This window comes from Bos javanicus, chromosome 7 (genome assembly GCF_032452875.1).
Source record: "Bos javanicus breed banteng chromosome 7, ARS-OSU_banteng_1.0, whole genome shotgun sequence".
Taxonomy (NCBI): domain Eukaryota; kingdom Metazoa; phylum Chordata; class Mammalia; order Artiodactyla; family Bovidae; genus Bos; species Bos javanicus.
Window position 1 is genome coordinate 52,556,855 of NC_083874.1, and position 128,051 is coordinate 52,684,905.

The following is a 128,051-nucleotide window of genomic DNA, read 5'->3' on the forward strand; positions in this document are numbered from 1 at the left end:
GAATTCAATGGGGGTATTCCCTGGCTCTGGAGACAGACAGAGCACTCACTAGCTTCGAGACAGAACACAAGTCACATAACCTATTTGGGCCCCAGTTTCCTTCTCTAGTAAAGCATGGCTATCCTGCATCTCCTGAGTTTCTGGTAAGGATTCAATGAGCTAATACAAGTGAAGGCTCAGTGCAGTGCCTGGTACAGAGAAAGCACTCATTGCAAGGGTCTAGTTTACCTGGTATTATTTGCCAGGCTTTATACCCTGAGTGCAAATGGTAAAGATGGTCTCGCATTTGTCCCTTCACTTTTTTCTCTGTCTTCTCCGCCAGGAAGTCTCACTTCCCAGGGTGTCCTCAGCTTGAGCGCAGGCCAGGGCTACCTGTCCTGCAAAGAGAGCCAGTGTGGGCCCCAGGTCCTCTGGTGGTAGCCTGTACAGTGGCTCTACTGCCTGACCCTCACTCATCCTGCTGTGTGCAAGGCAGTGAGCAGGACACAGTGTCCCCTAAGGGACTCGTAGTTTCAGGTCAGGGTGGGAAAATGAAAGAAGTGGGTCCAGTGGAGTGGCTCTGGAATCAGGTCCTCCCGGAAGCCCCTTAGATGCACCCGGAAGGATGTGGAGGAGTGAGACAAAGGAGGTGGGGGGGCAGCAGGGAGGCAAGGCAGGGGGAGGGAGCAGGATGGAAGAAGCCTGAGGTGGGTGAGCTGGCTCCTTATGGTCCTACAGGAGGGTCTGTGGACAGAGGAAGAGGAAGTTGGGCTGGGGATATCAGCGGGGGCCTCCGGATGGTGGCGGGCCTGGGGCCCTATGCTAAGGACTTGGACCTTGTCCTGTAGGCCCTGGAGAGCTTTGGAAGGGCTCTGAGCTGCATGATGAAAACAGGAGCTACCTGCCAAGCCTTGTGCTGAGTGCTTTACATACATTATCCCATGCCACCCTCACAACAGGCCATGGGTGAAGAAGCTAAGCATTGAGGTTGGGTAACTTGCCCAGGGAAATTTGTATGCAGGTCAGGAAGCAACAGTTAGAACTGGACATGGAACAACAGACTGGTTCCAAATAGGAAAAGGAGTTCATCAAGGCTGTATATTGTCACCCTGATTATTTAACTTATATGCAGAGTACATCATGAGAAACGCTGGACTGGAAGAAGCACAAACTGGAATCAAGATTGCCGGGAGAAATATCAATAACCTCAGATATGCAGATGACATCACCCTTATGGCAGAAAGTGAAGAGGAACTCAAAAGCCTCTTGATGAAAGTGAAAGTGGAGAGTGAAAAAGTTGGCTTAAAGCTCAACATTCAGAAAACGAAGATCATGACATCCGGTCCCACCACTTCATGGGAAATAGATGGGGAAACAGTGGAAACAGTGTCAGACTTTATTTTTTGGGGCTCCAAAATCACTACAGATGGTGACTGCAGCCATGAAATTAAAAGACGCTTACTTCTTGGAAGAAAAGTTATGACCAACCTGGATAGCATATTGAAAAGCAGAGACATTACTTTGCCAACAAAGGTCCATCTAGTCAAGGCTGTGGTTTTTCCTGTGGTCATGTAGGGATGTGAGAGTTGGACTGTGAAGAAGGCTGAGCGCCGAAGAGCTGATGTTTTTGAACTGTAGTGTTGGAGAAGACTCTTGTCCCTTGGACTGCAAGGAGATCCAACCAGTCCATTCTGAAGGAGATCAGCCCTGGGATTTCTTTGGAAGGAATGATGCTAAAGCTGAAACTCCAGTACTTTGGCCACCTCATGGGAAGAGTTGACTCATTGGAAAAGACCCTGATGCTGGGAGGGATTGTGGGCAGGAGGAGAAGGGGACGACAGAGGATGAGATGGCTGGATGGCATCACTGACTCGATGGACATGAGTCTGGGTGAACTTCGGGAGTTGGTGATGAACAGGGAGGCCTGGTGTGCTGCGATTCATGGGGTCGCAAAGAGTCGGACACGACTGAGCAACTGATCTGATCTGATCTGAACTTGCCCAGGATCATGTACATTTGCCTTCCAGAAAGCCCCACAGGCTGCACTCTGGGAAATGGATCAAAGGAACAGAGAAGAGGGAGGAAAGAGCTAGGAGTAATGCAGGGGAGCGTTGGTGCAGGAAGCTCTGGTGCGGAGAACGTTTCCAGACCGCCATCTGGTGGCCAAAGGCAGAGAGGCAGGGAGGTGGGTGGCTGGAGTTCACAAATGTCCACAGCTCCAGGGAGAAGGCAATGGCACCCCACTCCAGGACTCTTGCCTGGAAAATCCCACGGATGCAGGAGCCTGGTAGGCTGCAGTCCATGGGGTCACTAAGAGTTGGACACGACTGAGCGACTTCACTTTCACTTTTTCACTTTCATGCATTGGAGAAGGAAATGGCAACCCACTCCAGTATTCCTCCCTGGAGAATCCCGGGGACAGAGGAGCCTGGTGGGCTGCTGTCTATGGGGTCGCACAGAGGCGGACACGACTGAAGCGACGCAGCAGCAGCAGCAGCACAGCTCCAGACCCCTGTTACTGTGCTGTGTGCAGCACAGTGGAAGGACCTATACCCAGGTGATAATCATTTCTCCTAGTGAGAAGCCAACTGTGGCTGAACACCCACAGAGCGGGGTGATAGAATTCAAGATTTTACCTGAGGTTTTTTTTGGCGGGGGAATGCTGCTTAGTTCCTCAACCAGGGAGCGAACCTGTGCCCTCTGCATTGAAAGTAGAGTCTTAACCACTGAACCACCAGGGAAGTCCCTTATTTGAGTATTCTTCAAAGGGCATGTTTATGTGTGTGTGTGTGGCCTTGACTAGGACCCATGGATGCAAAAAATGGACTCAGGTCATGAAAACCTTTGGATTTCGTAGGTGGTTTATTATTGTTCTCTGTTTGTTTTACTCATGTTGGGGGCAGGAAGCTAAGACAACACTTTAAGAATCCAAAGGCAGCAAAGGAAGCACCAGACCTTTTTAAAGGCTATTGTCTCTAGGAATGAGGTCCCTGTTTAGTAATATTTCCTCCTCTTTTTTGGCTGCAGGGTCAGTTGATCTTTAGCAGCCACATGTCAAGGGGTAAAACTGGAATTTGTTTGGAAAGCCTACATCATCCTGAATCTTAAAAATAGATTCAAAGAAGCAGAAGTTGTTTCAAATAGTTGTTTCAAATCCCTAAGTCTGAAATATTTTTAAAAAGAGGTCAGGCTTGGGCTTGGTGCTTGGAGGCCTTGTTCACCACCACCCTTTGGGTTGCTCACACTTGGGTCCATCTCTATAGGGAGAGGTTGGAGACTGAAGTGGGAAGGGTCAGGGATCAGAGGATCTCTTTAAATACCTGATGTCCTGAAGAATCTTGAGGGCTCAGACCAGCAGGGTGAGACTCTGACATTTAAGGGACTTGCAGACCAGTTGGATGAAGGCTAAGATCATTTCCCCACATTAGGAAGGTCCTGCTGGGCTGGCTGCCCACCCCCAGGGCTCCCTGTGAATCTGCCTAGCCACTGCTGTAACCACCACCAAATCAATGCACCACCAAAGCAACATTGATGAAGCTGGGAGGCTTCATTCTCAAAACCTTTCTGGTTGGGGAGGTGACTGGACCACCTAAGAGTTGCCTCGTTTTTTTTTTTTTCCAGCAAAATCTTATTGAAGTTGGAGGCATTCTAGCCTGGGCCATTGACTGGGAGACTCAAGGACTTGTTCTGGCTCACCTGTTCCTGCCCCACAGTTTGTGGTCTCTGTTGGGGGCAGATCACAGATGTCCAATCCCACCCATCTGGGTGGATTTCTGGGCCCACTGTCGAGAGAATAATACTTGGCAGGGAGAAATTTGCCAAGAGAGGACTTTTCAGGAAGTGGAAAGGTTTTGTGTCTTGATCAAGAGTGGTATCTCTCAAAAGGGTCCACGTATCATAGTCACTTGAAAAGCTTTTCAAAATACCAGGAACAGGGCAACTCATACTTTTCTTTTTTCTGGACTGCCAAAGAGAATTTTATAATTGCCAGCTCTATTTCTCTCTCTTTGAAAATGCTTCATCTTTCAGATCATTTGGGACCAAGTTGGGTAAGTCGATTAGACCTTTTTGCTGGGAAGAGAGGCCTAATTGATCTGTGTAGTAAAAGGGAAAATAGATGAGGGGGAGGGAAATTGGTGAAGGTTGAGGATATTGTGGAGGGGGTACTTTAGAGAACAGCCGAGGCTGTGAAGAAAGTAGGTTGATGATAAGGACTTTCTGATGGATAGTTGTAAACTGTGACTCTCCTTCATGGCTTTCAAGAAAAGTGCAAGAAAGGATTTATAATTTATTTTGTGCTTTAGTTACCACAACACAGCCCCAAAACTAGACCACATAAATTCTGAGTTAATAAGGGTTACACTTATGTCTCTCTCCCTAATCTTCAGAAGAGAAGAGGGCTACCTCTAGCATGTAGGCTTCAATTCTGATATACTATAGGTCATCCTGGAATGTGAAGTCAAGTGGGCCTTAGAAAGCATCACTACGAACAAAGTTAGTGGAAGTGATGGAATTCCAGTTGAGCTCTTTCAAATCCTGAAAGATGATGCTGTGAAAGTGCTGCACTCAATATGCCAGCAAATTTGGAAAACTCAGCAGTGGCCACAGGACTGGAAAAGGTCAGTTTTCATTCCAATCCAAAGAAAGGCAATGCCAAAGAATGCTCAAACTACCACACAATTGCACTCATCTCACACGCTAGTAAAGTAATGCTCAAAATTCTCCAAGCCAGGCTTCAGCAATACGTGAACTGTGAACTTCCTGATGTTCAAGCTGGTTTTAGAAAAGGCAGAGGAACCAGAGATCAAATTGACAACATGTGCTGGATCATGGAAAAAGCAAGACAGTTCCAGAAAAACATCTATTTCTGCTGTATTGACTATGCCAAAGCCTTTGACTGTGTGCATCACAATAAACTGTGGAAAATTCTGAAAGAGATGGGAATACCAGACCACCTGACCTTCCTCTTGAGAAATCTGTATGCAGGTCAGGAAGCAACAGTCAGAACTGGACATGGAACAACAGACTGGTTCCAAAAAGGAAAAGGAGTACATCAAGGCTGTATATTATCACCCTGCTTATCTAACTTATATGCAGAGTACATCATGAGAAACGCTGGACTGGAAGAAGCACAAGCTGGAATCAAGATTGCCGGGAGAAATATCAATAACCTCAGATATGCAGATGACACCACCCTTATGGCAGAAAGTGAAGAGGAACTCAAAAGCCTCTTGATGAAAGTGAAAGTGGAGAGTGAAAAAGTTAGCTTAAAGCTCAACATTCAGAAAACTATGATCATGGCATCCGGTCCCACCACTTCATGGGAAATAGATGGAGGAAACAGTGGAAACAGTGTCAGACTTTATTTTTGGGGGCTCCAAAATCACTGCAGATGGTGACTGCAGCCATGAAATTAAAAGACGCTTACTCCTTGGAAGAAAAGTTATACCAACCTAGATAGCATATCCAAAAGCAGAGACATTACTTTGCCAACAAAGGTTCCTCTAGTCAAGGCTATGGTTTTTCCTGTGGTCATGTATGGGTGTGAGAGTTGGACTGTGAAGAAGGCTGAGCGCCGAAGAACTGATGCTTTTGAACTGTAGTGTTGGAGAAGACTCTTGTCCCTTGGACTGCAAGGAGATCCAACCAGTCCATTCTGAAGGAGATCAGCCCTGGGATTTCTTTGGAAGGAATGATGCTGAAGCTGAAACTCCAGTACTTTGGCCACCTCATGCGAAGAGTTGACTCACTGGAAAAGACTCTGATGCTGGGAGGGATTGTGGGCAGGAGGAGAAGGGGACAACAGAGGATGAGATGGCTGGATGGCATCACTGACTCGATGGATGTGAATCTGAGTGAACTCTGGGAGTTGGTGATGGACAGGGATGCCTGGTGTGCTGCGATTCATGGGGTCGTAAAGAGTCGGACATGACTGAGCGACTGAACTGAACTGATAGGTCATTCTTCCACACACCCCTTCTCCAGCCCAACCTCATTGAGAACCACTGACATAGAGTGTCTTAAACTTTTTATTTATTTTTTTAAATTTTTGGCTGTGTTGGGTCTCTGTTGCTATGTGCAGGCTACTCATAATGGTGGCTTCTCTTGCTGCGGAGCACAGGCTCTCAGATGTGCAACTACAACTTCAGTAGTTGTAGCTCACGGGCTCACAGAGCTTCTTAGAAGCACTAACAGCCTAGTAAGGGCGAACTCTATAGCCATCAGGCCTTTCTCACCAAGCATCCTCCTGGTCCCCACCTCTCTCCTATGTCTGTATCAGTGCTCAGCAGAAGCTCTGTGCACACTGGTTCTTCCATATTTCTGCAGGCTCTTCTGCCTGCTTCTTAGATTCTCCCTTTGGTTTGCCTTCCTTCTGACTCCCAGGTGTGGGCATGTCCACCAAATATTCTCTTCAGCCCTCTCTTCTAATTAGGGTTCTTAGCCCAGAAGTAGGTTGCCAGGTTTAACAAATAAAAGTATAGGGTGGGGGCGTCCCTGGGGGTTCAGTGGTAAAGAATCTGCCTGCCAATGCAGGAGACATGGGTTCGATCCCTGATCTGGGACGATTCCACATGCCGTGGAGCAACTAAGTCCCTGTGCCACAACTACTGAGCCTGTGCTTTAGAGCCTGGGAGCCACAGCTACTGAAGCCCGAGCACCCTAGAGGCCGTGCTCAGCAACAAGGTGGCCACCGCAATGAGAATCCCAAGCATCGCAACGAGAGAGTAGCCCCCACTTGACGCAACTGGAGAAAAGCCCGTGCAGCAACGTGGACCCAGAACAACCAATAAATAAATTAAAAAAAAATATAGAGTGACTGTTAAATTTGAATTTCAGATAGTGAAAAAACTTTAAGTATTTTTATCTGGCAATCCTATCCAGACGTTAAGTATGACCTCACCACAAGTTCTTCTCTGTTTTCCTTTTTCCTCTTCTTTTTATTTTTAGAATTTTGGTTTACACAATGAATTTGAAAATCTATCAGTAAACACAAAAATCAAACATACTGACTGGGAGCATCATCTGTGCATGAATATTCAGCGGCTGACTCTGTTGATTGGCCTTGTTATGTATTCAGCATTTCTGGGTGATTGTAGGATGTAACTGTTCTCACACTAAAAGAACCACCCCTTTGGAGGCCTGGATCACATTCATTAATTAATTTGGTCATCTGGTCACTCATTTATTGGGTGGAATTCAGCATGTTCTTCTCCATTTACAAGGTCAGGCTTTTTTGGCAAGGGAAGTAGCTAAATAGCTAAAGTTGACCCATATTTTCCTTTCCTCTAAACCACTGGTTTGGTTTTCTTTCTTCACATAGAATCCAATCAGCTTAATTCTCACCTTGCTTCAGAAAGATTCTTGCAGGAAGGAAAATGAGTCTTCCCATCGTTACATAAATTCTCATGGGGCTCCCCTTTATAAGTTTGTGACAGCCAAGAGTTGAGCCCGGAGCTCCGAGAGAAACAGCCATAGGCTGATTTATGATGGCAGCTGCTGCTAAATCTCACCCCTCTTTCCTTCTTACAGTGCCATGTTACCTTGGGGTTACAAAACTCTTTTCACTGTTATTCAGGGGAATAATAATAAAGTGCCAGGTTGCAAGTATAAACATGATCATTCTGTGCCTATTATTGTAAATCAAATTTTGCCTTGGATCAGAAGCACAGAAAACATTTTTATACTGTCAGCCACCGCAAGCCTTTTTAGGAGTCTGTTTTTATATAACCCTGGGATGACCTGAGGTATTGTTTGAGCTGTACTGACCAGGGAAGCTGGCCACATTGGTTAGTCTGGCTATTTTTCCTTACAGATCTGAGCACTTTCCTTGGGCAAAGTGTTAACCTGATTTAAGCATAGCATTAGGGTTAATAACATGGCTCAGGACTCCAACTGCCTGGGTTCAAAGCCTGGCTTTGTAATTTCCTATCTGTGTGACCATGGCAAGCCACTTAACTTGTCTGTGATCAGTCTCCCTGGCTTTAAAACAGGGATGATGATGGTAATATGTTATAGGGTTACTGTCACGTTTAGCTTACTCCATGCAGAACATTTAGAATAGCGCATGGGACATGAATAGTGCTCTACTTGTTAATTATTTATAATTATGCTTTTAGCTCTCAATTTTTATTTTTGAGTATGAAGCCCCTGTTTTAAAGAAACACCAATTTTTCAGATTTCCAGGTGATAGTAGTAAATTTTTTGAGATCCACAGAGTGAGGAAGTATATAACGACAGGAGATCAGCTGTGAAACTTCTGTACTGGGATGAGGCCTGCCACTATCCAGTCCTGTCCCAGAGTTGGGGCAAGACTTTCCCTTCCACACCACTGCCCCTCTATATGTCAAGGCTTGTTTCAGGAATGCTTGAGAGGGATGGCCGTTGAAAAGGAGTCTGGCCCCCCCGGGCAGGTGGGGTGAGCTCAGCAAAGGTTGTGGACACCATTGGATGCCAGTGATGGATGAACCAGTGCAGGTCCTGATGGAAGGCCTGCAGGTCCCTGCAAGACCAGACATATTTTGTGACTCACTTTTGCTTCTCTACCCAATGGCAGGTTTTTGACCTCTGGTCTAGGTCACACAACCCATTCTCTCCTAGCCCTGGACTCCATCATCATCTAGTGTTCATGAGGACAGGGTATGGAGTTAAATCTCTTTCTCTCTCTTTGTGTTTTCATTCTACCTATCATGACATCATAAACTGTAATCCTGACTTCCCTGGGGCCTTCTCTTTTAATTCTTAAAGCCAGAACGGCTTTATTCTGTCTGTATTTCTGTTTCAACAAACCCTAATTCTTTTACAAGCTATATGAGAGGGTCAGACTGATGAGGAACTGGTCCTAATACTATAGGTCACCACTGAATAACACTGGTAAAATCATTTCACCCCTTAGCACTTCAATTTCCTCATTTGTAAAATGGGGAGATACAATTACTTTGGTCATGGGGTCCTGGGTGTTAAAATGAAACAATGCATGTAAAATGCTTAGCACAGCAGAGGATTAGGCATGTAGGGAAAGCTCAATTTAAACTAAATGATGCAAAACCAGGCACATTAAAACCAAAGCTACAAAAATCTTACAGAGTCTAGAAAGAAAATTAAGTAAAAAACTCTCTTTATCCAAACCTGACCTCCAAAGTGGACTCTGCTTAGTTCACTTTAAACTTTCATCCAAACTTTTAACACTGCTTTGAAATTCTTCTATTCCCTCTGTCCTGTGACCTCTGACATGAAGCCATGACATGATGTCACAATCACCTTTTACTTTGACTTTGTGAGAATTTCCTGACCTGGTTCTTTGTCTCCCTCCTTTTTAGCAGCTGGGAGATCTCCGCCTGCATTCATGGGCTCATCTCCAAGCACTCTGCAGTGGGGTTTCACTCTTGGTTTTATTTCTTTTGGCTGAATATGAACAATATTAGTGGATGACTTCAGAGATTCTTCTTCCTTCCTTTGTCTTTTTAAGGAGTACATTTCTGGTTTTGATGTCCATTACAGGGATAGTTAGGTTTGTGCTCTGTAACAGTCAAGATTTATAGTACAGAGGATTAGGACTGATTATTTGCATTTCAAAAATTTCCCTTCTGTGGCAGTCAGGAAGCCCCTCCAGTACCCAATTTTTTCCCACCTGACTTTTCCTTTCTCCTGCATTCAGGACCAGCAATGTAATTTGTGAAGCTCAGTGCAAAATGAAAATGCAGACCTCTTTTTTCCAGAGTGGCTACTCCATTTTACATCCTCAGAATCAATATATGAGGATTCCAATTTCTTTGCCACTTCACCAACACTTGTTATAATCTGTCTTCTTTTTAAAAATTCTTTATTGAGATGTAATTGGCATACAACATTATATTAGTTTCAGGTGTATAACATAATAATCCAATATATGTATGTATTGAGAAATGATTTCTACAGTGAGTGTAGTACATACATACAGATTTTTTTCTTGTAATGAAAACATTTAAGATTTATTCTCAGCAACTTTCATATATAGAATATTATGTACTATATTCACCATGGTTTCCATAACATCCCAATGAACTATTTATTTTATAATTAGAAGTTTGTGTCTTCACCCACTTGCCACCTCTTGCCTCTGACAACCATCAAACAGTTCTCTGTATCATGAGATTAAAAAAATTTTTTTTCTTTTTATTACAGTGGTTCTAGTAAGTGTGACTAGGGTTGCACAGAGTCGGACACGACTGAAGTGACTTAGCAGCAGCAGCAGTGAGTGTGAAGTGGCTTCTAATTGTGGTTTTGATTTGTATTTCCCTGATGACTAGGCAATGCCAAAGAATGCTCAAACTACCACACAATTGCACTCATCTCACACGCTAGTAAAGTAATGCTCAAAATTCTCCAAGCCAGGCTTCAGCAATATGTGAACTGTGAACTTCCTGATGTTCAAGCTGGTTTTAGAAAAGGCAGAGGAACCAGAGATCAAATTGACAACATCCGCTGGATCATGGAAAAAGCAAGAGAGTTCCAGAAAAGCATCTATTTCTGCTTTATTAACTATGCCAAAGCCTTTGACTGTGTGCATCACAATAAACTGTGGAAAATTCTGAAAGAGATGGGAATACCAGACCACCCGACCTGCCTCTTGAGAAATCTGTATGCAGGTCAGGAAGCAACAGTCAGAACTGGACATGGAACAACAGACTGGTTCCAAAAAGGAAAAGGAGTACATCAAGGCTGTATATTATCACCCTGCTTATCTAACTTATATGCAGAGTACATCATGAGAAACGCTGGACTGGAAGAAGCACAAGCTGGAATCAAGATTGCCGGGAGAAATATCAATAACCTCAGATATGCAGATGACACCACCCTTATGGCAGAAAGTGAAGAGGAACTCAAAAGCCTCTTGATGAAAGTGAAAGTGGAGAGTGAAAAAGTTGGCTTAAAGCTCAACATTCAGAAAACTATGATCATGGCATCTGGTCCCACCAGTTCATGGGAAATAGATGGAGGAAACAGTGGAAACAGTGTCAGACTTTATTTTTGGGGGCTCCAAAATCACTGCAGATGGTGACTGCAGCCATGAAATTAAAAGACGCTTACTCCTTGGAAGGAAAGTTATGACCAACCTAGATAGCATATTGAAAAGCAGAGACATTACTTTGCCAACAAAGGTCCGTCTAGTCAAGGCTATGGTTTTTCCAGTGGTCATGTATGGATGTGAGAGTTGGACTGTGAAGAAGGCTGAACGCCGAAGAATTGATGCTTTTGAACTGTGGTGTTGGAGAAGACTCTTGAGAGTCCCTTGGACTGCAAGGAGATCCAACCAGTCCATTCTGAAGGAGATCAGCCCTGGGATTTCTTTGGAAGGAATGATGCTGAAGCTGAAACTCCAGTACTTTGGCCACCTCATGCAAAGAGTTGACTCACTGGAAAAGACTCTGATGCTGGGAGGGATTGTGGGCAGGAGGAGAAGGGGACAACAGAGGATGAGATGGCTGGATGGCATCACTGACTCGATGGACGTGAGTCTGAGTGAACTCTGGGAATTTGTGATGGACAGGGAGGCCTGGCGTGCTGCAATTCATGGGGCCCCAAAGAGTTGGACATGACTCAGCAACTGAACTGAACTGATGACTAATTTAGACGAGCCTTTTTTTCACATGCTTACTAAACATTTGTATATCTTCTTTGGAGAAATGTCTATTCAAATCCTTTGCCCATTTTTAAATTGAGTTATTTGTCTTTCTGTTGTTGAGTTGTAGGAGTTCTTTATATATTCTGGCTTTTAAACCTTTATCAGACATATGATTTTCAAATTTGTTCCCCTATTCTGTGGGTTGTCTTTTCTTGATAATGTCCTTTGAAGTACAGAAGTTTTTAATTTTGATGAATCTATTTTTCTTTTATTTCTTGTGCTTTTGTTCCTAAGAACCTATTGCATAATCCAAGTTCATGATTTACTCCAACATTTTCTTCTAAGAGATTTTTTAGTTTTACTGCTTATATTTAGGTCTTTGATACATTTTGAGTTAATTTTTGCATATGGCATGAGGTAGGGGACATGTAATTTTAATTCCCACTCAGCCTATACGCTTTGGTAAATTCTTGAACCTTTCTCAATTTCTTCACTTTTAAAGCAGGAATAACAAATAGTATCTAAATTTTAAGGTTATAATGAAGTGAAAATTTACATAAAACCATGAGTACAGAACTTGAAGCATCCCTACGCTTAATAAACACTTAATAAACAGTAGTTATTACTGTTACAATATGACCAATGAGCGAATGCCTTCATAGTGGAGGTGCCAGAAAGATAGGTAGCATTTCTGAGACCGGAGTCCCGGGAGGAAGAGGCTTGCCTTCTCTACTTGGGGGAGCAGGTGTACCCCAGGTAGTTTTCTGCCTCGTGATTTACCTCTAATGATTGGTAGAAATTCTAATTCCGAGGCACATTCCCAGCAGGGGCCCCAGAATCTGCATTTGTGTCATCGTCTCCACAGGCATACTTAAGTGTGGTGGGCAGCGGTACGGTGACGGTGGTCGCGGCTGCAGCGCCGGTTTGACCTGCGGGGGGCGGCCGAGAGGCCGCGGCGGTCACGGCGTCTGCGCAGAGCCCTTCTTTCGCCGAGGCCTCCCAGCCAGATCCGCCCGGCTCAGCTGACAGCTCCGAAGACGGAAGAGGCGGTCCGCCGGTTGAGCCGGGCGTCTCCAGGCGGGGCCAGCGAGTGGAGGTGAGGGGACCCGGAGCTAGGTTGGAGGGCGGAACTTTCGAGCCCGGCGCGGTGGGGCAACCGGAAGGTACGGTGGGAACTGCGCTCCAGGCGCGCGAGGCAGAGAAGGGCGGCCGGGCCGGGACTGCTTGCTTAGCAGGCTTTAACTCCCCGGACCCGGGACCCGGCCCGGTAAGGTCCGCGGGGTGCCCAGAGGAGAAAGGCCCTGCCCCTTCGGGACCCCTGGGCGGGCTCACACGCGCGCAGCGTCCTTCGTTTCCAAGCGCTGGGGCAGGTAGCAGGGCTCGGGCCTGCCACCCAGCTGTAGGTGAGTCGCACAAACGACGACTCCATACGCCGCGCAGTGAGCCGTGGAGACACGGCAGCGGCGTGCTGACCCCCTGCCTCCCGGCCATGGGTGAAACCTTCATGGTGTGGCCTGGGAGAATGAGTAGGATTTTCCCAGGCCCGAGGGAAACCCGGCGGAGGAGGGGCTTCCCTCACTTTTGTAGCGGTTTCCGGTTTGCATAAAAGTCATATTAAACTTGAATCCTCTCTTTTCCTGACACCGGGGTTTATTCTTGTTCCTGTGTTAACAGCTGAAGAAACAAGGTGATCTGAACCCCGTTTTATTTTTATATTAGCTCTGTGACCTTGAGCCAGCGTGGACTTAAAATGTCCTTTTTCTGTGTATAGTGGAAATAGGAGTAGGACTTTCTTCATGGGGTTGTGGGAATCTAACGGGTTAGTGCATTTAAAGGGCTTACAACAATGCCTGACACATGGTAAGAGTTCACTCTTTTTGCTGTTATTGTGACGACCAACCCAACGTGCTCCTGGTGGGATGTGGCAGTGCAGTCCCTGAACCTTGATTCTAGTCCGCCATTGCAGCAACCACATCTCACCCCAGTTCAGTTCTCACTTTTTCCAGTGTCTAACCTAAAGCACTGCTAGATTCTGAGAGCAATATAGAGAGAGGCAAAACACTTGATCGTCGCCCTTAAGGAACTAATGTAGTCTTGTAGGAGAGGAAGCGCAAGTTCAGAGGAAAAACTGTAATGCAAGGTGGGGTGTGACAATGTCATAGGAAAGTTACAATAAAAAAATGGTTTTCTGAATTTTTAAAGAAAGACATGCTAATTGGAAGTTTTACATGGAATGGGGGTTTTGGAGATGGGTCTTGAAGACTGAATAGAAAAAGAAATTCATGTCAGCAATTTTAATTAAGGGACTGGGACCTATGGCAGCTTCAGAAGCTGGGGTCTGGTGAGTTGGGTCATGAGGAGCTGCCAATGGGAAACAGCTTGGAGTAGAGTTTCTTAATCTTGGCTGCACATTAGAATAACATGGTGAACTTGGATGACCCATGTCTGAATTGCTCTGGGGTGCAGCCTGGGTATAAATTGATTTCACCTCATTTATAATGTTTGAACAGGAAGAAACAAAAAGCTTAATTACATTATCACCGTGTATTACAGCATTTACAGTTCTGTAAGGTGATGTGAAAAGACTTAATATGTAGTCCATAGTAGTCCTACTCGATACATGTAAATTGATCTAAATTTCATTGTTAGCTTATTTGGGAGTCACACATCTGAAAACATGGCTTTAAAATTACTGTTTTATATTTTTTGCATATTTTAAGGTATTCATAGCATTCTCCAGAACCCATCTATGGACCAATCTCCCTTTCTCCTTTATTCCCTGTTGAAGAAGCCTGGTAAAGCATTTAGAATAGGACTTAAATGTTTGTGTGTGAGCACTTTTATTATTTTGTTTTTAAATACCCTGCTACCTTCCTTAAATTAACCTAATGTTGAATGTCCCTGGCAGGATTAATTCGTTAGTGGACAAAAGGACCAACTGGAGGGGTAGGAAATGAAGGAATAGAAGAAGTGGAAGAGGAAAGGAAAAACAAAAACAAGAAAACCGCAGGAAGCGGTTTGTTATGGGGGCATGTTGTGCTGTCATCTCATATGACCTTGGTGTTCTTAGCTCCTCCCAGGGCTGAAGGCGGTCAGATAAGAAGGGCACTCTGATTATTGGGAACATGCAAATATCCTTTGAACCACATGGCTCAGTTAGACTCACCTAGGTGATTAGTATGCAGCTGTAGACTAGGATTGACTGTGTGTTAGGATGTGCTTGATTTTAAGTGATTGTTACGGAAATTCAGAATTTAAATTTGGAGAGGGTGCTAACACCATCTTTTGTATTTTTTTTCTGCAGATGGCAGGGTTTCTCTAGTATATCTAGTATGTGTTCTACATCTTGGCCTTTTATCCACCTTCAGCAGTCTCATCTCCATCATCTTAAGAATAAATGAGATTTGCATGAGTTCCAAACTTGGGGCTGAAATACAAACTCCAGTGCTGATATCCTTTTCTTCTAGTTGTTATTAACAGGTACTAACTGACCTTAAATAGAATATATCACTGTGTCTTAGGTAGGGACACAGCTTAAGCAGAACCATTATCATCTGCTAGAAAATGTACTTTTTGAAAATGGAATTATTTTAAATGAATTTGAGTTTTGCAGTGTCACTTTTTAATAACATGAAAAACCATGTCCTAACTTTTCTTTGTGCATTCCAATTTAGAAAATATTTCAGCCAAGAGGGAGCATATTTGCACAGTTATAGTCTAGTATTTTAATCAATAGAATGGTAATTTTTGGTGGTGGTTTTACTAATTTTCACAGATTCTCACTACATATTTTTTGCATGTTTGAATTATCTGACAGTGTGGTGTATCTTTCAGTTGCTGTAATTAAAAAGCATTTGTACAGTTTAATTATAGCATATTTTCACTGTTGGTGTTACCTAGAATAATGATAAATCTTAAAATTGATTTGGTATTATTTCAAAATTTTAATGTTATTTTGCTGCTTCCTCAGTTATCTGTCTTACATGTTATCATCCTTGTAACAGTCTCTAGAGTAGGGTGTTCTCAAGTAGGAGCAATTTTCTTCCCCCTCCCCAGTGGCAGGGGTGTGGTGGATATTTGGTTATGTCTGGAGATGTTTGTGATTGTCACAACTCTTGAGGAAAAGGGATGCTGCTGGCATCTAGTAAGTTGAAGCCAGACATGCAGATTCATGTCCTCTAATGCACAGGACATCCTCCCACGACAGTTGTCTGTTCCAAAATGTCAGTAGCACTGAGGCTGAGAAAACCTGCCATAGAGATTCCTGTGGATTTAAAAAATTCATTTATTTTTAAGAAGTATATCAAATATACTTTGACTGCTTTTGTGAGCAAGGCACTTTTCTAAGTTTAGAGAGCAAGTCAAAGTAGTTTGTGAATTGTCCTTGAAAAAATTTTTATTGTGCTTTCTTTTCTCAGTTCAGTTCAGTTCAGTTGCTCATTTGTGTCCGACTCTTTGTGACCCCATGAATCGCAGCACACCAGGCCTCCCTGTCCATCACCAACTCCCGGAGTTCACTCAAACTCATGTCCATCGAGTTGGTGATGCCATCCAGCCATCTCATCCTCTGTCGTCACCTTCTCCTCCTGCCCCCAATCCCTCCCAGCATCAGGGTCTTTTCCAATGAGTCAGCTCTTTGCATGAGGTGGCCAAAGTATTGGAGTTTCAGCTTTAGCAGCAGTCCTTCCAATGAACACCGAGGACTAATCTCCTTTAGAATGGACTGATTGGATCTCCTCGCAGTCCAAGGGACTCTCAAGAGTCTTCTCCAGCACCACAGTTCAAAAGCATCAATTCTTCAGCGCTCAGCTTTCTTCACAGTCCAACTCTCACATCCATACATGACCACTGGAAAAACCATAGCCTTGACTAGACGGACCTTTGTTGGCAAAGTCTCTGCTTTTTAATATGCTGTCTAACTTTCCTTCCAAGGAGTAAGCGTCTTAATTTCGTGGCTGCAGTCACCATCTGCAGTGATTTTGGAGCCCCAAAAATAAAGTCTGACACTGTTTCCACCGTTTCCCCATCTGTTTGCCATGAAGTGATGGGACCGGATGCCATGATCTTCGTTTTCTGAATGTTGAGCTTTAAGCCAACTTTTTCACTCTCCACTTTCACTTTCATCAAGAGGCCTTTTAGTTCTTCTTTACTTTCTGCCATAAGGGTGGTGTCATCTGCATATCTGAGGTTATTGATATTTCTCCTGGCAATCTTGATTCCAGCTTGTGCTTCTTCCAGCCCAGCGTTTCTCATGATGTACTCTGCATATAAGTTAAATAAGCAGGGTGACAATATACAGCCTTGACAATATACAGCCTTTTCCTATTTGGAACCAGTCTGTTGTTCCATGTGCAGTTCTAACTGTTGCTTCCTGACCTGCATATAGGTTTCTCAAGAGTCAGGTCAGGTGATCTGGTACTCCCATCCCTTTCAGAATTTTCCACAGTTTATTGTGATCCACACATATCATACCTAACTGAAAAAGTCAGCAATTATAAGAACCACAGCTGTCCTTTTTGAAAAAGGCTGTTACTGTGTTGATCTACTGGAATATTAGATATGCCTGTCACTTTTAGTTAGATAGAAAAGTGAGAATATTGATTAATTCTTTGCAGGTGTTTTTGAGGAACTTTCTTCTGGGGGGAATGGGGTTGTTGCGGGGAGGGCCATTAGACTTTTCAAGACTCTGTGCCTTTTCTGTTCTTAACTGACTTGAATGATTATCTTCAGCTCCTCAGAAAATTAAATGTCGTCAGAAGACCGAGAAGCTCAGGAGGATGAATTGCTGGCCCTGGCAAGTATTTATGATGGAGATGAATTTAGAAAAGCAGAGTCTGTCCAAGGTGGAGAAACCAGGATCCATTTGGACTTACCACAAAATTTCAAGATATTTGTGAGCGGTTAGTTAATATTCTCTTAAACAGATTTTTTCTCGATAAAGGTTCTTCTCAATTTCTTAGTGTACCCTAAGTTATTTATCATCTTGTGTTTATAGGCATTAGTGATACATGGTAGTATTACAGATTTAATGCCTGTTTCTGTTTTAATTGAAAATAAAGGGTGAACAATTTTCAATTTAATTCTGCCTTTTTGATCACAAATATTATCCTGCATATTTCATGCTTCCTAATCATCTAACTAGCAGTTCATCAGCCATGAGTCATTGGCTGTTAAATAGGGGTAATAAAATAGAAAATGAAATAATAAATGTGAAAACACTTGGAAAGGTTTGGTTGTTGTTAATACTATTTGGTTTCTAGAATCTTTTCAACCACCATAAACACATGACACTACTACTCTGTGATCTTTTGCTTCAGAAAAAACTTAAAAACTAGTACTTTTGATACTGTATTCACAGAAGACATTATGAATACTTTCTCAATATGTTTCTAGTGTAACAGCTTTAAGTAAAGAAAGTAAGTGTGATAACTGAAAATGAAACTTTGATTGTGAGGGTGTATGTGTTGTAGCTTGCCCTCAGCCTGAGATCATTGCATTGGCATAAATTCTCCCAACTCTGATTCATTGGAGTTGGCACATGCTTATCTAAGTAGGTCATGGCTTTTTGATAGAAATAATGTCTTTTTCTCTAGATTGTGTCTTTAATTATCTACTGTAAAAAACAACAAAAGAAAACATTGTGTATTACTTGCTCACTAGTGTTAGGAATTATACTCAGAAGTGTAGCAAGAATAAGTTGTGTATCTTCATTTTAAATTTCATGATGCTTAGTAGATTTTTTTAAGGGCTTTTAAGATTTTTTTAAGGTGGTGGCTCCAAAGTAAAATTAAGAACAGAAAGTGCTTTGGGGGAGGGTTTTTATCCCCTCAACCAAAGCATTATGTTTTTCTTGAGCACTGCTCAGCAGTAATGGACACTCAAGTGTTGACCAGCTGATCCTTTCTAATCTTTGTTTTTGGTTCAGGCAATTCAAATGAGTGTCTCCAGAATAGTGGCTTTGAATACACCATTTGCTTTCTGCCTCCACTTGTGCTGAACTTTGAACTGCCACCAGATTATCCATCCTCCTCCCCACCTTCATTCACACTTAGTGGCAAATGGCTGTCACCAACTCAGGTTAGACCCGAAACTTAATTTCTATCCATTTTTAGAAACTTAAAAAATCATCTTTAATTGAAGACTACCTTGATGATCTTGAATTCAGTGCATGAAGAACAAATGGGTTTGATGTTGTAATTTTTTCCCCTTCATGAATTGTAATGCTAATAAGTTGAAAATGTTTGGTGTTTTAGAAAGGAATGGCAATAATTAGAATGATTAATCATTTTGAATTGCAGTAGGAGTAATTTTTAATCAAGTATATTGTTTGTCTCCTTTTCTTGCTATTTTCCCATTGAATCTGTATTATAATGGAGACTATAGGTCCTCCTCATTTTCCTCAGATGTTGGTATTGCTTTTTATTACTTTTATACATTCCTTAAATGAAAGATTTAATTGTAATTAGGACTAAAATTGAGCTAATGTAGTTATAATAAACATTCCTTAAGAACACATAAGAGCGCCTTTGTAAAAGTCTGTGTATTAGCAACAGTTGTTGACTGAGCTCACATAATGTGAATGCACACAAATAGAAATGCATATGATTCCTGTAGATATCTCATTAAGGCTTGAGATCTTATATTACGAGCTTTCATTTCCTCTGGGTCGTATATCCTTTTCTAGTAACAATGTCAGCTCTTGATTGAGACATAAATATGGCTTGAAGCTAAGATAATGTATTCTGGAATAGATAATGGATCAATAGCAGTTACTTTTCTAGAAGTCATGATGAAGATTGATAGGCTGATGTATTAAGACAAAAGCTGTCAGAGTTACTTGACCTCAAGGAACAGCTTGTCAGTTTTTCTTTTTTGGCTATGTAATTCTCATTCCCACCACTGTTCATTCATCACCAGGCTGATCCTTGGATGAGAGTGCATTTGTAAAATTGAACTTAGAGTTTAAAGACAAAGTTAAAATTTTAAAAAAAGAATAATACATGTAGAATAAAAAGGAGATTCACCTTGCATTTAATATCTTTGTCAGAGGTAACACATGCAAGACAGTGGATTATTTACATTTAGATCACTGAGAGTTGATTAAATTATCTAGACATTTATAGTCCATTTCTCCACAGAGCTCTTGATACTTTATGTTCATGCATGTGTACACATGTACAGTTGCAGATTCCAACCAAATAGCATCTACTTAATGCTGGCTTTTAGGGTATAGAGAGAAGAGAGTTGCTCATTATTTTATGTTACATAGCTAAAATTACAGTAGGACTCTCTGTCAAGTAAATTTTTGTCCATATAATTGGCATTTTAATCTGTCTCTTAGGCTCCTTCTTCCTTCAATTCTTATTTGTTACTGGGCCCTGATTCCTTGGCTTTATGAATTGCTCCTGTTGATAATGAAGTTGACTCATGGACCTGTTCCTCACTGAATTTGATTGATAGATAGAAGTGGGTTTAGTTTTCTAGTATTTTCCCTATTTCTCTTCCAATATATACATACACACAGTGTCTTTCATGCTCTTCTCTTTCTGCTTCCCTCGTTCCTCACATGTATGTACATCTCAGATACCTCTTTAGAGAAGGGACGAGAAGAAAAGAGGATGGAGGAGGATGACTTCTTCCTTGGATTTGGTGACTCAAACATTCAGAGCTTCCCTTTTAGTATTTATTACATTTTAAAGATTTCATCCGGTTTCTTATTGATCATGAAAGCACATTTATGCAAATGTGTAAAAGCATTTGTTGTCCAGTCTTGAACAGTCAGTGTTTAATTTTGTGCCCATATAGAGTTTAGTGAATAGCACTATGCAGTGTAAGGAGGAAAATATGGTTCTTTTTTACTTCAAATGTCAAATTTACAAAATTTATTTGTACCTGGAAGGCTTATTCTTTGATGTTTACCTAAAAAGAAAAGCTGCTTATGAACCTGAGCTCTACTTAAAAATCTTCTTATATTTGCCTTTCAAATTGAACAGACCAGTTTTAAGGAGGAAAAGTCAAAATAGTTTAAATTTTGGTTGCCTAACTTAGGAAATGTGAGCTTTGCCTATGGCAGTCAAATCATGTTAAGGGCTTGTAATCATGTCCAGGTTCAATATCAGTCTGCTTTCCTCTATTAACCTGGATCTGGTGTAAGCTCAGATTGCCTAGTTAAAATCAGCTTATAAATTGGAATAACAAGGACTCTGAGATTAGATTCTGTTAGTGATTTTTTTCACATAAGTTGGCTTCTTGATACAGTTGAAAGAATTAATTTTAAAGCTTGGATGGTATTTTTAAATTGTTTTTTGCTAATCTTTATTGTAGGGTACCAACAGGGCTAGTACTCCAAAGGAATAGAAATAGTTCATTTTAAAACTAGATCTCTTCTCCTACGTGAGATAGATAGCAGTACTAAAGTAAAGAAAAATAAAGAACAGAAAAGGCCCTCCATTTCAGTAGCCCATGTGTAAACCTTGTTCTCTGTCTGGTAGACTCTTAATTGTCTCTCTGGTTTTATGGGACTTCTTTTAGCTTCTGACCTTGTGTCTGTGGCTCGTGTTGCTGAATAGTTTAAGAAGTACTTTGATAAGAACGCTGATGCTGTTGTGCAGCACAGTTTATCACAGAAGTGAAAAGAATACTTTCTGCTTCCTAACAGGAAGTATAAAGGTCTAAATTAAAAAGATTTCAAGGGAAATTAGGAGTTGACAGCATCATCTTTCCAAACTCACCAGCATCCTCATGTGTTTTTCCCCTAGCTATCTGCTCTCTGCAAGCACTTAGACAACCTGTGGGAAGAACACCGTGGCAGCGTGGTCCTCTTTGCCTGGATGCAGTTTCTTAAGGAAGAGACCTTAGCATACCTGAATATTGTCTCTCCTTTTGAACTCACGATGGGTTCTCAGAAAAAGGTTCAGAGAAGGATGGCTCAAGCTTCTTCCAACACAGAGCTAGATTTTGGAGGAGCCACTGGATCTGACATAGACCAAGAGGAAGTTGTGGACGAGAGAGCCGTGCAGGATGTGGAATCATTGTCGAGTCTGATCCAGGAAATCTTGGACTTTGATCAAGCTCAGCAGATAAAATGCTTTAATAGTAAATTGTTCCTGTGCAATATCTGTTTCTGTGAGAAACTGGGTAGTGAGTGCATGTACTTCTTGGAGTGCAGGCATGTGTACTGCAAAGCCTGTCTCAAGGACTACTTTGAAATCCAGATCAGAGATGGCCAAGTTCAATGCCTCAACTGCCCAGAACCCAAGTGCCCTTCAGTGGCCACTCCTGGTCAGGTAACTCTTCACTCCTCCGACAGCTGCTCCCTAATTCTCTCACAATTCTCCAAAGGGAGGCATTCTCTCAGGAACTTCTTGATAGGGCTCGTTAGGACAGTCTGAGACCTTGGAGCCAGCCCACCAGTTTTATTGTGTCCATGATCTTTATTTAAACAAATGTAAATGCTCCCTTTGCTGGCTTTGGAATGGGTGGTCCTTGGCAAGGATGAGCATTAAAAAAATAATTCTGGTGATTTACTCTGTATTATCTGCTAGGAGGGGGAACTACTACCCAGTCTGTGTGAGGTTGGGATCTGGAGGGCTTATCCCTTGCGATGATTAACCAAATGTTTACAGACTTTAAAGATAGCCTGCTTGGTTGTTTCTTCTTCTTCTTCTTCTTTTTTTTTTTTAAATCAGCTCCTTTGAGGCATAAATGTACTCATTTAAAGTGTACATTTTGCTTAGTTTTGACAAATGGGTAGACCCAGGTAACCACCATCTCAGTCAAGATATAAACTTCCCATACTAGCTTAGTTGGTAAAGAATCTGCCTGCAAAGCAGGGAGACCCTGGTTTGATTCCTGGGTCATGAAGATCTTCTGGAAAAGGGATAGGCTACCCACTCCAGTATTCTTGGGCTTCCCTTGTGGCTCACCTGGTAAAGAATTCACCTGCAATGCGAGAGACCTGGGTTTGATCCCTGGGTTGGGAAGATTCCCTGGAGGAGGGAAAGGCTGCCCACTCCAGTGTTCTGGCCTGGAGAATTCCATGGATTGTACAGTCCTTGGGGTCGCAAAGAGTCAGACATGACTGAGCCACTTTCACTCATTCACTCACTCATACTTGGTTTGATTTTGAAGTGAGATAGAGGGTTTTATTTATTTATTTTTTTTATATATAACTTTATTTTAATTGGAGGCTAGTTACTTTACAATATTGTATTGGTTTTGCCACACATGACATGAATCCACCACAAGTGTACATGTGTTCCCCATCCTGAACCCCCCACCCACTTCCCTCCCCATCCCATCACTCTGGGTCATCCCAGTGCACCAGCCCTGAGCACTCTGTATCATGCATTGAACCTGGACTGGCTATTTGTTTCACATATGATAATATACATGTTTCAGTGCCATTCTCCCAAATCACCCCACCCTCACCCTCTTCCACAGAGTCCAAAAGACTGTTCTATACATCTGTGTCTCTTTTGCTGTCTTGCATACAGGGTTATCATTATTTTCTATTCATCTGGTTTTTATGCTTGCTTCCTAAAGATCTCCTTTAGGATCAGAACTGGTTGGGAAATCATCAAACTTAACGATGTTTTATATTTCCCTCCAGGTCAAAGAGCTAGTGGAAGCAGAGTTGTTTGCCCGTTATGACCGCCTTCTCCTCCAGTCCACCTTGGACCTGATGGCCGATGTGGTATACTGCCCCCGCCCATCCTGCCAGCTTCCTGTGATGCAGGAGCCTGGCTGTACCATGGGCATCTGCTCCAGCTGCAATTTCGCCTTCTGTACCCTGTGCAGACTGACCTACCACGGGGTCTCTCCATGTAAGGTGACAGCAGGTAGGTTGTAACCGTGTGATCTCAGTCTCCCAGCCCTCCCCCACCCCCTAGAAAAGAGACTTATCACTTCAATTCTTAATTTGGAAGAATTGTATTCTTCTTTGTTGGTTCAACAGATATTTTTATGTCAGTTACTACCTACATTCTGGGAATATAGCAGTGACCAAATGCCCTCATGGAACTTACATTCTAATGGGAGAGATAGGCAAACCAAATAAATAAGAATATTAGATAGTGGTAAATGCTGAAGAGGAAAAAAAAAAAAGGTACAGCAGAGACAAGCTATAAAGTGTTCTGAAGGGGAAGACGTTTGGGACTTTATTTAGAAAAACCCAGTGGAGGCAAAGTGGTTTGAGTAGACTTGAAGGAAGTAAGGAAACAAACCATGCAGATATGGAGGGGGAGCATTCCATGGAAGGAATGACACGGTAATTTCTATCTATGAATGTGGAATAATGTAGATCCTGGCAAATGCAGAGCATCTGAGCTATCACTGTTGTTTCCATGGTGCACACGTTTGATCAAGTGCTTTCTCAGTGAGCCCAGGAGGTCTCAGAATCTTCCTCAACACAGTACTTTAGAAAGCCACCCTCTATTGAGGTAGGCTCAGGAAGTGAAACCTGTTAGCCATTTCTGATTTAGATAAGGATTGAGAAATCAGGCCCTTAACATCAATTTTACTAGGCTTTGGTGACTTAGTGTTTCTCAAATTAACAGGGCTGATGATAATAGCTACTTCATAAGGTTGTCGGAAGTTTGAAATGACCTATTGTAGTGCTGCTGAGAGTTGTTATAGTTGTTATACTGGTCAGTGACAGGGTAAATACAGAAATTGGGAGTCAAGGTTTAAAACTTTTACAGCAATTTCATTATTGCTGGCCACTGACTAAATTTTATGTCAGTCAAATACAATAAAAATTTAGGATTATTTTTTGTCTTTCTATGCATTTTTATAATAATTCATTTGATTATATTTTGCAAAAGTATTGGTCCTTGACAGAGTGGGAGGAAAAATGTGGTTCTCCACTGAAGTTTGAGAATGGGCATTTTGCATGTGAAATGCAAAATGGTAACTTTTTAAAAAATTTGTATATTATTTATTATTAAAGTATAATTGATGTATAATTTGTGCTAATTTTTTCTGTACAGCAGTGTGATTCAGTTATACATATATGTACATTCTTTTTTATATTTATATTTTTTCCATTATGATTTATCACAGGATGTTGAACATAGTTCCCTGTGCTATACAGTAGGACCCCATTCATATATAACAGTTTGTGTAACCTCAACCTCCCCAATCCATTCCACTCCTGGTTTCCTTGGCAACTACCAGTCTGTTCTTATTTTGTAGATAGGTTCCTTTGTGTCATATTTTGGATTCCACATATAAGTGGTATCATATGGTATTTGTCTTTTTCTTTATGACTTTACTAGTAGGATAATCTCTAGCTGCATCGATGTTACTGCAGATGGCTTTATTGCATTGAACATCTTTTCTGTACCTGTTGGGCCATCTGTTTGTCTTCTTTGGAGAAATGTCTATTTATTAATAGTTATTTTTCCATTTTTCCATTGAGTTGTTTGTTTTTGTTGTTGAACTGTTTTGTTGTATGAACTGTTGATATATTTTGGAAATTAAGCCCATGTCAGTTACATCATTTGCAAATACTTTCTCCCAAACCATCTCTTTTTAGTGATGGTTTCCTCTGCTGAACAAAAGCTTATAAGTTTGATTAGGTCCCATTTGTGTATTTTTGTTTATTTCTATTACCTTGGTCAGAAAATGTTTTGCCTCTGTTCTCTTCTGAAAGTTTTATGGTGTTATGCATTAGATTTAAGTCTTCAAACCACAAAATGTTAACTATTAATGCCAATATTGCTATAGTTACTGATTGTTAGCAGAGTGTCATCTCCAAGAAAGGACCCTGACAGGAGAATGAGTAAATGGAGTATTTCCAGTCACCTATTGCAGAGTCTTGTAGAGGTTATGGGCAGATGTGATGGAGAACTCACCAGAGTATAATATAAGCCTTTACTTGAGACTTTGGTATCCTTATCATTGAGAGGCTGAAATACCTTCCAGGTATTTCACAATGTTTGGGGAGTAAATCAAAGATAGACTTGGGGATTTCAGCAAAATTGGGAATCTCTTTCTTAGTCTCTATATGTTAAATATTACCATACAAAATATATAATACACTAATAATTTTATTATTTTGAGAACATTAGAGCAGGAACCTCTGTCCTTAAGATGTCTCGGAATATAAAAATGCTTTGAACTAGTAGAGGAAATTCAAATGACAGGATTTAAAAATACATGTCTGCTGCATCTCAGTAGAAGTGTTAAAGTCATGGGAATGAACAACACAGGGAAAGAATTCATAGGTGAAGGAAAAGTCCAGTTATAATTCTGCTCCAGAATTGTCTACTTCTAAATAATATGAGGAAGGTAAAATAATAAAAGAGCCAGAACATTGTTGAGAGAGGTCTTTAATTAATTGTGTTGAAAAGTTAAGGTAATAGAATTGTGAGCAAAAGCCTTTGTTGACAAATAAAGCCTTTGGAAATAGCTGCCCATTCCATTTGAGTTAAGTGATAAAGCAGTAGAAACCAGATTGATGAGTATTAAGCAGAAAAGTTGGTAGAAAGGACTTTTCCTTTATCTGTTGGTGGTAAATTTTATTCACTGGCTTTTTTCTTATATATGCAGAATTGAACCATTGGTCTTTGCCCTTAAATCAAAGGTGCTTTTGTTTAGTTTGGCAGGTCTTGTTATTAAATGGTGAATGATGCTGACTTAGTAGAAAATCAGTGTCTGTTTCAACCTCTGTGTCATTTGATAAGTCAGCCTTTAAACTGTACTACTAGTTGTACTAGTTGCACAAAAATATCAACATGAATAAGTTAAAATCAAAGGAAAAAGGTAAGCTATTATTCTGTCACATTTAGGAAGTCCAGCTTTTCTACTTGGAGAATTCCTGTCTGCTCTTCGTCTTTCATGCATGTGTAATTTTTACCTAGTTACAACCTAAATATATTTTTTGCTGGCTTCTGTAATGAGTATTTTAATTGAGTTGTAGCCATCCTAATTATAAGTTTTAATAACTAAATATGTCATTAAGTGGTTCCACACATAATTATTCCCTTGGACATTTAATTTGTTTGCCATTGTTATATGCGTCTCTTTGCATATAATTTTACTTTGGATTAATTCCTTATGATAAAATCCAAGGAATAACATTATTGAATGGTCAAAGGTTACGATCATTTTTAATGGTTTTTAATGAGCTTAACAAGTTGTATAAAAGTTAATTTTCCATTTCACCTTCTAGAGAAATTAATGGACTTACGAAATGAGTACCTGCAAGCAGATGAGGCCAATAAAAGATTTTTGGAACAGAGGTATGGTAAGAGGGTAATTCAGAAGGCACTGGAAGAGATGGAAAGTAAGGAGTGGCTAGAAAAGAACTCAAAGAGCTGCCCATGTTGTGGAACTCCCATTGAGGTAAAAGTTTGGGGACAGACTTGGAGGTCTCCCTACTTGCAAGCATGTTATGATTTCCTCAAGAAGCCTTTTAATTTTGAACTAATTAAGAAAACATATATTGGTATTTATTAAACCTTCTTGGAAGATTCAAATTTACTACTAATTATTGTTATTGGTATTAAATATATGTAGATGTCCCTTTTCATACAGTGCTTCCATACAGTGATGGTTTTTCTCAGCTTGTATCTACCTCAAAATTGAATGAGTTATGAGGAGGCCATGTTAGAACTATAGTCAACTCAACTCATCTATATTATTTTTTTTTTTAAAAAAGGCTGACTTCTCAAAACTATTTATCCTGGAATTTAACACATCTTTTTAACAAGTTCCTGCTTATGAAATACAGATATAAGTCAAAATAGATAAATCTATTGCTTCTTGACAAAACCTTAATATGTTTTAAAATCAAAATACATGTCTTTGCATTTGATTGTTGTTCCAATCCATTATATCTGAGCTAACCTGGATGATGATGCCCCAATTACTCCATTAAGGAAACTGGCCTTCTATTTAACCACTTTGACATGCCTCAGCTCTGATAAAATGGGAGACTTGGGTACCAAATGTTTACTAAGATTTATGTAAAAAGTTTAAATCCCACATATTAAAGCCAAACATCTTCATAATCAATCTAACTACATAATTCACATATACATGTTTGGTTTGTATTTACTGTTTATCAGAAGAGATTTTGCTTAGTATCTAAGTATTTCCTGTATTTCACTTGTAATGCCAAAGAGTTTAGGCATTAATATTTATCAGTGTGTGTTAACCTGTGTTTCTCAACCCTGCATCAGAAAAGGGAGACGATAAGGAGAGGGTTGCACCAAATCATTTTGTCAAGTGCATTTCTCTTTTGCTTTTACAGCCTTGATATTTTTCTCTCTTTCCCACCAGAAATTAGATGGATGTAACAAGATGACATGTACTGGCTGTATGCAATATTTCTGCTGGATTTGCATGGGTTCTCTTTCCAGAGCAAACCCTTATAAACATTTCACTGATCCTGCTTCCCCATGTTTTAACCGGTACGTATGCACAGAACTCCTACTCTCAGCAGTTTTTTGGTACTTGATTTGCAGACCACAAGCCCAGTAAATTTTAGCTCTGTTTATTTAGAAAACTTTTTATATTTTCTTTCATATATTTTTCATATTTTTCTTTCATATATTTTTTCATATATGTTCCTCATATATGCATTTTCTTGAAAATGAGTTTTATGATGAAAATATACTATCTGAAGATTTTCTTTAATTTATTATCATCCTCAACTTTTTTAGTGAAAAATTTCAAACGTACAGAAGAGTTGAAAGGATAGGACTATAATATCTTTCACCAAAATGAAAAATTGATAATATTTACCATATTTGTTTTATAAATTTATTGCTTAACTACTTGACCATAAGTTGGAGACATGATGAGTCATCTCTATATACTTCCACACATCTTTCCTAAGATAAGAAAAGTTTTGTACATAACAGTAATACCTCAAAAAATTTAACAGTGGCATACTGTCATCTAATAAAATATTTAAGACTTATCAGCTATTCCCCAAAATATTTTTTAAAGCTGTTTTATTATACCAGGATCTAATCAAGTTTAATTATTTTATTTGATTCTGTTTCATAATAAAGCAAAGTATTACCCACTTTTTGTTTGTCTGTATTGAGCGGAATGTCGACCTTCTGAAGAGTCCAGGCTGTTGTCCTATGTAACCTTACCTCCTGGAGTTTTGTTTCTCCATGGTGCCTTTTAGTTTGTTTCTCTTTGCTCTCTATTTTCTGTAAAGTGGAAGTTAGCTGTAGAATGGAGTTTGGCTAGATTTAGAGTAACATTTTTGACAGGAATACTTAACAAGAGGTGGTGTACTTCATGTTGTATCACGTCAGATCCATAACGTCAGGCTCTCTCACTATTAGCATGATCAGTTCTATCATTTGTTCCATATAAAGGTAAGGTTTTTCTTTTGTTGTTAGTGAGTGATCTGTGGGAGGATTCCTTGGCACAGTGTGAATATCCTATTCTCCACCAGCTTCAGTTTCAACATCAGTTGATAATCCTTGTTAATAGACATCTGTGGGGTACCTACAATCAGTTCTTGACGTTATGAAACTATGAGTTGAAGAAACCAGCTGTGCCTATGAACCACTGGAAATAAAAGTATTGAAAATACAAATTTTAAGTAACATAAGAGGAGGAAAAGAAATTGGCAACTGTAAAACATTCTACTAGAGAGTAGAATTCTGGAGAGTATTCTGCTGGAGAGTACAAGGTGAAGATGGAAAGGATGGGGTGATTAGTATGTAGTAAAGTTACAGTGTTTTGAAGGAGTGCAGCTTCTTGACTGCATGAATTTTTCAGTCTTGACTTATTCCACATATTATACACATTGAGTGTTAGTTTTTATGATACCTGTCTCCCACTCTTGTTTCTCCTTGGCCCTTGAGAGTTGTCTGGATCCTTAAGAAAGGGTTGTTCCTATAAACTTTAAGGCAGCTTGTTTGGAGGGATTCACATTTCAGCCTTCCCAGTAGAATAATTAAAGGAAAGGAAAAGATACTATCAGAATAGTGCAGAAAATGTATTTTAAAAAAGGAAAGAAATTATATTCAGTTTCTATCAGGTATATTAAAATGTACCTTGTTTTATGCGTCCAGGTTGTTCCATGCTGTGGATGTTAATGGAGATATTTGGGAAGATGAGATTGAAGACTAGTTAACTTCTACTGCTCAAGATATGGAAGTGGAATGGTTTGCCCTAATCTTTTGTCAAGTATACAGAGTAACTTTGCAGGATATTTAGGGTGCCGTTGATTCAGTCTTCCTGTGTAGAAGATATGGAAGAACAAGGTTTTATTTTCACGTGTTACTACTGATTAAGGCACATGTATACATTTTTTCATTGCAGCATAATTGAGGAAGTATTAAGCCAAAGGTTCAGAAAATGAAAACTAGAAAATATTAAATATTACAATGTGCCCGAAGCTTTGAATAGTTAAAAGTTAAATATTTATTTTCTTCTCCAAGCTTTAGGGAAAGAGAGAGGGGTCAAGAGTTAAAGACCTTTTTATCTCTGAGAAGCATCCCTCTAAGACATTCTGTGGGAGCTCTGTCAGTAGTACTCCTTAACACCTGGGGTGGGTAGAAGCCTTACTAAAATTGTGCCGAGAGCCTGATCTTACTTACTCCATATTACATTCTTTCCAACCTGAATTTCTGCTCATTTTGTTTGGAGGAAGCCCCTTACTCTCTAACTGAGTAAGCCCAGTGTCATTTTGATCTGCTGCTTTTCAGAATAGAAATTTACAGATAATTTAAAAAATATTTTTTAGTATGTAAACACTGTAGGTCACCTGATATATTTATCAGTGGTCTATAGTCCACTGGTTTTGAGCCAAGTCTAGAATTTATTGACAGTGGCTTAGAAGAATTTCAGACCTTTTAAATTTCCCTGTTTCTTCTAGGCAGTAGAGCCTAGATTCAGAACAACTTGTCTTTGCTACCTTTTGTTCTACATTCTCTCCGGTTGACCCTTGCCCTACCTTTCATTGGTAAGGACAATTTTAATTTTAGCTGCAACAGCTCATATTTTTATTTCCCCTGCTGGGATAGGAGAAAACCTAATATATTCCCAAGCTGAACTTTAATTATCTGCATTTTGAACACTGCACCACCATAGTTCCAGTGCTAAGTTTCTGAATTCTTTTTGAAAGGGCTTCTCTAATGCACTATGGAAATTTGTTTCCCTATCCTCTCTTGTTTTTTTTTTTTTTTTGGCATCAGCACTGTTTCAGGGGATGATTTTGGCTTGATACCTAGATCCCTGTTCTTGGGTTTTGTTGGCTTTTTGAAAAATTGCCTTCCTTTATGGTTTGGTGAGTGGGTTGGTAGCAAAATAAGATTTTGGGTAAAAAGGACAGAAGAATTCAGCTATAGCTGTGAACATGTTCTTTTTTCTACCTTGTCATAGAAAACTGGGGAATCACTTTTAACCATTTTATGTGTGTGTATCCAAAGAGCACGGACTGTTTCTGGATTGTCAATGAGGATGCTAAATCTTAAAAAAATAAAAATTATTTAAAAATTGTCTTATAATCAGAGCAGAGTTGCTGTCACCAAGGCAATTATCACATTTAAAAACTATATGGCGTATAACACATATTCTTAAAGTGAGCAGAAGAAAGTCATGGAACAGTGTCTCCTCTTTTACCTAAGCTTGTGACTAAACTTAGAATTTGGGCCCCATATTTTGTTTAATCTACATGGACTTCAGTTCAGCACATTTTATATAAGAACAAAAGTTAACTTAAAAAATAAGTTGAAGATAAGAAATGAAAATTAAAACAACTAATTATATATAGTACATACTTGAGAATAGTGGCTCTTCTCAATGATTGGGTAGGAGTTCATTTCATACCTTTCACTGGTAGCCTCTCAGAAGCTCTTAGGTTCATGGGCTAATTGATGTTGCTAGGGGTTATTTGGGGCTGTTGTACATTATGTTAATGATGTATTGAAAGTAGGAAAGACGTCTTAGTTTCGTGAAAGAAATGACAGGATTTTTCTCTATGATTTAAAAAAAAAACACAACAGGTCCTTAGCCTCAAAGACTTGTTTGTTCAACTGAGTGTTTTTTCTTTAGGTACAAGATCTTCACCCTTTAATTTTCACAAAGACAGTAGGACTTATAAAGTCTTATTTTTATTTATGTATTTAATTTACTTATAATTTGCCAATCTGATAGGGCAAAATGGCACACAATTAAAAATTTTTTGCATACACATTGATTACTAATGAATATAATTTTTGGAAATTTTCATTCTATGAGTTGTTAAGTTCCTTTGAATTTTTAAAAAATTTTTATTGGAATATAGTTGATTTACAATGTTGTGTTAGTTTCAGGATGAAGGCCTTTTTTACAATTGGGCTGAGATTTGCCATAAATTGCCATGGACCTTATGAGTCCTTTTGATGGGAATGAGAGAGCAGAGGAGGATCCCTTTGAAGATTGCTAAAGCAAGTTTGAAGAGGGTGCATCCCTTGATTTTGTAGAAAAGATTTGGAGCTAGAACTGGTAAAACAACCTGCTAAATAACTTTTTAAGTGAATATAAAGCTTTTGTGACTTTTAAAGTTTGGGATTGAATCACCTTAAGGGCCTGCTTTTGTCACTTAAGGTAAATCTTGTCTTATTCATTTTTTCTAAAGTAAACGTTTTGTTTTACAATAGTTTTAGATTTCCAGAAAAATTGCAGAGGTAGTACAGAGTTCCCATCTACTCTACACCCATTTCCCTACTCTTTTTTTTTTTTTTAATGTGGACCATTTTTAAAGTCTTTATTGAATTTGTTACAGTATTCCTTCTGTTTTATGTTTTGGTTTTTTGGCCTCAGGGCATGTGGAATTTTAGCTTCCCAACCAGGGGTTGAGCTTGCAAACCCTGCACTGGAAGGTGAAACATTTCCTTATTCTTAACATCTTATATCACTATGATACATTTGTCACAGTTAATGAACAGTGTTAGTAACTAGTCTCTCTACTTCTAATTTCCTTAGTTTTTTTTTTCCTAGAGACTTTTCTCTGTTCCAGGATCCCATTCAGGATACCACATATTACTTTTAGTCATCATGTCTCCTTAGACTCCTCTTGGCTATCACATTTTTATTAGTACTATTACATAAACATTGTATCTTGATGCACCTGTATTGGTCAGAAGCCAAAAATTTTTTCCCGAAGACTAATTACCTGTTCCAGGTAGGCTCAGAAAATCAGTAAAATTCTTTTTTGATTGAGGTCTTTTTCTATTTTTTTCTGAGGACACTGGCCATCTCTGGAGTTTTACTCTGTGTGCCTGTTATGGTCATTTTTATGCTCAGCTTCATGAGGAAATCATTAAACATTGGACAAGTTGATCAGACTTGTGGGTCATCTGGACTCACAGAGCCTCTGCACTACTGTGAGAAGATGAACCCTGCCACCTCAGCTAAATACTGAATTCAATGAGTGAGCATCTAGTGGCTGCCCACCTTCCTGTTGAGGAGATGGGTGAGAGAGAAAACAGTTGGCAGCCATATTCCCAGACCTATAGTATTGTCAGCAAGGTCATTTTTTAGTAGAAGAGGGGTCTCATTTTTTTTTAATTTTTATCTTTTATTTCTTTTTGGTTCTCATTTCCATTAGATACTCATTAATATACCTACTTTTTATTTTTAAGAGAAAATCAAATCTGATAATCATAAAGTCCTTCATGTGGTTGCCTGATTTAGAAGGGAATTTCAAAATTTGGACTGGAATTTTGGAAGCCTACCACATATTAATTTCTAAAGTAAGTCATAAGCATCACCAGCAGGTGGCAGTAGTTCCCATGGTATAAATGCAATAACTGGTTATGACAGGGGTAGTATTTTGTTGTAGAAGCAGATGTATTTCTGGGATTTTAATTTTTCTCATTGTGTTTCATTACACTTTGTTATACACCTTGTTAGGTAGAATAACATCTGATGATACCAGCAAGGCAGGAACAGCAGTATTACCAAAGACTATAAGGCCATTTAAAACTGTACTTGAACCATAGTTGACCTCCAATTGTGATGTGACCTTAAAGTGTCACTCCTGATAGTAGTGCTTGCCTGAAACCACTGAAGTGAAGAAATTAAATTATATATGAGTAAGTAAGACCAAGGAATTTTAAACTGTGGTGCCATCTCATATCATGAGAGTAGTTAAGTAGTGTGTTCCCTGAACTTTGGCTCATTAAAAGTAAACATTGGCCTGCAGGCCAGGTTGAGAGGTTGTGGTCAGAAAGCTGTTTATAATATCAACTTTGAGCACCTATAGTCTAGTGTCTGCATAATTACTCAAGTAGCATGAAGATTTACCACTCCAAATAGTACTGTATTTCTCTGAGCCAGAGGATGCTTTGAAGAGTATCGCGCTCATTGAAAACTTAGTGAGATTCTGATGCCAAAGTTAAGTACAAAGTCAGCATAGTTATTTCTTTTCCTTGACTCTTTTATTTTCTTCATTGAATCAACAAACTAAACTAATATTAATATAACCTGCTGCTGCTGCTAAGTCGTTTCAGTCGTGTCCAACTCTTGTGCGACCCCATAGACGGCAGCCCACCAGGCTCCCCCGTCCCTGGGAGTCTCCAGGCAAGAACTCTGGAGTGGGTTGCCATTTCCTTCTCCAATGCATGAAAGTGAAAAGTGAAAGTGAAGTCGCTCAGTCATGTCCGACTCTTAGCGACCCCATGGACTGCAGCCCACCAGGCTCCTCCATCCGTGGGATTTTCCAGGCAAGAGTACTGGAGTGGGGTGCCATTGCCTTCTCCGTAATATAACCTAAATGCATATAAATTTAAGAGATGATTGTCTTAATGTCAATCCTATTCCAATACAAACTTGTTGTGTTTCCTAGTATTTGTTCACTCATTTAATGAATATATTAACACCTCAAAATAGGCCTTACTATTTTTTCTAGGGGCTGAGAATGTAGTCGTGATTAAAGCAGATATAAATCTCCCTGCCCTTGTAAAACTTAAATTCTGGTGGAAGGAAACAGACACTAAGCAAATTACATGATTTATCAGAAGATAAGCACCATGGAGAAAAGTTGGAAGAAGGAATAGGGGTGGCTATTAGGGGAGGCTGAGTGATGTTGGAATTTTAAAGAGTAGAGAGGAGTTCATCAGCATAGCCCTTGAACAAAGCCTTGGCAGGATGGAAGTGAACCTTGTGGGCAATGTGAGAAGAGAGTCCAGGCAAAGAGAACAGCAGAAGCAAAGGCCCTTGGGATAGGAGCATGTTAGAGGACTCCAAGAATGGCATGGTAGCCAACAAGGACTTAGGCAGACTGAGAAGGGGAGAGTATTAAGAGGTGAGATGGGACTAGGTGGTGCTGCAGACTGCTTGGGCCTCTGGTGAACTTTGGCTTCTACTCTGAGATGGAAGCCCTTGGAGGACTTTGAAGTGTGATAGTGTCTAGTGTTGAGGAACAGGGTGAGCAAGGGCAGAAACAGATTAATTATGAAATGACTGCAGTAACTCAGGTGAGAAGTGCAGGTGCCTTGGACCAGTGTACCAGCACTTGGAATCTTGACAGATGTTCAGATTCTGTACTTCCTTGAAGGTAAAACTAACAGGATTTGCTGATAGATTGGACATAGAATGTGAGAAGATGAGACAACAGAGTCGATTTCTAGGTCTTTGTAAATAGGTGATATGGAGAAACCTATAGGTAGCTGAGGTTTGCCAGAGGACTTGAGTTGTGGGCAGATGAATTTGCTATGTCTGATGGTTATCTCAGTGGAGATGTTAGGTGGGCAGTTGGATATTCTGCTGTTCAAGGGAGAGATATAAATATGGGAGGCTGGAGATGTAAATATGGGAGTCAATGTATAGATGGTATTTAGAGCTGTAAGATTGGATGAAATTACCGAGAGAGTGAGTTTTAAGAGAGAAGAGGTCCAAAGACTGCATCTTATGACACTCCAAATGCTAAGAATTCAGGGTGATGAGGAGGAACCAGCAAAGGAGCCTGAGAGTGACCAGTGAAGTAAGAAAATCAGCAGAGTGTGATGTCCTGGAAGCTACGTCAGATGTGAAGGACAGAGTGGTCAGCTGTGTCAGATACTGCAAATAAATCAAGTAATATGAGCTCTGAGAATTGACTTGGAAATCCATTTAGAGGTCCATTGGTGACCTTGGCAAGTGCTGTTTTAATGGAGGGGATGAAAATCTGGAATGTGTTTGAGAAAAAATGGAGTATCTTCACAGTAATAAAGAAAATGAACAAACTGAAAATCAACTTTTCTTAGCTCCACCAGAGAATTGAGGTCACAGGGTAAACTTCCACAAAAACTAGAAAGACAGGAAAATGCAGAAAATACAGGTCTGCTTTCCCAAAGTAGAAGTTGCTAAAGGCAATAATTAGGCTTTAAATGAGTTGCTAGGGGGCTGAGTGTGGATTAGTGAGAGTTTAAAACTATGGGGAGCAATTTGTAACACATACCATATAAATTATTGCAACTTAAAAAAAGAAACCTCCTGGGAGCTCACTTGAAGGGGACCCACCCATATGTGGGTTTTACCGCCAGGAGCTCAATTCTCTTGTCACTCTGAGGATGGCAGAAGAATCTGCTTCTGTCAGGTGTTGGCTGGTGGGGGGCTGGGGTTGGGGGGTGGGCTGCAGGGAGTAACTTTTGAAATAACCCCAGAGCTTTGTTTCCAGGACAGAAGACTGCCCTCAAGGAAAATTGCTGGTGTCCGAAGAGATGAAGCAAGCACCAGAACCAAACTCAGATGTGGCAGAAATTTTAGAATTATCAGAATGGGAATTTAAAACAACTAAGATTAATATGCTAAAGTCTCTGATAGAAAAAGTGGACAACGTGCAGGAACAGATGAGGAATATAAGCAAAAAATGGAAAACTCCAAAAAAGAATGGAAAAGAAATGCTAGATATAAAAACTATCAGAAATGAATGCTTTTGGTGGGTTCATGGGTGGACTTAACACTGCTGAAAAAGGAACCTTGCACTTGAAGATATGTCAATAGAAAAACTGAAATTTAAAGAGGAAAAGGAATGAAAGACAAAAGATACAGAAAAGGTACAGAGTATCTAAGAACTGTGCTGCTGCTGCTGCTGAGTCACTTCAGTCGAGTCCAACTCTGTGGGACCCCATAGACGGCAGCCCACCAGGCTCCCCTGTCCCTGGGATTCTCCAGGCAAGAACACTGGAGTGGGTTGCCATTTCCTTCTCCAGTGCGTGAAAGTGAAGTCGCTCAGTCAGGTCCGACTCTTAGCTGTGAGGCAGTTGCAAAAGGTGTGTAATGTGCATAATGGGAATATAAGAATAAAGAAAGAATTGGAGAGAGATTGAAGCCAGAGTATAGATAATTCCAGGAACTTTCTTATTGCAAAGGGAATCACAATGAAGCTATTATAGGAGGAGACAAACAGGGTAAAGAGTTTTGTTTTTAAAGCTTGTTTTGTATTCTTGTAGGGGTGATTCAGGGGGAAAAAAAAAGGACAGTTTGATGCTGTCGGTGTGAAAGGAGAATCTTGCAGGAGCAATGCCCTCAAGGAGGCAAGAAACGGGATCTAGTGTACAAATAGAGGGATTGGACAAGGGACAAACCACAGGAAGAGGGCAAACTGAGGGCAAGGCTAGCAGGTGGGTGTATGTGGTGGTGGGAACCTGTGGAAGTTCTTTACCACTAGCTTCTATTTTCAAGGTCAGAGAAAAGCTGGAGGAAGAGGGATTAGAGGCCTGAGACATTATGAATTAGGTCTCTTTAAGGAGACTGAAAGGACTAGTGGAAAATAGTTGTTAAGGGTACTCTTGAGGTCCAAATTACTGAGTTGTTTTATTTTTCCATTATTTCATAATCGAAGATTCTGTCAGTCTATTTATTGGAAACTTCTGCACCTTTCACTAGCATCTCATCACAGTAAGGATGTTAGTTCCCAGGAAAGAGGCATCAGAAAGTATCCCAGACAGGCATAGGGAATCAGGATTGCTACTTTACACTGGAGGGTCAGGGAAGATATCTCTGATAAATGACATTTGAGCAAAAGGCCTGAAGAAGTAAGGGAGTAAGCCATGGATATATCGACCAGGGTTGGGTGTAGATAGTGGGCTAGTCTCTTGTATCCATCTGCAGTTTCTAAACATGTATTTAATAGGAGGCATGACACCCATTTGTTGGCATGCTGCTGCTTTTTACTAAATGAAATTTTAAGCACATTCCATCCAACCCCTGAAATACAAATTATATATATACTATCATTTCCTTTTTGTGTATCACACTAAGGGTTTTATAGATTCACCTTTTTCTACTTAGCTGTATTATTTTTAAAAAAATTTTATTGGAGTACAGTTTACTTACAATGTTATGCTAGTTTCAGATGGGCAGCAAAGTAATTCAGTTGTACATGTATTCATTCTTTTTCAGATTCTTTTCCCATATAAGTTATTACAGAATAGTCAGTAGATTTCCCTGTGCTATATAGTATGTCCTTGTTGGTTATCTATGTTGTATATAGTAGTGTGTGTATATTAATTCAAGGCTCCTAATTTATCCCCTGACCCTTTTCACTGTGTTCATGGGGTTCTTGAGGCAAGAATACTGAAGTGGTTTGCTGTTTCATTGTCCAGTAGACCACATTTTGTCAGAACTCCCTACCATGACTTTGATGCTGGGAAAGATTGAGGGCAAGAGGAGAAGGGGGTGACAAGATGAGATGGTTGGATGGCATCACTGACTCATTGGACGTGAGTGAGCAAACTGGGAAATAGTGAAGGACGGGGAAGCCTGGCATGCTGCAGTTCATGGGGTTGCAAAGAGTTGGACGCAACTTAGTAACTGAACAAGAACCCCAACATTTCCCTTTGGGTAAATATAAGTTTGTTTTTGAAATCTCTGAGTTTGTTTCTGTTTTATAAATAAGTTATTTGTCATTTTAAAAAATTAGATTCCACATATAAGTGATATCATGATATTTGTCTTTCTCTTTTACTTCCTTCACTAGTATGAAAATCTCTAGACCCATCCATGTTGCTGCAAATGGCATTATTTTGTTCTTCTTATGGCTGAGTAATATTCCATTATATATATGTACCACACCTTCTTTATCCATTCCTCTGTCAGTGGACATTTAGGTTGCTCCCATGTCTTGGCTGTTGTTAAATAGTGCTGCAGTGAACATTGGGATGCATGTATCTTTTTGAATTACGGTTTTCTCTGGATATATGCCCAGGAGTGGGATTGCTGGAATTTATGGTAATTCTGTTTTAATTTTTTAAGGAAGTTCCACACTGTTCTCCATAATGGTACCAATCGACATTCCCACCAACAATGCAGGAGGGTTCCCTTTTCTCCATAACCTCTCCAGCATTTATTGTTTGTAGACTTTTTGGTGATGGCCATTCTTAAAGCATCCTTGTTTTCTGGCAACAAAATATTCCAGGCCTACTGTGATCGCTGCCCAAAACATACATTAATGATTGCTTCTCTCCAAGAAGCCCTGAGTAGCATCAGAGGCCCAGTCTGGCCCAGGAGTATACATCCCACCTGATGTGCATGAGAGCTGGTTCAAGCATGATGACACTGCTGCTGGGAAACACAGGCCTTGGAAAGACAGATTTTTTTAAAAAAAATTTATTCTTACTATTTTTTAAATTTTTACTGGTGTTTATAGTTGATTTATAATGCGCTGTACAGCTGTATAATATCTGCTGTACAGCAAGTGAATCAGCTTTATATATACATATTTGTTGTTGTTCAGTCACTAAGTCACGACTTTTTGTGACCTCATGGACTGTAGCACACCAGGCTCCTCTGTCTTCTGCTGTTTCTCAGAGTTTGCTCAAATTCATGTCCATTGAGTCAGTGATTTTATCTAATCATCTCATCCTTTGCTGCCCCTTCTTTTGTCTTGATTCTTTCTCAGCATCAGGGTCTATTCCAGTGAGTCAGCTCTTCGCATCAGGTGGCCAAAGCATTGGAGCTTCAGCTTCAGCAGCAGACCTTCCATTGAATAGTCAGGGTTGATTTCCTTTAGGATTGATTGGTTTGATATCCTTGCAGTCCAGGGGACTCAAGAATCTTTTCCAGCACCACAGTTCCAAAGCATCGGTTCTTTGGCACTCAGCCTTCTTTGTGGTCCAGCTCTCACATCCATACATGACTACTGGAAAAACCATAGCTTTGACTATATGGACCTTTGTCAGCAAAGTAATGTTTTTGCTTTTTAGTATGCTGTCTAGGTTTGTCATAACTTTCCTTCCAAGGAGCAAGCATCTTTTAATTTCATGGCTGCAGTCATTGTCCATAGTGATTTTGAAGCCCAAGAAAATAGATTCCATCATTGCTTCCAATTTTCCCCCTTCTATTTGCCATGAAGTGATAGGATCAAGATGCCATGACCTTAGTTTTTTTAATGTTGAGTTTCAAGCCAACTTTGTCAATCTTCTCTTTGACCTTCATCAAGAGGCTCTTTAATTCCTCTTCACTTTCTGTCAGTAGAGTAGTATCATCTGCATATTTGAGGTTGTTGATATTTCTGCCAGCAGTCTTGATTCCAGTTTGTGATTCATAAGTTAAATAAGCAGGGTGAGAATATACAGTCTTGATGTACTCCTTCTTCAATTTTGAACCAGTTTCATGTCTGCTTCTAACTGTTGCTTCTTGACCTGTGTACAGGTTTCTCAGGAGACAGATCAGGTGGTCTGGTATTCCCATCTCTTTAAGAGATTCCGACAGTTTGTTCTGATCCACACAGTCAAAAGCTTTAGTGTAATGAAGCAGAAGTAGGTATTTTTCTGGAATTCCCTTGCTTTCTCCATGAGCCAACAAACGTTGGCAATTTGACCTCTGGTTCCACTGCCTCTTCAAAACCCAGCTTGTACAGCTGGAAGTTCTGTTATACTGTTGAAGCCTAGCTTGAAGGATTTGGAGCATAGTGCTAGCATGTCAAATGATTGCAACTGTATGGTAGTTTGAACATTCTTTGGCATTGTCCTTCTTTGGGATTGAAATGAAAACTGACCTTTACCAGTCCTGTGGCCAATGCTGAGCTTTCCAAATTTGCAGCACCTTAACAGCATCATCTTTTAGGATTTTAAATAGCTCAGATGGAATTCCATCACATCCACTAGCTTTGTTCACAGTAATGGTTCCTAAGGCCCACCTGACTTCACACTCCAAGATGTCCAGCTCTGGGTTAGTGACCACATCATCATGGTAATTTGGGTCAGTAAAACCTTTCTTGTACAGTTTTTCTGTGTATTCTTGTCACCTCTTGTTAATCTCTTCTGCTTCTGTTAGGTCCTTCTGTTTATGTCCTTTATCGTGCCCATCCTTGATGAAATGTTCCCTTGGTATCTCCAAATTTTCTTACAGAGATCTTCAGTCCTTCCCATTCTGATACTTTCCTCTTTTTTTTTTTTTTTGCATTGCTCATTTAAAAAGACCTTCTTATCTCTTCTTGCTGTTCCCTGGAACTCTGCATTCAGTTGGGTATATCTTTCCCTTTCTCCCTTGCCTTTCACTTTTCTTTCCTCAGCTATTTGTAAAGCCTCCTTTATCAGCCACTTTGCCTTCTTGTATTTCTTTTTCTTTGGGGTGGTTTTGGTCCTGCGTCCTGTACAATGTTATGAACCTCCATCCATAGTTCTTTGCACTCTACCAGATCTAACCCCTTGAATCTATTCATCACCTCCACTGTATAATCATAAGGGATTTTATTTAGGTCATACATGAATGCCCTAGTGGTTTTCCATACTTTCTTCAGTTTAAGCCTGCATTTTGCAATAGTCTCATGATCTGAGCAACAGTCAGCTCCAGGTTTTGTTTTTGCTGACTGTATAGAACTTCTCCATCTTTGGCTGCAAAGAACATAATCAATCAGATTTCGGTATTGACCATCTGGTGATGTCCATGTGTAGAGCTGTCTCTTGGGTTGTTGGAAAAGGGTGTTTGCTATGACCATCGGGTTCTCTTGACAAAACTCTGTTAGCTTTTGCCCTGGTTCATTTGTACTCTAAGGCTAAACTTGATCATTATTCCGGGTATCTCTTGACTTCGTACTTTTGCATCCCAATCCCATGATGAAAAGAATATCTTTTTTGGTGTTAGTTCTAGAAAGTGTTGTAGGTCTTCAGAGAACCAGTCAACTTCAACTTCTGCATCAGTGGTTGGGGCATAGACTTAGATTACTAGGATTTTGAATGGTTTGCCTTGGAAACTAACTGGTATCATTTTGTCATTTTTGAGATTGCACCCAAATACTGCATTTTGGATTCTTCTGTTGACTATGAGGGCTATTCCATTTTTTCTAAGGGATTCTTGCCCACAGTAGTAGATATAATGGTCATCTGAATTAAATTCACCCATTCCCATCCATTTCAGTTCACTGATTCCTAAGATGTCAGTATTCAATCTTGCCATCTCCTGCTTTATCACATGCAGTTTGCCTTGATTCATGGACTTAACATTCCAGGTTCCTGTGCAATATTGTTCTTTACAGCATAAGACTTGACTTTCACCACCAGACACATCCACAACATAGTGTCATTTCTGCTTTGGCCCAGCCATTTCATTCTTTTTGGTGCTATTCATAATTGCTCTTTGCTCTTCCCCAGTAGCATATTGGACACCTCCTGACCTGGGGTGGGAGGGTCATCGTCTGGTGTCATATCTTCTTGCCTTTTCATACTGTCCCTGGGTTTCTCCACGGCGTGGGTTGCCGTTTCCTACTCCACTGGACCATGTTTTGTCTGAGCTCTTCACTATGACGCATCTGTCTTGAGTGGCCCTGCACAGCATGGCTCATAGCTTCATTGAATTATGCAAGCCCCTTCACCATGACAAGGCTATGATCCATGAAGAGGACATATACATCTACCCACTCTTTTAGACTTTTTTCCCGTGACAGATTTTTTTAAGATCCTGAGTTCATACAGACATCTCCGTTTAGCATTCATCACTAAATCCTTTCTCATTTCAGATTTTTTTCCTATTAACATGCCTACTTATAATGTAATCCCTTCTTTACAAAATAAACAAAATGTGGTATATCCATACAATGCAATACTCTTCAGCAATAAAAAGGAATGGACAGTTTGCTACATGTTATATGGATAAACATCAAAATACTATGCTTAGTGAAAGAAGCCAGACCCAAAAGATGGCACGCTGTATGATTCCATTTATATACGAAATGTCCAACAAAGGTCAATCTATAGAGACAAAGCAGATGAGTGGTCACCTGGGCTGGGGTGGGATTAGGGAGCTGTGGGGGGTGATGGAAGGGGCTGTGGTGAGGAACTGTACACCTCCACAGACTTAATAAAAATCATTGAGTTTATATTTAAAACAAGTGACTTATATGGGCACATATATTAATAACAGTTGTTAAAAAAGTAAACCCTTCTTTCAACTTCTACTCATACCTCAGTTGGTTATGTTGACCCAAGATGTTCCATTGTATTGACTTTTAACTAAAAAAACCTTAAAACCTGTTTTCTGTACCTTGCAGTTGATACATCCCTCCTGGTCACAAGTCTGCCTTATTCTATTTAACAGCCATATATTCATTTGGGTGTCAAGCAGAGCCAGAAGCTGACCATTTATTGCTCATCGCTCATCTGTTCATTCCTACCATTTTTTCACACAGGCACTTCATTTTTGTGAACTGTTTTGGTTATTTTCCTCTCTGGTGTTCGAAGAAGAGATCAACAGTTGCTGTGACTGACTTCCTGCTGAGCTGCTATGAGGAGTGAGTGTGGTGCTTTACTCACTAGCTGTTCTCAAAACATAGAAATATCAACCCAGGCCAGCTTCTGACCTCTGGGGGAGGAAATCCACAAATGACACATTTTACTTGAAAATACTGGATTTAATAGAAAATATCACATTGTAAACAAGTTCATTGATCCATTAGCTTAAAACAGAATGGCAGTACAATCACGTATAAAAGCTAAAGGTAAAACACTGGTACCAAACACAGTGCTTAAAGAGAGGCCTGAGCCAGGCTCTGAAAGATCTTTCCCAGGAAAGAGGTGGCAGCAGCTTCCAACTGGCACAAAAACAGGGAGGAGGAGGAGGCAGCATCCAAACCGTCAAGGCATAGAAGTTAGAGGAAAGCAGAGCAGTAGACTCATTTTGTGAACAAGGAACGAAGGACAAAGGGGCAAAAGCAGTGTGTTTCCTGATGTTCTGGGAACATGAGGCCATGCCACAGGAGCCCAGGAGGGTTAGAAGGATAGGGTATTTTATGTGGGGAAAGGATATTAGGCAACTTCCAAAGTTGGTATATTTTTGGTGCTCAGCTCTTAGGGGTGTAGAACATGTCACTTGTGTGTTTCTAAACTGAGCTGCTTGCCCTGGCCCCATAACCTTGGCTGAATACAGCTTTGAACTTGACAGTGTCTGTTGCCCCTGTGGACCTCCTTCATGTGTATGAGAGGTTCCACAGTGAGACTTTGGAACAAAACACAGGACTCCCGTGGGAAAAATGTTTCCGCCTCCCAGTGCTGGAAGGTCCCTGTGGGAGGGGAGTTTGAGGTGGCTGGGTCCCTTGAAGCTCTGAGTTTATCAGAGAAAGCCTTCTCTCTAGCCCCACCCACCCAAATCCTCTCTCAGAGTCCTCTGAGTTCAAGGAAGGGCCAACTGAAAGAGCAGGAAAAAAAAAAAATGGGGAAAAGAAAGTAAGGGATAGTCTCCTTCCCATGGCCTCTGTTATTGACCAAAAGGACTGCTTCCTCATACTGATTTTAGACACAGAGTGTTTATTCCTTAATCTAAAACAGTGATTCTCAAATAAGGGGCAGCTCTGTTCAAGAGGGACTTTCAAGACTCTCCAGAGAGGTTCTATCCAATATATATAAGCCCTTAACTTCGTCCCTAGTTGAGAAGCAGTGCACATGGTAGAACTTACTGATGGGAATGTACTATACATATGAACAGTGTCAGACAGAACAAAAAGCTAAAAACCCCTAGTCAGTGGGGCAGACATCAGAATTATGGAGTGATTCCTTTTTTTTTTCTGATTAAGAGTAAGTTACAAACAAGTAGCTAAACTCCATGACCAAACTCCACGCTGCATAGCCAAGAACAGTTTGTCCACTTATCTGGAGTAACCATACTAGATTAAAGAAATACAATTCTGTCATCCTAAAGACAATTTCCAGAAAGATCCGCCTGTCCCAATGAGGTACTTGATACCAGGATTAGCACAGGCTAATCACTGTATGGTTTCTTAGAAGACTGGCTTTTCTCTATTTCTTTCTCTTTGATACTGTACAAGGGGTCCACCAATTTGTTATGAACAAGCATTAAACCTACAAAAAATTAAAAATAAAAGTTGTTAATGCAGGTAGAGGCAGAGTTCCATTATCAACAGTAACATCCAGGAGCTCTCAAATTTTGTCCTAGAACTGGTACTCATCATCATTTTTCTGTGGGCCCAAATGATAAACATCTTAAGAATAGGAAAAGAATTTGTTATTCCTATTGAATGCTAGAATCCATGGGACTTTTATAAATTCAGTCTCTAGGACAGTTGGCCATTTGTTCACCAAAGAACCAATTCCTATTCGCCTGCTCAGTAAATGAGGATTTTCATGTTTGAAGCAGTGAGTGTCCTCTTTAAGTAGAAGAAAAAAGATCTTCATGACAGTTCAGTGCCTTGACTAGAAGGAAAAGGCCTGTATGAGATCTGAAAAGAGAAAAAACCTGAGGCTCAGTATCACTGCAAGGAGTTTACCAAATTGCCCTAGAACTCCAACTTTGATTTCATTCTTTTCTCCTCCTCAGAGCAAGTAGGTCTCCAAAAATGGACCCTTACAGTCATGGATGGGAAGAAAACACTGTATTCTGGGAGGAGGGTTTGATTTTTTTTTTTAAATCACAGTTGTGAATTACAGTGGTCAGAGCATGCAAGCTAGATCCACTCTTCACTCCTGGCATGTCTGAAGTTGGCTACCTACTCTCTGACCCACCTCACCCTCACCTTTGAAATACTTGACAGTCTTCACTTTCAACTCCAGGGTAGCGTCCTCGTCGCACACAAACACTGTGCGGGGATGCTGCTGGAAGGCAGACACGGTCCACATGTGGTTCACTCCTTCCTCGATGGCCTTGTACAGAGCAAACGCCTTGTGAGCACCTGTGATGAGGATCATCACCTGGGGATCAGAAGACAAGCCTGTGATGGAGGAGAAGGAGCAGCAAAACTGGAAGTCCAGACACCTGAATTCTAGTCTGGCCACCCAAAGTGATCGTAAGGACCACTGTTTTTATATGTCATTGTAAGTCGTTAGCATGGGGCACACTGTGCTCCATGCTCTATGCGCTTTATCACACAAGTAGCCTGAAGTGGGGAGCATCATTATCCCTACCTTCTAGGATAAGGAAGTAGGTTCTGTGATGGGGGTTTAAGTAGCCTGCCCCAGGTCGTTTCTAACCTAGAGTCCATGCTCTTGACCACCACGTAATTGTGCCTTCTGGCACCTCTGATGATGTCTGTGAAAGTGCCCTGTGAACACATGTGCCGTGCACACCGAGGCCCACACCTTATCCCAACTGTTCTGACGCTAGGTCCCAGGGCTTCTAGGGTGGGTGAGTTTTCAGTGACAAACTGAAAAAGAGGGGTCACAATTGGCACTGTCTACAAGGAGGCCTTGGAAGCAATGGTGAGAGTTATCTGTGTGGCTGCTAAGGTTGAATCCAAATAAGGCTGCCCCTTAATTTGGTCACTTTTCAATTCAGAGTATTAGACCTGCTCATGTGACTTGGAGTAATGCTTTTTGTCTAAGTAAAACAGGCACAGACTCCCCTCAACGCTTAAAATATCAAGATGTCAAGTGTTGGAAAGTGATTACAAATAGCTCTCAATATACCCTTTCATTGTAATTCACTTGTATCATGGAGTTGTGAGCAGGATCTACTGTTCCTTGCTTGAAAGATGAAAAAACAGAGGCACAAAGAGAAATGTGACTTGGACGCCAGAATTCATTTTCAAAAAGAGAATTTCCAGATTTCCAGCCCCAGGTCCTTTCTGCACACTGCAGGAACAGCCCTCAAACCACAGTTATTTACCAAAAACAGCAAAATGATATCCCTAGGTACTGATTCAAGGTTACCCAACAGAAATCTGCTGCCGTTTCACAAAAGTTCATTTTAGACAGGAAATCTTTTTCACTGATTTACATGTTTGTTTACAGACTTGGGCAAGGAAAAGTTGAAGCTAAAATTTCTGTAGCTGCTTCTCACTGAATATATCAGAAATGAAGAGAAAAAGCTTCTAATGAAAGTAAGGAAACTGGAGCCACCAAAAAATCCTAATGATACCCAGATTTCTATGGAAAGACTTACTAAATTCAGGTCAAGATACTATTTCTATCACACTTCTCCACATTTATGAATCTCTACACACAGGGCTATAAGCACAAGCATCTTGCAGTTGCAGGGGGAGCTCCCTTCAAGCAGTGACTGACCGCCACCAACTGCAGGGAACCAGAGGGCCCCCTCAGTACCTGGGCAGGTACAAATTCATATTCTAACATTAGTGATGCTGGGTAAGCAGAGACTAGGAGCCTGCAGCTTTCTGGGCAGTCACTGTCGAAAGGTTTCACCTCACACTGGGAAGAATGGTTACTTCCAGAGAAGGAGAACAGTGAAGGGTCTCAGTTGGGACTTTAGCCTTATTTATAATGTCTTCATTTTTAATAAAAGTGAATTCAGGTGGTACTTGTATAGTTAAAATTAGCAGCAAAAAGACATGCCTAGCTCCGCTCCCCCTCCCCCTCCCCCCAGGCCAATGAAAGGCCTATGAATCCCTTGCACCCTTACCTCTCTAGCATCCATGACAGTGCCCACGCCCACCGTCAGGGCCATAGTGGGCACCTTGGCAAGATCTCCATCGAAGAACCTAGCATTGGCTAGGATGGTGTCCATGGCCAGCGTCTTCACACGGGTCCTAGATACCAGACTGGAGCCCGGCTCGTTGAAGGCAATGTGTCCGTCAGGGCCGATGCCTGCCCAAGAGAGATGGGGCAGCCCTGTTGATACCAGGGATCCAAGACTTCAAGAATGGACAATTCCTCCTTCCCCACTTAGGGTCTGAAAAAAATCCTTGAAAACCGTGTCTCTTACCTCATTCAATTAAGATAACACTTTAAGCATCTGATCTTCCCCTCTTGTTTCTAGCTGAGGCATACACACACATTGTTAACTTGCTAACCCCCTCAGAAAGCTAAGGAGAGAGCAATTCAAAAAGCTTCTGCCCCCCAGATCATCCAAGTGTAACTTTTCTCTTGTCTGCCACTAGTCATGGGTCCCGCTGCTCGGACAGTCACACTGAATAAAACATATACAAGGCCTGGAAAGGGGCTGCCAGGTTTATAATATCTCAAAACATGAGCATTCCTAGCCTCTTCCTCCCCACTTGGAAGTAAAGAAGGGTTAAATCTGGAGCAGTAAAAAACTTCAACTTCAGCCTCCCACCTCCACCAGCTGTAGGTGACTCCAGAGGCCATGACAGACGGAAGTGTAAGAGGGCAACTCAGGGTAGGGAGACCCTAGGTCCCCACCCTCTCTCTGCTGCTCTGGCTGGCTGACCCAGGGCAAGTCACAAAACTTCTCTGGGGTTCAGTCGCTATTTATAGTGTGCAGGGGTTGATGGTAGAATCTTTTAGAACTACATGAGTCTGATTTTTAATGTTTAACTGATCAGCCAGTTCCCGTGACTGATCCATAAAACTCTGTCTAGGAAAGGAGAGAATCTGAGTCCAAATCCAAATACCTCACTTTAGATAAGACACTGAAGAAGAGGAGATGCCCCAGATCAGTTTCTGAGCAGCAGGGGCTCCCGCTCTGTGCCTTCCCTGCCACCTCAGGCGAACAAATGACCCCTGCCACTGGCATAGACAGGAAGCTGTTTGGGAGACAGGCATGGGTCTTGTCCTCCTTCTCATGTGTTCCAGCCACCCTGGACACCTGCTGCAGCGTCGAGCTCACCTCCAACAAACAGCTCAATCCCGCCCGCAGCCTTGATCTTCTCTTCAAAGGCATCACACTCAGCCTGCAGGTCAGCTGCATTCCCATCCAGGATGTGAGTGTTTTCTGGGTGGATGTCAATGTGCTTGAAGAAGTTGTTCCACATGAAGGAGTGGTAGCTCTCTGGGTGGTCTCGAGGAAGGCCTGTGGGGCCATGGCTGCACTCAGTCATGCCAGGCTGAGCCAGAGTCCGCCTCCCAAAGATGCCAGGATACCTCCTGACCCCCAGAGACACTTTCAGGGAAGAGCCTATCAGGGAGGCTGGGGCCCCAGCCCTCCCACCCCCAGCCACTCAGGATAGGCTGAGCTGGTATCCTTGTCTGCTCATGACCATGGGACTAGGCCCTCATTCTGATCTCCTTTCACAGGGGAATGGCCAGAGGCTGCAGGCTAGGGTCATTCTGGGCCTCTAGAGGTGGGCTAGCCTCCTGGGGGGTAACGACTGGGTCCATCTAGGGAAGGAAGCAAGCATACCCCTTACCCTATGCCTCCTACCGCACCATTCATTCCCAGTTACACCCTGCTCAGCCTGAACCCCAACCTGAACACCAGGGGGCTGGCGAGAATTAATTTCAGGGCTTCCCAAAAAGCATGTTTTTCAGTCAAGAAGAATGTTTAAAATGCATGTTTCAGGGGCTGGGTATGGAGAAGGAAATGGCAATCTACTCCAGTATTCTTGCCTGGAGAATCCCATGGATGGAGGAGCCTGGTAGGCTGCAGTCCATGGGGTTGCTAAGAGTCGGACATGACTGAGCGACTTCACTTTCACCTTTCACTTTCATGCATTGGAGAAGGAGATGGCAACCCACTCCAGTGTTCTTGCCTGGAGACTCCCAGGGACGGGGAGCCTGGTGGGCTGCCATCTATGGGGTCACACAGAGTCGGACATGACTGAAGCAACTTAGCAGCAGCAGCAGGGATTGGGGGAGTGGGGAAATGAGTAGTTGATGTTTAATAGCTAGAGTTTTAGTTTTGCAAGATAAAGAGAGTTCTGGAAATTGGTTGCACAACAGTGTGAAAGTACTTAATGCCAAACTGTACACAGAAAGACAGTTAAGATGGTAAGTTTTATGTTATGTGTAGTTTACCACAATTAAAAAAAAAAGAACCTTTCAAGTGAAACCATTACAAGATGATGGTAAGGCGGTACAGAGGGTGACAGGAGTCCAAGGTGCCACTTTTAAAGACACCAGTCTCAGCTACCCTCCCAGTATACTTGGCAGGAAGGGGACTGGAAGATGAACAGAAGAAAGTCCAGACACAGACAGTGGGGGGACATGCCCCAGCCATGGGACCCCAGATCCCATTTGCAGTCATTTGTTCCAGAAAGAAATTGCATGGAGTTGGGGAGGAGACAGAGGGGGCAATATGCTAAAGTTTATCAAGTGTCTGCTTCTATAGAACAGAAGCTTCCACATCTGTTATATCACTTAATGCTTACAGCCCAAAACGTCAGCTTCATTAGCTTCGTGTCATAGCTGAAGAAACCAAGGCCTGGAGGATGTGGTATCACCAATTGAGCCTACCACCAAATGTCACTGGTTCAGAGATGTCCCCAATCCTTTCCTGGTTGATACTGTGAGGCGAGAGTATGACTTTTCTGGAATCAGGTAAGACCATGAAAGACAAAGACTCACCCACATACTCATCCATGTTGAAAGTCTTCACATATTTGAAGGACAGGTCTCCATTCTTATAGTATTCAATCAGTTTCTTGTAGCAGCCAAGTGGGGTGCTCCCTGCAAGAGAGGCCACAGCAATGAATTCCCTTCATTGCCCCAGAGGGCAACCAGGAATGAATCAGGGATGCTTCATTAGGAATACCTGTCAGATCTGAAGTCCTACCCAATGCTCAATCCCAACTGCCATCCATTAAGTTGCTGGTTTAATAACCTATTTTCCCCCTAGACTGCAAGCTCCAGGAGGGCAGGGCTATGTTTGTCTTGTTCACTGCTGAATCCCTAGCACTTAAAGCACTGACAATTGAAATGACTGTGATTAGCACCTGAGTGAATGTCAGACTTAATTGCCAACACGATATTCCCTGAGCAACCAGTATGTGAGAGGTACATTATGGGCATGCGGAGAAGTGACAGACTCAGCAGCCACCCTGGAGGAGCTCACTGTCTAGAAGAGGGGACACATTACACCACGTAATGTCAGCTGTGGTACAGGCTAGCCTGTGGGTTTGGGGAGACTTCCCCTTGGAGCAGCAAACTCTTGAGTGCAGTCTCATTAAAAAGTCATAAACCCATAAAGAGGCAAGAGGACTACTGTAGATTAAGAAACTAGATATGCATGAAGTCTGACTGGACATTGGATTAATTTTTTAAAAACTACAAATAATAAATGAACAATTAGAGGGAAAATTAATATAGTTTGTATTAGATGATATTGTGAAATGATTTTTAATTCCCCTAGGTATGATAGTAGTATTGTGGTTATATAAGAGAATGTCTTTATTCTGAGGAGTTATGTGCTAAAGGGCTTAGAGGTAAAAGACTTAGAGGATCTCTGGACCTTTCAAGTGGCTTATAAGGAGTGTGTGTGTATGTATAGACAGAACATGAGCCACAAGATATGAAAGTAAATATGCAAAATGTTAACTGGTGAATCCATATAAACGGTACCTATTCTTTCAGCTTTTTTGAATATGTGAAACTGCTAAAAATAAAAAGATGGAAAGAAAAAAGCCCCACCCAAACCAAGTCATTCTTTTCATAACCCACTAATGGCTTCTGAATAATACCCAGTCCTAACACAGGCTCTGTATAACCTGGCCCCTGGCTGCCTCCCGCCTGCCTCAGGAATCCTGCTTCAAGCAGTTTCACCTCAGGGCCTTTGCACATGGGGTTTGTTCCCTTTGCCAACATTGCTACCCTACCAGTATCTGCACAGCCAACTCACCTCTTTAGGGCCTTTACTCAGAGACTTTCCCTGTCCCCATATCCAACACTAACTCCCACCCCTTCCTTAGGGAACTTCCCACATTCCCTATCACTTGCCCTGCTTCATTTTCTCCTTCCCTCTTATCACCATCCAGTCTACTCTGTATTTTGCTAATTCACTTGTTTATGATCTGTTTCTCCCACTATAAGCTTTAGGAAGGCAGGAATTTGTGTTCTTCTTATTCATTGCTGTATCTCTAGCATTGAAAACAGTTTGGCATATAGCAGGTATTCGAAAAATATCTGCTGAATGAATGGCAGCAGCCCCATTCACACAAAATAACCAGCTTGTCTCTGTGACATGGTCTTAGCTATGCCTGGGCTACACAGCTTCCCTGTCCTCCCCCTGAATTTTGTCATGTACATTTTCCAAACTTCTAGCCTTCCCATCAATCCTGTGTGTTGTTGTTGATCAGGCACTAAGTTGTGTCTGACTCTTCACGACCCCATGGACTGTAGCACACCAGCCTCCTCTGTCCTCCACTATCTATTGAAGTTTGCTCAAATTCATGTCCATCGAGTCAGTGATGCTGTCTAACCATCTCATCCTCTGACACCCTCTTCTCCTTTTGCCTTCAATCTTTCCCAGCATCAGGGTCTTTTCCAATGAGTCAGCTCTTCGAATCAGATGGCCAAAGTACTGGAGCTTCAGCTTCAGCATCAGTCCTTCAGTGACTATTCAGGGTTGATTTCCTTTAGGATTGACTGGTTTGATCCTGTTGAGCTCCCCAATATCTAGCCAATAAATTCCTTTTCTTCTTAAATTAGCCAGAGTAGGTTTTGGTAGCTTCCACCCAAAACCCGGACTGGTGCTTCATCTAACAGGAGTATTCCAAGGAACCCACATGGAAATGCTGTGCTGGTTCAAGTGTGATAGTAAAGAAGGGGTCAGGTCTTCGACAGCCCTAATACCACTCTGAGGGCGCTGGATCTATTTTGCAAATGACGCAGCAATGGGGAGGGGTTTCAGTAGAAGCCCAGACTCCAGCCTAGTCTGGCTGTACAGTTAGAAAACAGGATGTTAGTGCAGCCCCGTCCTAGTCTGAGATGTTAGTGGTTTCACAGGCACCTGCATATACTCTTCCCACAAACCTCTTGAGCAGAGATGGGGAAACTTCAGCCCACAGGCCAGATCTAGCGTACTGCCTGTTTTTGTAGCATTCATAAATTAAAGGACAGTTTAAAAAACAAAAGAATATTGTGACATATGAAAATTATATAAGCTCAAACTTCAGTGTTGGTAAAGTTTCACTGGCAGACAGCATGCTCATTTATGTATTGTCTAGGACTGTTTTTGAGCTACAAGGACAGAGTTAAGTGATTGCAATCACTGGTTATATGGCCAGTGAAGTGTAAAATATTTATTATTTGGCTGTATATAGAAAAAGCTTGAAGACTCAACCAATAGTATATGGGCCACTGAGGCAAATCCACCCCATCTCTGAAATCAGAACATTTGCCTTGACGAGCTAGAATCAAAATATCCTCCAATAAAGGCAGCATTCTGATTTTTTCCCCAAAGAAATTGGGACTGTTTTTCACTTAGGTTCTATGTTTAATTAAGTCTTACAGAAATTGCTTTGAGTGACTCAATTCTCCCAAAGACGATGCTTAGTTATTAGCACTATAGGTGCAGAGAAGAGAAATTAATTCATTACATAAAATGTATGTCTTAAGGTATTTGGACTTAATTCTGTTAAGGACACTTGGCTCCCAGGGCTGACTTAGAATATAGCCTAAAAATCAAAGTTTTTCGTGCCTAACCAAGATCCCTTCTACTCCAGGATTCTTCAGGAGCAGGCAGCAACAAAACAATCCCCAGAGGAAGCTTAGCTGCTGCTAAGTTGCTTCAGTCGTGTCCGACTCTGTGCGACCCCATAGACGGCAGCCCACCAGGCTCCTCCATCCATGGGATTTTCCAGACAAGAGTACTGGAGTGGGGTGCCATTGCCTTCTCCGCCAGAGGAAGCTAGGTTCTCTGTTTTGTATGCCCAGGGCGCAGGGGAGTTGTTCATTCATAGGGGCAGTACCTTAGAGCCCTCCTTGCAGTTCCTTGTCTGAATGAGCCTACCTACCTGGACCCTTGAGAGCCCCTAATGCCTTTGCCCACTCTCCCCATCCCACAACGCACCAGTAGGGAGCCCCAGGGTGAAGTACTTGTCTGGCCCTGGGTTAAACTGGATGATGCGGTTCCTGATGTATTTGGCCGCCCACTCACTGGCCTGAGAATAGTGGTCCAGGATGATGAGCTTCATCGTGTCCTGCAGAGGCAGGTGACAGAAACAATTATTAGTAAGACATAAGGAGAAAGGGGTGGAGGTGGTTGTGATGGAGGGGTAAGCCCCTTTCTCTAGGCTGAGCCAGGAAGAGGAAGGCTTTTTCAGTTCACAGGAATATCAAAAAGCTGGGCCAAGTGCCTCCACCACCCAGCAGGAGGCGCTGCTGCGGGACAGACCTGGGGTCCAATCTCGGTTCCTCTATTTATCACTGCAGGACCTTGGTTAAGGATCCAAGTTCTTTGAGCCTGTTTTCTCTTAACTTGAATATGGGGACAACAGCACCTACCTGAGAGATTTCATGATGGTGAATATTAAATGAGAAAATGCCTGTAAAGCACATAGTATTCAACATAATATGTTGGCTAGTATCTTGTAGCTCGACCCAGGCCCGTGTTCCCTTTCTTGACGACCCTCACCTGGCTAGATGCTATGCTCTACCCTTGAACAACTCCTCACTAAACAGGTCATGGGATCATCTTGGATCACTAGAGTAGGTGACGGACTGGAGAGGTGTGTTCTCTTTCAGTACCAGAGAGGGGTGTTCCTACGGGCCGGCCTTGCTTTGTGAATCCTGTTTCCACCAAAGAACACAGGGTAAAGGCAATCGCTCAGGAATTAGGGCGTCTACTCCTCCCCCAGCTGCGGTCAAATCAGAGTGGAAAGGCCCGAGGCTGAGGTGGCTGGGTCTGCGATTCATGGGGTTTCCCCCCCACCCCAATGGCAATCCCATCGCCCTCCCAGGGAGGAGGTCCAAGCAGATTGCTGGGAATCCCGGCCCCGGGGTGCCGGAGGCTGGGCAGGACCCGGACCTCGCCCGCGAAGAGGGTCCCTGCGGACCCAGCTCCCCACTTACACAGATGCCTCCCGCGGCGGCTGCAGCGACTGCGCCGGCAGCCCCGCCCCGCGCGGGTCATGTGGCTGCAGGTCACGCGGTGGCGCGCTCGGTCGCCTGGGCTGATTCTGAGGGGCCGCGGCTCCGCGGAAGCGTCTGACCCGCGGGCCAGGGGCCGCCCACTCTCATTTGAGTTCCGGGGCTGAGTAGGCCTGGGTGGCGGCGGAGAGGGTGGGTGGGAAACGGGACCCGGAGACTGGTTTGGTGGAAGAGAGAGACGGGAGGGGGGGTCCCAGGTTGCTCCCAGGGATGCAGTCCCCCGGGCGGGGGTTCTGGGACCAGGTTTTCAGTTTTGGGGGTGAGGCCGGGCAGGAAGAGTAGAATCTCTTCCTCTAGGGTTGAGCTTGTCTCTGACCTTTATTTTTTTAGATGTCATTTCTTTACCTAGATAGTACTGCTTTTTTTGTTTTCAATATAATTGGATTTTTTTCTACCTCTAGGGGAGAAAAAAAAATCAGTCTTTGCAGCAGTATAAACTAGAGAAAAACGTAAACTCTTGGTCTCCTCTATTCCTCCACCCTGAGATCATGTTAACAGTTTAGACTACATCCTCAGTGAATTTTCGTTAAGATCCTTATATTTTACAAAAATGAGAACATACCAAACGGGCCATCCCAAGGCAGCTGGGCGCCCATGTCTTGCAGTTCCCCTGACTCGGCTCGCCCTTTCCTTTTGGGCCCCGCTGCGGCTCCATCTTCTGGTGAGACCCTGATGAGCTGGGACTGTGCAGCGAACACAAGTTCTGGGTACTTGTTCTTTGGCTTCACTGTTGGTGTAGGGTTTTTTGTTTGTTTGTTTTGCTTTATTTATTTTTTAAATTTAGTTAGAAATCTCATCTCAGACTGAGGATTGCAGATGTTTCTCAGTGAGGTTCCCACCCTATTCCAAATACTTCAGATAATAGGCTGCTAGTCAGCAGCTGGTCAGTTGCCTTCAGAAAGGTCTAGAAAGTGACCTTAATTGGGCCTTAATCAGTCCTTATCTTTAAGGACTTGCAATGCAGAAGACCTAGGTTTGATCCCTGGATCAGGAAGATCCCCTGGAGAAGGAAATGGCAACCCACTCTAGTATTCTTGCCTGGAGAATCCCGTGAATAGAGGAGCCTGGCGGGCTATAGCCCATGGGATCACAAGAGTCAGACACAGCTTAGTGACTAAGCTTTCTGTAGGGAACCAGTGCTGGTATCTGTTAACTCTGGAGACTCTGGAGTCCGCATGGGAACTAATCAGAAACGCCTGGGTTTGAATTCTGTTCTTGCCAATATCCACTTCTTGAGTGAGTGACTCAAGCCAATGACTCCCCTTCCCCAGTTCTTAATTTTCTTCTCTGGAACTTGGGGATTGAGTGGAAATTAAGTGATACTGACCTCATGTGGCTATTGTGAGCATTAAATGAAATACAGTGAGCCCTCCATGTCCATTGTTCCACATGCACAAATTCAACCAAACTTGGATAGAAAATATTTGAAAAACAATTTTTAAAGTTCCTAAAAAAGCAAAACTTGTTTTGCTGTGTGCCCGGCAACTGTTTACATAATATTTAGGTTGTCTTAGGGATTATAAATAATCTAGAGGTGATTAAAATATACAGGAGGTTGTATATAGGTTATATGCAAATACTGTGTCATTTTATGTAAGAGACTTGAGCTGGTGTGGATTTTGGTATTTGTGGGGGTCCTTGAAGCAATCCCCTGGGAAACCGATGGCTGACTATGTTATCATAGATCCATGATACCCTTTTATTTCCTCCTCCCCTCCTTCAGTTCAGTTCAGTTCAGTCGCTCAGTCGTGTCCGACTCTTTGCTGCTGCTGCTAAGTCACATCAGTCGTGTCCGACTCTGTGCAACCCCATGAATCGCAGCATGCCAGGCCTCCCTGTCCATCACGAACTCCCGGAGTCTACCCAAACCCATGTCCATCGAGTTGGTGATGCCATCCAGCCATCTCATCCTCTGTCGTCCCCTTCTCCTCCTGCCCCAATCTTTCCCAGCATTAGGGTCTTTTCCAGTGAATCAACTCTTCTCATGAGGTGGCCAAAGTATTGGAGTTTCAGCTTCAACATCAGTCCTTCCAATAAACACCCAGGTCTGATCTCCTTTAGGATGGACTGGTTGGATCTCCTTGCAGTCCAAGGGACTCTCAAGAGTCTTCTCCAGCACCATAGTTCAAAAGCATCAATCCTTCAGCGCTCAGCTTTCATCACCGTCCAACTCTCACATCCATACATGACTACTGGAAAAACCATAGCCTTGACTAGACGGACCTTTGTTGGCAAAGTAATGTCTCTGCTTTTCAATGTGCCATCTAGGTTGGTCATAACTTTCCTTCCAAGGAGTAAGCGTCTTTTAATTTCATGGCTACAATCACCATCTGCAGTGATTTCAGAGCCCCCAAAAATAAAGTCAGCCACTGTTTCCACTGGTTCCCCATCTATTTCCCATGAAGTGATGGGACCGGATGCCATGATCTTCATTTTATGAACGTTGAGCTCTAAACCAACTTTTTTAATCTCCTTCACTTTCATCAAGAGACTTTTTAGTTCCTCTTCACTTTCTGCCATAAGGGTGATGTCATCTGCATATCTGAGGTTACTGATATTACTCCTGGCAATCTTGATTCCAGCTTGTGCTTCTTCCAGCCTAGCGTTTCTCATGATGTACTCTGCATATAAGTTAAATAAACAGGGTGACAATATATAGCCTTGATGTACTCCTTTTCCTATTTGGAACCAGTCTGTTGTTCCACGTCCAGTTCTAACTGTTGCTTCCTGACCTGCATACAGATTTCTCAAGAGGCAGGTCAGGTGGTCTGGTATTCCCATCTCTTTCAGAATATTCCACAGTTTATTGTGATCCACACAGTCAAAGGCTTTGGTATAGTCAATAAAGCAGAAATAGATGTTTTTCTGGAACTCTCTTCCTTTTTCTATGATCCAGTGGATGTTGGTAATTTGATCTCTGGTTCCTCTGGCTTTTCTAAAATCAGCTTGAACATCTGGAAGTTCACAGTTCACATATTGCTGAAGCCTGGCTTGGAGAATTTTGAGCATTACTTTACTAGCGTGTGAGATGAGTGCAATTAAATACTCTCTAATCTAACCTTCTGCCCTCCTCGGACTCCTCCCACTCCATGCCTGGGTTTATACTGTTACCTATACTCATCCTCCCATCCTCTTGTTTTAGAACTAAAGTTGTCTAATTAAAAGAATTGTGAGTACGCCCCTTACCCCAATTTTTTTGTTTGTGAGTTCATCTATATAATCTTTGTTCCTTGTCATTCCTTCCCGTCATGAAGGCAGTTGTGATGCCTGGAGCAGGGGAAGCTATATTATAACTGTGAGGCAACGAGCATGAAACTAGACTGGAGGATAGAAAGAACTTAAGTCTTTGATATTTGACAAGTGCTAGGAGAAGGCAGTGGCACCCCACTCCAATACTCTTGCCTGGAAAATCCCATGGATGGAGGAGCCTGGTGGGCTGCAGTCCATGGGGTCGCTAAGAGTTGGACACGACTGAGCGACTTCACTTTCACTTTCACTTTTCACTTTCAAGCATTAAGAAGGAAATGGCAACCCACTCCAGTATTCTTGCCTGGAGAATCACAGGGATGGGGGAACCTGGTAGGCTGCCGTCTGTGGGGTCACACAAAGTTGGACACGACTGAAGTAACTTAGCAGCAGCAGCAGACCTCCTACCGGAGAAGGCAATGGCACCCCACTCCAGTGCTCTTGACTGGAAACTCCCATGGATGGAGGAGCCTGGTGGGCTGCAGTCCATGGGGTCGCTAAGCGTCGGACATGACTGAGGACTTCACTTTCACTTTTCACTTTCCTGCATTGGAGAAGGAAATGGTAACCCACTCCAGTGTTCTTGCCTGGAGAATCCCAGGGACGGAGGAGCCTGGTGGGCTGCCGTTTGTGGGGTTGCACAGAGTCGGACACGACTGAAGCGACTTAGCAGCAGCAGCAGCAGACCTCCTACTCCTGACTTCTTCTAAGGAAATAATAAATATCCCTGTGGGATATTTATTTAAGCCACTGCTGGTAGAGTTTTCTGTGACTTAAGATCAAAAACATGACTCACTGTTATAGCAGATGACTCAGGTCAGAAGAAAGAAGATACTTTTCTTCTGTATGAATCTTTCTTCTAATAAAATCCAGGAAAGTTTAGAGCTGTCAGTGAGGGATGTGGAAACAATAGAAAACAGACACAAAGCCCTGTTGACATCAGTTGAGCTGTCTAGATCTAACCATATCCGAAGCCAAATACACTCTGTTGGGTTTAAGTTGGGTGAATAACTGAATACAAAAATAAACATCTTTTTTCCCCTGAGGTTAGTTATGGGATACTCTGGAAGAATATTGAGGTATCTATTGCTGCATAACAGATTACCCCAAAACTTAGTGGCTGAAAACAATAATTACAATAAGGGCTAAAAAGAAATGTGCTATCAAGTCATGAGACCTGGAGGAAACTTAAAATGTGTGTTATTGAAAAGACTATGTATTATAATATTCCTTTTATTTCTTTTTCTTTTCTGATTGCTGTGGCTAAAACTTCCAAAACTGTGTTGAATAGTAGTGGTGAGAGTGGGCACCCTTGTCTTGTTCCTGACTTTAGGGGAAATGCTTTCAATTTTTCACCATTAAGGATAATGTTTGCTGTGGGTTTATCATATATGGCTTTTATTATGTTGAGGTATGTTCCTTCTGTACCTGCTTTCTGGAAAGCTTTTATCATAAATGGGTGTTGAATTTTGTCAAAGGCTTTCTCAGCATCTATTGAGATAATCATATGGTTTTTATCTTTCAGTTTGTTAATGTGGTGTATCACATTGCTTGATTTGCAAATATTGAAGAATCCTTGCTTGCATCCCTGGGATAAAGCCCATTTGGTCATAATGTATGATCTTTTTAATATGCTGTTGGATTCTGTTTGCTAAAATTTTGTTGAGGATTTTTGCATATTTTAATATTCCAACCATATGACTTTCTGGAAAAGGCAGAAGTACAGAGACAGTAAAAAAGATGTTTTCCATGAATTAACAGGAAACAATGGAAACAACAGGGAGGCTGGGATGAATGGGTGGAGTACAGAGATTATAGGGTAGTGAAACTATTCTATATGACACTGTAGTGATGGATACATGTCCTTCATTGTACTTTTGTCTAAACCCTTGTAATGTACAAGAGTGAACTCTGATGTAAACTGGACTTTGGGTGATTATAATGTGTAGGTTCATCACTTGTAACAAGTGCACCACTTTGATCAGTAGTATATTGAATGAAGTCTCATGAGAGATCCTGAACCAGAATCACTCAGCTAAGTCAATCCTGAATTCCTGACCCAAGCTGTAAGGAAATAAACATTTGTTGTTTAAAACTGCTGCATTATAAAGTAATTTGTTATGCTGCAGTAGATATCTAACACACTCAGGAAAATTCCATAGGTGGGATAAATGTTGAGCAAGAGATCAACCAACCCCTGTTTTCTCTCCCCCGTGCCTGGAGGTGCATCGTCTGACCCACCAATGACTCTCCATTCCTCAGGCCATACTTTCCCACATTGTGCTGCCTTCTGCTGTGTTTGTGAATCCCCTGCTTCACAGGCTTCTGCTGTTACTTGCTGTCTTCTCATTATCTGAGGCCATGTCTTAATCTCCATTTCCTATAGCTCTTTCTCACTTTCTTTCTGATCTCACTACTTTCTCACTGATCTTTGCATTTCCCATACCACCTAGCTCAGTACCTTGCATATAAAATCAAAGCCCCACATGTTTCAGAACATTGGCTGTGGAGCTCAGTGGGTTCAGATACTAGATCAACCACTTATTAGCTGGGATGTTTTCTTAATCTCTGTGCCTCAGTTTCCTCAACTGTGAAGTAGGGAAACTTCTTCATAGGGTTGTCATGAGGTTTAAAATAGATTGTCACATGTAAAGCATTTGGAACTATGCCTGAACATGGCAGCTGCTCCATAAATATCACTTATTAGGTTGAATCATACAAAAATTGTCATTTTTATGGATTAGAAACCAAATACTGTCCATTTTACATAGTTTAATCCCATATTATTATTGTTGTTGTTCTTGCACCAGAGTTATATACAGAGAAACAGTCTGGTGACCAAAAGCAATTAGAATTGTTGTTAAGGTCTCTAGAGGAATATCAAAGACAATCCAAATCAGAACTCAGAGCACCTTTTAAAATTCTCCTTGCCTCATTCCTTTTACTGCTAACCAGAAAACCTTTTTCCACTGCTTGTTCTAAATTCTTAACTGAAAAAATCTGCCCCAACACCCCATCACACATAACCAGCCAAAGCAGGTGACTGCCTCACCCTTCCTTCAACTTAATGTCCATTCTCCTTTACCTTACAGTAAATTTCTCTGTCTTTTTTGATGCAGATACCAGAGTTTGGCTTCCCAGTTGTTCTCTTTTCCTCTCTCTCTCATTCCAAAAACCCAGATATGATACTGCCAAAAACTGGCTTCCTAGAGAGCAGGTGAGAAGGGAGTGACTAAGAAGGCAAATGCAAAATTCTTTTTTCTCTGTTTTTAAAAAAATTATTTATGGTAAAAGCAGCATAACATTTACCATCTTAATCATTTTTAAGTGTTCAGCTCGGTATGGTTAGTACACTCATGTTTTACAACTCGTCTCTACAGCTCTTTCATCTTGCAAAACTGAAACTGCATACCCATTAGACAACAGCTCCCCATTTCCTCCTGCCCTGAGCCCATGCAGCCACTACTTTCTGTCTCTACCAATTCATTTACTCTTGTTCCCTCACATACAAAGAATTATATGGCATTTGACTTTTTGCAACTGACTTATTTCACTTAGCATATGTTCTCAAGTTCCATCCACATTGTAGCATGTGTCAGAATGTCCTTCTGTTTAAAGGTTGAAAATTATTCCATTGTGTGTGTGTGTTGTGTATATACACATATATACATACATATCTTTTAATCTCTCCAGGTACACTAGGTTGCTCCTACCTCTTGGCTATTGCAGAATTCCTTTTAAGTGGAGAAATGTGGACAAGTTTAGTAATTTCAGGCTCCTTCACAAGGGGATGACAGTATAATAAGCTGCATGATCATGTGGTTCAGATATTAGATGAGAAAGCAGCTCAGAGTCCCAAGAGAGCCGCATAGATCAAAGCTGGAGAGACCTCGGGCATGTCCAGGAATGCAGGCCAGAGCCACTGTTTGACTTTGATTCCCAGCTCTACCACTTACTGATTGTAACTTCTGGGAAGTCACTTAATTTCTTTCTGCTTAATTGCTTCATCCATAAAATAGGAAAAATAACACCTACCTTATGGTATGTACTATGATTGCCAAGAGTAGTTACCTCAGGGAGGAATAAATGATTTAATACATGTAAGGCACTTAGAACAGTGCCTCGCACTGAGTTAGCTGTCACTAAGGGATCATTGTTATTATTACTAGAGTTTTGAGATGGGCATTGAAAAACAGTTAGGATTTGGTCACTGAAGAGGAGGAGGGTGGCATTATAGACAGAGATGACCAGAAACAGGAAGCCACAGAGGCTGAAGGAATAGTGTTTCCAGATTTAAGAAATATAAACAGGATACCCAATTAAATTTGAATCATTTCTACTTTCTTATGCATATATACTTTGAGATAAAAGAAAATCCTCCATGAGATATACTTACTCTAAAAGCTTTTTTTTACCGGCTGCGCTGTCTTTGTTGCTGCGTGGGGCTTTCCGTAGGAGCAGGGAGTGGGGCTGCTTTCTAGTTGTGATGCACGGGCTTCTCCTTGTAGTGGGTTCTCTTACTGCAGAGCACAGACTCTAACTGATGGGCTTTGGCAGGTACAGCATGTGAGCTCTGTAGTTGTGGCTTTAGTGTTTTCTTGGTATGTGGAATCCTGGACCAGAGATCGAACTCATGTCCCCTGCATTGGTAGGCGGATTCTTACCTCCTGTACCACTAGATAAGTGTCTCTAAAAGCATATTTTTTGTTTATCTGAAATAAATTGCGTCTAAATTAGAGTCCTCTTTCTTTCTTTATATTTCCCCAGTGATTTGGATCTTAATAGGTCGTTGCTTTGCAGGATTTTCTTATAAAATTCCCAAAAGTGATGGTCTAGGCATGTTTCATTTACATTTATAAAATTTTACATATTATTTTTGGCTGTCCTGGGTCTTCATTGCTGCGCTCTGGCTTTCTCTAGTTGCAGCAACCAGGGGCTACTCTTTCATAGTGGTGCATCAGCTTCTCTTGTGGAGCATGGGCTCTAGGTGGTCTGGCTTCAGTTGCTGCAGAAAGCAGGCTTGGTTGCCCTGCAGCATGTGGGATTGGCAGGCGGATTCTTAACCACTGGACCACCAGGGAAGTCCTATTTACATTCTAATGTGATTTCCGTAGTGGTCACAACCAAGTTAACTTGTCCTTGGCCATTGGACTTTCGCTAAGGAGAAATCATGCTCAGTGTAATGTAAACACAATTATAAATTTAGTTAAAATATCCAGCATTGAAGATAAAATTGTTGTTGTGTCAATAGAAATATGTATTTTGGTGAATCACAGCTTCATGATAAAAATGATGTGTTTACTAAATTAGCAATGATCTTGGAATTGCTTGTCACTCACATGTAATTTATTTTTTGTTAGAGGGAAGATAGTTTGAATTTTTAAAAGTTTTTAAAATTAAATTAATTCATGTTTTGGCTGTGCAGCTTATGGGTATCTTAGTTCCCTGACCTGCGATAGGACTCATGCCCCCTGCAGTAGAAGCATGGGGTCTTAACAACTGGACCACCAGGGAAGTCCTTCCCTTTCTTTTATACTGGAGTATAGTTGATTTACAATGCTGTTAGTTTCAGGTGTATGATTTACAATGTTGTGTTAGTTTCAGTTGTAGAGAATAGTGGTTCAGTTATACATATACATATATTCATTCTTTTTCAGATTATTTTCCCATATAGGTAATTATAGAGTATTGAGTAGAGTTCCATGTGCTATACAGTAGGTCCCTGTTGATTCTGTTTTATATATAGTAGTGTGCACATGTTTGTTTGAAGTACAATTGATCTACAACACGGTGTTAGCTCCTGGTACACAACAATGTGATTTGATACTTCTGTATGTTACAAAATGATCACCACAATAACTCTAGTTACCATCTGTCACCATATAAAGACATTACATTATTATTGATTATATTTCTCACACTGTACATTTCATATCCATGATTCTTATTTTGTAACTGGAAGTTATACCTCTTAATCTTCCTCACCTATATCTCTCATTCTTTCACCTCTCTCCCCTCTGGCAACCACCTTTTGTTCTTTGTGTCTATGACTCTGTTTGTTTTGTTAAGTGTGTTCATTTCTTTTGCTTTTAGATTCCAATTCTACATATAATTGAAATCATATAGTATTTGTTTTTCTCAGTCTGAAGTAGCATAATGCCCTCCAGGTCCATCCATATGGTCACCAATGGCAAGATTTCATTCTTTTCTTATGTTTGAATAATATCCATTATATATACATATATACCACTTCTTTATCCATTCATCTATCAGTAGGCACTTAGATTACTTCTAGATCATTGTGGTTTTGGTTTGTATTATTAACTTTTTAATATATATGCAAAAACTACATATTTAATGTATATATTTGATGAGTATGTATAGGCATATGTATTCCCTGGGGAACAGTCATCACAATTAATACATTTATCCATCACCTCCAAAAATTTCCTGTGTCCCTTTGGTTTTAGTGTGTGTGTCTGTGTGTGTGACCAACTCAACTCAGTAAGACTGTCTGCAAAAAATTGCTACTGTTTTTGAAGTCTCATCTGGAAGGCAATTCTACTTGCAGTTGCCTTATATACAAGCTTTTCTCATGAGAAAAATATTGCACAAAACAAAAATAATTTCTGCACTGTGATTCTTTGCTTTTGGCTCTGCCATAAAAGAGGGCTTCCCAGGTGGTGCTAGTGGTAAAGAACCTTCCTGCCAGTGCAGGAGATATCGAGATGCCAGTTTGATCCCCGGGCTGGGAAGGCCCCCTGGAGAAGGAAACTGGCAACTACTCCAGTATTCTTTCCTGGGAAATCCCATGGACAGAGGAGCTTGGTAGGTTACAGTCCAAGGGGTTGCAAATGGTCAGACATGACTTAGGAACTAAACCATCACCACCACCACCATATACACAAAAATAGATATCTGATGATGTGTTAATATTCAAAATATATAAGGAACTCATACAACTAAATAGCAAAAAAGCCTAAACAATCCCCTTTTAAAAATGGGTAGAGGATCTGAATAGATTTTTTATAAATAAGGTATACAGATCGCCAATAGGTACATGAAAAGATACTCAATACCACTAAATCAACAGGAAATGCAAATCAAAACCACAATGAGGTATCATCTCACACTTGTCAGAATGACTATTATTGTGGGAAACAACAAATGTTACTGAGAATGTGGAGAAAAGGGAATCCTCATGCACTGTTTGTGGTAATGTAAATTGGTGCAACGATTATGGAAATCAGTATGGAAGTTCCTCAAAAAATAAAAAACAGAACTGCCATATGATCCCACAATTCTACTCCAAGGTATTTATTTGAAGAAAATGAAAACACTAATTTGAACAGATGTATGCAACCCTGTGTTCACTGCAGCAGTACTTACAATAGGCAAGATATAGAAACAACCTGTGTGTCCATCAATGGATGAATAAAGATGATGCAGCATAGATTACACAATGGAACACTATTCAGTCATAAAAAGAATGAAATCTTGCCATTGGCAACAAAATGGATGGGCCTTGAGGGCATTATGCTAACTGAAATAAAACAAAGACAAAATAGCCCACGACACATATTTAAAACAACAAAAAACCAGGCTCACAGACACAGAGCACAGATTGGTGGTTGCCACAGGTGAAGGAGTAAGGATTAAGAGAAATGGGTGAAAAGGGCCAAAAAGTACAAGTTTCTAGCAATAAAGTAAATAAGTCATGGAGATGTAATGTAAAGCCTGATGCCTTTAAACTTTATCGCATATTTGAAAGTTGCTAAGTAAATCTGAAAAGTCCTCATCACAAAGAAAATTTTCTAACTATATGTTGACAGTTGTTGACTAGACTTGTGATCATTTTGCAATATTTATAAATAGAAAATATTATGTTGCTCACCTGAAACTGTTATATGTCTCTTACACCTCAAGAAAAAAAAAATATTTCTGGAAGGTTGAAAAAAGTAATAAAAACCACTGCAAGAATCAGAGATTGATAATCTCACAGCTGTGAGAGAGTACATCCGTCATTCACAGGTTCAAACTCTCACTATAAACAGCTGGGTCCAACCGTTAAAAGGGCTGCAAAACTGCAAACTAACATACATTGGATTTAACGTCTGGTTTGTTTTTTTAAGGTGAACTTCCTGTTTGCCTAAAAGTAGGAACTGCACTTTTAAGGCAAAGTCCCCCCAGCAAAGCCGGAGCTGATTTTATGAAAGCGTCTGGGAAGCCCGGGAGCGGGGTCTAGTGGATTTTCAGAAGAGAAAGGATTTCAGGAGGTAAGGACTTTTCAGCTGTGTTAATGTATCCGTGGAGCAAGGCTGCCTTTGGCTGGCTGGTTTTCCAGAAAGGTCCTGGGAGTGAGACGCTTGCTGATTGGCTGTCGTCTAGGAGCATGGACACTGTCACTGATTGGCTGGCTTTTGGAGGCTTGGGCCGGCCTGGATTTGCTCACGTGCAGAAGCATAGTTACTGAAGTGAGGGTGTCGCTGATTGGCTGGTTTTCAGGGGAAAAAAATCAGTTATTTCTTATTAACGGTGGTTACTGTTCACGGCATGGGACTATGGCCAAAGAACAGTGTTTTCCTTTCCTGAATGTGCAAATAAATACATTTAATTCTCAGTGACCCGTTTTATTTCCTTCCGCTAAACCTGCAGGAGATCATAAGAGGTTGCCTGAATCTTTATTTGTGGAGATACGTTTTTCAGCTGGTGTTGCCATTTAAGTGATTCAAGCACCAATTACTGTGGAGGAAAAATAGCTGTGACGTATTTTGGTAATTTATTGAAAAAAGCTGTATACAAGACATTCAGGGTGTCCTAACAGTCAGTACAGGACACAGGACAAAGTAATGAACGTGTCCTGTCTGTATGCTGCTGCTGCTAAGTCGCTTCAGTCGTGTCCGACTCTGTGTGACCCCATAGAGGGCAGCCCACCAGGCTCCCCCGCCGCTGGGATTCTCCAGGCAAGAACACTGGAGTGGGTTGCCACTGCCTTCTCCATAGGCAAGTGTATAAGCAAAGTGCTAAGGGAAGAGGAGGAAGCCACACCTCAACAGAAGGAAGTTGAATTCTCATTTCCTTCTAGGAAGGCATTCATTGTAGCCTGCTTGTTAAAGGAAAATACTGGAAACAGCCTAAATATCAATCAGTCGTGAACTGGCTGGATAAATCTTTGGATACCTGTTAGATGGAATACATTGCAGCCATTAAAAAGAGATGGAGTTCCATGAACTAATATGAATACTACCGTGATAGCTAATTTTTAAAAAGAAAACAAGATGTGATGATTAGTGTATCACTTAAATATTTGCAAGGATTCCTCAGAGAGGCCATTCAGACCTGTAGTTGTATTTCTGGGAAGATTTTTTTTTTGCCTTTTGAAAAAATAAGAATTTAATTTCCTTAATAAATGTTATGGTATTCAAAAAAGAAAACAAGATGGCAACTCCTTGTATGGTATCATTTGTGCTAGAGTATGCGTGGGCGTCATAGAAGGAGGAATAAATATATGTTCTTGTATGAGCAACCTGTCTCTGGAAGGGTATACAGGAAACAGTCATGATGATCTTGGAGGAGAAAAACTGAAAGGCTGAGAGGCTGAAGGGCAGGGAGCAGAAGAGGCTTCCTTTTCATGGCATATTCTTTTATATATTGTTGCTGCTGCTGCTAAGTAGCTTCATTTTTCAAATGATTATTTTTAAAAAATCAAATGTATGCCCTAAGGCATGGATGAGAGGCACAGGTTTGATATAATTAGGGTGTGGACAGGATGTTTTTTGAGCCTAGTGACCCATCTGGACCAGGGTGGATATCTGAAGTTGGCCAACCAGCTACGTGGGATGTCTCCCACAGCTCCAAATCGCCACATCACAGAGCACAGGAAATAGCCTGGTGCTAGGAGGGGAGCATTGTCATCCCACGTAGCAAATCACCGAGAAATAGAGCTAGCAATAAATGCACTAAATTACCCAGGCAGCCAGAGGGCACAGGGACCACTCTAATGATTCTGTGTCGGGCTCACTTCCAGGAGGGAAGGGTCCTCCAGAACATTTTTGGAATTTCATTGCTGGAGATCTCTTCGCTGGGAGTCAGTCTGCTCTGAGGAGAATAGTTCCTTTCCTGGCAGAAACATCTCTGTAGCATAAAATGTATTAGAGAGCAAATATGATGAAAACTTTGGAAAATGGAGGGGTTGGAAGCAGTGAACTCACTTTAGCAGACCATCATCATCATTATAGCAGCTGATATTTACTGGGCATTTATCATGTCCTAGGAATTGTTCAAGTGCTTTGCATGCATTATTATCTCACTTAGTCCTTAAAACAACCCTACGAGGTAGCAGTTTTACTGATGAAAAAACCAGCATCCAGAGGTTTAGAAATTCACCCAAGTTCATGACATAAGTAGTTGATCTGGGGTTTGAATTGAGGCTGTCTGTACTCCAGCTGTTTGACCAAACTTCCTCCAAAAGAGGACTTCTCCAGCACATGAACAGCAGCAAGCATAAGTGCCATGGGAAACATTTGGTGTTCCTGAGTGCCCTCAGAGCTCCTGGAATATGATTTTTTTAAAAATTGAGGTAAAATTCACATAACAAAATTAACCGTGTTAAAGTGAACAATTCAGTGGCATTCAGAACACTCATCTTGTTATGTAATCATCACCTCTATTTAGTTCCAAAACATTTTCATCCCCTCGAAAGGAAACTCCCTACCCATGAAGCAGTTTTTCTCCATTTCCTCCTCCCCTCAACGCTGAAAACCCCCAACTCTTGTGTTCTATCTCTGTGAATTTATGTACTCTGGCTATTTCATATAAATGAAATCATACAGTATGTGACCTTTGCTGTGTGGTGTCTTTCCTGTACCGTATATGTTCAAGCTTTATTCACGTTGTAACATGTCAGTGCTTCATTTCTCTTTATGGCTGAATAACAGATTCCATTGCATGCATCTGCCAGTTTGTTTACCCATCCATCCATTGGTGGATATTTGGGCTGTTTCCTTCTTGTGGCTATAGTGCAGCCGTGAACATGTGTGTACATGTGCTCATTTGGGTAGGTGTTGTCAGGTCTTTGGGTATATACCTAGGAGTGGATTGCTGGGTCATATGGTAATCCTGCTTAGCTCTTAGAGGACCTGCCAAGTCATGGCATGATGTTTTGAAATTAGAATATTTCCTTGGGATCTTGGAATGTCTCCTATCTAAGAAGGGGAGAGCTCCATTTTTGGGTGGATAAGGGAAACATAGTGTGGTGTAGTGGAGGGAAGACACAAGCTGATCTGGTTTTGAATTTCTGCTCTGCCACTTATTGATAGCATCTACTTCCCTCATAGCTCAGTTGGTAAAGGATCTGCCCACAATGCAGGAGACCCAGGTTCGATTCCTGGATCAGGAAGATCCCCTGGAGAAGGAAATGGCAATCCACTCCAATATTCTTGCCTGGAAAATCCCATGGACAGAGGAGCCTGGCGGGCTACAGTCCATGGGGTCCCAAGAGTAGGACATGACTTAGTGACTAAACCACCACCAAATGAGTTATAAGCTTCTTTTTCCTTATCTTTAGAAATGGAGATGATCACATCATCCATCATTCTTTCAGTGAATCCACTGAGGGCTTCTTGTGGGCCAGGCACTGGGGATAGAGTAAGCCATCATGAAGTTTACAAAATAAGGGATGGGAAGACCCAGAAGTGAATTATTTTGCAAAGGGAAGAATCTTTTTTTGTCATGAGAATAATCACTCCCTTTAGTCACAAGAAGTCAGTGAGCACATCCAGGTAGGCCTGCGTCTTATTCCTCTCTATCCCCAGCAGCCAACACAGGGCTTACAGAGATAGGCCACTTAGGGTTCTAGGGTGGCAAGAAACAGTAACTCAGTGGCTTGGTATAATAAAGATTACTGGAAAAAGACTGGGATAGTTCCTGGAATGGAAATAATAGCTTAAACAGTCAGTCCTCTGGGAGGCTGGGAGAGGCCAGGCGGTGATGGGCAGCTCGGCCCCAGCAGCTTGTAGCGGGGCCTCCCCTGAGGCTCTGCCTCGGACGATCCAGCTGCAACCCTTGTTGGTGTGGCAGAGTTCTACCTTATCACAGCAGCTTGAGCTTTGCAACCAGGGGTTTCCTTCACATCATAGTCATCAGAGGATTGAATTCTCATTAGGGCAATTTTCTAGCAAATGACAGTCAAATGTTTTGAGGATGGGTGTCTTTGTACAAAGTCACAGTTGGGGCTGATGGTGAAGATCAGCTTGGACTGTGAAGTAAAAAAGTCGGCTGGGAGGACAGGGAAGATGAAGTCAGCTGCAGAGCCACAGCTTTTTGTTTCTCCCACAGTCAGGCAGCAGCTGTGACATGCCGCAAGGACCTCTCTTGGGATGACTGCTGCTTTCTGACTTCTGACAAAAGGCAAAAGCAAAGGCCTGCTTTGTTATTCTCATCTCTTACTGAGAATAACTAACTGCTCTGAGCCCTCACCTCATGACAGCACTCCATCCCTAGTTAACCCCTGCTTTTCTTAATCCTGAGACCAAAACAGCAACCAGTCCAGAACTGATTCTCGCTTCTCCTCGACTCTGCTTGGAATCCTTCAGCTGGAACCCAAAACTCACACAGAAGAGCTGCAGTCCTTCCTGAGGTCCTCTGGATGCCCTACCTACCTCGCTGCTTGGTGACCTCTGGCTGGTTAGCCAGGAACTATTATGTTTTGATTTTTTTTTAATAATTTTATTTGTTTACTTTTGGCTGTGCTGGATCTTCATTGCTGCGTGGACTTTACTTGGAGCGAACAGGGGCTGCTCTCTAGTTGTGCACGGGCTTCTCCTTATGGTGGGTTCTCATGTTGGGGAGCACAGGCTCTAGGTGCACAGGCTTCGGCAGTTGCAGCACATGGGCTCAGTAGTTGTGGCTCCCAGGCTCTAGAGCACCCGCTCGGTAATTGTGGTGCACAGGCTTAGTTGCTCCTTGGCATGTGGGATCTTCCTGGATCAGCGATTGAACCTGTGTCTCCTGCATTGAAAGACGGATTCTTTACCACTGAGCCACCAGGGAAGCCCTGGAGTGATTTAGTAATGACTGTCAGAAGCTGGAATAGAGCACTGTGATGGGCAGCCCTACTAGAGCCACAGGATGGTCTACCTACTAGGATGGAGGGAGGAAGCTCCCCAGAGAAAAGACGCTCTCATCAGGAAAAGGGGAAGGTATTTGGCATGCAGACCCAAGAGATGGCTCTTGGGGTAGGTGCTCAATGCGAATTACTATTAATGAGGTCATGTTTTTAGAGACACCATAGCAGATATCTTATAAATTAAGCATACTTGCTCTTCTGATAGTAATCCCAGCCTTGCCCAGGTTAATAACAATGTTATTAGAGATATAACAATGTCTAATAATGGTTGAATATTTGCTCAGTACTGGGTTCTCTTATACTTCCTTTCATTCTTGAAGTGACCTCACGTCTACCTTATGGATCTGTGCAGTTTCTAGGATGCACTCTCTGTGCAGGGGGAGTTATCCAGCATGAATAACTGGTGATAGGTTGTTTCCAGCTCTGGGTACACCTTGGTGATAACACTGGCCTGGCAGTGTCCCCTGTATTCCTTTGCATCTTGGTGGGAATGTGTGAAGTTAGAACTGGCTATAGACTCAACTCTTGCCCTCCTTTAGTATAGGGGACTCAAACTCTACTCAGGCGGCAACAATGATAATAGCAACCGTTAAAAATACTCATAAGCTGGTTTTACCACATACTGAGGACTATGCTAAGAGCTCTGCACATATCATTTTCTTTAATTGGATGAACAGTCCTGTGATGTACATGCTGCCTTAGTTCTCAGATGTACCCACTCAGACCTGGAGACCTTCCTTGCTAAGGTCATACAGTTAATGAATGACAGAGCCAGGACTTGAACCTGAGGCTGTCTAGAACTCGTGCTAAAACACAAGACTACGTTGCTTAACTGACTTGTACTCATCTGTAAATACAGCCTCAGTTTTTCTTTTGTTCATATTTACTTATATAAATATATGTTTAAATCAAGTAAAGTACTTAGCATAGGGCCTGGCTCAAGAGTCATTATTATTACAATTACAAACGGATGTGTTCTTGACAAGCGTGCAAACAAAATCCTATTCTCTGTCTCTGTACTTTTGGCTTGTGATTCTCATATTATCTTCATTATTCATTGAGGTTCAGTTTGCCATGGATCTTAAATGCTCTCCATCTCTCCCCTGAATGCCATCTGCCAAAGTTCTTAGGAAAGGTTGTTGTTGAATCACGCGAATACACAGGGATTCTTGGCCCCCAGAGGAGAAGAATTCAATCCGGGGCCAGAGACAAGGCTTGATGGCTCAGAGCTTTTGTGAAATAAAGTTTTATTAAAGTATAAAGGAGATAGAGAAAGCTTCTGACATAGGCATCAGAAGAGGGTAGAAAGAGTACCCCCTTGCTAGTGTTAACAATGAGGTTATATAATCCAAAGAATGTCTGGAGGTTGTAAAGACCTCATCAGACCCACTCCCATAATTTACATTTTAAGATAACACTGTCCTCAGGCAAGATACATCCTTGTAAAGACCAGGTCTACTCCCATAATTAACATTTTAAGATAACAGAAGTTTGAATCCAAAGACTGTCCTTAGGCAGGATACATTATTGTTATATAATCCTAAGGAATGTGGAGAAAGAATAAAGTTTGTCCTTTCTTCCTCCTTGAGAATTCCAGACCCTTCTCTCCTTGGGGACCCCTAGACTCCATATCAACCTGCCTAGGAAATAACTCTCTCACTTACACTCTTAATCTGGCAAACAAACACTTACAAGTACCTGAAAAGTGAAAACATGTCTTAGAAAATTCTTTTGTGGAAGGAAGAACCCTGGGTCATGGGATAATAAGTCATTGTCCCCTAATTTTTCTGTTCATCATCTCAGGAATCATTCCCAGTATTTGGGGAGGAAAAGGGGAATAGAGACTATGATGGCTGTCCCACAGACTGGGTATAGCCCAGGGGAATCTCTGCCACTGAGAGTATCCAGAAGGGTTCAAGATATGGTCTCTAGCCATCGACACAGCTTTCATCGTGGACAGCGGAGCTAAAATACAGATCCCCAGGCCCCACTTGGACCCACAAAGGATGCATCTCTGAATACGGTGCCTGGGAGCCTGCATTTAGTGATTCTTAGTGTAGAGTTATAGTCTTATTCAAATTCTAGAGGAAGGAACCTGGGCAGGGCTGGGGTTACTATCAGAAGAGCAAGTATGCTTAAAAAGTGTCTCGTGGATGGCTGTCATTTTAGGGGATCTCCTGATTTTATTCTCACTTGTCTTCCCTATACAACTTTTCATCATGGCTTCACCTGCCTTATTAACATTACCTTTCTACACTGTGTTCTAAGATTCTGTCTCTGGAGAACATGATGGGGGAGCAATCACTCTTTCTGTTTCTTCCCCCATATGTGTTTCTGCACCCTGAAAGCCGCTTTACAGGACCTAACATCTTTCCAGGCTCCTCACTCTTTTTCTCGTGTTTTCTGGTGCTTGCTGCTGCTGTTCCATTGTGGGGAGAGCAGGGAGGGTGCTCCTAATGTGCAAAGACTCATTCCTCTTGTCAAGTTCAAAGGTGAAATTTATATAAATCACTTCACATTTGAATCTGAGGTGCTGACATTTTGTGGCTAATTTAGTAAGGACTGGCTGGAGAGAATTAGAGCTGGTTTGTTTATCTTCTTAGCTGGCCTTCCCTTCCCTCCTTTCTGCATTTGTTTATTTCATGTTTCTAGCTGCTGTTGCAGATTTCATTTATCAGTCTGAGGTGACTTGGGGCATTAAGAGGAGGCTCTGGCAGCATTTTGGGAAGAAAGGAATAAACTCATGTAAGACACCTTGCTATACTCAACATCAATACAAACAGCTCAAATTAAAAAGTGAGCAAAGGACTTAGATGCACATTTCTCCATGGAAGATACACAAATAGCCAATAAGCACATGAAAGATGATCAACATCACTAACCAGTAGGGAAATGCAAATCAAACTCACAGTGAAATACCAGCTCACACCCGTTAGGGTGGTTACTTTAACAAAAAAAACTGTAGTAAGTTTTGGTGAGAATGGGAAGAAATTAGAACTCTTGTGGTGGGAATGTAAAATGGTGCATTGCTATGGGAATGCAGTATGGCAGTTCCTCAGAAAAATTAAAAATGGTATCACTGTATGAACTAGCAATTCCACCCTTTGGTGTATGTCCCAAAGAGTTAAATGCAAGGATTTGAAATGATGGTTGGACACCCATGTTTGTAGCAGCATTATTCACCATGGTCAAAAGGTAGAAACTACCCAGCTGTCCATGGATAAACAAAATGTGGTATATACATATAATGGAATATTATTCAGTCTCAAAAAGGAAGGAAATTCTGACACATGCTACAACATGGATGAACCTTGAAGATATTATGCTAAGTGAAATAAGCCAGTGACAAAAAGATAAATATATAATTCCATTTCTATTAGGTACTTAGACTTGTAAATCCATAGATAGAAAGTAGTATCCATAGATAGAAAGTAGTATGGTGGTTGCCAGGGACCAGAGGAAGGGAGAAATAGAAAGTTATTTTTAGTGGGTATGAAATTTCAGTTTGGAAAGGTGGAAAAAGTTCTGCATAAGGATTCTGGTGATACTTGCCCACCAGTGTGACTGTACTTAATGCCACTGAACTAATTACTCTAAAATGATTAAAATGATAGATTTTATGTATATTTTACCACCACAGCAAAGAAAGAAAAGAACAGGGACAATAAGTAAGGATACCTATGTAAAGCATAATAAATAACAGCCGGTATTTATTGAGCCTTTACTGGGTCCTGTGCACTAAGAACTTTACACATTTTGTTTCATTTAATCCTCACACAAACCTTTAAGGTAAATTCTTTGTACATTTCTTAGCTGGAGAGACTAAGGCCCACAGGGACTACTGGTCGGTGATCTAATGAAAAGTAGGTTTAAAACCCAAATCTGGCCCAAGGAAAGCCTCTGGCATGAGTAACTTCTTAGAGTAGGGTCGTGGACATGGCACTGCTGTTTCTCCAGTGACGGTGCAAGGTGGTATGGCACCCTACTCCAGTACTCTTGCCTGGAGAATCCCATGGACAGAGGAGCCTGGTAGGCTGCAGTCCATGGGGTCGCTAAGAGTCGGACACAACTGAGCAACTTCACTTTCACTTTTCACTTTCATGCATTGGAGAAGGAAATGGCAACCTACTCCAGTGTTCTTGCCTGGAGAATCCCAGGGACGGCGGAGCCTGGTGGGCTGCCGTCTATGGGGTCTCACAGAGTCGGACACAACTGAAGCGACTTAGCAGCAGCAGCAATAATAAGACATGATGAGCATCTTCTCATATATCTATTGGCCATCTGTATGTCTTCTTTGAAGAAAGGTCTGTTTAGGTCTTTTGCTCATTTTTTTGTTTGGGTTTTTTGTTTTTTTTTCATATTTGGTGTGAACTGTTCTTATATTTTGGAAGTGAAGCCCCTTGTCAGTCCCATCATTTGCAAATATTTTCCTCTGTTCTGTGGGTTGTCTTTTCATTTCATTTATGGTTTCCTTTGCTGTGCAAAAGTTTCAAAGTTTGATTAGGTCCCACATTATTTTTGCTTTTATTTCTATTGCCTTTGGAGACTGACCTAAGAAAACATTGGTATGATTTACCTCAGAGAATGTTTTGCTTATGTTCTCTTCTACAAGTTTTATGATGTTGTGTCTCTTATTTAAGTCCTTAAGCCATTTTGAGTTTATTTTTGTGTATGGTGTAAGAGTATGTTCTCAGTTGACTTGCATGTGGCTGCCCAGCTTTCCTAACACTACTTGCTGAAGAGACTATCTTTTCCCCGTTGTATATTCTTGCCTCCTTGGTTTAAGATAAATTGACCATAGGTGTGGAAATCCCCTTACTTTTGAGCATTTAGGCTCTTGGCAATTTTTCACTGTTGTAAACTATGTTATAAAGGGCATCTTCAACCTAGAGAATACTTGCTTAGTGAAATAAGTCAGACAAAGACAAATACTATATGATATCACCTATATGTGGAACCTAAAAAAACAATACAGATGAGTCTGTATACAAAACAGAAACAGACTCACAGACATTGAAAGCAAACTTATGGTCACCAAAGGGGAAATGCAGGTGGGGAAGGGACAGATTAGGAGTATGGGATTCAGTTCAGTTCAGTTCAGTCGCTCAGTCGTGTCTGACCCTTTGCAACCCCATGAATCGCAGCACGCCAGGCCTCCCTGTCCATCACCAACTCCCGGAGTTCACTCAGACTCACATCCATCGAGTCAGTGATGCCATCCAGCCATCTCATCCTCTGTCGTCCACTTCTCCTCCTGCCCCCAATCCCTCCCAGCATCAGAGTCTTTTCCAATGAGTCAACTCTTCTCATGAGGTGGCCAAAGTACTGGAGTTTCAGCTTGAGCATCATTCCTTCCAAAGAAATCCCAGGGCTGATCTCCTTCAGAATGGACTGGTTGGATCTCCTTGCAGTCCAAGGGACTCTCAAGAGTCTTCTCCAACACCACAGTTCAAAAGCATCAATTCTTCAGCGCTCAGCCTTCTTCACAGTCCAACTGTCACATCCATACATAACCACAGGAAAAACCATAGCCTTGACTAGACGGACCTTTGTTGGCAAAGTAATGTCTCTTGTTTTTGAATATGCTATCTAGGTTAGTCATAACTTTCCTTCCAAGGAGTAAGCGTCTTTTAATTTCATGGCTGCAGTCACCATCTGCAGTGATTTTGGAGCCCAGAAAAATAAAGTCTGACACTGTTTCCACTGTTTCTCCATCTATTTCCCATGAAGTGATGGGACCGGATGCCATGATCTTCGTTTTCTGAATGTTGAGCTTTAAGCCAACTTTTTCACTCTCCACTTTCACTTTCATCAAGAGGCTTTTGAGTTCCTCTTCACTTTCTGTCACAAGGGTGGTGTCATCTGCATATCTGAGGTTACTGATATTTCTCCCAGCAATCTTGATTCCAGCTTGTGCTTCTTCCAGTCCAGCGTTTCTCATGATGTACTCTGCATATAAGTTAAATAAGCAGGATGACAATATATAGCCTTGACGTACTCCTTTTCCTATTTGGAACCAGTCTGTTGTTCCATGTGCAGTTCTAACTGTTGCTTCCTGACCTGCATACAGATTTCTCAAGAGGCAGGTCAGGTGGTCTGGTATTCCCATCTCTTTCAGAATATTCCACAGTTTATTGTGATCCACACAGTCAAAGGCTTTGGCATAGTCAATAAAGCAGAAATAGATGTTTTTCTGGAACTCTCTTGCTTTTTCTATGATCCAGCGGATGTTGGCAATTTGATCTCTGGTTCCTCTGCCTTTTCTAAAACCAACTTGAACATCAGGAAGTTCACGGTTCACGTATTGCTGAAGCCTGGCTTGGAGAATTTTGAGCATTACTTTACTAGCGTGTAAGATGAGTGCAATTGTGCGGTAGTTTGAGCATTCTTTGGCATTGCCTTTCTTTGGGATTGGAATGAAAACTGACCTTTTCCAGTCCTGTGGCCACAGCTGAGTTTTCCAAATTTGCTGGCATATTGAGTGCAGCACTTTCACAGCATCATCTTTCAGGATTTGGAATAGCTCAACTGGAATTCCATCACCTCCACTAGCTTTGTTCATAGTGATGCTTCATAAGGCCCACTTGACTTCACATTCCAGGATGTCTGGTTCTTAACAGATGAAAACTACTGTACATAAAATAGATAAGCAATAAGGATTTACTGTATAGCACAGGGCTTTTCATTTTGGTTTGCTTTAGTTGCCAAATCATGTCTGACTCTTTTGTGATCCCATGAACTATAGCCTGCCAGGTTCCTCTGTCCATGGGATTTCCCAGGCAAGAATGCTGGAGTGGATTGCCGTTTCCTTCACCAGGGTATCTTCCTGACCCAGGAATCAAACCTCCGTCTCCTGCTCAGGCAGATTCTTTACGACTAAGCCACAAGAGAAGCCCCATAGCACAGTGAATTACACTCAGTATCTTCTAATAACCTATCAGTTCAGTTCAGTTCAGTCACTCAGTCGTGTCCGACTCTTTGTGACCCAATGGACTGCAGCACACCAAGCTTCCCTGTCCATCACCAACTTCCAGAGCTTGTTCAAACTCATGTCCATCAAGTCAGTGATGCCATCCAACCATCTCATCCTCTGTCATCCCCTTCTTCTCCTGTCTTCAGTCTTACCCAGCATCAGGGTCTTTTCTGATGAGTCAGTTCTTTGCATCAGGTGGCCAAAGTATTCTTCAGCATCAGTCCTTCCAGTGAATATTCAGGACTGATTTCCTTTAGGATGGACTGGTTGGATCTCCTTGCAGTCCAAGGGACTCTTAAGAGTCTTCTCCAACACCACAGTTTGAAAGCATCAATTCTTTGGTGCCCAGCTTTCTTTATGGTCCAACTTTCACATCTATATATGACTACTGGAAAAACCATAGCTTTGACTAGACGGACCTTTGTCAGCAAAGTACTGTCTCTACTTTTTTAATATGCTGTCTAGGTTGGAGAAGGCAATGGCACCCCACTCCAGTACTCTTGCCTGGAAAATCCCATGGACAGAAGAGTCTGGTGGGCTGTAGTCCGTGGGGTCACTAAGAGTTGGACACAACTGAGCGACTTCACTTTCACTTTTCGCTTTCATACATTGGAGAAGGAAATGGCAACCCACTCCAGTGTACTTGCCTGGAGAATCCCAGGGTCGGGGGAGCCTGGTGGGCTGCCATTTATGGGGTCTCACGTTTATGGGGTCGGAGAGGACTGAAGCGACTTAGCAGCAGCAGCAGCAGCAGCAGCTAGGTTGGTGATAGCTTTTCTTCCAAGGAGCAAGCGTCTTTTAATTTCATGGCTGTGGTCACCATCTGCAGTGATTTTGGACCCCCCAAAATAAAGTCTCTCATTGTTTCCATTGTTTCGCCATCTATTTGTCATGAAGTGATGGGACTGGATGCCATGATCTTTGTTTTTGAATGTTGTTTTAAGACAACTTTTTAACTCTCCTCTTTCACTTTCATCAAGAAGCTCTTTAGTTTTTCTTCGCTTTCTACCATAAGGGTGGTTGTCATCCATGTATCTGAGGTTATTGATATTTCTCCTGGCAATCTTGATTCCAGCTAGTGCTTTATCCAGCCCAGCATTTCTCATGATGTACTCTGCATATAAGTTAAGTAAGCAGTGTGACAATATACAGCCTTGATGTACTCCTTTCCCATTTTGGAACCAGTCTGTTGTTCCATGTCTGGTTCTAATTGTTGCTTCTTGACGTGCGTACAGATTTCTCAGGAGGCAAGTCAGGTGGACTGGTATTCCCATCTCTTCTAGAATTTTCCACAGTTTGTTGTGATCCACACAGTCAAAGAGAAATCTGTACGCAGGTTGAGAGAAATCTGTTGCCAGGAGAAATATCAATAACCTCAGATATGCAGATGACACCACCCTTATGGCAGAAAGTGAAGAAGAACTGAAGAGCCTCTTGATGAAAGTAAAAGAGGAGAGTGAAAAAGTTGGCTTAAAGCTCAACATTCAGAAAACTAAGATCATGGCATCTGGTCCCATCACTTCATGGCAAACAGATGGGGAAACAGTGGCTGACTTTATTTTTCTGGGCTCCAAAATCACTGCAGATGGTGATTGCAGCCATGAAATTAAAAGACACTTACTCCTTGGAAGGAAAGTTATGACCAACCTAGATAGCATATTCAAAAGCAGAGACATTACTTTGCCAACAAAGGTCCATCTAGTCAAGGCTATGGTTTTTCCAGTGGTCATGTATGCATATGAGAGTTTGACTATAAACAAAGCTGAGCGCCGAATAATTGATGCTTTTGAACTATGGTGTTGGAGAAGACTCTTGAGAGTCCCTTGGACTGCAAGGAGATCCAACCAGTCCATCCTAAAGGAGATCAGTACTGGGTGTTCCTTGGAGGGACTGATGTTGAAGCTGAAACTCCAATACTTTGGCCACCTGACGAGAAGAGCTGACTCATTGGAAAAGACCCTGATGCTGGGAAAGATTGAGGGCAGGAGGAGAAGTGGACGACAGAGGATGAGATGGCTGGATGGCATCACTGACTCGATGGACGTGAGTCTCAGTGAACTCCGGGAGTTGGTGATGGACAGGGAGGCCTGGCGTGCTGCGATTCACGGGGTCGCAAAGAGTCGGACATGACTGAGTCACTGAATTGAACTGAACTGAACACAGTCAAAGGCTTTGGTGTAGTCAATAAAGCAGAAGTAGATTTTTTTTCTGGAACTCTCTTGCTTTTTCTTTGATCCAGTGGATGTTGGCAGTTTGATGTCTGGTTCCTCTGCCTTTTCTAAATCCAGCTTGAACATCTGGAAGTTCACGGTTCACGTACTGTTGTAGCCTGGCTTGGAGAATTTTGAGCATTACTTTGCTAGTGTGTGAGATGAGTGCAATTGTACGGTAGTTTGAACATTCTTTGTTCAATTCAGGAAACACTGCCCTGGGGCTGAGAAGAACTCTTGGCCTCCAGTGATGGCTTACAGAGAGATGATGCTTCTCCAAGGGCTTTGGGGGTCAGAGTCTTGAATAAGTGGGACTGAAAACTTAAATTCTTTTGTTGTTTTGGCTCCGTCTCTTTAACTATGGAATTGCTTGTTAAAAGACTGATATGCATGATTTTTAGGCTGTCAGATTGTCACCCTAAGCAGCTCCCTCTCCACCCTTGACAACAAAAACTTGCTATCAATGAATGCCAAGTTGAAGGTTAGAGGAAATAGAATCCTCTCTACAACTTACTCCTTCCTAGATCTAAAGTGCAGAAGGCACTGCTTCCCTAAGAATGCTGGATCATCTATAATGCAAAAGCACAGCCAGGTCATGTTCCTTTGGGGCAGGGAGAGAGAGCTGTTGGGTTCCCAAGGACTCTTGGGATACTTGGATACTCCAAGGATACTTGGAACAAGGACAAGACAAATGCTAACTCAAAGAGTCAGAGAGACCAGATGGCTCTCAGGTTAGGTTAGGAATGGGGCTGGCAGAGCACTGTGCTTAGCTTCTCTTCATGCTGATAATCCACACCCCCAGTAGTCCCTATAGGTCTCCATCCATTTATGTGGGACATTAGCTCTGTGAAGGGAGAATAAGTGTCTGTAAGTAAATAGAAGGGCTTGTGCCTCCTGTCCACTCCTTTGACCTGGACCTGAGCACCCTAAGAGAGGGGGCTTATAGCAAGACACTGATGAAACAATTCAAGAGGCACTTTGCAAGATTCAAGGAAAAGCAAATCTATATGAAGATCCAGTAGTAGTCAGGGGCAGCCAATTATACCCCCAAACCCTGGGAAGCACTCTACTCTGGGGCTGAGAAGAACTCTTGGCCTCCTGTGATGGTTTGCATAGAGACAATGCTTCTCCAAGGGCTTCAGGGGTCAGAGTCTTAAATAAGTGGGACTGAAAATTTAAAAAACACTTTATTCAATTAAAAGTTAACAAATGCAGTTGACACTCAAGAGGAGGAGAATTAAATTCTATCTTTTGAAGGGAAGAGAGTCATAAATTTGCACATGTATTTTCCAATAGCAACAGCAAGGAAGTATATATCCTCCCAGCCTATAACTCTCTAAAACATTACTGGGTATGAAGGGAATTAGTCAACAAGTGTTATTGTGATAACTGATTAATTATTTTGAGGGGGAAAAAACCCAGTAAAAGATTAGATCCCTACCTCACATTTTACACCCAAAGAAATTCCACATAGTTTAAATATTTAACTGTACAAAAGTATTAGGAAAAAATTCTGATGAAAACTGAAGTAGAGAAGGATATTGAGTCATCACACAAAAACTTAGACCACACAAAAGAAATGATTGATGGATATGATCACATATGAAAATGAAATAGTTCAGAAGAGAAAAACAAATCAAAAGACAAATGAAAGCAGGAGAGAAATATTTGCAGCTTATGAGATAGACAGGAACTAAGAGCTCTTAGCATAAAGGGCTGTTACAAATTCACATGTTTGCCCACATGTACACACACACACCCACACACACACACTGCAACACGTGTCCCAGAAGCATGTCTCCTCTCCTGGGGGACTGGATTCTAAATGTGCAAGGAGAGAATTGTGTCTGAAATGTCTCTGTTCTGCCCATAGGACATTACACGTGGTTAGTACTCAAGTGGATTCTGTTCATTTCAGCTGTTTATTGCAGTTTCAAAAATGTCTGCACCTCTTTCCTCTCCTCGCCCTTAAGAACTCTCTTCTCACTCAGAAAAACCTCATTAAGATGCTTCCTGTGCTGTTTGTGACTCACAGCTGGAAAATGGCACCCGCAGTGCTTATTTCAGCAAGAAGCCTCCTCCAGGCATAGATTGGATTCCTGCAATGCCCAAAGAAAGAATTAAAACTGGAAATTCTTTGCAACCATTCAGCACCTCCTTCTTATGCGTTTATTATGTATCTGGAGCCATTTTTTTGGTAGTTTTGCTGGGTCTTTCATTGCAACAAGGGCTTTCCTTAGATGTGGTGCATGGACTTCTCCTTGCAGTGGCTTCTCTTGTTGGGGGGCACAGGCCCTAGTGTGCAGGGGCTCAGTAGTTGTGGCAGGGGCTTAGTTGCTCCAAGGCATGTTGAATCTTCCTGGACCAGCGATCAGACCCTTGTCCCCTGCATTAGCCGGCAGATTCTTATGTACTTTGGCCACCTCATGCGAAGAGTTGACTCATTGGAAAAGACTCTGATGCTGGGAGGGATTGGGGGCAAGAGGAGAAGGGGACGACAGAGGATGAGATGGCTGGATGGCATCACTGACTCGATGAACGTGAGTCTCAGAGAACTCCGGGAGTTGGTGATGGACAGGGATGCCTGGCGTGCTGCAATTCATGGGGTCGAAAAAAGTCGAACACGACTGAGCAACTGATCTGATCTGACTGGGGAAATGCTATTTTTTTTTTTTATTTTAAAGTTTGTGCTCATAAGGGAGAGTTGCAGACAAGAGGAGGCCTGATAAAGAAGGGGCATGGGCGGAGGGAGAGCTGGTTTTAGTAGCTCTGCCGCTTCTTATCTATATGACCAGACAGGCCTCTTACAAGCTCTGGGCCTCAACTGGGCCCCGAGTAAAATGAGTAGGGGGACTAGGTGGTCCCCACAGGGTCTTCCAATTTTCACATCTAAGGATTCAGCTCATTTTCTCTTTTGAACGTGTAGGCCCTAATAGCCATTTAACTTTATTTGAGAGGTTTTGGAAATCCCTTGAGAGTTTTTTTCAGATTTTGGAACCCACCGAGGGTAAAATAGAAAATGTTTTCAATTACTGAAGTTGTTCCTCCATTTTCTAAAAAAGATTCCATTCCACTCATTTGGAAAAAGTAAAATTACAACAGAATGAAATAACCAAGGAGGCAGTAATCAGGTTAAGTGGTGGGTCTGCCCCAGTTTCCGCGTGGGCTGCAGTGATATGTATTGCCCTGTAATTTGAAAAGTGCCTGTTGGCTTTCCAGGAACGCAGTGTCCTCTGTTACCCCAGGAGACTGTCCAGACTAGGGCTGGCTCTTGACACAGAATAAGCTTTGGGGTTGTTGTCAGGTCCTTCCTCCCCGACGATGACCTATTTGCCTATGATCTTGGAATTTCCATGATGCCAGAAATGTCTAACACTAGCACCTCCCCTTTGAATGAAGGTCTTTGGCAGTGATTATTTTTGGTTGCCCAGCATGTCCCTCTCACCTCCTACCCTATTCATCTATTTCCCTATTCCCCTTCTGAACTGGCCACAGGTGTAGGTGTGAAGCAAGTGTAGGCCAAATATTAGATTTCATTTTCCTGGACACATGATTGATCCAGATGGAAATAATACACATGATGCTAGGAGAGAGTCCCTGTCCCTAGATCTAAACTGTCCCTGGGGCTGCTAAGCTGGGAGGATGGAAGTCTGAGTTGCTGGCAGCCATCATTCTTGCACACGGAAAGAACCTGGTGTGGAACGAGACCAGGCTGAGGCTATAGAGTCGAGATATGGAGAGAGAATCATGGAAGGAGGGAACCAAAGAAGTAAGAGGGAGACTTAGAAAGCTGGGGGTGGGAATAACCTTTCTGTTAGGTTATTAGAGAGAGAGAGATTGACTGATTCACCTTGAAGCTGAAGCTTTGGTTCCTGTAACGCTCCCTTAGAGTCTGTAAGCTGCCTCACTATCTTCCCAGCTATACAAGTAAATAAATCATCTTTCTGCTTCAGATGTTTTGAATTTGGATGTGTCCTGAATAATGTATTATTGTATCTCTGGGAAACTTTTCTTAAATTGTGAATGTTATCCAGAGAGATGACACATTAAACCAGTAATGTAGGTTAGGTTTTTAGATGAGCTGTGACTAGTACTTGGAACAGATAACTTTTGACCAGAAAGATAACGTAAGGGTATTGCTAGAAAAAGAAAGGTAGTGCTAGAAAAGGGCAGAACCCTTGTACATTGCTGGGGGGGAGGAGGGGGCAGATAATGTAAAATGGTGCAGCCACAGTGGAAAAATTTGACACGTCCTCAAAAAACTGAACATATGTTACCTCATGAGCCAGCAGTTCTACTCCTATATATCTACTGAAGAGAACTGAAAACATAAGTCTTGCACAAAAACGCGTGCATGACTGTTCATAGTAGCATTATTCATAATAGCCAAAAAGGAGAAACAAACCAATTTCTATTGTGATGAATGGATAAAAAAAAAATAGTATATCCATACAATGAAATACTATTCAGCAATAAAAAGGAATGAAGTACTGATACATGCTACAACATGGCTGAACTCTGAAAGTATTATGCTAAGTTAAAGGAGCTTGTCACTAAGGGCCACATGTTACGTGATTCCATTTATATGAAATGTCTGAAACGGGCAAATCTATAGAGACAGAAAGTGGATTAATGGTTGCCAGAGGCCAGAGTACAATGTCTTGTATACTCTAAAAGGATGAATTACATCAATTTAAAAAAAAAGATTATTACCTCAGTTATTCTCATCCTTGAATCATACCATCCAGAGTTCATTTTGTGGTTTAGCTCTGATTCTCCCCAGACATCCCTCCTCCAGCTCCCCATCCCACCCTGAATCCTATGCAATATTTAGAACCCTTGGGACACTGCCTGATGTGAACAGGAGCTGGAGCTGACTCTCCTTTCAGGGAAGCTGGACTCTTCTCCTTGCTCAGTTATTTTGCAGGGGTGCAAAACCAGTCTTATCAACTCAGAGGAGGTAGGCAGCAGTGGACTGAAACTGATTCACAATTTGGCTTAAATTTACTTGTCAAAGGAAGAAATATTCAATTTCATGCATACTCCCAATTCCCTTCACTGGGAGCAGATTTCCAGAAGGCAATTATGTAGAACAAAATGTAATGGGTAACAGGGGGTGCCTTGTGAATTATTCATAAACCGATAATGATTTTAACCCATTTTTAATGTGACTGGCGATTGGTGTTAGCTTCTGGAAAGTTCCCAAAGTAAGCAACAGAGGCTTCCTTTAGCTCCGCTTATATAGCCATAAACCTCCTACCTTTCCCCAAACCACCTAAATAATTAAAATCAAAAGAGGCCTGGGATCGCTTTTCCTCCTTAAGTCTTCAGAGCAAAGGGAAATGCTGCCTTACAGACTTCGTCTCACTCACCCATCACTCCTTCTTAGAGACTTCTCAGGGAGGTTGGGTACCACATCATGCCTAGCAGATGGGCTGGCTCTGGGAAGGCACACCATACTAATTTGTTTGTGATTGTTTGAATGAATGAATGAATGGTGGAAAGAATGAGGTATTTGTAGTAAAGAAGACTTGGGCTAAGTGGTTTTACTACTTACCAGCTGTATGATTTGAACAAGTTTCTTGCTCTGTTTGTTTTTTTTTTTTTTTAATCTGTAAAATGATGCCTGCTTTACTAGATTTTTGGAAGAATTTGAGAGCATAATATGTGCTCAATAAGCAATAGCTGTTACTGTAGCTAGTCTTTATAGTAGCAGCAGTAGAACTTCCTTAAATCTGGTAAACAACGAGAGAGTCAACCAAAGCTTTGTGAAGCCAAAGATTCCCAAGTCCGGCTGTGTAGCAGAATCACCTAGGGATGTTTTTAAAAATATAAATTTCCAAATTCTACCTCTGGAGATTCTGATTCACTGATAATGGGGTTGGGGGATATATTTTTTAGTTTTGTTTTGAAATTAAGCTAAAATTTATCTGTGAAATACACAGATCTTCAGAGTATAATTGGATGGGTTTTGGCAAATGTGTAGATAGAGAACATTTCCATGGTCCTGTGTGTGTGTTAGTCACTCAATCGTGTCCGACTCTTTGAGACCCCACGAACTGTAGCCCGCCAGGCTTCTCTGTCCATGGAATTCTCCAGGCAAGAATACTGGAGTGGATTGTCATTCCCTTTCCCAGAGGATCTTCCCAACCCAGGGATTGAACCCTGGTCTTCTGCATTGCAGGCAGATTCTTTTATCACTTGAGCTACAGGGAAGTCCTTCCATGGTCCTAGAAAGTTAAATCAATCCCCACACTGCATAGATTCCGGTGTTCTGATTTCTATTACCAAAGGTGAGTTTTGCCTATTCTTGAATATCAACAGAATCATACAGTATTCACTTTTTTGTATCCAGTTTCTTTTACTTTTCAGTATTTTCCAGATCCATTCATGCTGTTGCATGGATCACATCAACAGTTCATTACTTTTTGCTGCTGAGTAGTATCTACCATGGGGCTTCCCCGATGGTTCAGCAGTACAGAATCCACCTCAATGCAGGAGACACAGGAGATGTTGGTTTGATCTCTGGGTCAAGAAGATCCCCTGGAGGAGGAAATGGCAACCCATTCTAGTATTCTTGCCTGGGAAATCCCATGGACAGGGGAGCCTGGCAGGCTACAGTCCACAGGGTAGCAAAGTGTTGGACACAACCGAGCAGGCGTGCATGCATGAGTATCCACCATATGGCAGTGCCTTGATTTGTTTCTCTCTTCACCTACTGAGGCGACTTTTAGGGTTGTTTTTGTCTATTATGTATAAAGCTGCTATAAATATGTTTTTGTCATGAGTAAACACCTAGGAGGATAATTGTTATGTAACAGCATTGAACTTCATTTTTACTTTATTTTTAAAAAATCCTTCAAGTGATTCTGATGATCAGCCACATTTGAGAACCCCTAAGGTGGCAAAGGCAATGGCATCCCACTCCAGTACTCTTGCCTGGCAAATCCCATGGACGGAGGAGCCTGGTGGGCTGCAGTCCATGGGGTCGCACAGAGTTGGACACGACTGAAGCGACTTAGCAGAAGCAGCAGCAGCAAGGTGGCAAAAAGATCAGCCTGGGTGATTTGGCTGATGATCTGCTCAGCTTTTGTTTCTCTGTGCAGGTGTCAGAGACAACTCCTCTCACCAGGGAAGCATCTTGTATTCCGCATCTTGGCTGCCTAGCTCTCCTCTCCCACACTTGCCAATTTCTTACCAGAGAAGAGAGTTCCCAGCCAAGGATCCCCTTGACTATGTCATCCAGTGTTCCAGGAAGCACTGAGGGTGTGAAGGAAGTCAGATGAGGCTGCCAACCCACCAAACACTTGCTCTAACCTTGGGATCGCTTGATCAGGATGAAAGGCCAACCCTTAAGCCCCTTGGGAGTGGGAGAGTTAGCCCCTTCCCTCTGGGCCACAGCAATCCCACCGCCTGACACAGGGGCAGGCCTGGGGGCTGTTTGGCACTGAGGCCTTCAGTAAACCACGTGGAACTCCAAGAGAAGTGCAGAGGCCAGGGCCCAGTATACTCTCAGACTCAGGAAGTTAGAGTTAAGAGTTGGGTGCTATAAACCATGATAGGAGAAGAGAAGCTGTCAAAACAACAGCAATTTTGTTTCAAGGATCATGCTGACTGTTGGCTCAGGAATAATATATTTTCTCTTTCTGAAATTGCTTTTCCTTTGTGGGATTATTAGAATTTCACGATAGGGATGAAGATATCAGGAACCAAAGTGATGCTCTAATCCAGTGTTTCTGAAGGGTGTTCCATGTGTTTGGTACTCAGGATGGTTTCAGGGATTTTACAGGTGAGTGTGATTAAAAATAAATATTTGTTTTAGCACATAGTCAAAAAAATAAAACTGGCACCATAAACATGTGGTTTCATGGATGTATTGCTTAGCGTGGAGCCAAGTTATTATTCAGAAATAAAGAGATTAAGTATATAATAGGACGGGAGATACACAGGTGTGACAAAAAGTATGAAGGTGGAGATGAGTATCTATGATTTAGAAAACTCTCAAGCCATGCTTATGACAGATGAACAAAGCAAGATCCTGAGATGCCGATGACCTGCTCACCATCAGACTTCCTCAGAGCTAGGACAGATCACCCAAGTTGCCTGCTTTCTGCCCATTCCACTAACCTGCTCTTCCCTCTTGTAAGGAGGGAAAGTGATCTCAAGGCCATGTCTCTAGCCCCTGGATTCAAAGTCAGATGCATTTCCAGAAACCTCCTTCAGTCTTCTCAGGCCACAAAGTCTGGAGGGGTCCATAATAAAACTAGACTCTAGGAAACTGAGCTGATGAGAAGGAAGCAGCCTTCTACAGAATGAGCACCAGGATCTTGGTAACTCCTCATATGAACTCTCCAGGGGGGAGTACAGGAGAAAAGTGGCATGGGCAGCTGGTTTCCCCATCCCTGCCCCTCATCCTTCCAGAAGATTAAAAATAGCCTCTAAGTCAAGGCACTTGAGCACGAGGGCCCTTTGTGGGCAGTCTACCTCTGCACAGATTTTTTGAGGTCACAGGGAAGGCTCTGATTATTCATAGAAACAGCTTCAGGCAGCTGGAAACATGTAAGGCACATCTTCCCAGATGACTGTCATCTTTGAATCTTCACAAATCCAAAAGAGAGCTGCAGAGGAGGCAAGTCGGCCAGCATTTACTGAGCCCCATGGCACTGAGGGTGAAAAGTGCAGGCCCTGGAAACTCAGGCATGGATTTGAACTTTTTCAGCTGGCAGTCTTACTGATAGTGCGAGAGAGGATCTGTTACTGCGTTGGTCGACTGGACTCGTGCTGGGGTCCTAGCCCAGACCAAGACCCTTTGTCCCGTCCAGGAGGTTCTTTTTCTGATCAGATACGTGTAGCTGATAATGAAACTGATGCTGAGACTGGAGCAGCTCTAGCTTTATTCAGCAGCCAAAGAATGGAAAAGCAGGAACGTAGCTCACAAATCAACTTCCACCCCATTTCTGGTCGAGCCACCAAATATGGGAGGGTCAAGGTAAAAGGGAGGGAATTAAAAAGAGTGGGGAATATTCATGAGTTATCTGAGAACAGGAGTGTGGTTTGGATCCAGAAGGCAGCTCTCCTTTTCAGCCCTCTACGGGCTTTTCAGTTGTTGTCATGGCAATTGTCGACTGTTGTGGTACTGACAGATATGTCATTTAGCATGCTAATGTATTAAAATGAGAATATAGAGGCTCAAGGTCTACTGAAAGTCAAGTCTTCTGCCATCTTGGGCTTAGTTGGTTCTAACCAGTTGTTTTTTTCCTCTTTGTAGCTTCCTCCTGAACCTTAGATAAGAGGAAGGGGGGGTATGATTCTGGGGCAATAACCCTGGTAACAAAGCCATGTTACTGTTTCTCTTCCCTGAATGCAATCTTGTGTCCCTTGCTAAGGCGACCCCAATTTCTGCAGTCTGGGAGCCACTGGTCCTTCCTCTGTGTCCCCCTCTGGGTGTTGAGTAGCGTGTGACCTGCTAGCCCATCCCTGAAGTCTCAGGCATCCAAGCACATGACCCCATCTAACCTCTGTCACCTTAAAAAGACGCACACCATGAGAGTTGTGAGTTAAGTTTTATCTGGGACAAAATGAGGATTGCAGCCTGGGAGATGCACCTCAGATAGCTCTGAGAAACTGCTCCACAGCTGCAGTCCTCATTTTGTCCCCAAATAAAATTTAACTCACAACTCTCATGGTGTGCATCTTTTTTAAGATGTCACCTCAAAGAAGGCCTAGTGGAATATACAGTATGTAAATTTTCCCAGTCAGCCTTACAAGAGCTCAGCACTGAGGAGGACAGGCCTTATCCTAGGGTCAAATCAGAGTCTGCAGGTGAACTCCTCTGCCCCCACCTCCTGTCCTTGCTCTGGTCCTTGGGGATGAGAGCCCTAAGCATTTGAGAGTGGATAAGTTAAACCAGTAACTGTAGTTCCAAAGCTTCTCCTGTCCTAGGTAGGCTCAGCATGGAGATTTTTTAGTTGAACAAATTACCTTAGTGTGTTCTTAGGATATCCAGGGTTGGCTTGGGAACCTGATTTGAGTGGAAGCAGATAGCTGAATGCCTCTGCAGTAGAAAGTAATAAGGAAATTGCAGGTGCCTACTGTGAGCTCAGTGTGCGATGTGAGGTCAGGAGGGAGGGGAACCAGATAAGACCCTCAGACTGAGCTCTAAGGATAGAAGATGATGAGAATCAAACCACAGGTTGCTCTTATTCTGAGCAGTGGGGTGTTTGGTCTCTGTTACCCTCTGACCTTCAGTAATACTTGCTGTCCCTGCCAGTGTTGATAGTGACTTACTCTCATGCATGAAGTGTGTGGGACTCCACATGAGGGTGACACAGGTGAGGCGGGCAGAGAAGCCCCCAGATCAGAGGGTTGCCTTAAGAGCTGGGACTGAACTGGGGCACAACCCACAAAGCTTCCTCTGTGAAACAGAGATGAGGCCATTAGAATATGAAATGGGGTGGGGTGAGGTGAGGGTGAGGGAGTGGAGCGGGGCACACACTGTGGTGGGTCTCACTTTGTAAGAGTGGTTTAGAAGACCCTGGAATGGTCTGCCTTCCCCCAACCACAGAGCACTAAACTGGAACTTAGGAGTCCCCTTGTCATACTCTGATCCCATCCTTGGCTTTCTCTGGTTAGACCAGGCCTGGGAACCTCTCACCTGGGGCAATGAGTCTCTGCTCTTGGTGTTTTGGTCTTGAAACGGAAGAGTGCTTGAGGTCAGGCTGTCTTCCATGACTGAGGCTGTGAAAAGTAAAACTCATAGGTATGTCAGCAGCCACACTTCCTGACTTGTGGGAAAAGCCACAGCAATGAGAAGGAAAGATGCTGATGTCCTGAGAGGACACAGAGTGAGAATGGAGTCCTGGTAACTGCCAGGCCTCAGATCTGCAGCTGTGTCACTACCTAAAGAACCCCTCTCCCTGAGGTTGGTCTTTGCCACTTCCATCCAGAAGTGCCCACTGGACACCAAATACCATCTGCCCACCCCCTCCTCTGGAGGGCCCCTCCCTCCACAAGTTGGGAGCTTAGATGAGGACAAAGGGAAACGTCCAGCCTAGGATTGGAGCCCCTTAGCTCCTGCATCACAGCTCCTGCTTCCACAAATTTTGTTTATTTGTTTGCTTTATCATCCCTCTCCCCTGGGAAAAATGTAAAGTTCCATTCTGTCTTGTTTAATATGGTAACCCTATTGCTTAGAATGTAGTAGGTGTTCATGGCTCATTGAATGAATGAATGAAGAAATCAGACTTGAAATCAAGCCACTGTAAACCCATACAAGATCACGATTGCAGCAGAAAGATCTTGGTGCCAGACAATTCAGTTGAAATTTGTGTCCAAGCTCTCTGAGCATCGACTGAGTGCATATGCTGGGGGCCAGGCTGGGTAATACAATCAGTGCTTCATAGACCACAGATAAAGAGCCAGAGGCCAAGTATGAAAAATGGGCTCTTGGGAGGAGGAGTCCTTTAATGCAGATTACAAAGGTTTCCACCGGGACAAGGGAACTGAAAGGCAGCTGTAATTAGAAAGCATAGGCATTCAAAGCTGCCTGGAGGTCAGAGGGGCTGGGCTAGCAGGCTGGGGAGCTGGACAGGAAATGGACACGGAGGCACTGCAGTTCTGGGCTGACATAATTGGACAGAGATCAGCAGCCAGTTGCCATGGTAGCAGCCAATCTGAGGGGCTGCTTCTGTGCTTGGAGTCAAGGTTTCTAAAGAAGGGGCTAAAAAAGCTGCCTTTGTTCCCACTCTGAGCGAGTTGCCGTCAAGATCCCTGTGGGGGTGATGTGACTTGGGGCCTGAGCCAACAAGTGCTGAGTGCTGGGGCCAGGATGGGGCCACGTGAGGACCCAAGGGGGTTGGCTGGGGCCGGTGGAACTCACTGTGATCATTTCCTGGAGCTGTTGGTACCTCCCAGTATAGAGTAGTGGCCACGACTTGGGTTTCAGCATCCGAAAGGGCAGTGGTCAGATGACAATTTGGCCTTTTAGCAGCAGTATGACTCCAGGAACAAGGGAGCCTCAGTTTCCTTACATGTAAAGAGAGACTATAGCACCTTTTCTCCAGGGCAGTTGTGAGGCTTGAGAGAAGAGATGTATTCACACATTCAACGAGTGGTAGATACTATTGTCATCCTTTTGACACGTGACACAAACTGCTGCTCAGCAGCTTCTCCAAAGGCCATTTAGCTTCTGGGGAGTAAAAGCGAGGTTTTGCTTCTTTAGGGATACCAAATAGGCAGCCAACAAAGCCTCAAAAACTCCAGGAGGTGACCAGTTAGACCAACAAAGTGGTGTTAAAAAAGAAAACGTTTTTAAAGCAGTCTTGAGAGCCGTGAGCCCTCACAGAGCCCTTGTCCTTTGTTCTTCTGGCCAATATGTGGGCCTGGATGGGATACAAAGATGAGGCCATCCCTCCCTTCTCCTTCCCCTGCAGAAGAGAGAACACACAGAGGAGGAGGCTCTGAGGGGAGGTGGGGGTAAGGGGCAGAGGAGGTGATTTGCTTAGAGACCAGGACAGACCAGAGGCAGAACCAGGGCACGACTGTGGTCCAACCCCATCGCCACCCCCGGCCCCGCCTTCTGGCCCTCCTTAGAAGACATGCTGGGAGACGCAGACATCCCTGTTTGGACTCTGGCACAGTCCTCTGTTGCTATGGCAACTCAGTGGGCTCTCTGGTGGGTGGAGGAAGGCAGCCGCTGTGTGGTAATCAGCACTGGAGACAGCAGCTCTGCCCTTTCCCTGAGGCAGTCGAGGCGTTTCTGAGTGATGGGGAGCCGTTCCCTCTGCCTTCTCCGGAAGCCGCCGGAGGCCCCCAAGACTTCAGGGCTGTCACTCCTGGCTCCCATCTACACCTGTCTCACAGGGAGGAACCAGGCTCCCGTGTGGAGAGAGAGCTCCCTGGGGACCCCACCCTTGGAGTGTGTCCATAGACCACACATTCTCCTGGAAATTTCCTCCTCATTTTCCTGGTTGATCTGTCCATCCATGTTTGTTCATTCATTCAATAAATACATATTTTGTGCCTACTGTGCCAGGGGAAGGGGGCAAAAGAGTGAACAAGACATAGCACCTGCCCTCAGGGAGCTCACAGTTTTCTGGGGGGAAGACAGTAACAAATGAGTACAGAGAGGCTTGGAAGGTGGTAAACGGGCAAGATGATACAGAGCAGTTGGAGGGGGTCAGCTGAGCTAGAGTGGGTGGTCAGGGAAGGTCTTTCTAAGCAGAAATTGTCAAGCTGAGAAAGATACATGGAGTTGTCACAGGGTATGAGGAATGTTCCAGGGTTTTAGAGGAGGAGAAAGGAAGTGAGTTGTGAGAGCAGCGGGGGATGGAGTTTGAGAGGCAGCCTTTCCCCAGAGCCTGGATTGTACTCTGAAGGCAACAGGAAGCTCTGATGGGTTTTAAGTAAGAGAGGGAAGTGATCTGACTTAGATTTTCAAATGGCTTTGCTAGCCTGCTAGACAATGGAATGCAGGAAGGCAAGAGCAGAAGCCAGGGGTCCAGCAAGGATTGGCTGCAGTGGCCTCAGTGCATGGGGCTGGCCTGGGGGAGGGGTATGTATAGAGAAGCCCCAACAGGGCTTGCTGGGGGTTTGGTGGGGGTGGGGAGAGGAGATAAGGGAAAGGTGAACTCACGGATGGACTCCCAGGTATCTGCCTTGAACTCCTGGCTGGGTGCAGCTGCCATCTGTGAAGGGGTGGATAGCAGAGGGCAAAGAGGGGGAAGGTTGTACTGAATCTCTGCCTTGTGGCCTGAAAGAAGAGCATTTAAGTTGCCCAAGTACCTCTTTTAGCATTCTTCATGAAACCCCTGAGAACTAGTACATTTCGCAAGTAAGATCTTTAAGAAGTTAAACTGAAGGAAGCTTTTCTACAACTAATAGGAAAGAAAGTAATATTTAAAAAGCCAGCTGCTAGTTGATCCCTGGGTTGGGAAGTTCCCCTGGAGGAGGGCATGGCAACCCACTCCAGTATTCTTGCCTGGAGAGTCCCCATGGACAGAGGAGCTCGGCAGGCTACAGTCCATGGGGTCACAAAGAGTCAGACACAACTGAGTGACTAAGCACAGCACAGCACATGTCCCAGGGTGGTGGCAGAACTCAGGGCAGTAACAGCTCTTCTGAGCGGTAAAGGCCTCAATGCATCATTTCCCAGCATGAGAGATGGTGTCATGATGGATGCCCAGATGCACATCCAGGGACTGTGCTAAGCGTTTCAAATACATTTTGGTGCAATCCCTGTCACATACTAAGAAACTGGAGCTGAGAGAGGCTGAGTACCGTGCCGAGGGCCAAATAGGCAGAGGTAGCAGAGCCTGGATGTGAGCAGATAGGGCCTGTCAAGCACTCCACAAGACCAGGAGAGGTCAACTATGCGGCTGAATAAGAAAGCAGTAGGAGTTGAGAAGCTGTTCTCAACAGCTGGATGGTGAAATTGAAAGAAATCTGGGGACATGGCAGAGGGCCTTCGGAGAGAGGAGGTGACCTGGCAAGTTGGCATGAGGCCAGGGCCTGAGAAGTTCAGTCAGCAGCTCCCCCAGGGAACAGTGGTCAAGGAGTTGTTCAGAAGAGTGGTGCCTGGTGGTATTTGTTGTAATGTTTTCTGTTTGACATTGTGTTGTGACCCTTCTCCTTTACCCACAAACTGCAGAAGAACTTGGTATTTGGGAAAACTAAAGAAGGAATAGCAGCAGTGATGAGCATGGAGAGAGGTATGAGAGCCGAGAGGCCAGGAGCAGATTCAGGAACAGGACAGGGACAGGAAGTAACCAGGGACACATAAGCAACCCTGGAACCCATAGAGATCCTGAGAAGGGAGGTGTCTTTGCCACAGGATGTGAAATGGGTAAAGCAGCCATTTTTATTGGTTATTGAAGGAAGAGATAATGTCTGAAGGCTAGAAGACTTGGGGAAATCAGGATGCTCATGATTTTATTACATCACAAGCTGAGGAGCAGAGCATCTCCAGAGAGATGCTCACGGCATGCAAACTTCCATCTGGGTCAGTACAATCAGCCACTGGCAGTTTGCTCACAGAGTCTGGTGATTGCAGCCTCTTGAAAGCAGTGTTAGTTGTATAGTTGTTCAGTCATGTCCAACTCTTTGTGACGCTATGGACTGCAACATGCCAGGCTCCTCTGTCCATGGAACTCTCCAAGCAAGAATATGGGAGTAGATTGTCATTTCCTTCTCCAGGAAATCTTCCTGACCCAGGGGTCAAACCTGCTTCTCCTGCATTGGCAAGCAGAATCTTTACCACTGAGCCACCAGGGAAGCCCCAAAGTCAGTGTTACAGCACATACCAATTTTTGCTCTCAATTGCCCTGTCTGAAGCCCTCCTCTCCCTCTCCCTTCATATTGGTTTATTCAACCAGGTAATGGGAAGGAAGAGGAGCAGAGCCTGGTGGAGGAAAAGGTGAGGAAGGGATTGTTCTTCTGACAAATCCTTTATGCTCCCCATTCTCTGCCCCCAATCCCTGATGACAGTGAAAATGGTGCTTTATTTTTTAGAGTTTGTATTAGTCTATGAATTTGCTTGCCTCTTTTTGCTTGTGAACATTATATCAGTTTTAGGCCACACAATCTCCAAGAGTATGAACACAGCAGTCCTGTATAACCATGTCACTGCCTAGTGGAGATCCCTGAACTTTCTTTTTGGAGGGTAATTTGGGAGTGTCTCCTAAAATTTTAAATGTGTATATATATGCTTTACTTCAAAAATTCCTCTTCTCTGTTTTAGAGAATTTGTCTTTACCTGTGCATAGTTTTCACATACAGCATTGGGTGTAATAACAAAAACTCAGAAACAGCCTAAATGTTCATTCAGAGGAAAACCCATCCATAAAGTACAGTACACCCATTCAGTGGAATCAGAATGTGGTGATTACAGAGAACAATGTAGATCTGCGTACCTGGAAAGGGAAATAGGCCGAAACAAAAATGTCAAATGAGAAAAGCAGGTTGTAGAGTACCGAGAATACATCCCCTATAGGAAAACAGCAAAAACAACTTCCCCATAAAACAAAAGACACAAAATACCAAACTGGCTACTGTGGGTACTTCTGAGTAGAGAGTGGATATTGTTTAACATTTTTTTCTAGCAAAAAATATATTCATGTTGTTGCAATCCAGAGAAGGTCACCCCCAAATGTACCTCTATGGTATATTGATTCTTTTGAATTAAAATTACTTTAGAAGCAGTCTGTGCAAGAGGGGCTTCCATGATAGCTTAGTTGGTAAAGAATCCACCCGCAATGCAGGAGACCCTGGTTCAATTCCTGGGTCAGGAAGATCTGCTAGAGAACGGATAGGCTACCCACTCTAGTATTCTTGGGCTTCCCTTGTGGCTCAGCTGGTAAAGAATTTGCCTGCAATGCAGGAGACCTGGGTTTGATCCCTGGGTTGGGAAGATCCCCTGGAGAAGGAAAAGGCTACCCACTCCAGTATTCTGGCCTGGAGAATTCCATGGACTGTATAGTTCATGGGGTTGCCAAGAGTCAGACACAACTGAGCGACTTTCATTTTCAGTGCAAGAGGGACACCCTAACTTTCCTGTTTTGTCTCCCTGGAAGCAGGAAATCCATCTCACGTGAAAGGTGCCCTCCCTGCATCTGGAGGTAGAAGGACACCCTTATCACCAAAGATAGAAGGTCAGGCTAAGAAGCCTGTATATACAAACCGTGTTACTCCTTTACTGCCCCAAGTCCAAACTGGCTCTTTAGATTCTTCACTAACTGATCACCCCAAACCTACTTTCTTTGTCCTGTCAGTTCCTTGCACATTATTGTTTGTCTAAAACCTATAAAAGCTGCCTGCTTTGGCCACTTCTCAGGTCCCAATTCTATGGGACCTCCATGTGCATGAATTGAAATTTGTTTCTTCTTCTCCCGTAATCTCTCTTGTGAATTTTATTTTTAGTCCAGCCACAAGAATTCAAGAGGGGTAGAAGGAGAAATTTCCCGCTCCCCAGTGGTATAGTTCCTGTATAATTGAAAATGATGAAGATCTCTAAAAATAAACAAGTGTCCCTGAGTAACGTGAAGAGGAGGGCTGGAGCAGGAACGTGACTGCTTTAGGTAATGACTCAATTTCTCCCAGTGCTCCTCAGAATACTCTTTCATTGATCCAGGAATCTTCTGGAGGTTGTGACAGAGCACCTCTTCAGGCAGGTCATTTCTTAGTTTACTGTCCAAGTTTTTGGGATAATAAAATACTCATTTATTATTATTTTGCATTGTAGTTGGTTTATATAACAGGATTGATGTTTTCAAAGCATAGCTGAGAATGCTTCCCATTGTTGCCTGCCCAGGAAGCACACTGAACACCCAGCCATTCCAGTCCCTTGGTGGAGTGAGTCAGGACCTACATTAATATACATGAACAAGACGTATACCCTGCTGTGCATCAAATGGAGCCTATACTGTTGTAATGTCTCAGTTTAAGTACCATAAACCATCTTCCCTTGCAGGAGTGTGTGTGTATACACTCACACACGCACACTTCCACACACTCTCACAAGTAAGTACTCTTTCCATCAGGTACCAAGGACAACAGGAAGCTGTTAAAGGGTTTTGAGCAAAGGAGTGACCCAGTCAGATGTATGTTATTAAAAGATCTCAGCTTGCAGTGCAGAAAATGGAAGGGGTTACAGAGAGGCCAGCGTGGGTGAGGGGAGAAAAGGTAGGAGGGGAGAAGAGGTGGGAGGGGAGGTCCCGCTGAGGCCCAGGCTGGAAGTGTTGTGGGGATGATGCGTGAGCGTGGTGAGATAACAAACGAGCTGTCATTTGTCAACGCCTTACGCAGGGACTCACCTTGACCACCATGTCAGCCCTTTGCAGCTCCACCCCACGCTCTCCTCTGGGTAGAGATGACAGGTTCTCTTGAATAGCCAAGGAGAGGGGAGGAAGGTTGTGCGAGTTGCCTCAGCTCTTGCAGTGAGGAGGAAATGTGAGTCATGCTAGAGCCCGAGTGGCTCTGGATTGCAAACCTCTAATGTGTCACTGATGAAGGGGCTTGTGGAATTGATACACAGGTGAAGGTAGAGTGAGACAGAATTTGACACAGAGGGGCAGGATCATCCCCCCTTTTCCTTACATTTATTTCGGTTCAACTCAGCTCTCTTCTTCAGAAGACAAGCTCTAATGGAGCCGCAGAGCGAGAGACATTTGAGACCCCAGCCTAAATAAGAGGGAGGATCCTGGGGCTTAGCCCTTCACCTCTTTGAATCTCAGCATCTATAAAATGGTGATGATCATCCCTCTTGTGGAATTTAATATGAACAAATTGCTAAATGTTCTCTGGTAACACAGAAAGCCACAGTCTCATAAAGTGGTGATGGTTCAGGCTGTGCTCCTAGTACCTCTCTGATGAGTGACGAGGAGGGCGAGTGGGTGGGGCTCTAGACTACTCCCTTCCCTGTTTCAGGGAGGGCAGCCCCACTCCAAAATATTGGAATGTCGAGACTTCGCTGGCTGGTGGTAGTTAAGGCTGGTTAAGTGGTTAAGACTTCTTGTTTTCAGGGGGCACAGGTTTGACCCCTGGCTGGGGAACTAAGATTTTACATGCCGTGAGGTGCAGTCAAAAAAAAAAAAAGATTAAAAAAATTGGAACATTGAGTAAGATTTCATCTTCACAAAGAGTTCTGATGCTAAAACAGCTTCAAAACCTCTATTAAGAGCTTTCCTCACTGGGTAATTCAGGTGTGTGACCTGAACCCGGGGACGGCAAGCAAGTCAACAGCCATGTCTGAATCCTGTGCCTGAGGCAGACATCACTAATCAATCACAGGACCTTTCCTGCTGAACCTTAATAAAGCCTTAGGATTATTTATAACATAACACTTCTAGCAGCCAGTTTCACAGTGGGCATATGAGACGAAATCAATTTTCCACTCTTTGACTTCATTGTAGTTAGACCTTGAGTGTTTAGTTGAGTTGAGGGTACCAGATGCTCTAAAACTTCATTTGGATAAAGAAGTTTAAAACTTCTTTGAAATCTTTGGTTTTGTCTTAGTCAGTTTAGACTGCTATATAGCTGCTTAGTCAAACTGAACAAGAGGCCATAGGCTGGGTGGCTTAAACAACAAAGATTTCTCAGTTCTGGAGGCTGTAAGTCTGAGACCAGAGTTCCAGCATGATTTGGTTCTGGTGAGGGCTCTCGTCTTGGCTTATAGATGGTGCCTTCTTGCTGTCTTCTCATACAGCAGAGAATAATACCTTTCAGGATTCTTCCTATGAGGGCACTGATCCCATCATGAGGGCTCCACTCACGGGACCTCATTACTTCCCAGAGCCCCCATCTCATTGGGGATTAGAGCTTCAACATATGAATTTGGAGGACAGAAACATTCAGTCTGTAGCAGCTTTTGGACTTTGTTTTACCACAATGTATATTAGGAAATAAGGTCAGTTACTTTTGGTCAGTTACAGACTGCCCTTCATCCTAATATGCTGACCTCTCCTCTCATTTTACATGTGCAAATCATACTCATCCTTTAAATCCTAATTCAAATGCCACCTAGTTACCGCCTCCATGAAGCTGAATATTCTTCTCTGATTTTACCACAGCATTCTTTCTGCTTAGTTCATGGTGTTTCATTCCTTAATTTTTTTTCTATAAATGCTGACATTCCCATCTAGACAGAGAGTGCTACCTTCATTCACATTTGTATTGCTCCAGAGTAGCCCAGTAACCTAGTAAATATTTGCTGAAAGGACATATCAATGTAAAAAAATCTGAATACTACCTAAAGGGCTATTTCATTTTGTTAAACTACAAACTGAAGTGTCCTTGGGTTCTGTTGGTGAACTGAAAGAAGTTGCTAAAATGTAAATTCCAGGAAGACAAGTGATCTTTGTTTTGTTCATTCTTCACTGATGTCTAGAACAGTACTGGCATACAGTAGACCCTCAATATATTTTAGTTAAATGAGTAAAAGAATAAATGAATGAATAAAACATGGTTTGAGACAATACTGTAGCCTGACATTGACTTCTCTTGTGTTTATCTCACATGAGGTAAGGTGTTAGATGATTAACAAGGTCTAGCCGCTTTTGAGACCAGCTGGACAATTGCCTGGTTATTTGTACAGAAACTTGCACATTTCACATTTTTGTAGGTAAGAGTTGGAGGGCCACGCCTGTCTTCTGAGATGGACCACATTTGGCCTATGAAATGTTTCTCTCTCTAGATAAACTTGCCTTCACTTAAAAAAAAAAAACTTGTGGGAGGGAGAGGTTATTGACATGTGACTTCCATCTCTAACTGGAAGTTATTATTCTTGCCTTGTGGAAATCTGAGTAGATGTGGTCCTTTTAAAGAATGAAAATATTCTGTATTTTTTCAATTTATATTTGTTATCAAAATAGCTCTTAAAAATTCTGTTACTTACCCTATGTTTGGCAAATGAAGATTTCCATCTTCCAGGGTCATCCTTTCAAGAGAGCAATTGTTGGATTTTCGGTTTCTCTTTTGCTCTATGAAATTGATAGTTCGCTCTCAAGCAAGATTGATAGTTTGCTGGTTTGCTTTACTGCTCGTTTTGCACATACTGTTGGAGAAATCCATGTTCAGACTGATGTGGCAGCATTCCCAGTGTCCAGGCAAAATATTGATCAGAGAGATGTAATCCATTGTGTGGCACATTGTAGGTGCTTGAATAAACATCAAATCTTTGTATTTAGTTATCAGACAGATGTTGATCTGCTGCCTGCCCTCCACTGAAAATTACCAAGATTAAATTCAGGATCTGAGCTTCCCTGGTGGCTCAGTGGTGAAGAATATGCCTGCCAATGCAAGAGATCGTTGAACCTGGAAGATCCCTCATGCCAAAGAACAACTAAGCCCACTCACCACAATTATTGAGCCTGTGCTCTAGAGCCTGGGAACTGCAACTACTGAAGCCCACACGCCTTAAAGCCCATGATCTGCAACAAGAGAAACCACCTCAACGAGACGCCTGTGTACCACAACAAAGAGCAGCCGCCAACTTGCTGCAACTTGAGAAGTCTGAGCAGCAACAAGACCCAGCACAGCCATAAATAAATAAATTTTAAAAAATTCAAAATCTGAGAACATTACTGGTGTTGTCTCTCAGAGTTGAGTTGGCTGTTTAATGTGGGCATTAAACAGCCAACTGTGTTTTGCTTGTCTGGCCTAGTACTTCCAAATGGTTCAATTTAAGCCATAAACTAAAGAGAGCTTAATCTGACTTTAATATTTGTCATCAACAGGGGCTCAGTACTGTGCTAAAAAGGCCTGAGTAGAGATTTTATTGGGCCCTTCACCTATTCAAACTAGTGTATAACCATTAACTAGTTAATCCAAATTGGTCTTCTGGGAGGCCTGGCAGAGCCATTATCTTTACATCTCTGGGAGCCATGTGGCTTTGCTTGAGGCTGTAGGGAGTAAGGTCAGAGCTGGTTTACCCTGGAGGAGGCTTGGAGTTCAATTCTTCTTTGCCAGAATTGGTGAACTGCACTCTCCCAATGCACTCAAAGGCATTGGCACATCTGTCTTTATTTTTCCCACAGAAGAGGAGTTTCCTTTTGCTACCTTCAAGCCTGTCCACTGGTGACCCCATTCCAATTGTCCTCTCTTCTTGAATACCCTGCTTCAAAGATGCCTTTTGGTAAAAAGTGCTTGCCATTGAAAGCAAGACCTGATGGACTTCTATCTCAAAAACCATGCCAAATTCACGCTCAGACATCAACAGCTACAGCCTTGGAGTCAGGTAACTTGGGTTCAAATCTTGGCTGTGTTACTTTGTACCCATATCACTTCAAATAACATGCTTAGCCTTTCACAAACCTCACTTTCCTTCGCTGGAAAGTGGGGGTGTGTTAATAATATTACATAGGTATGGTGACATTGCAAAAATTAAACGACATCGTGCGTGTAAGCATTTAGCATGTTGCCTGGTGTATGATAAGTGCTCGATGTATTGTTGTTTCTCAGTTGCTCAGTCATGTCCAGCTCTTTGCAACACCGTGGACTGCACCATACCAGGCCTTCCTGTCCCTCACCATCTCCCGAAGTTTGCCCAAGTTCATGTCAGCTTGATGTGTAGTAGCTACCAAATTATGAGGCCACCATTACAAATTGCCTCCAGACAGAGAAATAAAAGACTTCTAAATCAGTCACATCCGGTCTTTTCAACAAAATGCACCTGAAAAATCTGCAGATAGAAGAGAAACCAACCTATCAAAGTGACATGAAACAGACCTGACCTATTTACATATGTGTTGCCTAACACTTGGGGGAGACGTGTATGTAATGAAAAAGGGTTATTATAGTACCTAGATACAGCAAAGCGAAGAGAAAGCAGACCCCCTTTGGAGAGATACATTTATTATCTTTGGGTAGGCTGAGCTGAAGTATAGCTGAGCAACCAGTATTTTGACATTTATCTGTTTTCCTAATGCTTTATGGGTTCTATCTAAAACCCATCTAATGACCTTCCTACCAAGGCTGAACAATTTGCTGATGGAGCTGCAGGTTGCTGTGGGCCTTTTATGTGTGTGTGTTTGAGTGGCTTTAATTTCATTTCTGGAATAAAGGAAGTGCAAAGACATTAACTCTGAATCCATCAGAGAAAGAACTCTGTAATTGCAACTTGGCAGCAAAATGTGCTTGTGCTGTGTGCACTCTAAAAGCCAGTGATGATTAATCCTGCACATTTATCTGAGTTCAAGAGCAGACACGCAATCATGACAACCACAGAAGGCAAGAGAAGATTGTGCTTGATCATTATAGCCTTGGGCCTGCCGGATGGACATGGGTAGCAGCATCCACCAGATCTCAGCCAAGAAATCTGGACCTGCATGTCCACTGTGCTAGCCACCAGCCAGGTGTGGCTGTTTAGCACTTGTGGCTGATGTGAATTGAGACGTGCCTCAATTGTAAAATAGGCCCTGGATTCAAAGACTTAGTATGTTAAAAAGAATGTAAATATCTTTGTATTATGTATGTTAAAGTAATCATATTTGGGGTGTGTTGGATTAAGTCATTATATTATTTAAATTAATCTCATCCGCTTCTTTGTACTTCTTTAATGTGTCTGCTAGAAAATGTTACATAGCCTGTGTGGTTTACCTTTGTGTCTGATACTGTATTTGTCTTGGGCACTGCTGCTCTACAGGTTAGGCAGACGCCTCTTGGGTTTGTCCCTGGCTCACAGTGATTCCCCTTTTTCCAAGTGACTACCTTTGTCTTGACCTCAGTTCAGTGGCCTCCTAGAAGCCCTGGTGCTGTTTCTGGACCTGACTCAAGTCTGTCAATCAGTGAGCTTCCCTGGGAAGCTGGACTAGGAGCTCGTGATTGGAGCTATACCATCTAACATGAGTGGTCATGGTTTTCTGCCCTATGGTTCAGAAGAGCAGATGGAGCTGATCTTCCAGGAGGAAGATAAGAACGAAACACATGTCCATGTTAGAGAGGTAGATGAAGCATGAGGAGTCCTACTAGTGTTTAAGTCTCTGGATGCAGTACAGATTTGGTCCAGCTGGATGTTCATCCTTGGGTCCTGTCATCCTGGATTCTTAGCATAAATGTCAACTTTTTTCACTCCTCCTAACTCAGTAGGCTTCTGACTACCAAAAGAATCTGAATAAGTTATACTTCAATCTACTTTTTCTTAAAATTTAATTTTATTGTTTTTTATTGCAATGTAGTTGATTTACAGTGTTATGTTAATTACTGCTCTACAGCAGAGTGGGTCAGTTATACATATGTACATTTTTTTCTTAATGTTATTTTTCTGTTATGGTTTATCCCAGGATATTGAATATAATTCCCTGTACCATACAGTAAGATCTTGTTGTCTACCCATTCTATGTATAATAGTTTGTATCTGCTAATAACCAGTCTGCAGCTCCATCCCTCCCTCTCTCCTTCGCAGCCACTTGTCTGTTCTCTATGTGAGCCTGAATCTGTTTCATAGATAAGTTCATTTGACTTTTTCTCCATAGTGCCAGACTCATAACTAACTACCTCAGAGCTTTCTTTTGATAAACCTCCCTCTATCAGCAATGTTTCCCATCCCACCCCTCCCAGATCTCCAAAGAGTTGGCTCCTTACACATCAGATTTTACTTTCAAGGTCACCACCTGCAAGAGGCCTTCCCTGTATACGCCACCTGAGGAGATCTGGTAACTCTAGCACATCATCCTCTTTATTTTCATGACCATTTCTTCTATATTGTTCCTCTCCTGCTGCTCCTTCTAAAATGAAGATACCTTAACAGCAGGAACGTTGTCTTCATGTCTGTATTTCCAAGTGTCTAGAACAGTGCCTGGTACATTGCAGGCGTTCAGTAATCATTTTTTAGGATTGTATTTTTTGATCAAATATTTATAAAGTGCTTCTTATGTGCCAGGCATCATTCTAAGAGCTTTGTTTTAGTCGCTAACATATCTGTCTCTTTTGCGACGCCAGGCTCCTCTCTCCATGGGATTTCTCAGACAAGAAGATGGGAGTCGGTTGCCGTTTCCTTCTCCAGGGGATATTCCCAACCCAGAGACTGAACTTTCATCTCCTGCTTGGCAGGTGGATTCTTTACCACTGAGCCACCAGGGAAGCCCACTAAGAACTTTACAGATGAACAAATAAAGTTCTTAGCTTTCTGTTATGAATTCATGCTCTCTGAAAGATTTCCAGTTCCCTCTCTTTAGGAAGAAGATTGGAACTTGTCAAATAATATTAAGTTATGCCCATGTTTCAGGCACTGGGCTGAGTACTTGACAAACAGTATCTTGTCTGACTTCTCATAGTAACCCCATAAGATAGTATATTTACTTGAGACTACATTTGGTTGCATATACCTAAATCCCAACAATGGTGGCCTAACCCACTAAAGATTTGTTTTTCTAATGCAACATGAAATTTAGAGTATGAGGTCCAGGGTTAGGACAGCATCTCTATGAAGTCAGCAAGGATCTGGTTTTTTCTGCTTTCTGGCTCTATCATTCTTAATGTGTGGCTCTTGTAGCTGGAAAGATGGCTACTGCTCCTCTAAATGTCATTTCCATGCTTTAGGTGGGAACAGAGGGAATATTCAAGGGCAGAGAATGTATATCAGATGAGTATCTCCCTTTTGATCAGGTATATGCAAATTTTCTTAGAAGTTCCTTGTAATATACAAGAAACATAAGAGTACTGCTTATATCTCTTCGGTCAAACTGGGTCACATGGCTACCCCTAACTGCAAGGAAATCTGAGAAGTGAGTTTTTTTGGCTGTGCTGGGTCTTCATTGCTGTGCACAGGCTTTCTCTGGTTTCAATGAGTGGGGGCTACTCTCTAGTTGCCATGCATGGGCTTCTCATTGAGGTTGCTTCTCTTGTTGCAGAGCACGGGCTCTAGGGCACACAGGTTTCAGTAGTAGTGGTGCTTTGCCGTAGTTCCCACAGCATGTGGAATATTCCTGGACCAGGGATTGAACCCATGTCCCTTGCATTGGCAGATGGAATCTCAACCACTAGACCACCAGTGAAGTCTGAGGTGAGCATTTTTAACTGGGCGCATTGCTGCCCTGGATAAAATCCAAGTTCTATTGGTAAACAGAAAGGGAAGTAGATATTATGTAGTGAATTAGCTGTGTTGGCATGGCAAGGTTCTATTATTATAGGCTCTGAAGAGTGACAGTCACACTTACTCTAGGTATTCTGTGTGTTCAAGGTAAATGGAAACACAAAATGTTCTGAAGTTTGTGTAGAATTTTGGGTGATTGGATTAGGGGAAAAGCATTTTATTTCACAGATGGAGAAACCAAGGTTATAAGTGGCAAAGTGTTTTGCTTAAGATATATCATCTAAAAAGATTGAAAGGAGGAAAAACAGACATAGAACTAAGATTTAAACCCAGCACTGACTAATTCCTAATTTCCTAAAAATTAGGCTTTCTGAGATTTAAATATAGTTAAATTGTGATTTTTCTGGAATTGAAAAAGCTATCTTTTCAAGATAGATTTTCACAGTAAAACATTTATCATTGATTAAGCACTTACTGTCGGAGAAGGCGACGGCACCCCACTCCAGTACTCTCGCCTGGAGAATCCCATGGACGGAGGAGCCTGGTAGGCTGCAGTCCATGGGGTCTCGAAGAGTCGGACATGACTGAGTGACTTCACTTTCACGCATTGGAGAAGGAAATGGCAACCCACTCCAGTGTTCTTGCCTGGAGAATCCCAGAGACGGGGGAGCCTGGTGCGTTGCCGTCTATGGGGTCACACAGAGTCAGACACGACTAAAGTGACTTAGCAGCAGCAGCAGAAGCACTTACTGTATGTGATTTTTAAATGCATTATCTCATTTTATGAGATATGTTTTTTAATAAATATTCTTAATCGTTGTAAAAAACAAAGTAACACACACCAAAAAAGCCCCTTAAATCCCCAAAACAAAGCGGCCCAAACAGTATGGAGAAAAATAAGGGGAAAAAAATCTTAAGAAATCCCATCCCAGGACTTCCCTGTTGGTCAAGTGGCTAAGACTCCACACTCCCAATGTGGGGTGCTGGGGTTTGATCTCTGGTCAGGGAACTAGATCCCACATGCTGCTACTAAAGATCCCACATGCCGCAGCTAAAATCTGGTGCAACCAAATAAATAAATGTTAAAAAGAAAGAAAAAGAAATCTCAACCCCAGAAGAAACCAAGATTAGCATTTTGGTAAACATCTTCCCAGACATCTCTCTTTGCAGATTCACATATTAGATGTGTGTTTAAATACATGAGTGGGAGCAGACCATGTGTTTTCCTATAGATATAAATCATCCCAGTTGATCATTCCAACAACCTCTAGTCAAAGCTATGGTTTTTCTAGTAGTCATGTGAGGATGTGAGAGTTGGACCATAAAGAATGCTGAGTGCCGAAGAATTGATTCTTTTGAACTGTGGTGTTGGAGAAGACTCTTGAGAGTCCCTTGGACTGCAAGGAGATCAAACCAGTCCATCCTAAAGGAAATCAGTCCTGAATATTCATTGGAAGGACTGAAGCTGAAGCTCCAATACTTTGGCCACCTGATGTGAAGAACTAGCTCATTGGAAAAGACCCTGATGCTGGGAAAGACTGAAGGCAGGAGGAGAAGAGGACAACAGAGGATGGGATGGTTGGATGGCATCACTGATTCGATGGATATAAGTTTGAGAAAGCTCCGGGAGTTGGTGATGGACAGGGAAGCCTGGTGTGCTGCAGTCCATGGGGTTGCAAAGAGTCGGACACGACTGAGTAACTGAACTGAACTGAACTGATGGGTTGGGTATTATTATCTCCATTTCATAGGCTTAGGATAGTTAGGTGACATGCCCCAGGACACACAGTTAGCAAGTGGTAAAATAAGGTTAGTTTCAATTTTACCTGAACCAACCACCCCAAATCACTGGCAGAATCCCAAATACCTCCCTGGCAGAATTAGAATTGGACAAAGCAAAAGTCTCTTTGCCTGGAGAATTTAAAAACTGTAGATAGATAGATAATAGATAGATTGCCATACTATCAAGGCACCTTGGTGATAGGAAAGCACAGCTGGCTCGGTAGACTCAGCAGTTGTCATGAATAACTCATTATGAATAAAATAAAGCATTTTCAGTGCCAGAGACTTCTGAGACATGTTAGTCAGAAGTCTGTGTGAAGCAGTGCTGCATTGATGTCACCCAGAGTGACCCCACCTGGCCCCGTCAGGTGGCTGAGTCTTCTAGGATTGTCACCGTTTCCTGCTTGTGATCTTTGCAAGTCATCTTCACTCTGGTGCATTACAGATGGTTTTTTTCATACCATTCCCCCACCCCCAGTTCTGCTGATGCTTTGCTTTGTAGTTGTATCTGCCAGATGTTTTGGACCAGGCTGAAATAATCTTTGGATCTATAGTTTGAGTGAATGAATGAAATAAGCGTCCCTCCTTTCTTTTTGCTGAATAGCTTTATCAACTGCCAAGAGGCCCACTGAAGTCATTAAAAGATGTTTTGCCATTAATAGGGTACTGATTAAATTATGACATGTCCATATGTTGGAAAACCATATGCAAAACGAATGGGGTGAATCAGGAAAGAATGCCAAGATGTATTATTTAGTAAGAAGGGAAAAAAAAAAAGGTGCAGAACATAACATAGAGCATTATTTCTCTCCCTTTTTTTGGTAAATTAAAAAAAATGTGTGTATACATACAGATACTTTTTCTGAAAGGACTCATAAAAATTATTAATAGCTAATAGTTGTTACCACTAGCTTTGTTTGTAATGATGCTTTGGACTGTGAAGAAGGCTGAGCGCCGAAGAATTGATGCTTTTGAACTGTGGTGTTGGAGAAGACTCTTGAGAGTCCCTTGGACTGCAAGGAGATCCAACCAGTCCATTCTGAAGGAGATCAGCCCTGGGATTTCTTTGGAAGGAATGATACTAAGCTGAAACTCCAATACTTTGGCCACCTCATGCGAAGAGTTGACTCAATGGAAAAGACTCTGATGCTGGGAGGGATTGAGGGCAGGAGGAGAAGGGGACGACAGAGGATGAGATGGCTGGATGGCATCACTGACTCGATGGACGTGAGTCTGAGTGAACTCCAGGAGTTGGTGATGGACAGGGAGGCCTGGCGTGTTGGGATTCATGGGGTTGCAAAGAGTTGGACACGACTGAGCGACTGAACTGAACTGAATAGTTGTTACCATTAGAAAAGCTGAACAGAAGTTATCACTTGTTATTCTATATTTTATATTTTCATACTTTTGTATTATTTTATACTTTAATATTTATAATCTTGAACCTTATACATGTATTACTAGTCTAATATTATAATAATTAGCTAATATCAACAGGAGTGATCTAGACAGTGAGAATAGGGGTCATTAAATGTTTTCTCCTCTGCACTTGTCCATGCTTAAAAAATATTCAAACTTATTTTTAAAAAATCTCTCCAGACAGATGTCCTTCCTCCTTCCCTGGTCGCTCAGATGGTAAAGAATCTGCCTGCAATTTGGGAGACCTGGGTTTGATCCCTGGGTTGGAAAAAGCCCCTGGAGGAGGGCATGGCAACCCACTCCAGTATTCTTGCCTGGAGAATCTCATGGACAGAGGAGCCTGATGGGCTACAATCCATGGGGTCACAAAGAGTCGGACATGACTGAGGGACTAACACTTTCATTAAAAGAATGGGAAAATTCATAAAACAATCCAAATGAACACAATCTGAGAAGCAGTGTAACTGAATGCAGTTTGGGGAACAGATTTATTTATTTCTTTTCCAATTATTGTAATAAATCAGGCAGGACAGCCAAAAAGTGCCAGTTAAGTTCAGTGGTGGTGGCTGCCCTAATCTTATGGGGGAGAACTTAGAGGCTGTGTCCGGCTTGGCTGTGATTGGTGAGCCATGGCTGCCCTGGGGGTGAGGGTGGGAGTCAGGAGGGCAGATTTCATGGGTGGATGTCGCTGAGGGACAAGTTCTCCTGAAGTTAGTTCTAGCCTCTTCCCAACACCCAGCATGCCAGCCCATCACGATGTGCTCACCACAATGTGCCCCGCACAATGTGCCAACATCCCAGGGGGAGAATCTAGATTTAATGGAAACATGAGAGAACACGAAACCCGATGGTGCATGAAATTAGTAGTGAACACTGGGAAACACAAGTCACAGCTCTGTTTGTTTTAGGACAGGGTGAAAATCACCATTGTTTCACGCCAATAGGAGCTAAAGCCAGAGAAAACCTGAATACCAACTAATCAAAAGGGCCAACACCCCCCTTTCAGATAGTGGCCCTGCCATACCCCTCATCTTTAGTGAGCTTCTTTGATCAGGAAGGAGATCCAACTAGAGTGCTGTGTGGGCTGAGCCAGCGATTTCATCTCTAGGGTCTCCAGGTATGTGTAAGGCACCAGAGTAGCCCCCTCTGAAGAGGTGACATCTGAACTGATTGCCAGTAATGCAAGGGAGCCAGCCACTGATGCAGCGTGACTGCTGCTTCAACTTGAGGTACTGTGGGATTTTTCAGGCACTTCCAGGTCAACATGTCACCTCTGGCCTGGCAAGACTGCCAAGGTTTCACTAAGGGCAAAGAGGCATTTCCTGAAAGGGACTTTTTGGACTTTGCTGCAGCTTTTCTTCAGTGTGTCTGGTGGAGTACACAGCTGTCTGGACCATGAAGGTGCTTCTTGCGCTGCCTGCTGCCAGCACTGACTAACTGGACTTAGTGCTGCTTAATATAGCAGCACTGAGTGGTCTGTTTATCCTGCTTCTCCCAGAGCTACAATTAGCCAGCACCGAGGGGTCAGGCAGCCCTGGGAGGAGGTTTGGGAGCTTACAAGGCTAGGTCTGTTCACCTCCAGAGGCACCTTTGGGATTTTGTCAAGTCGATTTGATTTAGTATTTAAACTCCTGTTTGCTTTTATTTTTGTTTCTCGGTACAAACAGCAAAGGATAACAACAACAACAACAAAATCCCTCTCCTTTCAAAATTGGCAGTTGAAAGATATGAGTCAGCAGGGTTGCTTGATTTTCTACTATGGGTGCCCCATCCCTTCCCGAAAATGCTAGAGATAATCCTGCATCTCGCCTGCCTTGGAGAGACCATGATTTGTCCCTTAGAGTTGGGTGAAGCCAGGGTCTCCAGGGGAGCATAAACAGCATGATGGGAGTAAGTGAATGGGACAAAGGCTAGAAATCTTATTTCTAGATGCACCTTCTCTCATTCTTTCTCTTAACAAATATAGTACATTTATGGTGCTCATAAATGTACATTTATCTCTTAACAAATATAGTACATTTATCTCTTAACAAATATAGTACATTTATAGTGCTCCCACCACAAAGATGCAGCCCTTGTTTTTACGCACTTAAGAGTCTAACGGAAGAGTGGTTCTGTTAATAAACTGTGTCTACCTTTGTTTTGCTTGTTTGATTTCTTTCCCCGAAACTTTCTATGGCAATCCTGCTCATAGCAGGTTTAATGGGCAAAACCTATTGAATGTTTAAGCTAGTTTAAAATTTGAATCTCTAGTACATAAATAAGTGAATGAAGGTACCTGGGTCCTGTTCCTGCAAAGAAAAGAACTTAAAAGCAGTAGTGTTAGTAAGTCTGTACACTGTACTTCAGCATCATCCCCATCTTTATCACCATATCCTTTTGAATCCACCTAGCCATGTCCTTCACCAGACTGCAGTTTTCTTAATTAATTTCTTAAATCTCCTTTGCTTACTGGTGGTTCAGATTAGCATAGACTGACAAGATCAAGGCCTCTGCTAATGAAATTATATTTGGCTTTAAAGAAATGAGGCTAGGGAATTCCCTGGTGGTTTAGTGGTTAGGCCTCTGCACCTCCATGCAGTGTGCCTGGGTTTGATCCCTAGTCAGGGAACCTGAAAGCCAAAGGAAAGAAACAAGGCTCAGGGGAAATAAATTTTTTGATATCCTGAAAAGATGGTGCATGGGATTAGTATGACAAGAAAGTATAGGGCTTTATATGGCTTCCCTGATAGCTCAGTTGGTAAAGAGTCCGCCTGCAATGCAGGAGATCCTAGTTTGATTCCTGGGTGGGGAAGATCTGCTGGAGAAAGGATAGGCTCCCCACTCCAGTATTCTTGGGCTTCCCCGGTGGCTCAGCTGGTAAAGAATTTGCCTGCAATGCAGGAGACCTGGGTTTGATCCCTGGGTTGGGAAGATCTCCCTGAGAAGGGAAAGGTTACCCACTCCAGGATTCTGGCCTGGAGAATTCCATGGATTGTATAGTCCATGGGGTCACAAGGAGTCAAACATGACTGAGCGACTTTCACTTTCACTTTAATAGGACTTTATACAGAAGATAATGCCCCTTTTAAAAGAAGTGCAGAGTTCACACACAAAAAATGAAAGTGAAGTCACTTAGTCGTGTCTGACTCTTTGTGACCCCATGGACTGTATGTAACCTGCCAGGCTCCTCCATCCATGGGATTTTCCAGTCAAGAATATTGGAGTGGGTTGCCATTTCCTTCTCCAGGTCATCTTCCTAACCCAGGGATCGAATCTGGGCCTTCCGCATTGCAGGCAGACTCTTTACCCTTTGAGCTACCAGGGAATCCCTTAGCAACATTATTCCTAATAGCCAAAAAGTGAAGATGATCAAAATGTCTATCAACAGATGAATGGATAAACCAACTGTGTTATGTCCATGCCATGGAATATTCACTAACAGTAAGAGATGAAGTAAGGATACACATGCTATGATATGAGTGAACTTTGAAAACATGCTTAGTGAAAGAAGCCAGTCACAAAAGGTCACATTTATGATCTATTTATATGAAATGTCCAGACTAGGCAGATCCATAGAGATGGAAAGTTGATCAGTGTTTGCTGGAGGCTGTGAGGGGTGGGGGAGAAGTGAGGAGTGACTGTTTACTAAGTACAGGGTTTCCTTTTGGGGTGGTGAAAATGTTCTGGAACTAGATAGTTGTGATGGTTGCAGAACATAGTGAGGGTACGAAATGTACATTTTAAAAAGTTAACTTCATGTTATATAAATATATCAATTTAAAAAACCTAAGTAGAAATATATGCTAAAATATGGATAAACTTTGAAAACATGCTAAGTGAAAGATGCCAGACATAAAGGGCCTTTTACTGTATGATTCCATTTGTATGGTTACATTTGTAATGAAATATCCAGAATAGGCAAATCCGTAGAGACAGCAAATAGATAATGGTTGCACAGGACTAGAGATCTGAGAATGTTGTAAAATTGTTTCATGCTGCAAATATCCTTAGAATCATTGAATTGTACATATTAAATGGATGAAGTGTATGGTATGCGCGTTGGATGTTAATAAAGCTGTTACATTTAAAAGGGATGTATACATTTAAGCTTTTGAAAAATTGAATCATTTCAGGGATAATTAGGGTAGCTTGCTATCTATAGCTTGAAGAATCCTATCTCCTTAGTTTATCTAATTTGTGTGCTGAGTTTGTGAACTGAGTTTTCTGAAACGCAGGATTAACAATAAGCATTTGAATAGATGACTGAAAAAAGAACCAGGGGTTCAGAAATAAGTGTATGTATATAATGGCATTTTGTATAAAGGAGATGTTTTAAAACATTTTTTTCCCAAATTTTATTTATTTTTCGGCCACACCATGGAACACCTGGGATCTAGCTCCCTGACCAGGGATGGTACCTGCGCCCCCTGAGTTGGAAGTCTTAACCATTGAACTGCCAGGGAAGTCTCAAGGAGAATTTTTAAATGATTATTCAAAAAAATGGTATGAGATTTAGCTTGCCATTTAAAAATCACCAACAACAATAACTGAATTTCTACCGTATTCCTTGTTCCCAGGTAAATTAAACTAGATCAGATAGGTCTATGTTAAAAAGAAAACCATGAAGGTACTGGAAGAAAATATAGGTGAGTGTATTCATGATCTTGGGGGTGAGAAAGATCTTCCTAAATTAAAGCAAGAAGTTGTTTTTTTTTTTTTTTTTTTTTAAGGAGACACAGATTTGACTACATTTTTAAAAAATGCAAAGAACTTCAATACAGCATATAGCCTTCCTCTCTCTTTTCTTTTACTCAGTCTGTTCAAATTGGATCAGTCCTTCAGGGTACAGCTAAAATTTCCCTCCCCTGTGGTATCTTTCCCAACCATTCTAGCACATACCATCATTTCTTCCTCTCCTGAACTCTTGTTGAACTTGATCAGAAACACAGGGGTGGAAAAAGGAGGTGGATGGGTTGTATCTTCAGAGCACTGTGTTGAGGATTCTGAGTTGTGTTTACCTTGGTGGGAGTGATGGAATTGATTGTCACTAACTGTCTGGGCCTGCAGACGGTGGCATGAGTCACTGCATTTCGTCTACCTTTGAGTATCCCATTCTAAGTACCTAAAGCTCAGGGAGCCATATCTTAAACTTCTTGTTTTTTTTAAGTTTTGACTTTTGCTACCATACTGCTTCTGTTTTATGTTTCGGTTTTTGGTCGCAAGGCATGTGGGATCTTAGCTCCCTGACCAGGGATCAAATCCATGCCCCTTGCATTGGAAGACGAAGTCTTAACCACTAGACTGCCAGGGAAATCCCTACACTTCTTGTTCTTGGTGATATATCTTTGTGTTGCTGCTGTTGTTATTGCTTTTATATTCCTGCAGAATCTCCCATGGAGCTATGTACAAGAGTGCCCAACAAATACTGTAATGATGCTGTAAAAAAAAAATAGAGTATGATGGCATTCTGAAACCTGTGCTTTCCAGGAGCTGAGTGGTTCCCAAACACAGAAAATACCCCCAAGTGACCTCTAGTGTATGGTGTGGGGGCCAGGAAGGTGGCATGGACTGGGTGTGCTGGTCAGAGCACATCTTTACTTTTTTATTTAAACAAAACCTGTTTACCTTCAACTATACCCACTGCATGTGGGCTTTGTGTGTGGGCAGGAAATGAAAGGGTTTGTTGAAACAGAGAAAGCTGCCCATGAAGTAAGAATTAACAACCTATTTACTGAATAAATGAATACATGAATAAAATAAAAGAACCAAAAACAGCTCTAACATGACAAGGTGTTCCATGGAGCTCAAGCATCACATGCTTCTGGCAAGAAGCTAGCAAACACGTCTTTGTATTAAGACCAGTTCCAGGTTAACGCAGCAGCAGAGACTCAGTTGGGAGGTCTGCCCACAGCTGAGCAAGGTTCTCTCCCTGTCTCCTCAGTTCTGCTGGTTGGTTGAAATTCATTCTTACTCCTTCCGGCCGCCTGCACCCTGTTTTAGCTGGCATCAGCCAGCCTCAGGACTGCTTTTTTGCAATGATTGGTCTTAATCTCATCTCAGCACACAAGGAGTTAGCCATCGAAAGCACAGGCCAGGGAAACTCCCTGGGTCTCTGTGGCTGGAAAATCTGTCTCACCAGAGGTATCGCTAGAGAAGTCATTTCTTCCACTCACTGCAGATCTGAAGTTGCGGGGAACACAGGCAGGGGCCCATGATAGTCCCTGGTATTTGCAGGTTGCTGCTACTGCTGCTGCTGCTAAGTCACTTCAGTCGTGTCTGACTCTGTGCAACCCCATAGACGGCAGCCCACTAGGCTCCTCTGTCCCTGGGATTCTCCAGGCAAGAACACTGGAGTGGGTTGCCATTTCCTTCTCCAATGCATGAAAGTGAAAAGTGAAAGTGAAGTCACTCAGTCGTGCCTGAAATCTTAGCGACCCCATGGACTACAGCCCACCAGGCTCCCCCGTCCATGGCATTTTCCAGGCAAGAGTACTGGAGTGGGGTGCCATTGCCTTCACAAAGCACTTTTACATACATTTTCCCTTTTAGTTGATCTTCAGGAGGTAAAAGACTAAGCCAGAGACCCACACCTTTTTCCTTGAAATCTGTCTGTTTTAGAAGAGCAGTTTTTGCCAAAATTCATGTGAAAGGTTGTTTCCTCCTGCTTTCAAGACATTTTTGTCCCTTCCCCAATAAGGGAAATCTAGACTCCAGGTGGGAGGCAGGCTTCTGTTTAGGCAGCTGCTGGGTTAGTAAGGAAAGGCTATACCTGGGGTAGTGATGTCTGTGTTTGGAAGGGAAAAGGGAGTGACATTTTTAGGCTGCAAGCCTCTTCTGGGAGAGTTGAGGACGAATCTATTTTTAGAGGCGTTCTCTGCCACCCACAAAGAACTCAAAAGGTAACCAAGCACCTGGCAGTTTTCCTGTGGGGAAAGTTGTTAAGGGCTGGAGAGCTTCTGCGTATTCTGAGTCATGAAGTTTGACTTCATCATCAATCTGATGCACAGAGAGAACAAAACGCCCCCCACCCCCACCCGCCCCCAGCCTTGTTTTGAATCATATTTGGTTGCATGATGACAGCACACTTGGAGATGGCACAAATTCTCAAATCACAAAAGACTGGGCCTCAGACTCACAGAGAGGCCAAGGTGATGTGTATTAACCCCAAATGGTAGATAGTATAGTTCCAACATGGAAGGAATCTTGTATCGGGTATCAGCTCTGCCACTTCCAGGCTGTGTGATTATGGGCATGGGACTTAACCTCTCTGAACTCACTTTCCTCATCTATAAAGTGAAGCATCAAGTCAAATGATTTCTAAAGTCCTTTTAGCCCCAGTCTTCTATGACACACACACAGGCAAGATAATTTTCAGGCAACTTGTTCCCTCATCCATAGAAAAGATGGATATAGACTCTACCTCATGTATTTACTGTAGGTGGAAAAAAAAATCAGTTCAGTTCAGTTCAGTTCAGTCGCTCAGTCGTGTCTGACCCTTAGCGACCCCATGAATCGCAGCACACCAGGCCTCCCTGTCCATCACCAACTCCCGGAATTCACCCAGACTCACGTCCATCCAGTCGGTGATGCCATCCAGCCATCTCATCCTCTGTCGACCCCTTCTCCTCCTGCCCACAATCCCTCCCAGCATCAGAGTCTTTTCCAATGAGTCAGCTCTTCACATGAGGTGGCCAAAGTACTGGAGTTTCAGCTTTAGCATCATTCCTTCCAAAGAAATCCCAGGGCTGATCTTCAGAATGGACTGGTTGGATCTCCTTGCAGTCCAAGGGACTCTCAAGAGTCTTCTCCAGCACCACAGTTCAAAAGCATCAATTCTTCGGTGTTCAGCCTTCTTCACAGTCCAACTCTCACATCCATACATGACCACAGGAAAAACCATAGCCTTGACTAGACGGACCTTTGTTGGCAAAGTAATGTCTCTGCTTTTGAATATGCTATCTAGGTTGGTCATAACTTTCCTTCCAAGGAGTAAGCGTCTTTTAATTTCATGGCTGCAATCACCATCTGCAGTGATTTTGGAGCCCAAAAAATAAAGTCTGACCCTGTTTCCACTGTTTCCCCATCTATTTCCCATGAAGTGATGGGACCAGATGCCATGATCTTCGTTTTCTGAATGTTGAGCTTTAAGCCAACTTTTTCACTCTCCACTTTCACTTTCATCAAGAGGCTTTTGAGTTCCTCTTCACTTTCTGCCATAAGGGTGCTGTCATCTGCATATCTGAGGTTATTGATATTTCTCCCGGCAATCTTGATTCCAGCTTGTGTTTCTTCCAGTCCAGCGTTTCTCATGATGTACTCTGCATATAAGTTAAATAAGCAGGGTGACAATACATAGCCTTGACGTACTCCTTTTCCTATTTGGAACCAGTGTGTTGTTCCATGTCCAGTTCTAACTGTTGCTTCCTGACCTGCATACAGATTTCTCAAGAGGCAGGTCAGGTGGTCTGCTATTCCCATCTCTTTCAGAATTTTCCACAGTTTATTGTGATCCACACAGTCAAAGGCTTTGGCATAGTCAATAAAGTAGAAATAGATGTTTTTCTGGAACTCTCTTGCTTTTTCCATGATCCAGCGGATGTTGGCAATTTGATCTCTGGTTCCTCTGCCTTTTCTAAAACCAGCTTGAACATCAGGAAGTTCACGGTTCACGTATTGCTGAAGCCTGGCTTGGAGAATTTTGAGCATTACTTTACTAGCATGTGAGATGAGTGCAATTGTGTGGCAGTTTGAGCATTCTTTGGCATTGCCTTTCTTTGGGATTGGAATGAACTGACCTTTTCCAGTCCTGTGGCCACTGCTGAGTTTTCCAAATTTGTTGGCATATTGAGTGCAGCACTTTCACAGCATCATCTTTCAGGATTTGAAATAGCTCAACTGGAATTCCATCACCTCCACTAGCTTTGTTCGTAGTGATGCTTTCTAAGGCCCACTTGACTTCACATTCCAGGATGTCTGGCTCTAGGTCAGTGATCACACTATCGTGATTATCTGGGTCATGAAGATCTTTTTTGTACAGTTCTTCTGTGTATTCTTGCCACCTCTTCTTAATATCTTCTGCTTCTGTTAGGTCCATACCATTTCTGTCCTTTATCGAGCCCATCTTTGCATGAAATGTTCCCTTGGTATCTCTAATTTTCTTGAAGAGATCTCTAGTCTTTCCCATTCTGTTGTTTTCCTCTATTTCTTTGCATTGATCGCTGAGGAAGGCTTTCTTTTCTCTTCTTGCTATTCTTTGGAACTCTGCATTCAGATGCTTATATCTTTCCTTTTCTCCTTTGCTTTTCACTTCTCTTCTTTTCACAGCTATTTGTAAGGCCTCCCCAGACAGCCATTTTGCTTTTTTGCATTTCTTTTCCATGGGGATGGTCTTGATCCCTGTCTCCTATACAATGTCACGAACCTCAGTCCATAGTTCATCAGGCACTCTATCTATCAGATCTAGGCCCTTAAATCTATTTTTCACTTCCACTATATAATCATAAGGGATTTGATTTAGGTCATATCTGAATGGTCTAGTGGTTTTCCCTACTTTTTTCAATTTCAGTCTGAATTTGGCAATAAGGAGTTCATGATCTGAGCCACAGTCAGCTCCCAGTCTTGTTTTTGTTGACTGTATAGAGCTTTTCCATCTTTGGCTGCAAAGAATATAATCCATCTGATTTCGGTGTTGACCATCTGGTGATGTCCATGTGTAGAGTCTTCTCTTGTGTTATTGGAAGAGGGTGTTTGCTATGACCAGTACATTGTCTTGGCAAAACTCTATTAGTCTTTGCCCTGCTTCATTCCGTATTCCAAGGCCAAATTTGCCTGTTACTCCAGGTGTTTCTTGACTTCCTACTTTTGCATTCCAGTTCCCTAAAATGAAAAGGACATCTTTTTTGGGTGTTAGTTCTAAAAGATCTTGTAGGTCTTCATAGAACCGCTCAACTTCAGCTTCTTCAGCATTACTGGTTGGGGCATAGACTTGGATTACTGTGATATTGAATGGTTTGCCTTGGAGATGAACAGAGATCATTCTGTCGTTTTTGAGATTGCATCCAAGTACTGCATTTCGGACTCTTTTGTTGACCATGATGGCTACTCCATTTCTTCTGAGGGATTCCTACCTGCAGTAGTAGATATAATGGTCATCTGAGTTAAGTTCACCCATTCCAGGCCATTTGAGTTCGCTGATTCCTAGAATGTCGACATTCACTCTTGCCATCTCTTGTTTGACCACTTCCAATTTGCCTTGATTCATGGACCTGACATTCCAGGTTCCTATGCAATATTGCTCTTTACAGCATCAGACCTTGCTTCTATCACCAGTCACATCCACAGCTGGGTATTGTTTTTGCTTTGGCTCCATCCCTTCATTCTTTCTGGAGTTATTTCTCCACTGATTTCCAGTAGCATATTGGGCACCTACTGACCTGGGGAGTTCCTCTTTCAGTATCGTATCATTTTGCCTTTTCATACTGTTCATGGGGTTCTCAAGGCAAGAATACTGAAGTGGTTTGCCATTCCCTTCTCCAGTGGACCACATTCTGTCAGATCTCTCCACCATGACCCGCCTGTCCTGGGTTGCCCCATGGGCATGGCTTAGTTTCATTGAGTTAGACAAGGCTGTGGTCTTAGTGTGATTAGATTGACTAGTTTTCTGTGAGTGTGGTTTCAATGTGTCTGCCCTCTGATGCTCTCTTACAACACCTACCATCTTACTTGGGTTTCTCTTACCTTGGACGAGGGGTATCTCCTCACCGCTGCCCTTCCTGACCCTCAACGCCCCCACGCCCGAGGCCAGGGGCAGCGGCTGGGAGAACTAACCCCACGCCCAAGGCCAGGGGCGGAGGCCGGGAGGACCAACCCCATGTCCAAGGAGCGGTGGCTGCGCGGGCACAAGAGGGCCTAGAGGAGCTATCCCACGTTGAAGGTCAGGAAGGGAAAAAAAAGATAATAAATGTAAATGCTTGACATACTCCCTAGCATAAAATCAATACTCAGTAAATGTTATTAAAGCAATGTTCATGTGAACAGTGACGTCACAGGGAGTTTTGTTAGCCCAGTGGACAATAAAAAGTGTGCCTGAAGACTTTTTATGGTGACAAACAGCAGTGGGAACTTAAGCTAGTATTTTGGATGGCCTACAGATGAGTATACTGACCATATTTGCCAGTGGAATGACATTGGCTTAACAAGTAAAGCAAAGACTAGGTAAGAGAATATTTGGTGTTTCGAGAGTCAACAGCACAGCTTCTGTTCCACCACCTGTAGACAGCCAGTTAGACCATTTAAAATCAAAATCTGAGGTTTTGTGACCTATTTTGTCATCATCAATTCCGGAAAGGCTGTATTCCCAGCGTATCTTCCCACCTAGTACCACCATCCTATTGGAGCACTGCTGACACAAGGCAAGGAATTTGGCATACAAGGTGGCTTGTCTTTGTTCTATGGCTTTTGTTACTGAAGATGTGGTGGTGTGGGCGAGAGCCACACAGGAATAATGTTAGAGAGGAGTTCCTGAATAATTTGGCCAGGATGTCAACACTGCTTAAAAACCAAGGTATTATTCCCAGGTCTGTACGTAATCTAATTTAGAACTAGAGATTCCCTCTTGTACTTTGCCTGAGGCCTGCTCTAAATTGCCTGGGAAGTTTCCTCAAGACCTATAGGAACCAGCATGCACGCCCACAAGCTGCTGCTGAGTTTAAACCAACATCAGTGTCTTCCAGAGGGCCACCCCCCGTCCCCCGCCGCCGCAGGTCGCTTCTCTTTTTTGTCATAATTAGCACACACTGTTTCTCCCCTGACACACCACAGGCATAAATATGAGCTTTAGTATTCCCCTTGTGTAATGGTGTTTCTTATGATACTCCCTAAACACAGTAAGGAAACAACTAGCCTGGGGAATGTGAGAAGCCCTTTTCTTACCCTCCCAATCAGCCTGAGGGTTAGAGATTTAAGCATTTCCCTAATCACCTTATTCTCTTCTTCAAGGAACTAGTTCATGCAATTCATTGGTACACTGTAAGATGAGGATCAGTCACTTGATTTCCTTGTGGACGCTTTGCTGTTCCTCATTCCTTTGCCACCCACAATGCCCCTAAATAAATTGTGAGCCATTTGTCAGGGGAGGGATCACTCAAAGATTTTGTGGGGTCACCTCCTATGGTTGCACAGACTGTATATTGCCCAAATGCAGGGTGAGGGTGTCAATTGCATAGAATACAATGGGATGGCCATTCCTGAAGTGGGGCAGTGCACAATTTGCACAGTCGAGTATGACAGTAAATACATGGACCAGCTGTAGCATCATTCATAGCAGGGAGGATTCCCCAAACTTAAAGCATATATTCTGTTCAGGACAGAGGGGTAGACCAGTTTAGCATCTTTGTAATTAAATATTAGTGAAGGCTCTTGGGAGAATTTTTCCATTGGTTTCAATATCTTTTGTTTGTTTAGCTCAGGTTTACTATCAATTGTATAACCAATGAAATCTTCACTATAATTGGATGCCAAATTAATGGTTCACCTATAAAATGTGTATTACTTCATTTTTGGGACATCCTCGTTCTTGATGTTATTTCAATCCTACAAGGGCCTACTATGCATCAGGCTCTGTTCACACAGAGACATCAGAGAACAAGAAGGCAAACTCTATTTCATGTTGCTACTCTTGTCTTGCTTTTTCTTTCTCATCTACTCTAATCTATGAGTTCTTGCTATACCATAACCACTTAAATCCTTTTTAGATCAAGACTGTAAAAAATAAGTGAATACTGTAAATATTTATGTACCTAACAATAAGGCACTAAAATATACGAAGCAAAACTGACACAAGTGAAAAGAGAGACAATTCAGCAATAATATTTGAAAACTTCAGTAATCCACTTCTAATAATAGCTAGAACAACTAGGCAGAAGATTAACATGGAAATAGAGGGTCTGAATTAACTGTAAGCCAACTAGACCTGACACCTGTAGAACACTCCCCCCACCACCAGCAGAATATACATTCAAATAAACATGGAACATTCTCCAGGATAGACCATGTGCCACAGCATTAAGCAAATCTCAATACATTTAAAAGGACAGAAATAAGGTAAAGTATATTCTTCAACTACAGTGGAGTGAAATCAGCAATCAATAACAGAAAGAAATTTGGGAAATGCACAATTATAAGGAATTAAACCACACATTTCTAAGTAACCAATGAGTCCAAGAAATCACAAGAGAAATTAGAAAATCCTTAGAGATGAACGAAAATAAAGCCAGAACATACCAAAACTTATTAGCTGTTAACTAAAATAAGTAAATAACCACTCTTAGCATTTCTTATGGAAAAGGAAATGGCAACCCATGCCAGTATTCTTGCCTGGAGAATCCCAGGGATGGAGAAGCCTGGTAGGCTACGGGTCCATGGGGTTGCTAAGAGTTGGACACGACTGAGCACCTTCACTTTCACTTTTCACTTTCAGGTATTGGAGAAGGAAATGGCAACCCACTTAGGTATTCTTGTCTGGAGAATCCCAGGGACAGAGGAGTCTAGTGGGCTGCTGTCTGTGGGGTCGCGCAGAGTAGGACACGATTGAAACGACTTAGAAGCAGCAGCAGCAGCATTTCTTAATATCATTTTAGAGAATAAATTAAAAACTATTCTTTTATAGTTTCAAGTTCTAGGCAGAAAGCCTCAGTAGTTGCCCATATTAGTGCTAAATTAATATTTGTTGAATGAATCAACCAGTTGCATTCTAGTGGCCGGAAGGTAAACTAAGGAATCAGGAGTATATCTCATGTTAGATTCCTACTTGACTAACCCTTTTCTTCTGACTTACTTTTTTGCATAAGACATTTATTTTTTAAAAGCTTTTTATAAATTCCCATCCTCTTCACTCTTTCCCTTTCTTCCCCATTAGGTCTTCTGCATTACTCTGTGATTTAAACTTCCTACTCAAGTTCTTAACACAGAAACTTTTTTTTGTTCTACTGTAAGCTAGGGATTGGACAACTGCCTGATTGTTAAATCCAGTCCACCACCTGCTTTTGTATGACTTGCATTAAGAATAGGTTTTACATTTTTAAATAGTTGAAAAAAAAGCAAAAGAAGAATATCTTGTATTTCATGTGAAAATAATAAGAAATTCAAATTTCGATGTCCGTCAACAAAGCTTTATTGGAATGTAGCCACACCAATTTGTCCAGTATTGTGTATGACTGTGTTCATGATACAATGGCAAAGTGGAGTAGCTGTGACAGAAAACTTGTCACAAAGCCCCAAATATTTATTAGCCCATATTACTATTATTTTGTGTACTCCTGTTCCTAAGCTTTTGTATTAGCATATTCATGACTTGCTATGCCTTTCCCTCTTCCCATCATGACTAATCCTTATTCTCATTCCTTATTCTCATTCAAAAACCTTTCTCCTCAATCCTTACCTTATTATCACACCTGGTTACACACTTCTCTTCCCCAACTCTTGGCATTGTTTAATATAGGCCAACACAACTTGAGATTTTTATATTTAAAAATATGTCTTGAATATGTGTTTCCTACCCTCTCTATCTCATTGTGAAGACTCCAAGGTTCTTCTGGGTCCTGTATTTCCCTCCACACACAGAGCAGTGCTCAAGTTTAGTTGTCAGACAGACCTCAGTTTGCATTTTGGTTCCACAACACCTTAGCTGAGCAAGTGATGTACATTTCTTAAATCTCTTCATTTGCTGAGGGTTATGGACCTAACAGAAGCAGAAGATATTAAGAAGAGGTGGCAAGAATACACAGAAGAACTGTACAAAAAAGATCTTCACGACCCTGATAATCGCCATGGTGTGATCACTGACCTAGAGCCAGACATCCTGGAATGTGAAGTCAAGTGGGCCTTAGAAAGCGTCACTACGAACAAAGCTAGTGGAGGTGATGGAATTCCAGGTAAGCTATTTCAAATCCTGGAAGATGATGCTGTGAAAGTGCTGCACTCAATATGCCAGCAAATTTGGAAAACTCAGCAGTGGCCACAGGACTGGAAAAGTCCATTTTCATTCCAATCCCAAAGAAAGGCAATGCCAAAGAGCGCTCAAACTACCGCACAATTGCACTCATCTCACATGCTAGTAAAGTAATGCTCAAAATTCTCCAAGCCAGGCTTCAGCAATACGTGAACCATGAACTTCCTGATGTTCAAGTTGGTTTTAGAAAAGGCAGAGGAAGCAGAGATCAAATTGCCAACATCCGCTGGATCATGGAAAAAGCAAGAGAGTTCCAGAAAAACATCTATTTCTGCTTTATTGACTATGCCAAAGCCTTTGACTGTGTGGATCACAATAAACTGTGGGAAATTCTGAAAGAGATGAGAATACCAGACCGCCTGATCTGCTTCTTGAGAAATTTATATGCAGGTCAGGCAGCAACAGTTAAAACTGGACATGGAACAACAGACTGGTTCCAAATAGGAAAAGGAGTACGTCAAGGCTATGTATTGTCACCCTGTTTATTTAACTTATATGCAGAGTACATCATGAGAAACGCTGGACTGGAAGAAGCACAAGCTGGAATCAAGATTGCTGGGAGAAATATCAATAACCTCAGATATGCAGATGACAGCACCCTTATGGCAGAAAGTGAAGAGGAACTCAAAAGCCTCTTGATGAAAGTGAAAGTGGAGAGTGAAAAAGTTGGCTTAAAGCTCAACATTCAGAAAATGAAGATCATGGCATCTGGTCCCATCACTTCATGGGAAATAGATGGGGAAACAGTGGAAACAGTGTCAGACTTTATTTTTCTGGGCTCCAAAATCACTGCAGATGGTGACTGCCGCCATGAAATTAAAAGACGCTTACACCTTGGAAGGAAAGTTATGACCAACTTACATAGCATATTCAAAAGCAGAGACATTACTTTGCCAACAAAGGTCCGTCTAGTCAAGGCTATGGTTTTTCCTGTGGTCATGTATGGATGTGAGAGTTGGACTGTGAAGAAGGCTGAGCGCTGAAGAATTGATGCTTTTGAACTGTGGTGCTGGAGAAGACTCTTGAGAGTCCCTTGGACTGCAAGGAGATCCAACCAGTCCATTCTGAAGGAGATCAGCCCTGGGATTTCTTTGGAAGGAATGATGCTAAAGCTGAAACTCCAGTACTTTGGCCACCTCATGTGAAGAGTTGACTCATTGGAAAAGTCTCTGATGTTGGGAGGGATTGTGGGCAGGAGGAGAAGGGGACGACAGAGGATCAGATGGCTGGATGGCATCACTGACTCGATGGATGTGAGTCTGGGTGAATTCCGGGAGTTGGTGATGGACAGGGAGGCCTGGTGTGCTGCGATTCATGGGGTCGCAAAGAGTCGGACACGACTGAGCGACTGATCTGATCTGATCTGATCTAGCTATGAATGTTGATGATTGTTGATGTTTCATACATCAGAGATGATGTATGAAAAGGTCCAAAACCCAGGAGGTGCTCCACAAGCAGTAGTAATTATCAGTGAATAATTTCTTTATTTGCAATAGCAAGACAATACCTTTGCCCTTAAGGAAACTCATAGTGATGTAGTGAGAATTAAAAGAAATAGTAAGTCAGTAGAAATGGCAATGCATTGTCCAGCTGGAGCCCTGAAAAGATTAACTGGAGATATTCAAGGCCTGAAATGAGATATTAGACCAGTGAGACTTTGTTTAAAATTTAACAAACCCTTCTTGGTTACTCATTGAGCTCAGTACTGCCTTGGACAGGTCTCAGGTGAAAGACAGAAGACTATATCGTGGAGATTTTTGTTCAAATTGGGGTTCAGTTCAGTCGCTCAGTCGTGTCCGACTCTGCGACCCCATGAACCACAGCACACCAGGCCTCCCTGTCCAACTGGGGTAGGGAAACAGACATGAGCTGTGTTCTTACTTGTCCATAATCTTTCTTTTCTCTCTCAGGATGGATGATTCAGAACCAGCAGTTCACATAAAAAGTATTGCACATGGAAAGTATTACTGCTATTCTGTGGGGAAATAAGCTTCTAAGTGCAGCAATATGAAATTAATAACTTTCTGTGTGGAAACTCTCTTGACAACACCTCGAGATAAAGCCAAAGAGTGCAATTTTTACAGCCTTGGATTATCTTTTCTGTCTGCTTGGCTGGCAGCAGGCATGGATCGGTGAGTCAGAAATTCAGAGTTTTCCCTTCACTGTACAGTTTGCCTGCCAACTGCAGACCTTCTACAGCGGTGACTCAATTTCTCAATTCCCCAGCTCACCCAGCCATTGAATCAACACACATCACCTCAGTTTACTTACAAAAGGCTTCTTCTTTTTTTTTTTTTTTTGCCACACTGTGCTCCTTTTATGGGAGTTTAGTTCCAGGGATCAAACCTGGGTCCTTGGCAGTGAGAGCATTGAGTCCTAACCCCTGGATCTCCAGGGGTTCCCAGTTTACTCACAAAGGGCTTTGGGGGAACTCAGAGGAAAAAAAAAATATCTTAATGGTTAACACAAAACATCTTGGTTCAGGATATGAGAAAAAGAGTAGGAAAGGGAGATTGGAAGCTGAATATCAACTCTTTTTTTTTTTTTTTTTTTCTTTTGAGAGAAAATATTCCTGTGAGAAAACCCAGTATTTACCTTATGATAAATATGTATGTCCACATGCAGGGAGTATATATTAATAGCTGTTGAAGGAGAAAGTAATTTAGGAAAGAGATAGATGAGAAGGACAGCAACTTCTTTTCCACAAAAGCCACAAAAGTGCTGCAGACACGCATGAAGATGGCAGCTGTTGTTCCAATAGCCATATGTTTCAGCACAGACATCTTCTTTTTTTATTCCTTCTTACATGTAAATTTAGAAAATCTGGGCAAAGAAGTCTGGATTTCTACTTTCCATTGATGAGATTTTTTTAAAATTTCAAATTAGACTTTTTTTCCCCCTTATATAAGACCACAAGGTAGGATTATGTTTGGATTGATTCACTGTACATCATTACATTTGAAAGTTGTTTTTCCAGATAAAAAAGAATATTTGTGGGACAGACTAAGGAGCAGACCACTTGGAAACACTCAGATTGGCATTTTGCTGGATTTTTTCACTCTCCCACAGTGAAAATTTGTGAGACCAGTGCTTGGAAATAGGAACTGACTTCTTGGAGTTTGGATACAGGCAAGAGGCGCAAGAGACGCAGGTTCAATCCCTGGGTTGGGAAGATCCCCTGCAGAAGAAGAGAATGGCAACCCACTCCAGTATTGTTGGCCTGGTAAATCCCATGGACAGAGGAGCCTGGTGGGCTACATTCCATGGGAGTAGCAAGAGTCAGACATGACTGAGCACACAAACAACTCACACATGCACACGCACACACACAGAATTGGAAGTGAGGATAAGAAATATACAGAATTTTTGTTGATTATGACTGGCTCCTACAAACAGAGACCTCAGGGTAGGCTCAAAACACACAGTTGTGGTTTAAAACATGTAGTTACCTAAATTTGAATATTGGAAGATAAAACAATAGTGATAGTAGTGCCAACTCTAGACTGCCAACTTGGAAGGGCAATCAAGAAGAAATTGGAATAACAACAAGCTTCAGAGATCAAGTATTTTTCTGTGTTGGCCATGTGGGTAGAAGCAATCCAGGTGGCTGGGTATGATAGAAACAGCAGACCTCAAATGCCTGTTCCAGGATCAATAACTATACTGTGCTAGATGCTATGGGAGATACCAAAATATTTCAAAGATAAATAGTGTCATCTTCAAAGTTTATAATTTGATTGTATGATAATGGTTAAGAAAGCTAGCTTGATGAGTTTATAACCCAACTTTACCCCTTACCAGCTCTGCGTTCTTGCATAAAATATCTAATGTCTTCAAGCATAACTCCCCTCATCTGTGAAACATCAATAACTGTATCTCCTATACGGCCCTTCTGCTGCCTCCTTTCCGTTCTTCCACAAGGCAACCTCTCACTTTCCTCACCGTCTTTGCATATATGTTCCTCCTGGAAAGCTCTTCACAAGTCTGTATCTTTGAAGTTTTGCCTTTCATGACACCACCTCAGAGAGCTTTGGTTCAGAAAACATCGTGTCTATATCCACAGAGGCTGTTAAAACACTAAAGGACTACAT

General features: G+C 42.4%; 3 protein-coding genes and 1 long non-coding RNA gene across 11 annotated transcripts; 2 read left to right on the top strand and 2 right to left on the bottom strand.

Annotated features, from left to right (window-relative positions):
* Window positions 1-8,873: 8,873 nt before the first annotated feature.
* Window positions 8,874-13,593, bottom strand: LOC133251406 (proline-rich protein 36-like). The gene is made up of 2 exons (XM_061423813.1): window positions 12,362-13,593; window positions 8,874-9,496 (listed from the first exon to the last, which is right to left on the bottom strand). The coding sequence occupies exon 1, from the start codon at window positions 13,085-13,087 to the stop codon at window positions 12,383-12,385; it is 705 nt and encodes a 234-aa protein (XP_061279797.1). The 5' UTR covers window positions 13,088-13,593; the 3' UTR covers window positions 8,874-9,496; window positions 12,362-12,382.
* On the top strand, window positions 12,588-31,065 carry RNF14 (ring finger protein 14). 8 transcript variants are annotated; one of them, XM_061423804.1, is made up of 9 exons: window positions 12,588-12,677; window positions 14,886-15,061; window positions 17,312-17,481; window positions 18,507-18,658; window positions 21,340-21,867; window positions 23,193-23,421; window positions 26,757-26,929; window positions 27,869-27,999; window positions 29,629-31,065. In XM_061423804.1, exons 3-9 carry the CDS (start codon window positions 17,328-17,330, stop codon window positions 29,684-29,686), a joined length of 1,425 nt encoding a protein of 474 aa, XP_061279788.1. In that variant the 5' UTR covers window positions 12,588-12,677; window positions 14,886-15,061; window positions 17,312-17,327; the 3' UTR covers window positions 29,687-31,065. The 8 variants fall into 8 exon arrangements, with proteins under 8 accessions (XP_061279788.1, XP_061279791.1, XP_061279787.1 ...); XM_061423803.1 differs by having other exon boundaries at window positions 12,655-12,744; XM_061423805.1 differs by lacking the exon at window positions 12,588-12,677 and adding an exon at window positions 12,764-12,848.
* A 13,465-nt stretch (window positions 31,066-44,530) lies between these two features.
* Window positions 44,531-54,705, bottom strand: GNPDA1 (glucosamine-6-phosphate deaminase 1). The gene is made up of 7 exons (XM_061423812.1): window positions 54,616-54,705; window positions 53,615-53,744; window positions 50,173-50,274; window positions 48,497-48,679; window positions 47,330-47,514; window positions 45,489-45,663; window positions 44,531-44,817 (listed from the first exon to the last, which is right to left on the bottom strand). Exons 2-7 carry the CDS (start codon window positions 53,736-53,738, stop codon window positions 44,717-44,719), a joined length of 870 nt encoding a protein of 289 aa, XP_061279796.1. The 5' UTR covers window positions 53,739-53,744; window positions 54,616-54,705; the 3' UTR covers window positions 44,531-44,716.
* A 116-nt stretch (window positions 54,706-54,821) lies between these two features.
* LOC133251408 (uncharacterized) lies at window positions 54,822-111,109 on the top strand. The gene is made up of 3 exons (XR_009737599.1): window positions 54,822-66,215; window positions 97,163-97,320; window positions 100,927-111,109. It is a non-coding gene; the product is annotated as an uncharacterized LOC133251408 (long non-coding RNA).
* The last annotated feature ends 16,942 nt before the right edge of the window (window positions 111,110-128,051 follow it).

Excerpts from the sequence above, each read along its gene's own strand:
- LOC133251406 (XM_061423813.1), bottom strand. The coding sequence starts at position 13,087 with ATGAAGGTTTCACCCATGGCCGGGAGGCAGGGGGTCAGCACGCCGCTG.
- RNF14 (XM_061423804.1), top strand. The coding sequence starts at position 17,328 with ATGTCGTCAGAAGACCGAGAAGCTCAGGAGGATGAATTGCTGGCCCTG. Across the intron at positions 18,659-21,339 it reads AATGGCTGTCACCAACTCAG|CTATCTGCTCTCTGCAAGCA; the intron begins GTTAGACCCGAA and ends TTTTTCCCCTAG. Across the intron at positions 28,000-29,628 it reads GCTTCCCCATGTTTTAACCG|GTTGTTCCATGCTGTGGATG; the intron begins GTACGTATGCAC and ends TTATGCGTCCAG.
- GNPDA1 (XM_061423812.1), bottom strand. The coding sequence starts at position 53,738 with ATGAAGCTCATCATCCTGGACCACTATTCTCAGGCCAGTGAGTGGGCG. Across the intron at positions 45,664-47,329 it reads CTGTCATGGATGCTAGAGAG|GTGATGATCCTCATCACAGG; the intron begins GTAAGGGTGCAA and ends TCTGATCCCCAG. Across the intron at positions 44,818-45,488 it reads GACTGTCAAGTATTTCAAAG|GTTTAATGCTTGTTCATAAC; the intron begins GTGAGGGTGAGG and ends AATTTTTTGTAG.